The following is a 121,896-nucleotide window of genomic DNA, read 5'->3' as shown; positions in this document are numbered from 1 at the left end:
AATGATGTCAATCTAAGATCAAGATTTCAAAATCTTTTTATTACTTTTCCTCTCAAATCGATGGTTATATCAGCAATAGTTTTTTAACCATTGCTGTGACTTTTAGTTGGTTTTAAGTGGAAATGGTAAATCTCATTACTCCAGAATGGTTGGTCATATAAATATGGGGGTTTTCACTAGAAAGTTTCCAATAATGACCATAGTTTGAGCTAAATGAAAATAGTTTCACTGTTACATCCAGTGTGACCACCACAGTAACTAATTTCAAAATGTTATAGTTGAAGAATATCAAAAATGGTTTCAACACTCAGCAGTTAAAAAGAAGAAATGGTCTTGAATTTTCTTTGAAATTCTTTTAAAAGTAGAGCATCAGTCCCCTTCAAGGGACTCTAGTTTATTACAGCCATCATGTGACCTACTATTTCCAAAACTAATGACATATTTGGAAGTCTATAGCTTATGTTTACCATGAAAGTACATTTGGAAAGGCATTCGTATTTGTGTTTTCAAAAACACTGAATTAAAATTGTTAGTTTCTTTATCAGATTGCTGTCAATGAACATTCTGGGAATTGGAATGAAGATGCATGTAAGCTGTAAAAATATACTGTCAATATTATCAGTATTCATATTTAAAAATAACAAATCCTTTATAATATAAGTGTCACATAATATTCTTTTGGTATAAATATCTTCTCAGTTATTGATGCATTGCAATATATTTGTAGTTACAGGTATACTTCTCATCAGCCCATCTTTGCCAGAAGTTAACACAAGAGCCACACTATCATGCTATTCGGTTGAAACAAGCAGGAGTTGGTACCATAAGGGACTTTACAAGGCAACTTGCAACTACCAGAGATGTCTTCCGAATGCAGACCCTCAGAATGGTTATACATTCACTGCTGATAACGACAAAGCAGAAGTGACAATATCATCCCTGAATAGAACAAGAGATGAAGGTTTATGGACATGTTCAGCAGGGGTGAGCCAAAACATCACCCTTGAGGTTTATTGTAAGTAATTCTGTTGTATGCAGTTTTCTGAAGAAACTTGCAAATTTGTAGTTGTCATATCTCACTGATGCTGAGTATTTTTATAGAGCACGTACATTGTTATCTTCATGTGTTTTAAAGACAAGGCAATGATAATTTAAAATGGCTTCCTCATTCATGCTTATGGATTGAATTTGTAATCCAGCTCCTCTTGCTCTTTTCAAGGGAATCCTTATTTCAGTGTGGATAACAGTATAATAATTTGGATATAACTCTGGGGTTGGGGGTTGGGACAGTATTTCATCCAGATTGTTTCAGGACAATTTTTCTTTCAACGGTTTATACTACTTTAGATACTAACACACTGATATGATATATCCTGTTTTAAGTAACATTGTCATGATTGTTTTAATTACACCATTCAATAAAATAATTAAATATGTGCATACATTGTTCTTTCCCAGATTTGTGTTATGGACTTTAATCCATCCTTTTAACTAAATTATCAATGACTTGATATTGGCTGACAAAATGTGGCATGGATACAGCTGTTTACACTTTAAAAATTATATCTGGATTAGTTGCTCAGCTCCCCAAGATCAAAAGACATCTTTTGTGAGAAGCCTGAAATGAATAGAATATCAGAAGAAGTATGTGGTTGTTTGCTGTGACCCATGAACTGAAACTTCACCTGCCTTTACAGACATGTTTTGAATATTGAATGACCCCTCACACTATTGAAACGGGGTGTAACTTATATCTATTGTCAAAGACAATATTTTTTAAATTGAGAGATATGTTTAATTCACAGGCAAATGGATGAAGATATTGAACTATAGCTGTCACACTGGCACAAAGGGCGACTTCCATTTTTGTTCTAATAACACAGTTACTTTTCCCAACCATCCAGCATATGACTCGTTTTAACTGTATACCCTATCGATAAAAGTTGCTCACTTTTGAATTTGAAATAGACACCTTTGAGTTTCACTGTTAGAGTGACTGGAGTATGGAGTACAAGCAAGAAAAGAAATGTATACACATCAAATCACATTGATATTCCTTTACTTAAACAATATCTTCTGCATGAAGCAACAATTAAGTCTGCATAGAATGAGTGGTCATGGTAGATACGCACCAGGAACTGATTAAGACAGGGAGAAACCATTGTTTGGTTAGTAAAGACATGGCCACTGATTACAGAAGGCAACTGACCATTACAGGCTGAAGGTGAGTGACCATGACACACATACAGAAGTTGAGTGACTATTACATACTTACAGAGGGTGAGTGACCATACATACACACAGAAGGCAAGTGACCATTACATATGGGACATGTATATAGAAAATTTGCCAGAGAGGATATTATGTTAGCTATTATGAACAGGTGACTGCTGAGTAAAGGTGAGCATTAAAACAGGTTTGACTGTAGTGCAGTGGCCATTACAATTAAATGTATACTGGCATTTCATGTAAGTGCTTTTAAATATATTGGATTTGTTAGTTTTTATTTAGCCCCTCCACTCCCCTTCCAGCTCCATCCCATCTCCTAACTGAAGGTCACCGTAGCAGTCACTTTGGCATCCATTTAAGGTTTTTTGATAATGTATGTCTATCCACACCCTAGATTAGGATTTATGTCGTTCCAAGCCAATAAAAATGTAAGTTCTATACAAAGGTGTGTCTTTGATTGACAGAATGGGAACTTCTGGTGGTACAGACTATAACTGTATTAAACAAGTAATCTGCCTGTAATGCCGCAGGATTTGCGTGTGAATTTAGTTTTTGTTAAAGAATAATGATTATAACAGAATTCAGTATTGTAATGCTTAATTCATTTTAAAAAAAATAGTAATTACTACTACTACTTGTTGAATGAAGTGCATGAGATCGTGACATGTAGGTCTAAATAATAAATTATAGTAGACATAGGTATGTATGATACATAAAACATGTTAAATAAATATACTGTAATTACTTTTAACTTGTTATATGATGTGCATTACTATTCTTTTGGTTTTACACAGGGACAATAACCATTGACTGAATAAGTTAACAGATAAATTGTAAATAAAGTGTTATTGTCTATAGTAGTCATAGACAATAAGTTACCAGATAAAGTGTAAATAAAGTCTTATTGTCTATACTAGTCATAGACAATAAGTTACCAGATAAAGTGTAAATAAAGTCTTATTGTCTATACTAGTCAGAGACAATAAGTTACCAAATAAAGTGTAAATAAAGTGTTATTGTCTATACTAGTCATAGACAATAAGTTGCCAGATAAAGTGTAAGTAAAGTGTTATTGTCTATAGTAGTCATAGACAATAAGTTACCAGATAAAGTGTAAATAAAGTCTTATTGTCTATAGTAGTCATAGACAATAAGTTACCAGATAAAGTGTAAATAAAGTCTTATTGTCTATACTAGTCATAGACAATAAGTTATCAGATAAAGTGTAAATAAAGTCTTATTGTCTATATGAGTCATAGACAATAAGTTACCAAATAAAGTGTAAATAAAGTGTTATTGTCTATACTAGTCATAGACAATAAGTTACCAGATAAAGTGTAAGTAAAGTGTTATTGTCTATACTAGTCATAGACAATAAGAGCTTATGTTATTGGCCTGTCCTCCATCATCCATCTTTTGTCTGTCATCTCTTTGTTGGCACACATTTGTTAACACTACTCATCCTTAACTACTTGGATGACTGCCATACGATTTGTCTGGTCCTAAATGAAAATGGTATTGCTGGGAGATCCAGCATGGCCACCATGACAGCCGTCTTGAAAATCTCAGCATTGTTAGTCCTCTTAACATGAGATTTTTGATAAAAGACCTCTTTAGATATCTTGTTGTTCCCAAATAAAAATGATGCATACCTGGCATCCATTATATTTACCACAGCAACCATCTTAAAAATCTGATCACTACTTTTCCTGAAATGAAGTGAACCATTTGATTGGAACTCAAATACAATCAAACATTTGAACCTGAATACCTTTTGCATATGTTCAGTTATAAAATTAATATTTATTTTAGTTTAATTATGTTAAGTGCAAGTAAAGTCAATATTATCACTTCTTTTATTTATATTTTTTTAAATCCATTTTCTTCGAATATAATGACAGCTATGAGAGATCATGTCCTTAATTAGAATAAATCCATTTTGTGAAACATTTAGGGTGTTTGAAAATGTTTTATGCAAAAACACCAACCAAACTGGAGACTATCCAGTTTGGAGAGGCACATGGGGACACATTATAAAATGGGCAGTTCATCGTGCAATAAGTGATGGTCAAGGTTTTATCACAGAGTTGACTTGAGGCCAGTGAAGAAGCAATGGTCTGTAATCTCTTCTACACTTTGTTCCTTGGTTTTTGCATCCAGTTTCAGGGTTCATTCCTCCACTTGACTCCTCATACCTCCTGCACTGGATTTGGGTGCTTTCAGATGGGAACCCATATCTCCAATATGTTTCTTGAAGTTCTTAAACTCAATCATTGCATGCTATCTTCCTTGCTGAACATTTTGCGGACATCTTTCTTTCTGTACACTTTACAGAGACTATTGGATGATGTCACCAATACATCAGGACTATTGGATGATGTCACCAATACATCAGGACTATTGGATGATGTCACCAATACATCAAGACACATGCTATTGATTTAAATATTACTTTCTGTGGATTTTCCTCATATCCATATGGATTTTGCCTTGGGTTTATCAAAGGTCTTGCTGAATGATACCTAGATGCAGAGACATTATTTAGTGACCTTATTCCTTCAGTAGCCTCTAACAATATGTAGGATCAGCAACATTAGTCCCTGGACAGTCCTTGGCCATGTGGGGCCACCAAAAGGACTGTCAAATTCAATTAAGAACTTCCTTTTATCACTCTTCATCAAGATAGGGTTGCTGACAAGATCAGAACAGGAAACCCTAACCCTAACCCTAACCCAGATACCTCCCTTTGTGTTGAAGGGTGATTTGTTTTCAGCAATATTCACCAACACGGTTGGGTAATTTTTTGACTATCATAATTGGGTGGACTATATTTTACATTTTTGACTACCACAATTAGGACCCATGTCTGCTTGCATTCTAACCCTAACCCTAACACAAAAACCTAACCTAACCCTCTTACAAGGCAATTCATCATCACCTCATCATTATTATTTGCACCAAAGTGATGGCATTTATACATTTGGCCCAATTATCTTTTCCCAAAAGGTTGAGAAGCCATCCTCCAGTCAGTATTAGAACACTTTACTAAATACCATGCATGGTAATGAGGTTGGCATGTTTCCACCCTGGAGGACTATTTCTGGTTTGAGTTTGATCAAACGTGGAACATGTGTTTTTATCTTTCTTACGCACTAGTGACATGATCTTGCATCTGAACTGCAGAGATTTTTACACTTCTCAATTTACCTGATAAAATTTTGATCAGTATTGGAAGATGGGCATATTATTTCATGATCGCAAACATACTTGATAATGAGTGAAATCCACACATACTGCTATTAATAAGGTTGAAACCATAATTCAGATCCAACTTGATCAAGCTTTTAATACACAATCAAGGTCTTGGATGATCTTGATAATAAGTTAATGAGATGATCTTGTATCTCATGGACTGAGATTGTCAACACTACACATGATATTTGCTTAAAGTCATTTACAGAAAAATCAGTTATTACATGGATCCAGTAATAATCTATTTATGCAGTTGAATCCACCTCCTTTCAGAATGTAATTTAGTAATGTCAATAGAGATATATTGTTTTCAAGAGAGAGAGAGAGAGAGAGAGAGAGAGAGGGAGGGAGAGAGATAATAAAAGGTCTCAACTAACTGAGCCTCGCTCTTTAAATAAAGATATTATTAATCAAGTAATCATATATTTTACTGACTTAGATTATTACCAATCTGGAGACTGAATTAGATTCCATTTTATTCAGACTTGATAACTGAACTTATATCATCACAGCCAGCATTTAATGTACTGGTAATTGATCTGACTCACTTAACTTGTCACTTCTCTGGAGACCATTTTTTTTTCATTTGATTTTGATAAACTTGGTGAATTAGACTGTGAAATAGAGCTATGTGTAATAATAATTTTTACCTTTGGAAACAATTTGTTACAGTCAGTAGGGAAATATATATAATCTTTGTGAGATTATAAAGGTTTTGAGATAGTTTACATAAATTATGGGGGACCCTGAGTGGCTGAGTGGTCTAAAGTGCTCTCCGTTATGGATCACTGTTATCTCACCTCTGTCTGCATGGGTTCAAGTCTTGGATTCGGCCAATGTGGGTATGTAAGAAAGCTTGCCAGTAGCTTCTCGTGGGTCAGTGGTTCTTTTGGGGTTTTTCCCAGGTTCTTTCTCCCCCATTAATACTGACCACCATGTATAGCCTATCATGTGCTGAAAAATGGCGTTAAACCCTATAACAACATCAATAACCAGAAACCATGTATAGCCTATCATGTGCTGAAAAATGGTGTTAAACCCTACAACAACAACAACATTACATAAATTATGTTCTTTCAGTGCTCCAGAAACTTGCATCATAAGCTAGGTGAACAACATCAGGGCCAGTTGTTTAATTCCTTCTGTCGAACACAATTGTCACACATGACATTGTCATGGTGAAATGTGGGATGTATATTTGAATGTTCTGTTTTGAAAATAAATGACTTTTGAATTGAATTTAGGAAAATAAGTATTGCAACTATATATATATATATATATATATATATAGTTATATATAGTTATGTTGGTTTGTCAGCACTAGAACGTGGATGACAATTGTGTTCTCCCAGTTTTGTGGTACTAAGTTGGTCTTAGTATCCATTTTTGGTGTCTGGGTTGAATCTTGTTTCTGTGGAATATATCAGGCCATAGCATTTATGTATCAGTAACATTAAACTTCTGCTAACCAGTTGTTTGTTTTTTTCTATTCAATACAGCATTTCCAAGTGGCTTATCCTTTACTCAAGGAGGAGCAACAGAAGTAGACCTTAGTGAATCTCAAACTATCCTGCAATGCCTTACAGATGGATGCACATATCCTGCCCCGACTATCAAGTGGTACTTCCAGGTAACTGATGCTTCAAAGTTCATTATTGCTTTCACCAGAATTTCAGATGAGCACAGTGATTGTCTCCAAATTTGACATGCTTCTTTATCCAGTCTTCCACAATAAGGGCAGCACATGTCCAAAAGTTACTTTTTTATACCTTCTGCATTTCAATAATTTGCTATTCTTAACTAATTAAAAAGATTTTTGTATAAAGCTTGACATATTTGGACCATTTTTTAAAGGGGACATTCAGGTGTCAGGATCCTTGAGCTACTTGGGATACCGCAGTTTGCAATTGACTTTGCCATATTGAAAAAATTTTGAAACAGGAGAGGGGGATATTTCACATGACCCCCCCATAAAACTAGCACCATTCATGAGCCTATAGAAGATGACTGGGAATTTAAAATTTGAATCAAAGAAACAAGCATATCTATTTTCTTTAAGCATTTAATACAATTACAAACAAAAAAATAGAATTTGGTAGAATTAAGATATCAGATTTCAACATGTATATTCTGTCCTTTACCAAGACAGGTAGTACCTATTCTCAGAATGACACCATCTGTGGTCTTGACATGTGTAAAACGTGTAAAACACATGCAGGCAACCATCCAAACTGAGACTGAAGCAGACAAATGCAAATGACAAGTCAGAAAGTATGACAAATAGGAAACCCAACACAGTCTCAAGGTAGGACTGTAAAGCTCTGACTCAGAAAGTAGGACTGATTTTATATATATATATATAAAGATAATAAGGTCCACCAGGGGCAGTTTTTATGACTGTAAAATGCATTTTGCAAAATAATAAATACCAGCACATATTAACACTCTTATGTCATGATCCTACTTTGCACATATGACACCTGATGGTCATGCTAAATTTATATTTTTTCCATTTTAAAATAGAATTCCACTTTTCTCCCGATGAGAAAATTCACTTTTACAGGATATTCTTTTTTTAATCATCCCCTATCAGGTTGTTAAGAATGTTCATCCTGTCCCATTCTGCAATAATGCTTGTAAAGTGTTTGCTGTGTATATTCTTTAACACACGGTCATTGTAAAGAGTATTATGATTGATCAAAAATTCCTCCTCATCCATTACTTCTTACTCAATTTTATGCTTAATACAACCTGACTTGCTACCCTGTTGTATGGTTAATACAACCTGACTTGCTACCCTGTTGTATGGTTAATACAACCTGACTTGCTACCCTGTTGTATGGTTAATACAACCTGACTTGTTACCCTATTGTATGCTTAATATAACCTGACTTGGTACCTGTTTTATCATAAATATGATGCCACTTGTTATCTTGTTATATTATTCATCTGATGTCACTTGTTATCCTGTTATATTATTCATCTGATGTCACTTGTTATTCTGTTATATTATTCATCTGATGTCACTTGTTAGCTTAGAGCTATTAACTCTGAAAGATATTAGGCTTAAAATGACATGATTGAAAAATCTCTGTAATTTAAATATTAGAATAAAAGGTTATCATATGATAATCATGTGAAAGAGAACAATATAGACAATGAAACATATATAGATTCTTTGGAAATTTTTCACAATTTATAACCTGCCTTAATTGACAGCAAAGGTTTCTATTGGGGAACACTAATAGCATCTTAATAATTATACTATGCTAATGATATTCATATTTCTATTCATGTATGGTATAAAATGTGCAAGCTTGTTGCATTTTTAAATTTCCATTCTGACATTGTTTTATGGACAGGTGATACCTTTCTTTGTAATGACCTCTACCTGGCAACAGAGATTCAGCCAAAGATAGTACAAACAAGTCATGCCAACCCATACATTTATTTTTGTTTTGGATTGCTGTGTAAAAGATATCATTTTTTTCTTCTGTTCCAAAACTTAAACATACCAGATTGTAAGTATATTATAGAATGGGGGGTGGCATATAATTATGTGTACATCCATAAAATAATTGATAAATGTTGTATACAGATTTGTAGGCTATTACATTTTCTACTAGTGGTTCCATTTTATTCCTTTATGATACTAAACTGTATTCTGATTCTTGCTATTTACAGGATTTTGCAACACACACTCTCTACAAAGATACAGGGACACAGGTAACAGGTGGAAACTGTACTTCACCAGAGGAGTTATACACCAGCAGTCTTGTTCTACCACTTTATACCATTTGGCAGGGTAACATAGACAAGAATGTCACACTCTCCTGTGGTATAGAATATTCAGATGTTTCCAGAAATGTATATTCTCAACAGTCAAGGCAAATAAGATATGCAGGTAAAATGACTCCTGCATTGATTTTTTTTAAACCCTGTCCTGTTTCAGAGTAATAATTTTTACTGTCAATTTGTCCATGGAGGCACATTGGCTCAGTGATTTGTATGTTGGATCAAAAGGGTGTGGGTTTGGATCCTGCCATCAGACCAAACTGGGTCATGGATCAGCTTTTGTCGTTGTTAGGCAAGGCACTTTACTCAGATTGCACTAAATAATCTACTTATGTTTCTCTGCCATAAAGCACTAAACCAAACCATTTGTCCATGTACATGTCCATCCATCTGTCCAAAAGTCACTTCTTTTGAATGCTAACACTTTTTTCAATCAGCATAAGCATGGAAGCTGTGTTTGAAAATTAGCTGCAGCTTCTTTAGTTTGTATAGCATCAGACTTAATCAATAACTGGTTTGTGAGACTGAGAAAAAACTAAAACTGAAAAATGTAAACTATTTAAAATTCTGGAACAATATAAAGAAAGTAGGACTTGCAAAAGACAAGATAAAACAATAAAATGGGCACAGCATCCGTAGAATTATACAGGTTATAGAGTAACAACTTCTCATGATTTTATCAGGTTTTGGTATAAAAATATGCAAGATACAAAATTATTGAATTAACTCGAAATAGAGTGGTGCATGACTCTTTAATAAGAATTACTTGTATCTTTGGTGTTTTAGTTTCTGCTTTACCAGAAACTATAGGGGCCTCGAGTGGCCGAGTGGTCTAAAGTGCTCTTTGTTACAGATTTCTGCCATCTCACCTCTGTCTGCATGGGTTTCAGTCTTGGATTCAGCCAATGTGGGTATGTAAGAAAGCTTGCCAGTAGCTTCTCGTGGGTCGGTGATTCTTTCTGGGGTTTTCCCGGGTTCTTCCTCCACCATTAATACTGGCCGCCATGTATAGCCTATCGTGTGCTGAAAAATGGCGTTAAACCCTATAACAACATCAATAACCAGAAACTATTTGCAAAATACAAGATATTTTACGATGGAGTTTTATATACAGTTGAAGCTATATATTTTATATTATATTATATTATATTATAAATATATATATATATATATATATATATATATATAGAGAGAGAGAGAGAGAGAGAGAGAGAGATTTCTCTAGAGAAAAAAATAGAAAAAACAAAAATACTTTGTAAAATATAGTTCTTCTCATAAATATGTCTGTTTGAAACAATTAAATTCCAAATGTTGAAAAGTTTTATTTATAGCAACATTTTCTTATAAGACATTTTGTCATTTTTTTTGTACTGTAGTGGTGACCCAGAAATACATTGTGATGGTGCATTTGAACTACCAGTCGTAAATCTCTTTCATTTAATATAAACTTACACACTCACCCCATAATGTAATATTTTTGTTAAGAATAAAATATGAGAAACAGAACGACACAAAATTAGTACAAAGACAAAACTAACCATATTACACAGAATGAAAGGATGTTTATTCACACTGTAAATACATGTTGCAGTGCATGGTGTATAATAAGTAAGAATTACATATCACACAGCAAATAATCTTTCAAATTGCACTGGATCAAGTTGGTCAGGAAAAATTGTATATGAAATACAAACTAACAAACAAGTCAGTAAAATTAGTGTGAACCAGTCTGGACACAAAACTGTTGTGAACCAGTCCAGGCAATTTCAGAATCTGCTGATTCCTTTTCAAAGACTAGACAAAAGTAAATCATAATTACTAATTCTACTTAATGCTTGCATGTGGATATTAACAAAATCAAAACAAGAAAAAAATAAAATATGACCTGAGTTTTTGTGGCATTCCTTGTTACAGTGAATATTATATTTATGCTTGGAAGATGGAAAATAAAAGGACATATTAAGCAAGTTGGTCAGCAGTGAAAAGGCAACATGGAGGACTAGCCAATAATATTCATCATTTTTTATTAAAATTCACTACTGAAATTTCAAACACTAAAACATGAATTGCCACAATTATTTCAATCCAACTGGCAAACATCAGTACCTAACCCATCCTAAACACTTCCATCGGTCAAGAAGTTAGAATATTAGAAGTGCAGAGAGCAAGGGAGTATTAAAAGGGAACTAATTCATTATGTTCCACCAGAAAACACTCTAGTAGATTGTATATACACTGGTTAACCATTGAATCAGGTGAACTACTTAAAACGGTCTCTCCAAACAAGTTTTAGCATTTATATAGACTTTAAAGATTTAAGACAAATTTTGCAAAGTTAGGATCTGTAATAAGTAGTTTATGCAATGTATTAGCAGATTCACTACATAAAAAAAAAAAACCTACCCCAGAGAAGACAAAAATGACTTAAAAAAAAGATAACACCCCACTTCCTGCAATACTTGGTGTGATTGCTAGCTCAGACAGACATGTTATTGTTAGAAACCAATATCTTACCAGATGAGACGACAAAATAGATAAATCTAGCCATCAGGTTATAACCTCTAGTACATGCATCATTAATCATAGTGTCTCCATTCAATGGGAGCAAGATGGCTTATGCAGACACACACAGATTATTAATTTTAGATACTCATTAGTTTAAAACATGTTAAGCACAAATACCGAAATCCTTTTTGGTATATCTATATATATATATATATATATATATATATATATATATATATATATATATATATAGCTTCCTTTTCTTATTACCTGTATTTGCTGGACAAAATAACCATCAGTTCAAAGGCTTTGACCAGTGCATACTTGGACTAATTGGACATCTGTCATAAAATTATTCAGATATCATTATATCATATTATTGTTGATCCATTAAACTGTCAAATAAACACATGAATAAAGTAAAATTCAAAGGCAGCTGTGTCTAGTTTAGAGAGTACTCCTTTGTTAGACAGTCAGTAAAGGTTTCTCTCACTAAGCTTGATTTGAAAGTTAGGTCTTTTTTACAGTTTCATTTGTCAAACAGTGAAAAGAAATGGTGATCAAGCATGAATGCTCAACTGCCAGAAGTTTATACCAATCACAGTCAAGTTGGTCAAATGGGATTAAAGAAGGGCTTTAGCTAATTTAGATTTCAAAGATCAATTCCCACTAAGATATTTGTTTCTTATTCTGAATGTGAGAGCTTGTCCTGCTGTATATGACAATAGGAAATTACCTCCTGGTATCTCTCTTGGCATCCGTCCGTCTACGAGAGACGATGGCATAGCTCCAAAGTACGCTTTTGCTTATCCTTCTTTTTAGCTCTCTTTTCAGCTTGCTTTATTCTTCTCTTTTCCTCTGCGTTTTGAACTCCCTGCCTGACAGCTAGACGCCAGCTGGAACGGTTGTTTGCACAACTGGTATACAAATTCATATATTTAATATCTTTGTATCTAATGCAAGAGGTCCCCATCTCGAACCTACTTTCAGTGTCAAGCATGGCGTATCAGCAAGGATGTTCAAAACAAAACTGTGATGCAGGCAAAATGTTCATACTCTCAATGAACTTATGAAACTAAATCTTGTTGTGTTGATATTAAAGATTTTAATCTGATACTGGTTGTAGGAAGTGGAATGCAATGGATCTGTTACAAAATTGACATTTACCACCACGGAATAAATGCATTGCAACCAAACAAAAATAAACTTTTGGAATTACTTAATTTGTGGTTCCCTACAGAAATCTCCAGGGATATACGATCCATAACAGGAACAGTTTGAAATGATCCATATTGCCAAAACAGTTTAATAAATATAATATATAGATCCCAACTGGTGCATGATATCCAAGCAAACCTAACAACTTCATTACCATCTACTGCATTACAACTGGACAAGTGCTTGTGTTTATTACTTGACAAACATGCCCCAACAACAAAGTGCAGATTATCAATTCAGAAGTGTTCTCAATGGTATAGTATTGTTAGGGTCCAACTGCTAAAAGAGACCGCCGTAAAACTGAGAGGCTTTGGCTTTCCACCAGACTCACTATTCATAAGCAGATATATGAAGCTGATTAAAAGAATGTCACAAATGTAGTCCATGCAGTGAAATCAGCCTACTAAACTACTCAAGTCACATAAAGATCCATCTGCACAGAGCTCTTCAAGATTATAAACAAGCTAATGTCAAGGAATAAACATCAATTCCAATGATCTTCTCTCCATTCAACCTTCCAGACCTGTTTGCAAAGTTCAGTCCATTAGAGATAAGCATGACAACACAATTTCAGTTGACTCATTGTCACCATACACTTGTGATACAGAAATATCCGTGGCAACTTTTAAAAGCATTTGACCTGTCTCTACTTATTTGGTACATACGGTTGTGATGAAGAGTGCCCCAAAGTCATGTGAACTCGATCTGATTCTGACATCACTGCTGCTTGCCACTGCTTTGATTTTAATATTGTCTTCACTAACTGATGTTATCAACACATCTGTCTCATCCAGGAAATTCTTATCGTTTTTCAAAACTCATTATAGAGCTTCTGCTGAAGAAACCGACACTTGCTCCTAAAGTATTAAAGAGTTATTGCCCTGTTTCTAACATAACATTCATTTATACAATTCTTAGAAAAATTTGTTCTCTCCCCGCTTGAAACTCGTCTAATTCAAATCTATTTAGCAATACATTATGCGTATTGCCCCCGCCATGAAACTGTCCTTCTGAGAGTAGTTAATGACCTCACAGCTTTGGATAGTGAAAAAATTACAGTCCTCACCCTCCTTGAATTGTCTGTGGCATTTCACTTAATAAACCATAATGTATTACTTTACTGTCTCTAGCATGTATTTGGTATTCATGTTACAGCCTCACATTGCCTTGTTCAAGTCCTACTTAGCCAACAGGACACAAATTGCAGCTGTAAAAGGGAAACATTCCAGCCTAGTTGATCCAAAAATTGATGTTCCACAAAGCTCTGTTTTCAGCCCCATTCTCTTCATTCTCTACACTCAGCTGCTTTCAGTTGTCATGGACTGACATCAGGTGTCTCATCAGCTGTCTGCTGATGACACTCAAATATACAAATCTAGCAGACCAACTGAAGTTGAGGCCACCATCCAGTGTGTAGAGAGGTGCATTTCTGATGTGAAGTCATGGATTACATGTAACAAGTTGCAAATGAATGATGATAAAACTCAAGCCATCCTGATTACCACAGAAAGACTTTCTCATTCACATCCTTTACATCAAAACAAAAAGTATCAGCAATTCTAACATTAAGTTTGAACAGTCAGTACAAAACCTAGGTGTCACTCTCAAGACTACACTTTCATTACTCCAACATGTAATGAACATACACAAGGTTGCATATCTGGAGCCGAGATGCATCAAACTTTATTCACAATTGTCTTTCAATAGATGCCACAAAAACACTTGTGTACTCCTTAATACTTTCAAGACTGGACTATTTTAGATCAATTCTGTCTGACTCCTCTGAGTATCTACTGCAGAAACCTTTAAAAGGTACAAAACATGGCATCCCACATAGTTCCTTAATCTACGAAGGAGAACACCTCCCCCAACTCTGCAACCTTTACTGGCTACCAAACACATGATACATTTCATGGACTGGCTCCAGTTCGTTATACCTGTCTAACATCCCCCATGTGTACAACTCATTTAGAATCTTAAACTCCTCTACCAGCACTAGTATTTTCATTGTTTCCAATGTGGAAACAAAGTTATATTGACCATGTTCTTTTGTGTGCCAAGGCCCAACTACGTGAAATAAATTGCCCATAGATTTTATACACAAGGACACTGTGATCTCGTTTAGATGTGTGCTTAAAATTCACCTATTTTGACCGCAAGAACAAACTTAAAGACTTAATAATGTATACTTCCTTAATTATTGTCAGCATGTTTTTATTTTGTAATTGTTTGTTTTTGTAATCTCTTTGTTTTATATTTTGTATGTGCTATCTAAAATTATAAAGTGCTCTGAGATTCTAAAGATTATGTAATAGCTTCACATTATTGTTATTATTATTATTATTATTATTATTATTAGTAGTAGTAGTAGTAGTAGTAGTAATGTTAATGTTATTGTTATTATTTACTTTAACAATAAGCGAGTGTGAATTATTTAAAGAATCTTTTCAGTTAGGGTTACTGAGGCAGTTGTACAACAGAACAACCAGAACATAACAGACATATTGAATGTAACAGCTGGAGTACCAGTAACCATGACCTGTTTAACAGGGACAAGTAGGCCACCTGCAGTCATTGTCTGGTATCTAGGATCTCAGTCAAAGGACAGTGGAGCCATTTGGAACTTTACTCCTACTGATGCTGACCACAATGGGACATTCTACTGCCAGGTGTACAACACTGACCAAAATAAAAAAATTGATTCCAATAAAGCCAGGCTGTATGTCGGAGGTAAATGTAACAAACCATCTAGCTATTTTTGTTGTTCCTCAGATCCATTTGCAGGTTTAATAGCTCAATACAGAAGTGCTTCATACCTATTTACTCTTCAACCCAGCAGTTGTCAAAGTTAGTCATGGGAGGGCAGAAGCTGTGTTGTGAATAGTTGGTTGAGTATCAGATATATAATGCAAGGGTCTTGGGTTTCATTACCTGTCTTGGCCAGTCAGGGTTAGGGTTAGGGTTAGGGTTAAACCTAACCCATAATGCAAGGGTCTTGGGTTCAGTACCTGTCTTGGCCAGCCAGGGTTAGCTACAATGGTGCGTATATGGGAAACAAACTTGGCACACATTTCCTTAGCATGATATAGCCAGTGTTTTAAAACTGTCATACAAACACAAAGAATGCCATACAAACTAAATCATCTGTTTTTCATATCGAGCCCACACATTTGTTTTTGCATATCATTCATCTTTTTCCACAGAGAAAAACTGCATATAACTTGTGTTCCTATATGTGAGCAATCTTTATGGATTTACAAGCTGTTTACTTTTTTCTTCCCAAGACTCAAGACTGACTCAAGATTGAAGCTGTACTGAAATTCTTCCCAACTTAATTGACTTAATCTGGAATGTACACTTGCAGTAAAGATAAGTGATTTGTAAAATTGAACTTAAGATTCATGATTGTCAAGCTTTCCATGCAATTTTGTATACATATGCAGCTACAATTGTCTGCTGCAGTTGTACTTATTACTAAAATCCAAATAAATTTATCTTCGAAGTGAATTTATGTTATGATCCTGGACCCATTTTCCTTCCATCAACATGTGCTAGCTACCATTCTGGATTTCATGTTTTTGATTTATCAAACTTAAATTATGTATATCATCTACATATTAGAGAATTTCAAAAATATGATCTTATCTATGCATATTAACGAGTTTGTTATGGATCTGATTGGTTGAACTGAATAGCTAAGCTACATCTAATTGGCTAAGCTTGTTACCTCTCTGGAGTCCATTTCTGATTTAGTTTTGATCAAAGTTTAGAATATACATTAAAGTTACCCTATGCTAAAAGATTTTAATGCATGTATTTTGACTTTCTTTGTGTAACCAGAAGCAATTTTTGAAGTGATAATTGTCAAGTATTCCATGCATGTTTGTATACAGATGCATTTGCAAATTTCTGCTACCATTTCTTTATAAGTGAAACTGAAATGTATTCTGTTTCCAAGTCAGCCTATGATATGGCCCTGCACCAGTCGTATGCTTAGTACCATTCTGGAGGTCATGTTCTTGATGCACATGAGACATACACTATACTTGGCCATACTTGGAATACATGACCTCAAGGTAGATTAGTTCTTAGCTAATTGTGTTGCCCTCTTTAAATAAGGTCATTATTGGTATTATTATTATTATTACTATAGGTTTACATCATCAAGATGTCTGAGGAGCTTGATCATGCTCTAGCTCAATGCATATTAATGAGTTGATCTTTATATCTGATTGGCTGAGCTGATTAGCAAAGTGTTATGTATACTTGACTTATTTTATATTTTATTTAATTTAATTGTTTGTTTATTAGTTTTAAATTTTAAAAAGATTCCATTACATGCTATTGTAATGTAACTTTATTTACTGGATTTGAGATTTCCATGAAATTCAGTTCAGTTTGACCTGACTGTTTTTTGTAAACACTAATAATAGGAACTTTGTATCTAATGCTGACCTAGTTCATAACCTTGATTCAGAAATCAGTGAGAGTTGAAGTAAACAATTTTGGAAAAAAACTTTTCTTAATTCTTTCTTAGAATAAGATTCATAAAGTGAAATCAAGGCCATTCTTGGAGTACGTGACAAAAAATGTATCAGTTAGGTTTTTCCGGAGGATTGACCCACATCCGGGCATCTGTTTTGTGCTGTAGCTAGATTTATTATTGATGTATTGAGAAAGAATAGTCATACTTTGCCTCAACACTAGAGAAGTCCATGTGTTTTCTGTTGTGACCAGTTTCTTTTGGGCTAATTATTTTGTTTTCTTCAAATTATTTGGATTCCGAGAGATTATTTTTCCCTGGAAATATTTGTGCTCTAAATTGATTCTTATCAAAATTTACAAAGAATTAAAACACTGGAATATTATTTTCTTTGATTCAACAAAAAACATCAGTATGATGCTGACCACAGCATATGTCATCTCCTTCCATTTTGGATTTCATTGGAATTCAAACTCAGTTTTATTAGGACATTTTATTACTAGGACTTCTATTTTTTAATTCTTGGATTATTCTCGGATTATTTTTGGATTTGATTCATAAAACCATAAGTTCTTTTTCACATTTTTACCTTGTGTTCCTAGGGAAATTAATTATTTGTTAAATTTTGCAAAGCTTGTTGTCTTCACCCTTTTCTTGTTGCATTTTATGAGAGCCTAAATGTAACAAAAACTACATCTGATTTGCTAAACTTATTACCTCTCTGGAAGCCTTGTTTTTTTTCACTTTTGACCAAACTTTGAATGTATCATGATGTACAGTTGCCAGGAGTTTAAAGTTTTCCATGCATGTATTGTTGTTGTTGTTGTTGTAGGGTTTAATGCCATTTTTCAGCACACGATAGGCTATTCATGGCGGCCAGTATTAATGGTGGAGGAAGAACCCGGGAAAATCCTGGAAAGAACCACTGACCCACGAGAAGCTACTGGCAAAGTTTCTCACATACCCACATTGACCGAATCCATGACTGGAACTACTCGGCCACTCGGGGCCCCTTGCATGTATTGTGAATCTTGTGAATTATCAGTAATGATGAAAGTACTCAAAACAACTAATTGTTACTTAAATCTAGTTAACCAGAAATAGTGTGTGTAAAATGAGCATGTCTGGTCAGTATAGGTTATGTTAAAGGTATTATCAGTTATAATTACATCAGGGTTATAATTACATCATAGTTATAATTATGTCATAGTTATAATTACATCATAGTTATAATTGTGTCATATAGTTGTAATTACATCATAGTTATAATGACATTATAAGATGCATGAAATCTAATCAAACTCCATGCAGCTCTCAGTCTGTAATGCATAGCATTATCTCTATGCCACATCAGTACATACAGCCATATAAGCTGTTACTGAAATCGCTGGTAGGACATTGTGCTTATTTACAAAAGGTACAGACACTATAATAAATGCAGATTGCATCTTGTTGTACATCTTAAAAAAATGCACTTTATAGAAAATTAATACAGTATAGTTTAATAAATACACATCACAAGAGCATATTGCAGTTTGATGCTAGATCCCAAATATAGAGAAAATAAAGTGATGTTGAATTGGTAGATCCTGTGTACATTTTTATCTTCCATGTTATTAATGAAGAGAGAATGTAGTCACATCATTATGTAAATTACTTTTCATTTCATTCATCTTATCTTTTATGTAGAGATACTATTCTTGTCACTGTCTAAATCATTATGCATGATAAGAGGAAAATGAAATTAATTGAAATCTCCACACTAGTAGTCACCATAGGTATAAATCCATGTAGCAATGGTAATACTAAATATTTTTAACTAGGTATATAAATGCTGTATTAAAGTAAAAATTACAATGCCATACTTTATTTGGGGATCTAAATTTAGAATACCATATTTTAACTGGGGATCTGTATTTACAAGGTACTACATTAACTGGGGACCTGTATTTACAATGCCATACTTTATCTGGGATCTGTATTTTCATTGCCATACTTTAACTGGGGATCTGTATTTGCAATGCCATACTTTTTATGCACATCTGTATTTACAATGCCATACTTTATCAGGGCATCTGTATTTACAATGCCATACTTTATCAGGGGATATCTATTTACAATGCCATACTTTGTCAGGGGATCTGTATTTACTATGCCATATTTTATCTGGGGATATGTATTTACAATGACATACTTTATCTGGGGATCTGTATTTACAATACCATACTTTATCAGGGCATCTGTATTTACAATGCCTTACTTTAACAGGGGATATCTACTTACAATGCCATACTTTACTTGGGGATCTGTATTAACAATGCCATACTTTATCTGGGGATCTACATTTACAATGCCATACTTTATCAGGGGATATGTATTTACAATGCCATTTTTAACTGGAGATCTGTATTTACAATGCCATACTTTATCTGGGGATCAGTATTTACAATGCCATACTTTATCTGAGAATCTGTATTTACAATGCCATACTTTATTTGCATAATTCACAAGCAGTTATGTTTTTATGATATTAGATAAATATTGCACACATTTTTAGTGCCCAGTGATTCAGTACAGCTGAGGAATGGCACAGCATTAACTTTGTATGAGGGACAATTGGCTTTACTAGTTTGTGAGACTGGTGCATGCCGACCAAGTGCTGCCATCTATTGGATGAAGAATGGCATTGACATTATGGATTCCCCTACTGGTGTTACTGTAATTAATGTAGGCAATGATCTGTTTACTAGTATGGGAACTCTGACCTACACAGGACAAAGAGGGGACAATGGGAAAAGTTTGACCTGTCGAGCATACAATGGATTGGATAGTGGCCTGATGTCAGGGAGCTTGACTGTCACCATTTACTGTAAGTTCTACAGTTTTGCCTCTTCCGTCACCAAATAATCTAATTTTAAAAAAGTGTATTGATAATTGAAGGCTTTGGATTTTAATTCCTTGTGAGTTACACTGAGATGTTTTCGTATATAATGTACTGTGTAACATTCAAAAAGGTGTAATGTTTTCAAGGGCCAACTGTTGAATCCACATTTAAAAAATGTGTACTGTTTTAAAGGCCTATTGAAGACTTCAAATATCAGAAATGTGTAGTGTTTGTAAAGGCATTCTGAAGACTCTGAATATAAAAAATATATAGTATTTGTAAAGGTCTACTGAAAACTTCAAATATCAAAAGATGTAATATTTGTCAAGGCCTAATGAAAACTCCAGATATAAAAAGTGTATAATGTTTATAAAGGCCTACTGAAGACTTCAAATATAAATAATGTGTTTGTCTGTAAAGGCCTACTGAAGACTCCAAATATCAAAAATGTGTAAGGTTTGTAAAGGCCTACTGAAGACTCCAGATATAAAAAATGTGTAATGTTAATAAAGGCCTTCTGAAGACCAAACATATCACAAATGTGTAATGTTGTAAAGGCCTACTGAATACTTCAAATATAAAAAATTTATAATATTTCAAGGCCTACTGAACACTCCAAATATCAAGTTATAAAGGCCAGAGATGAGATTTTGTGTGAAAACCAGTTTTATTCTAAATAAACAAGATTGATTAGCAATGGACACTTAGAACTTATTGAGAACAGCAACTGATAAAGGACCTTTTTAGGCAAATAAGTTAACAGTATGAGAAATGGCTTTTGATTTCATAAACTACACTGCGACATAAGCATTAAATGTGGATTATGTTAATATTAACACATGATTAAATAATAATAATACTAATAATAATAATAATAATGATTAAATACTGCTACTACTATTATTACTAATATTATTATTTTTATTAAAAACTGGTTACCACAATGCTTTCAGAATACTGTTTAAAATACATTCTATGGTTCAACATTTCAGTATTCTAACACAGTGTATTCACTGCTGCATCATCATCATCAGCTGTGATCAGCTATTACTGGCTGATTCCCCATTATACCTGAGCACCATACTGATGCTGACCAGTCACTACCAGTTAGTGGTAGGCAGCCAGTTCTTGTCCTCAAGCTTCATCCATATAGAGCTGGACACTCTTTCAGCATTTTATTCCTAGTGTTAGAACCACAATTTTGTAGTTTTTCCATTAATTCCTAGGACACTGAACATCTTCCTGGCTGATTGAGCATGAAACCTTTTAATTCCCACCTCTCCTGGGAACATAAATGAACTCTATCCCCTGCTCTTGCATGTCTCCATCAGCTCACCATTCTTGGTCGACTTTGATGAAGCTGGACACACACTTCCTCCCAAGGTACAGTCATCTCAGAGGCCACCAGATTCTTCCTAAGCTCTAACTCAATAAATTAGCAACATCTGTATGCAGAGATGTCTGGACAATTTCTAGAAACACCAATATATTCCCAAGATCCATATGCATGTTCCAACTCTATGATTCATTGATTCCCATCCACTGTGGTGAGGTGTTACTGGTATTGCTCTCTTTGACACAGTTGATAAATCTTGGCCAGATGATTGGTGCAGGTGTTTTCATCTTCCTTCTCACCCTCTCCAAGGTGTCTTTTAGCTTCTCAGAATACCCTTTTATCTGTACCAACCTTGTAAATGTGAAGTCTGGCATGCTGATAAGATGTGAGATAGGCTCCCTCTTAGCACAGAGAGGATATGCAGGATTCTCAATGGGGCCCCATCTGCTGAAGTTTGTTGGAGATGGCAAAAATCATACACTGATCTCAGTATAAACTGGATCCAGATAGCTCAGAGCAGGTTTTTCACACTAAGTCCTTGTACTGGAGTCTACTTTCTGCTGATTGAACTGTATTGGAAACTGTAACTTTCTACCAGTCCTGACTTAATATGTACAGCTGCAATCTTCTTGTTCTGCATGTATTTTAGCATACTTAGTACCTTGCTTTGGCTGCCTAATTTGTTCTTCCACCACTGACCTCAATGGCAGAACATTACAGACATAAAATAGAGCCCAATTACTGATTATGATGGTGGGTTCCAAACCATTTGCTCAGGTACTTGATGGTTCTTTTGTCTTTAAGATCTCCACAGTTTTTATTGCTATCTTGTATATCATCAACGGCCAGACTAGTCTAGACAGTAGTCTGTTCAATACATCCATGCCTTTGAATTTCCTGGAAACTCCTGATTTGTCAATTGTCTGCATCCCTTCTTGTGCCTGGTTCAAAGCATTTGTTCTTGATAGGGTCATAATCTTTGTGCAAGCCCACACACTGTCTGTTGTCCAGTACTGAAAACGTCCATGTTCACAAATACAGAGTAGTATAATTGAGATGGTACAGTATGTGATGATCCCTCCTTCCAATGCAATCCATTAAATTGTGAACTTCTTTGATGTAAAGTATAGCTGGATGTTGCTGTATTACCTACAGATTAACTGCTTTACACTTTCTGGTATATGGTAATGGTCAAGAGATAATTCAGTACTCTCGTTGGGCATTTAACCATAGGCTTTGGCAAGATCCAACCATAAAATTGCAAATCATCATCTTGAATTCTGGCTTCTCTGATCTGTTGATTTATGGCACTTACATGTTCAGTACAACTAGTAAATCCTGGGACTCCTCCTTCCATGTATTGATAAACTTGTTGCTTATCACATGCTTGACATTCTCTTGCCAAGACTGAGAATATCCTTCCTTTTACATTCAGTAATGTTATCATTAGGAATCCTTGATTGGTACCAAGCAGCCATCAGCATCCCGCAAATAAATAGGGATCCTCCCTTTCTTCCATATCACCTGCATCAGTCCCCATGGATGCCTAAGTAACTTTGGCACATCTTATATACCCTGTAGAGGATACCCCTTGGTCTTGGGGCCAGCACTAGACCTAGCTTTCCTTCTGATTTTGCACATTTTTTTTTCAGGAGGTAGGCCTCCCCATTCATAGGGCACACGATGGTGACCCTGCAAGTATGCTCTTTGGGAAATCTCCCATATCATCTTCTATGTGAGTGTCATAATGTGTTTGTTTTAAGAACATTTCTATTTACACTTTGCTACACTCAAGGTAGCCTGACCATTTTTCTCTCACGAGAGATGAAGCAAATCAATAGGGATTCATGATAAAAGCTGCCTTCATGCATGATTTCATTCTTCTCCGTTTTTTAACTTGTTCTGCTTTTTAATTTTAAGTTGCTTTTCTCGAGGACCTCCTACAACTGTTGCAGTACCACCTTCTCTTACTGTGTAGAGTCCTTGAACTTTCCTCTCATCACCAAAAGCTTTTGCCACATCTTGTTTAGCTCTTGTTGTCTTATATTGGGTCTAGGTGTTATTGGTTGTAACAAGGGATTAGATCCTCCTGTTTAAATTGGCCCATAGTGTAGTATTGAGGATGTTCTCCTAGTCATCTTCAGACTCTTTTCAGGCCTTTTTGTTGTCCATCTTTAACAGTTCCACTTTATCCCTTCTTCCTAACTCAGCTCATCTAAGTGTTTTATGGTGTTGATCATGGTTTTCAGTGTCAAAGTGTTGTGTTGTTGCTCAGGCTAACTAACTTCTTAGGTGGTTATGAAGAATTCAGTTGTCTTTCTACAGTTCTAACAAAAATTGTCCCATTAGTCTTTCTCTCCTCCACTCCACCTGCAGTACTTGCCATGCAACAATCTGCTACAGAGAGAAAATAAAAACTGTGGTGTAATGCCTGGCTGATATCTTTCTCTGTATCACCAGAGCTTGACTCTGCGCATTGCAACTGATATCTCACAGGCCTGCACAACCACTTTGATTGATAGATCTTTGAACTAGTTTTGCATTCTGGCAGTTTCCCACAATGGCATCCAGCCTCCACTATCACACCTGTCAATCTGCAATGAAACTGGTGTTTTTTTATCACTAAAACCATGGTCTCCAGCCTTTCGTCCCCTCAGAGACCTCTAGGGGTGTTCATCATTGTATTGTATTGTAGCTATGTAGAGTGTGCGTGAAGGGATGTCAGCCTGGCATGCCCTGAGCTAGTCTTTCCCAGCTGTGATCTGTCTCCATTATAACATATGTTTGTGGGCATAACTGTTGAAATCAGTTTTATCCCAGAAATATATGTATATATTTGTATAAATGTCATTATAGAAGGCCTCTTGGAAGATTGGTCAGTTGGCTAAATGAGCTTCTTTGATTAACCCTTTACCACATGCAAGTGCCTTTGGACACCTCTACTCCATTTGCATGGAAGCGCCTTTAGACGTCTCTACTCCATTCGCATGGAAGTGCCTTTTGACGCCTGCTGTAAACATTGGCCATTTTTAGCGGGTTTTTGTAGTGCCACCTTCGAGGAAAACCCCCTATTAGATATCTCATTCATTGTTGTAAATGACCATTATGTCAGATTATGTGGTGGCTATTTATGCTCTTGTCAGAATCCGCTATTTAAAGTAACTGGGTTGTATTCTCCACTCACCATAATGGAGATTGTAGATTTCATTCAGTACTTTTCATGATTAGAATCATAACTATGAAAGCTTCAGTAAGTTAGGTAAAGGCTCTGATATTGATGTAGTTAGCAATTAGTTTTGATAAATTATTAAATTCAGATGACTTAGTGATGTAGACACAGACAAAGGACTTGTAAATTTCAGGTATGAGAAATGGCAGTACTGTTGGTCATGCAGCTTCACTGACTTGATGGTGAACATGTTCTCTCAAGAATTTAAAGCACATAAAAAATGCTTTACGTGAAAAGTAATTACACAGCTATAATGATCGGACTTTACTGTTACATTTTATCATGCATAATAGATGTGTACCAAAAGTGTAAAATGGTTAAAATTGCTGTTAAACATAACATATACTACACTGTTTAACAATTAACAGGCAGGCCTATGTGTATGGAGTTGACTAGGTAATAGGTGTTCTATTTATAGCACACTGCACTGGGTAACTTTGCTTCATGTGTATTTGAGGCCTCTATGAGGTAAAGGGTTAAATAAAGTCAATATTATATTTTTTATTACAATTATTATTATTGTTATTATTATTATTATTATTACTTCTATATTACTTCGAAGTGTAAGTGTGATAAGAGAATATGTTCTGCTTCTGTGGAGTAATATATTTTCTTGAAATTTATCACTGAACAATATTTAAAGTTTTATTTACAGCCTTGAAGAGGGTGGTGTGATTGATAGCAATCCATTTATGAATCTCATTGGTTGTTGCTGTTTTTGTAGGGTTTAACGCCATTTTTCAGCACAAGATAGGCTATACATGGCGGCCAGTATAATTGGTAGAGGAAGAACCCTGGAAAATTCAGAGAAGAACCACCAACCCAAGAGAAGCTACTGGCAGGTTTTCTCACGTACCAACGTTAGCTCAGCCTGAGACTTGAACTCACGCAGACAGAGGTGAGATGGCAGTGATATGTAACGATGAGTGCTTTAGGCCACTTGGTCACTCAGGGCCCCTGAATGAATCTCATTGGCATAACTAGTCTGGCAGTTTTTATTGAAAACTTCCATATTTTGCCGTGTTTTTGAACCTGCACATATCAACAAATCATTTTATTCCTAAAATTTGTATTAGAGTTATTGTTTTTGCCATATCAATTAATTATGTGTATGCCAGTCTTGTTAATGTGTCTAGTGATGCAGTTTGAGCTGATCTGCCATTATACTTATGAATCGTAAAGCGCTCAATAATCTTTCTTATAATCAGTCAATAGATTTTAGAAATATTAAGCGCCCTGCTGACCCAGATTATGTAGCTCATCTCAAAGGTAGATACCAGCCATGTGAGTAATCAAAAGAATGACGAAGTCAGAAGTGTATGGACAATGTAGCTTAGGATGGCAGTAGAAAAGATCGATGGATGTTGTACAGCGGTATCTGAAGAAACTCAAATTCACTGCAAAAAACACTGGTGACCCATGTGGCTGACCCCTCTTTAGAGAGCGATTAACAGCCAGGAGGAGAGAGAGAGAGAGTGTCATGAGAGAGATTTAATGGGTCTTATTGATCTATTGATGTGGATCTTAGTGTGCATCATGGTCATGTTTCTTATATTATGATTGCTGGGCTGCCATGATTTAAGACAGAAACTAACCTTTTTCAACTTAGAGGTTGATGCAGTGTATGGTACAATCCTGTGACTGTGGCTGGTGTTGTAGTTTTCAGTGGAGTCTTTGATACTTGGTACATGGTATGATTGTCAACTATTTACTTATTGGCAAGTTTTTATGCTGTACAAGTATAGAAAGTAGTATGCTACATGATTTATTCACTTGTTTTATTTTCAGATACTGCTAAGATTACAGAATTTGTTCCCAAAGGTAACATTTCTGAGATACAGGAGAACAGAACTTTAGAATTATACTGCCATGTAGACAGCAATCCAAACTCAGTAATCTCACTTTCCTTTGGTGATGTTTTGATATCAATGATTCGAGATGCACATGAACTGATCCACAATGCTACTGCAGGATGCCTTAATGCTGGGAAATATATTTGCAGTGCCACCAACTCAATCATGAATGGAGTCACTGTATCTGCAGAAGTTAATTTAAAAATCCATTGTAAGTGAAGAAATCAAGCTTATTTATATCTGCTTGCTTTGTTTTCTAAGTTTGCTCGGGTTGCATATCAAGACCACTGCTGTAAGTCACTTTGTCTTGAATTGTTTACTAATGAAATTGAAATCTTGATGTAAACAGGTTATGTGCTTATACATGGTAAGATGAGCGGTAGGACAGCAGTGCTTGCATAAACAATATACTCTTTAGATTACAGTAAACAATCCATGAGGGCGATGTACAGACTTATGATGATGGCATTACATCAGCATGTAGAGATGTACAGACTTTATGATGATGGCATTACATCAGCATGCAGAGATGTACAGACTTTATGATGATGGCATTACATCAGCATGCCAAGATGTACAGACTTTATGATGATGGCATTACATCAACATGCCAAGATGTACAGACTTTATGATGATGGCATTACATCAACATGCCAAGATGTACAGACTTTATGATGATGGCATTACATCAACATGCCAAAATGTACAGACTTTATGATGATGGCATTACATCAGCATGCAGAGATGTACAGACTTTATGATGATGGCATTACATCAGCATGCCAAGATGTATAGACTTTATGATGATGGCATTACATCAGCATGCCAAGATGTACAGACTTTTTGATGATGGCATTACATCAGCATGCCAAGATGTACAGACTTTTTGATGATGGCATTACATCAGCATGCCAAGATGTCAAGACTTTATGATGATGGCATTACATCAACATGCCAAGATGTACAGACTTTATGATGATGGCATTACATCAGCATGCCAAGATGTCAAGACTTTATGATGATGGCATTACATCAACATGCCAAAATGTACAGACTTTATGATGATGGCATTACATCAGCATGCAGAGATGTACAGACTTTATGATGATGGCATTACATCAGCATGCCAAGATGTACAGACTTTATGATGATGGCATTACATCAGCATGCCAAGATGTACAGACTTTATGATGATAGCATTACATCAGCATGCCAAGATGTACAGACTTTGTGATGATAGCATTACATCAGCATGCCAAGATGTCAAGACTTTATGATGATGGCATTACATCAACATGCCAAAATGTACAGACTTTATGATGATGGCATTACATCAGCATGCAGAGATGTACAGACTTTATGATGATGGCATTACATCAGCATGCCAAGATGTCAAGACTTTATGATGATGGCATTGCATCAGCATGCCAAGATGTACAGACTTCATGATGATAGCATTACATCAGCATGCCAAGATGTACAGACTTTGTGATGATAGCATTACATCAGCATGCCAAGATGTACAGACTTTATAATGATGGCATTACGTCAGCATGCCAAGATGTCAAGACTTTATGATGATGGCATTACATCAACATGCCAAGATGTACAGACTTTATGATGATGGCATTACATCAGCATGCCAAGATGTCAAGACTTTATGATGATGGCATTACATCAACATGCCAAAATGTACAGACTTTATGATGATGGCATTACATCAGCATGCAGAGATGTACAGACTTTATGATGATGGCATTACATCAGCATGCCAAGATGTACAGACTTTATGATGATGGCATTACATCAGCATGCCAAGATGTACAGACTTTGTGATGATAGCATTACATCAGCATGCCAAGATGTACAGACTTTATAATGATGGCATTACGTCAGCATGCCAAGATGTACAGACTTTATGATGATGGCATTACATCAGCATGCCAAGATGTACAGACTTTATGATGATGGCATTACATCAGCATGCCAAGATGTACAGACTTTATGATGATGGCATTACATCAGCATGCCAAGATGTACAGACTTTATGATTGTAGAAGTATCATTATCCTAACACCAGGCTGACCAGTCCTAACACTAACCTCTTAATGCTGAGTGCCAGGCGAGTTAGCTGTTAGTACCATTTTTTTTATACTTTGGTATGATATCAGTATGAGGTTTTCACTAAAATACTTCTTGTGATATTTAGTTGGCCTGAATGAAAATTTTGCTAGTATGGCCACCACAGCAGACATCTTGTTATTGTTATCCCTCCTGAATGGATGATCACATGAACAAGGCGTTTTCACTATGAGATGTTTTATGATGTCTGCAAAATAGGCCTACAAAATGTCAGTCTGATGTCGCAGCAGATAGGTTGAAAATCTTGTTATCTCTACTTCTTCTAAACTAAAATTCATATTGTCATGAGGTTTTCAGCAGAAACTTCTTATGATGTCTAATTGGTTGAAGTTTAAAATGATACTCAAATCCATCCAGTATGGGAACTATGGGAGCCATCTTGAACACGGTGTTATCACTACTCCAGCTGAATGGTGTAATATATATCTGTATTGTGTGTTTAACTTTTGTTCATGATTGTCGATTGTAATGTTTATTTGAAAACAACATATTATATGGTTAACTTTTATCCATGATTGTAGATTATTATTTTAAGATAATGATCATGTATACTTGGATCTGAGTTCAGAACACTGGTTTTTCCCTTGGAAAAATGCCTGGTCTGCCTGATGGTTTTCATGATATTTGCTAAAATTTAAATAAACAGACCTGACCATGCTACAGATCTGATGGGAAAATGACTCAAGGTAGATTAGTTTTTAGCTAATTGTGTTACCCTCTTTAAATAAGGTCATTATTATTATTATTATTATTATTATTACTCACATCCTCTTCCTCTTATTTTGTCTTTATATAAAGGTTGTGATCTACATAATTTTTTATTCTTAACATCAGTCTTAATGGAATCAAGTTTTAGTTGTGTTTGGTTATAGTTTGAAAGGAGCTGTTTATATAAATTATTCATTGGAATCACAAAGTACTGATTAACATTTGGACTAATACAACATTTTGGGATTATTATGAATTCATTCAAGAACATTCTAGGTTACGTCATTGTAAAACATTAAGACTGTTGGTACATCAAACTGTTCATTGCTATTGTTACATCAGCACATTCAGGACTTTGGAATTCATTCAGAGCACTCTACATTCTATACTTTTGGACTTCTGATAGAACGTTTAGGATTATTTGGGATTTCATTCACCATACTGAAAGTTTCTCTTAAACTTTCATTTTATAACTTAGAGAATTAAATTATTTCTTGAATTTTATGAAACGTTTTGGTTTTGCTACTTTCTGTTATGTATTTTAAGAACATAGAGTCATAACAATGGATATTCATATTTGACTTAATTTTTTTTAATAATGTCTAGTTGGTTGTAAATGAAAATGGTGCTGATCTGACATCAAGTATGGTCACCACAGCAGTGATTTTGACAATCTTCTTGTTGTTACACCAGAAGAACAGAAAGTCACATCAGCATGGGGTTTTCAAGAGAAGAGTTAGAGTGTCTAATAGTACAAAATATGCTGCTTGGATATCTAATATGACCATTACCTTCTGGGAAATTGTATCAATACCCTCCCTAGGTCGAAATCTAAATAAGCATTGCATTTTGACCAGACAACTTCTATGGTGCCTAATTGTTCCAAAATAAAACGATGCCAATTTGATATCCAGTATGGCCACCATGGCAGCTATCTTGAATATATTTTTATTGCTACTCCTGGTGAATGGAAAGTGCAGTCAGCATGGGGTTTTCAGCAGAAGACTAATTGTTATATCTAGTTAGCCACAAATCAGATTTGCGCCACCCTGGTATCAAATTTGGTTGCCACAGTGAAGATATTGAAAATCTTGTCCCTAATTCTCCTGAATAAGGAAGGTCATTTCATCATGGGATTGTCACCAAAATTCTTCTTACGTATCAACATGGGGTTACCACCATTAAACATGTTATCCTTGGGTCTGAATTAAATTAATACAGATCTTTCATCCCATATGCCATCATGGCAGCCATCTTGAAAATATTGATATTTCTGCTCCTGCAGATGAATGGTCATAGTAGCATAGGATTTTCATCAGAATCCTTCTATAGTGTCAAGTTTGTCATGAATTAAATGGTGTATCTAGTAAGTCTGCCAGTAGGTAATATGAAAATCGTGTTGCTTAAGAATATCAGAAATGGTTTTTGTACTCAGCAGTTAAAAGAAATATTAATGGCCTAGAAACTCCTTTCTTACAGTTAAATGTCAATCACTTTGAGGTACTATTGTACAGTTAAATGTCAATCACTTTGAGGTACTATTGTACAGTTAAATGTCAATCAAAATGTCAATCACTTTGAGGTACTATTGTACAGTTTGTAATTGATTCTTAGAGCACATTGGTTTGGAATCAGTTAAAATGGTAAATATATGCTTATATTTAGCTGTTGTGGTCATAGACCATAATAATTTATATGATGGCTTGTTGTCCATCATCCACATGTCTGTTATCATAAATTAGTTTATGCTACTCCTCCCAATCTTAATGTAGGTTTGTTATGTAACTTCATACATGGATTCATTGCTGGGTCTAATTAGTCCTAAATCAAACTGGTGTGCTCAGACATACAACATCATTAGCACTATGGTTTGATATCACTGCTCCCCATGAACACATAAGAACGTCAACATCAGGTTTTGAATTGAAGGCTCTCTGTGATGTTTTTCTGGTCCTGAATGAAAATTGTATTGATATGACAACTAGATTCAACACCCACGGCACCCATCTTGAAGATCTTGTTAGGTTATTTCTCCTAAATGGAAAGTCATATTGACAGTGGATGTTAACTTGAAGAATTTTTGTGATGCATAATTGTTTTTAAGTGAAACTGGCCCTGATCTGACATCCATATTGTCGCCAATGTGGCCATTTAAAAAATCTTGTTATCACTACTCCTGGGCAGATAGTTATATCGACATAGGGTCTTCACTGAAAAGTCTTTCCTGATGTCTGGTTGGTCCTAAAAAAAATGGTGAATACCTGATTATCTGATTTCCAGTATGGCTGCCATGTCATCCTTCTTGAAAATTTTGTTATTGCTGTTCCTAAACTGAAAGTTATATCAAAAGTTTATTCTTGTTAAAAGACTTATTATGGTGTCTACTTGGTTGAAAATGAAAGTGATGCCATACACCCCATATAACCACCATGGTGTTTCTGAATGGTTGGTGATAATGAAATAGGATTTTCACCAAAAGACTTCTGATGTTGTCTGCTTGGTTCTAATTGACGATGATGCCAAACACCACATATAACCATTATGGGTTTATCTGAATGGCAGGTCAGAATGAAATGGGTCTTACCAAAAGATTTAGGTCATTGGAGAAATATGTGAGTCCACTAGAGTCATTTAGAGTGACATTTTATTTTCAAAGTTGAAACATATGGTATAAAGTGAGAAAAATGACAGCTTCATTGCTAAGAGTTCTTGGAAGTAGCTTGTTATCATATCCATTTGATCCTAAAAGGAAATTTTGACTACGTGATATCTCCTGAATAAATGGTCATATGGATATAGAGTTTTCAACTAAAAACTTCTAATGATGTCTAGTTGGTCTTAAATGAAAATGATATGATGCTCTACTGGCTGAAAAGAATTTACAGGAATCAAGAAAAGACCACTTCTTTTAAACTGCTAGTTGTTGAAACCATGATCTCTAATATTCTGAAGCAATAACAGTTTAGTTATAGTTTTGTCTAACCCTAACCCTAAATGTTTATATCTAACATGCCAAGTTTCTCTAGCTTTTGTACCCAATACAAATTATAACAAAAGAACATTCAACCTACTGTGAGATCCTACATGTATTTTCCAGTAGAAATCTGCTGGGATAACACAAATCCAGCCATTTTTCTGGTGTTGTATCACCACAAAAACAAACTGCAGTTTCGATGGAAATGAAGACATTAATTTATTTATTCCCAGAAGAATCAAGGTGGGATCCAATTTCGGAAAATTTGTCTATCGGATATGCCAGTCTGAGAGAAGCAGATGATAGGGGAAATGTTATATTTACAAGAAATCCAAGTTATAATATTTTACAAGTAAATGTTCCCTCATTTTATGGTCTAATTCACAATTTTGCACAATTTGCAAAATGACTGCATTTGGATCCAATAAGACCACCATGGTGGCCAACTTTAAATTCTTGTTGTTGTTGTTATGGGGTTTAAGACCATTTTTCAGCACACGATGGGCTATACATGGCGGCCAGTATTAATGGTGGAGGAAGAACCCGGGAAAATCTTGGAAAGAACCACCGACCCACGAGAAGCTACTGGCAAGCTTTCTCACATACCCACATTGGCCGAATCCAAGACTCGAACCCACGCAGACAGAGGTGAGATGGCAGTGATCCATAACGGAGAGCGCTTTAGACCACTCTGCCATTCGGGGCCCCCAATTGAACTAATCCCACAGTAGGCTGAATGTTCTTTTGTTATAATTTGTATTGGGTACAAAAGCTAGAGAAACTTGGCATGTTAGAATTTCTCCTGGAAGAATTATGATCAGTGGAGAATTTAGAGGAGATTTCAGCTATATTCCTTTCCCCAATGGAAGTACATGTACCTTACTTTTCAGACTTGACCTTGCTCATTTTAGGCAAAACAAAGCCAAATATATTTCATGAAACACTGTCAGAAAATAATTGGATCTGCCTTTGGTAATACCTAGTTGTCATTCTTTTTCTATGTAGGTGGTCCAAGGCTTGATCATCGAAAGAACATTTCCACTGTGTACTATAGAGTGCTGAATGACAATGTGACATTGGAAGTCAATGTAATAGCCTACCCAGAGCCAACAGACATTATGTGGTACCATAGAGGAGATAAGACAGACAAGTGGCAGCAGGTTCCAAATCAATCCATTTTCTCTAGTGGACTACATTCTAGTATCACAGTCCATCTTGGCAGTTCGGCAGATTTTGGAGAGTACCTTGTGAATATGACTAACAGCTTTGGAATCTATGATCTAATCTTCCAGGTCATACCAGAGAGTAAGTTGACCATTTATTTAGCAATAACTCTAAAACTTTTATATCAAAATTTTAATAGTCTTCTGCCTTACAGTTAGTCAGTGGGCGATGAAGTGATTTTTGTATCCCATGCTTCTAGTCTTTGCCACAGTTTGAATTCCCACAATGTATAGCAGTGTAGTCAGTTTAGTTCCAAGGTGTACAGAAATAAATCTGGCAAAATATATATATGGACCTAGTACTGACTCTTGTGAACACCAGGGTAATGAACTGCAGATGGAGATTTAGGGCTGACTGTAGATCCATGCTGCCTTTTGTGTTGAAGACAAGAAGTTAATCATTTTGTGACATTGTAATCGTGAGATAAAGATAATGTGATCAACATTATAAAGTCAAGGTAAAGTACATGTAATATTTTCTTCGTTCATTTCATCTAACCAAGTGTTGATGAATTTTGTGAGGTTTGTTTCACAGGAATGGGAATTCTCAAACAGGCTGCTAATCCAAGTTTGTGATTGGATATTGTGAACAGCCAGCTTTGGTATCATTGATCTAGGTATGATCTAATCCATTTTAAGGAAGGATCATCAAATTAATCTCTAGGAGTTAAAATTTTGCAGCATGGTGTTTTGATAAATAGACCAAAGACTTTCTTGAAGACAAAATCAAAATATTCCAGTATGCTATTAATTTCTTGTAGTCACTTTGGTTGATGAGTGCTGTCTGGTCTGGCATGTGCAATATTTCCTAAAGTCTGGTTGTATTTCACAAAATGGAGAGTAAGTTTCACAAAGTCCATGGACTTGCTTAGCTTTAACCAATTATGCTGGTCTGGCTTTTCCTTGATCATGAGCTGGTACTACCCCTAATAGGAATCTAATATTGGCATCTGCATTTGTGTTGCCATTGACATTTGCATTGGTATCAGCATTAGCATAGGTATCCAAACATGTAACAACATATAAATATACACAGCCTCATGGCATTTTTACCATTCTTTCTACCTTTGTTCTAGGTAAATGTTTGGAGTGGATTTCATAGTGTATACACCCATACGAGGAAGCGTAGGGGGCTAACCTTGTACAGATTTGTAGTTTATTTTTGTATTGACCTCTAGTAGTACCACATGTTTACAACACAAGACAGTCACAGTGTGACCGACATTTCACATTCTGCTACCTTAAGTTAAGTTTTGTGAGTATATCATGATTCCATATTTTTTGTGTACGAGTTGTACAACCTATCTGGAATCAAGAAACTTATCAGTGAGTGGAAGCATCTTGCTGTGGATTATTCCCTACATGCAGAAGTAGGTCACTAATCTCATTATCGCCAGTATTTTATGGATCATTATTCATTTCTCTGGCACTCAAGACATTTTTATACACATTTTTTTGGGTACCACAACCTTACAAAACAAGAAGCTTTTGCAACACTCAGAATGGTCAGAAGTGAAAATGGTACCCCTCAGATATTCAATATGGCCAACAGGGCAACCATCTTGAAAATGACTTTGTTGCTACTCACTCTGAATAGATTATCATATCCAAACAAGACTGTCTTCAAATGACTTAAATATTATGAAAACTATAAAAGAAGATGTGGCTAATTTGAGTAACATGTATTATGGTGGCCATCTTGACAATCTCGTTATCACTACTCAGTGGATGATTATATTGATTCTGAGAGTCTGCTAAAAGATTATGCCTGTAGTTGGTTATACATGAAAAGTAATATGATCTGACCTCCAACATGACTGCCATGGCAGACATATTGAAATTGTCTTACAACTTGTAGCAGATATTTATTTAGATGTGAGTTAATTACTAGAAGACCTCAAACATGGCAGTCATTGTAGCTTGTCAGAAGTGTTTAGTCACTTTTTCTCTTAAATTAATTATGATATTGATCTGTGATTTTCACTAAATAATCATCAAGATATGTTGATACCCCATAAAAAAAAGTTGGTGCAAATTTTGATACCAATGTGGTCACCATAACAGCCATTTTGCATAATCTATTATTTTAACTGCTCCTTTAATAGCTGATTCTATTTGCACAGAGAAAGCAAAGAAAAATATATTATGTACTTCAGGTAATAAAATGAAAATTGTTAAGACCTGACAATATCACAAATGTCTTTCAAAATCTCATCGCTTCTCATAAATAAATAATTCAGTTTTGCATCTGGCACAATTTTTTTCTGCATGCTACATAAATACTATCAGATCTTGAATAATGGAACTTGGTGATGGAATGCATCTTGTTAAATACTACACCTATCATGCAAAATGAGGTTTCTGACCTGTATTTCATGCTTGGGTGACTTTGATGAAATATGTGTTTAAAGTTTATTATTGGACATCATCTATGTTTGAATGATGAAACATGATAATTGAATGCATCTCTATAATAGCATACACGTACAACCATAGAATGTCACTGTGACCTTCAGTTTATGATTTACTGACATATTTTAAGTATCTCTATCTAGTTCATAACTAACTAGACTCTTCCCTGCTGTATATGTTGTATCTCAAACAACATCCTGACCAATGCAGTGCAAATTAAAAATAAATATGTTTCAATGTTAAATCTTCCAAATTAATGATCATACAGTGTTTATTGTGATGTGTTGCCTAAGACATGCTTTTTGCACTTGTACATGTGAATGAGTATATAGCAGTCAGTGGACTGTATTTATAAATGTGAATGAGTATAGCGTTTAGAGGACAATATTTATATACGTAAATGAGCATAGCATTTAAAGGACTTATATACATGTGAATGAGTAAAGCAGTCAGTGGACTGTATTTATACATGTGAATGAGTATAGAAGTCAGTTGACTGTATTTATAAATGTGAATGAGTATAGCGTTTAGAGGACAATATTTATATACATGAATGAGCATAGCATTCAAAGGACTATATACATGTGAATGAGTAAAGCAGTCAGTGGACTGTATTTATACATGTGAATGAGTATAGAAGTCAGTTGACTGTATTTATAAATGTGAATGAGTATAGCATTTATCAGTCTGTATCTATACATGTGAATGAGTATAGCAGTTAGCAGACTGTATTTATACATATGAATGAGTGTAGCATTTAGAGGACTATATACATGTGAATGAGTATAGCAGTTAGCAGACTGTATTTATACATATGAATGAGTATGGCAGTTAGTGGACTGTATTTATACATATGAATGAGTATAGCAGTTAGCAGACTGTATTTATACATGTGAATGAGTATAGCAGTTAGCAGACTGTATTTATACATGTGAATGAGTATGGCAGTTAGTGGACTGTATTTATACATATGAATGAGTATGGCAGTTAGTGGACTGTATACATGTGAATGAGTATAGCAGTTAGTGGACTGTATTTATACATATGAATGAGTATAGCATTTAGAGGACTATATACATGTGAATAAGTATAACAGTCAGTGGACTGTATTTATACATATGAATGAGTATGGCAGTTAGAGGAATGTATTTTTGCATATGAATGAGTATACCATTTATCAGTCTGTATTTATGCATGTGAATGAGTATAGCATTCAGTGGACTGTATTTATACATGTGAATGAGTATAGCAGTCAATGGACTGTATTTATACATGTGAATTGAGTATAGCAGTTAGCGGACTATATTTATACATGTGAGTATAGCAGTTAGTGGACTGTATACTTGTGAATGAGTATAGCAGTCAGTGGACTGTATTTATACATGTGAATGAGTATAGCAGTCAGTGGACTGTATTTATACATGTGAATGAGTATAGCAGTCAGTGGACTGTATTTATACATGTGAATGAGTATAGCAGTTAGTGGACTGTATTTATACCTGTGAATTAGTATTGCTGTTAGCAGACTGTATTTATAAATGTGAATGAGTATAGCATTTAAAAGACTATATACATGTGAATGAGTATAGCATTTAGAAGACTATATACATGTGAATGAGTATAGCATTTAGAAGACTATATACATGTGAATGAGTATAGCATTTAAAAGACTATATACATGTGAATGAGTATAGCATTTAAAAGACTATATACATGTGAATGAGTATAGCATTTAGAAGACTATATACATGTGAATGAGTATAGCATTTAGAAGACTATATACATGTGAATGAGTATAGCATTTAGAAGACTATATACATGTGAATGAGTGTAGCATTTAGAGGACTATATACATGTGAATGAGTATAGCATTTAGAAGACTATATACATGTGAATGAGTATAGCATTTAAAAGACTATATACATGTGAATGAGTATAGCATTTAAAAGACTATATACATGTGAATGAGTATAGCATTTAGAAGACTATATACATGTGAATGAGTATAGCATTTAGAAGACTATATACATGTGAATGAGTATAGCATTTAGAAGACTATATACATGTGAATGAGTATAGCATTTAGAAGACTATATACATGTGAATGAGTGTAGCATTTAGAGGACTATATACATGTGAATGAGTATAGCATTTAGAAGACTATATACATGTGAATGAGTATAGCAGTTAGTGGACTGTATTTATACCTGTGAATTAGTATTGCTGTTAGCAGACTGTATTTATACATGTGAATGAGTATGGCAGTTAGACAAATCTGTAGAAGTGAATGAGTACGGCAATGGAACATCCAACGGTATTAATATAAGTGAATGAGTATAGCAGTTAGACAAATCTGTAGAAGTGAACGAGTATTGCATTAGGACAGCCAACTGTTTATACAAATGAATAAGCTGAGCAGATAGACAGTGGACTATATTTGCACAAATGAGTGAGAAAAGAAATTGAACAGCAAACTATATTTGCCCAGATAAATGAGTATAGCAATTGGACAGCAAATTATATTTGCACAGATGAATGAGTATAGCAATTGGACAGCAAACTATATTTGCACAGATGAATGAGTATAGCAATTGGACAGCAAACTGTATTTGCACAGATGAATGAGTACAGCAATTGGACAGCAAACTATATTTGCACAGATGAATGAGTATAGCAATTGAAAGCAAACTATATTTGCACAGATGAATGAGTATAGCAATTGAACAGCAAACTATATTTGCCCAGATAAATGAGTATAGCAGTTGGACAAGCAGACTATATTTGCACAAATGAATGAGTGTAGCAATTGGACAGCAAACTATATTTGCACAGATGAATGAGTACAGCAATTGGACAGCAAACTATATTTGCACAGATGAATGAGTATAGCAATTGGACAGCAAACTATATTTGCACAGATGAATGAGCATAGCATTTAGGCTGTGGAATGTATTTCTTCTACAAGTGGAGTGTAGCATTCAGCAGAGTACTCTACTTGTAAAAGTGAATGAGTATACCAATTATGGTGTAGTGTGTATTTCTACAAGTGAATGATTGTAGCAGTTAGACATCACCAAGCAGATAAAGACAGATGATAGTGTAAATCATTCAGAAGGAAGTGACAGATGATAAGGCAAATCACCCAGAAGGAAGTGACATGATAATGCAGATCACTCAGAATACAGTAACAGATGATACTGCAAATCACCCAGAAGGCAGTGACATATGATAATTTAAATCACCCAGAAGGCAGTGACAGATGATAATGTAAATCACCAAGAAGGCAATGATAGATAATAATGCAAATCACTCAGAAGGCAGTGATAGATGATATTGCAAATCACCCAGAAGGCAGTGGCAGATGATAATGCAAATCACACAGAAGGCAGTGACAGATGACAATGTAAATCACCAAGAAGGCAGTGATAGACAATAATGCAAATCACTCAGAAGACAGTGACAGATGATAATGCAAATCACCCAGAATGCAGTGACAGATGATAATGCAGATAACCCAGAAGGCAGTGACAGATGATATGGAAATCTTCCAGAAGGAAGTGACAGGTGATAATGCAAATCACCCAGAAGGCAGTAACAGATGATAATGCAAATCATCCAGAAGGCAGTGACAGATGATAATGCAAAACACCAGGAAGGCAGTGACAAATGATAATGCAAATCACCCAGAATGCAGTGACAGACCATAATGTAAATCACTCAGAAGGCAGTGACAGAAAATAATGCAAATCACCCAGAATGCACTGACAAATAATAATGCAAATCACTCAGAAGGCAGTGACAGATGATAATGCAAATCACCCAGAAGGCAGTGACAGATGATAATGCGAAACACCAGGAAGGCAGTGATGGACAATAATGCAGATCACCCAGAAGGCAGTGACAGATGATAATGCAAATCACTCAGAAGGCAGTGACAGATGATAATACAAAACACCAGGAAGGCAGTGACAGATGATAATGCAAATCACCCAGAATGCAGTGACAGACCATAATGTAAATCACTCAGAAGGCAGTTACAGATGATAATGCAAATCACCCATAAGGCAGTGACAGATATGCAAATCACCCAGAAGGAAGTGACAGATGATAATGCAAATCACCCATAAGGCAGTGATAGACAATAGTGCAAATCACTCAGAAGGCAGTCACAGATGATAATGCAAATCACCGATAAAGCAGTGACAGATGATTTGCAAATCTTCCAGAAGGAAGTGACAGGTGATAATGCAAATCATACAGAAGGCTGTAACAAATGATAATTTAAATCACCCAGAAGGCAGTGACAGATGATAATGCAAAACACCAGGAAGGCAGTGACAGACAATAATGCAGATCACCCAGAAGGCAGTGACAGATGATAATGCAAATCACTCAGAAGGCAGCGACAGATGATAATGCAAAACACCAGGAAGGCAGTGACAAATGATAATGCAGATCATCCAGAAAGCAGTGACAGATGCTAATGCAAATCACCCAGAATGCAGTGACAGATAATAATGCAAATCACCTACAATGCAATGACAAATAATAATGCAAATCACTCAGAAGGCAGTGACAGATAATAATGCAAATCACCCAGAATGCAGTGACAGATGATAATGCAAAACACCAGGAAGGCAGTGCCAAATGATAATGCAGATCACCCAGAAGGCAGTGACAGATGATAATGCAAATCACCCAGAATGCAGTGACAGACCATAATGCAAATCACTCAGAAGGCAGCGACAGATGATAATGCAAAACACCAGGAAGTCAGTTACAGATGATAATGCAGATCACCCAGAAAGCAGTGACAGATGATAATGCAAATCACCAAGAATGCAGTGACAGATAATAATGCAAACCACCCATAATGCATTGACAAATAATAATGTAAATCACTCAGAATGCAGTGACAAATGATAATGCAAATTACCAAGAAGGCAGTGACAGACCATAATACTACTTACCAAGAAGGCAGTGACAGACCATAATGCAAATCACTCAGAAGGCAGTCACAGATGATAATGGAAATCACTCGGAATACAATGACAGATGATAATGCAAATCACTCAGAAGGCAGTGACAGATGATAATGCAAATCGCCAAGAAGGCATTGACAGATAATAATACAAATCACTCAGAAGGCAGTCACAGATGATAAAGCAAGTCACTCAGACTGCAGTGACATACAATAATGCAAATCACCATGATGGCTGTGACAGATAATAATGCAAACCACCCATAATGCAGTGACAAATGATAATGCAAATCACCAAGAAGGCAGTGATAGACCATAATTGAAATTACCAAGAAGGCAGTGACAGACCATAATGTAAATCACTCAGAAGGCAGTCACAGATGATAATGCAAATTACTCGGAATACAGTGACAGATGATAATGCAAATCACTCAGAAGGCAGTGACAGATGATAATGTAAATCACTCAGAAGTCAGTGACAGCTGATAATACAAATCACTCAGAAGACAGTGACAGATGATAATGCAAATCACCCAGAATGCTGAGGCAGATGGTACAAATGAATGAATATAGCAGTTAGTGGACTATATTTGTGCAAGTGAATGAGCAGTTAGACATTAGATTCTATGCTGCATACCTTACATGTGATATCTTAGGTGAAGTTACACATCAGCTTAATTAATGATGCAATAACTGTAGATGTGTTACCCTGGCCTTTGATTTTCACCCATTGAAATCTGGATTCTATGGATAGACACTAGACAATACTATGAACAATGATATAAAAATTTAATATAAAAATGTAAAATAATAGTACGTGGATTTTTCAACTCATTATAGTAATTGTAAATGAATGTATATGTTTATGCTTTCATGTCCTGTCACATGATGTGTGTGTGTGTGTGTTTGTGTCATGTAAACCTTTGGAATATGTATTATGTTCTAGTCAACTTGAGAAATAGCAATAATTATAATATAAAGCATTCATACCATTGCCTATTCTGTGAGTGGACTTAAGGCCATCATGGATTATGAATCATGTGATTCTAGTTGATCTGTAAGTGTCACTGTAGATTAGCAAAGTGCATTTTGTGTAAAAGAAATTTTGCTGTGAAGTACATGATACATACCTTCATTTGCATCATACCTGTCAACTCTTATACTGGAAGAAAAAACTCCCCATATTGGGGTCATTCCACACCTACCTCCTAATTTCTAATTATCTCCCAATTTTTGCATGGAACTCCCGATTATTAATTATGTCTGTAGATTTTCATTTCTCCTTCAAGAAGTTCTACCTCAACAGATATATGCTATCCACAGAAGCCATGTTCCATTTTATCACCTAACCGCTCCGGTGGCCTAGTGGTTAGGGCATCTGTCTCAGAAGCGGGAGATCATGGGTTCAATCCCCGGCTGAGTCATACCAGAGACTTACAAAAATGGTACTAACAGCTGCCTCACTAGGCACTCAGCATTAAGAGGTTTGTGTTAGGGCTGGTTGGCCTGGTGTCAGGATAATGTGACTGGGTGAGACACGATGCTACATGTCTGCGGCATGACATCACTTTAAACTGCCACACTGCAGACATCATAGCGATATGATTGAAAAATTGTTAAAGCTACATTTAAAAAAATCCTAATTCTAACCATTTTATCACCTATAAATTTTGTCGTGTCAAAATATTCATTATCACACTACAAAGAATTTTTTTCTTCAGTAAAAAGAATGTTAAGTTTAACCATTATTCATGCCAATGTATGATTTTTTTAAAGTACTAAAATATATAAAATAATAAAATAAACCATAACAAAAAATAAGGCACAATACTTAAATTGTCAGCAATTAGTTTCAATCCCAAAAATGATCAATGTGAATGCTGTAGCATCTCCATTCCCACCAAAGAAACTTACATGAGTGAACACCTGGCATTACTGTACTGTATATACAAACGTTAATTACTATTATTAAATTAAAAGAAAGAATAAAAAACATAGTGCGCAGCTTATCTCCCCTTAGAAAACTAATTTAGGATAAATTTCTTATTTAGTAAACAACATTAAAAGCCTTTCGAGTTGAGAATAAAGAAATAAGGTGTGATATAAAATGTGGCAAAAATAGTTGCCATATGTATGGTAGCTTGAGACAACATGTTCACAGCAAAATAGGGCTTCATGTACTTGCCAATTAATTGCTCAAGCCTGTGCTTACCTAGCACACTGCAGAACATGATTTATTTGAATTGTGTTTGAGAGCCAGTCCTTTTCACAAGATAATTACAATGATGAGGATTAATCTTTAATTAGTCATGCTGACTTTCTTGCTTGATCAAAGCTGACCAGAATATGAAGAGGGCACTTCCTGGAGGAAAATAAGTGCATCACAGGGAGAAACGTGTGTGGTTTGGGAGAAAAAAATCATTATACACATAAACAGATGCAACATCACCAATTAAACAAGAGGAATCTCTTCTACAGATGTTAGATGGGCAGAGCCAAAAATCAGTTAAAGCAGACATACTGTAAACACTGACCATCATGTATCTCACTAAACATCATATCCAGGTACAGAAGGAACTGTTCTAAAGACAACCTCCAATTACCCACAGCAAGAAGCTAAATTAAATACAAATACTAAATACAGCAGTCACCAAGCTCTCAGTCAGTCTAGTCATGGAAATCAAGAAGTCCAAGCAATGCATCTGAATCCCCCACTTGTCAAAATCGGCAACATAATTAAAGACAGATCTCTTCTCATATGATCATCAATAATCAAAGGAGTAAGAACAAGATGGTTATATAAAACTGATGTAAAAACCCATAGAGGTGCAACTAATAATACTATTACAGAAAAAATATTGGAAATGGATATGTCACCATATCATATTGTAATTCTTCTCATTGGTGGCAATAATTACAGTAATGGCCAATCTTTGAAGGGCATTGAGGATGATTATGAAAGCTTGCTGTATGCCATCAGGTCCAAAAACACAGAATGTTAAATAATCATCTCAGGTCTACCGCCAAGAAGGAATGTACTTATGACTTCACTAAATGATACCCTGTACGTTGTGTGAAAATTTCCAAATACTCTTTGTTCCGCAATACAGGACCTTCTTCAAAGACAATCAAGTGAACCAACAATTATACCAGTGAGACCAAATCTACTTGTCCAGCAGAGGTACTGCCATGCTCATTAAGAATATAGACCAGTACATAAGGCTTGTAAAAGGGGCATGAGTCAGACAACTCTTGTATTGTGGAGAGCACGGTCATGTAACACAGTGGTGTCTGCATGGAAAACATTCATTGCCATGTTTGTAGCAAACTAGGACATAAGCAAAAGTTGTGCACATACCATTAGGTAGAAAGCAATGATGTACAAGCCTTTGCAACACATATCAAGCAAAAAATTAATTAGAATGTGTGTATACTTTTCAATGTAATAATTATAATTCCATAAACAGATTTCAGGCAATATCTGATTTGTGTACAAAGTGCAACTTGTTAACATGTAAACAACTGTGTGATACTGTTCAAGTTACTTCTCCCTCTGAGACCCCTCAAGTGTCTAGTATGTCAATGTCTTCTTGTATGTATGTAAATCAGTCTCATATTGAACATTCTCATATATCCACTGCATGTGGTCATGGTACAACAGATGGATCTTGTATGTTATCTTCTTCATGTGTTTATGTAAATAATCAGGGCAATGTAAAGAAATCTGTCAAGTCTAAAAACAATACATGGCATACTACCTTGTCTAAAAATGAATCCTCTGATCAAACTTTTCATGTCTATGGCCAGCTCAAAAGAGGTCTGCAATTAATCAACCTAAATATTCAACACATCCTCCCTAAACTGAATGAGATAAAGTTAATATTACAGCAAACTAGATCAGTCAGTATTCTAGGTCTATGTGAAACCTTTCTTTCTGATCATAGTGATGATTTGGCTCTCCAAATACAGTGGTTCAACTTTGAAAGAAAAGATAGAGAATCCGTTGGAGGTGGGGGTATTCTTCTCTATGTAGACAGTTCCATTAGTTATAACAGACGTGTTGATCTGGAGACTTGTAATTGGGGTAGAGAGTATCTGGATCGAAGTAACCCTTGCCAATACTCTTATGTTCAGTTTACAGGCCACCTAGTTCCACAGCTGATTGGATTGATAGATTTGAGGTTCATATTCAAAAAGCATTACTAAAGGAAGATTTAGAAACTTAGTAAACATATTAGGTAATTTTAACATTGATTACATGAAAACTCCACCATTAACATGGATAATTAACTTTGAAACTTACAACCTTACTCAATTAATTGACACCCCAGCTAGAGTAACAGATAAAAGTGCTGCTATCGTTGGTCATATCTATACTAATAAATGAAATTAAGGTGCCAGTGCATGTACTGAGTGACCACAGTTTTAGTCTGTCCTGTTTGTATTACTAGACATGTTCTGAAATCATCTAAAAATGGCCAGGACATTGAAATACAATACAGGGACTTTAAACAGTTTGATGAGGAAATGTTCTTAAATGATTTAGTTTGCAAACCCTTCCAATCAGTCTGCAATATAGCTGATGTCAACACTGCCTTAGACAAATGGTATCGGATGTTCCATGCTGCCTAAGACAAGCATGCCCCAATTAAAATAAATAGGGTTAAACACCAAATAACACCCAAGTGGATTACCCCTAATATCAATGAGGCTAGGCACCTAAGAGATAATTTCCACAAGAAAAAAGACATGAAAAGCTATAGAAAGTGGAGGAATAAAACTAAGCACCTGATAGATAAGGCAAAAGAGAACTACTATAAACAAGCTATTGATGAAAGTAAGAGTACCAAAACATTGTGGAAGCATCTAAAAGAGCTGAACCAACACAAGAACAGTTGTCTAAGACTTAAGCAAAATGAGGATATAGCAACATCTGTACAAGGCATTGTGGAAATGTTCAACAATTTCTTCATAAGCATCTCCAGTAAGAGTATTCAGAACCAGACTAATATCCCAATTGAACTTGATGCTCTTCTATTATTTATAAAAGCTAAATTCCTGATATTTATTTTTCAATAGCTAATGTTAGTGAAGCTGATGTTTTCAATATGCTAATTAAGGTGAATATTAATAAATCCTTGGGATTGGATGGTATTGGTCCACAACTTCTTAAAATTGCTGCACCAGTAATAACAAAGTCATTAACGCATATCATAAACTTAAGTACAATGATTGATAATTTTCCAAAAACAATGAAATGTGCAAAGGTTACACCTATATTTAAGAAAGGAGAAAAGGAGGATCCATGGAATTATAGACCAATATCAATTCTACCTGTATTGTCAAAAAAATATGAAAAGCATGTAGCCATTCAGGTCTATACATTTTTTGAAACATATTCTCTATTTCGTAAAGAACAATGAGGATTTAGAAAGTACCACTTGTGCCAAACAGAACTTACCAGATTAATTGATCTTTGGCAGAAGGAAATGGATAATGGACATATGCATGGGATTGTTTTCCTTGACTTAAAGAAACCTTTGATTTTTTGATTATGAAATTTTGCTGCTAAAGTTGAACTGTTACAGGTTTGACAATCCATCTTTAAACTAGATCATACCTAAGCCAAAGGTATCAACAGTAAGCATTGGCAATATTAGTTCTCAAACTTGCACTGTTCAATCAGGAGTCCCTCAAGGCTCAGTTTTAGGCCCATTTCTCTTCCTTATCTATATCAATGATCTACCATTAAATAATGAATCCACAAATACAGATTTGTTTGCAGATGATGCAACCTTTTATACATCTAGTTCTTCTGATGAAGTTATCCAAACAAGATTAAACTCAGATCTTATTAGAGTCCCAAACTGGTCACAACAAAATAGGATGATAATTAATAAATGTAAAACAAAATGCTTGATTTTAGGGACATCACAAAAGCTACACAAGTCAGGGAACCCAGAACTATCTCTTGCAAACAAATCATCCGTTAGAAAATGTCAGACAACAAAAGCTTGTAAGTGTTTCCGTCGATAATAGTTTATTATGGGATGACCATATTGATAAGCTTTGTAAACCCTCTAATCCAAAATTGGCCTACTCAGCAGAATCAAGAAATATTTACCAATGGAAACTCACAATCTATACTACAAGTCATTTATTCTTCCAACAATGGATTATTGTTCAAATATGTAGGGAAACTGCAAATCTGAGCTTGACAGGACTTATAAACTTCAGAAACGAGCAGCACATGTAATTTTAGATGCATCTGTTGATCATCCCTCAAAAGCATTGTTTATAGAACTCAAATAGTTCACAATACATACAGGACAGATTTTCACAAGGCAGTTCTTTTATATAAATGTCTATATGGAACTGCACCAGAGTATCTTCAGGACTTATTCAGGCCTTTTTCAACAGACCAGTTGAGATCAATATCACATGGAAACCTTCTAGCACTAAAACCAAGAATAGAGCAAATCAAAAAGAACTTCCAATATTCTGTGGAACAAGCTTCCACTACTTGTAAAATCTGCTGAAAGTATTAGATTATTTAAGAAGAGATAACATGAGCATGTATGTGTTTCTAATAGATAATTTTAATACTAAACATGTTAAATAAACAGTAATTATTGCTATCTTCATATAATGTGCATTGCTAAACTCTCCTTAAGTGGGCCTTAAGGGAGAATAGTCCTTGTCTAATGAGTCACCCTCTATAAATAAAGCATTGTCATTATTATTATTATTATTATTTCACATGTATTGGACCCAGAAGATTGGTCAATACTGAGTGAAAATGAGGCTTTAAAAATGCCGTGAAAAACCTCCCAAAATTGTTGGTCCCAATCTCCCCATATTTTATTCAATCACCCTAGTTGGTTTTTAAAAAGTTGACAGGTATGTTGCATGCATGTTCAGATTTCAGTACTTATAGTACTTTGATATTGTCTCTACTTCAGATATTATTGTTTGTGTGCTTATAGATGCACTGCATAAAATGAAGTCATTGGGTTAGGGCACATCATCATCCACAGCAGGGTGAAACATTTTCAAACATTTTACAGACTGGAAAGGTAATACACAATCAAAAGAAAACAGATTGCAGTAGACAGGACACAACACTTGATTTAGGTTGCAACTAGAGTTTTGTATGGATGTACAGTGAGAAATTATTATGATCATTTGAGTGCTCTGAATTGGTGTGAGAACCAGAGTTGTATGACCATAATTGGTGAGAACCAGATTTGTAGGAAGGAAGCTGAGCTCAAGACTGTCAGAACATACTCTTGCTCAGAGTTAGACTATTTCTGATGTCTGATTGGCTGATGTCTGATTGGTTGATGTCTGATTGGTTAATGTCTGATTGGTTGATATTTGATTGGATGATGTCTGATTGGCTGATGTCTTATTGGTTGATGTCTGATTGGCTAATGTCCAGTGGACACTAAACTTTGAGTTTAATCTCTCATTTTTAGATTACAGATTTATTCAGAACAACATGTTTGGTTGTAATGTATGATACAATACACTGAGTACGACAGACATTATTATTTGCAGAGAGAGAGAGGAGAGGAAGAGAGAGCAGAATGTAAATACAGACTAATACACATTGAATTTAAAGCTGATCACGATAATTGTACATACAAGAAGACTATATGTTTCTTTTATCAATGAAAACTTCTATATCAGCATATAATGCTGCAGAATTTGTGGAAATACAACTGATAGTATTATTGAAACAATCCACAAAATTTAAAATTGGGCTGCAAGAATTACCTTAAATTTACCATTTGATACACCATCCATAAATCTATTCTTGAAATTGAAATTTGAATACAGATCAGCCTACCAAAATGTCCATATTAATGTTCAAAGTAAAGAATGAAATTTGTTCACACTATTTCAGTGGCAAGCATGATTTTAAATAAAAAGATGGTCACTAGGACCTAAATTGAGATCAGTTACAAATTGTCGTTGCAAAAATGCCATTTCCACAAAAAAAAAATAACTTACAAAATTTAATTTACTTACTCCAGTGCTAATTATTATGGAATGAACTCCCCAAAGCAATTAGATCAGAAACAAATCTAAACATGTTCAAAACAAAATTGTATTACAGTTATCTTGAAAGATGGTAGTCATTATAAATATTTATATGGACTTTTATTCTGTTAATGCATTCATATACACTTTGTACTTTTATACTTGATGTATTTAAGAATGAACTAGTATTTTTAAATTTGTTTAAATTTGTTTGTTGTTTTTTTCTTCTCTTGTATTTAAAATATTTTCATCCTGTCAGGGTCTCAGGAAACACTAGTAAATAAAACACTGAGTTATACTCGTGAAATAAAATATTTATTATTATTAATATTATTATTATTATTATTATTATTATTATTATTCATGGACAATCAAATTTGAATCTGCCCCCCCCATTTACATAAATATGTATGCTTTTACTCTTTGATCATGTTAATATGTGAATGCATTCACTTTAACAGGTTTGCCTGGTATTCCTACTGAGTTTTCAGTTGCTGAAAGAAGACATGACTCTGTAACACTGGAATGGATAGCAGGTTTTTGGGGTGGCCACACCCAATATTTTGTTATTCAGTACAGAATATATCCCAATGGGACCTGGATGGATATAGATCCGATCCAAGAAGATACAAAAGCACAAAAGCAGTCTTTCACTGTAAATGGTCTAAAGCAGAAAACCACATATGAGTTCCAGTTGTATGCCCAAAATTATATAGGACAAAGTCAGACTACGCAGGTCATCAGCACTACAGTCTCAGGTATATGTTTGGTCAGATTATCAGGTATAATAGGCAGCACACAAAAATAAATACTTTTACAAAACTGAACAAATTTTAGAACTATTTTATGCAAGGAATCTGTTTGTCAATTAATAATCTTGTTTTAATTGATAAGATGAGTTACCAGTCTTGTTTTAATTGATGAGATTTGATTCCTGTACCTTTAATGGACTTTTAGAGTTTTTGCAGGGTGGATGTCTTGTAAGATGCAGAATTGTCTATTTTAGAGCAGAGGCTGGAACAATGTATCAATAAATCATTGAATAAAAGCAGTTAACTTTGTGTCGAGATATGTATGGATATAAAATCCAAATCATTAATACACAGGTGATATGTCAACTTAGATATAAAGAGTGCAGAATTGACTCTTTGGTAAAGTTCATTTCAGTGATACACTAGTTACATTGACATTGGAATTTTCTTCTTATAAAACCTAGCTGGTCCTTAATGAAAATCGTGATCTGGATTACCATGTCCACCAGAATGACGATCTAGAAAATGGTGTTATCCTTAGTTATGAATATGTACATTTAGTGACATAGGGTTTAAAGCAAGGTGGTTACAACTTAGCTAGTAGCCTAAGTGGTTTGAGTGCAGCTGCAGGAGGTTGCGGGTTTGAACCCTGTCCAAGTCATACCAAAGACTTATAAAAACGGTACTTACAGCTGCCTCACTAGGCACTCAGCTTTAAGAGGTTAGTGTTAGCACTGGTCAGTCTGGTGTCCAGATAATGTAGTTGGGCAGACATCATAGTAATATGACTGAATAATCGTTTAAGCTACATTCAGAATCCAAATCACATAGACTCTTTACATTGACATTTCATTTATCCCTGTACATTAAATACTGACCTCATTCTTTTATTTACAAGAAAAGATGTTTCTTATAATATTCTGTTGGAAGAACAAATTAATGATTAACCTTCTACCTATACTGTATCATAGTTCACTGAATCAAGGCCTCTAACTGTTGAAAAGATAATTATTATAGATTACAAGGTTGTGCATGAATGGTGGCTAGATAACAATGTTAGTATGACAAAAATGTAATTTGAGCACATGCTTGCACATGCATAAATATATGTATATAGCTAAACAGTCAAAGTTACAGATAATAAAACAACATTCCTACTTGTCCATCACATTACTATCCTATGACAGAGGTAGTTCAGTCAAATCAGACTGAGCAAGCTGCTTCCACTACCAAGTGATTGTCAATTTAGATTGGTCAAACACTTCTGATTATCTAAACATACTGTAGTTATTATAACAGATGCCCTGGGGATGGTGCAGATTCCATACTGTACATTACTGTTTGACTGAAAACATCCATAAATGTTTTAATTCTTTGGACATACTGTAATGGATATACTGTATATGGATCTATAAGCATCATTAAAGTAGGAATTTCTTCTTTTTTTGTGTGGAAAAAGTGTGGCTAGTTATTTAAGGTGGTGGGGAAGGTCTGTTAGAATAAATATGTTATTTATATATTAGGTTTCTAACTAGACAGATTCACTGAGTTTTTCAGAGTTCATCTCCAAACCATATTTATGGCTTTGTCAAATGATTTCCACCCATTTTGGTAAGCAAGGGTGTACTGAATTTGGTTGAGGATATTTCTTTCCAAGAAGAAAACATAGACCATTAAGAGCTATGCAACCAGTATTGATGCTATGATTGGTGTTATGTACCAGATTGCGAATGAGTATGCCTAAGCCATAGGTTAGTCTCTGATTTATGCCAAACCAGTGGTTCACACTCTCCTTCAGTTTGATGTAGAGCATGAGGAGAAATTTTGTTTAGCCGATGATGATACAACATTTCAACTGCGCTAGGCAACAACATAGTTGTTCTGAGCATGACACCATTCAGCCTGCAGGTAGACATCATCATTCTTGATGAGAAACACAGCATGGGTACATTTGAAACGGTAATGCATGCTTCCATTATGCCTACTGACCCAAACTTTCAACTCTTGATGGAAAAACAGCACCCTGGTACAAGTCATTCCTGTATTTGTGAATCTTATTGAGAGTTGAGTACTGTCTGCCATGGAAAACCACATTGATGTGGACTGTTGAAGGCAGAATGCAGGAGTTATTGATACGTACCCTAAAAGACAATTGGCTGGTAAGCTGGCATGTTCTATCACCCTTGAGATTAAAGCTAGTGCTTGCACATGATGAGATTTCATGTTAGGGCTGCCTTTAGTATCTGTGATGCAAAAACTTCCAGTCCATTCTCCTTCCCTCCCCCTACCATTTAATATCATCCCCAATGAATCGACAGCTGCTGATATACTTGACCACCTGGCATGCCAAGCCAGTGTTGGAGCCATCATTGTTGTTGACTTCAAGACCATATACTTAAGGGCTGACAGCTCACATTGGTCATTGGTGTGACAGCAATTAATGCAACTGTTGCTCTCGCTAGGATTCAAAACATTCAGAATGCAGGTGATTTTACCAACAGCTACAAGAATAATGCTATTGCTGTTCCAGGCACCAGAGTTTACCTCATGAACATCCATGGAATTATCATAGTGGAATGTAGACAATCTTGTCATTCCTTTTAAATGAAATTTTGCATGCACATAATGAAAGCAATAATCAGTCAGTCAGTCCGAGTAAAGTCTTGCCACTTAAGTTTGCCACTTAAGTGACACCATCCAGTGTGAGGTCCACATTATCAACATACAAGCATCAGGACTCTTTCCCTTTGACCATCCTTGGCTTTCACAATTAGAACCAGTGCATTGGTAGTTAAAATTATAGGCATATGCCCAACTACATACAGACAAAGAATGTGCATCATTGGTGCCATCTGCCAATCATGCAATGAATGAAGTGAAGGGGTAATAAACACAAATCAGATGTACTGCGCCCAACAGTTGGCTTAACAATGATGTGGTTATATTGGATTTTACTAAAAGGAATCACATTACTTTACATCATTGTTATAGAAACTAGACAATGTGGCCTGTGCTTCTTAAATTTTCTGACCCTGTCCTGTAATATGAATTTTGATATGCTTTTTTTTCCACAGTAAAAATCGATCTATAGCTCACTGGACAAAGTCTTCACCATGAATAAATATAATTTAAGTTACTGTTGTTCATATTTACAGTACTAAATGCATCTGAAAGTTCTGGAATACCAGTCGCTGGGGTTGCCGGAGGCTTAAGTGCCGGACTTGTCATCATTTTAGTTGTGTTAATAGGCATATTCCTTTGGAGAAGAAATAAACGTAGAAAGCAAAATGAACTTGGTAAGAATGATTATTGTCAACAGCAACTAGAAAAAGTAAAATAAATACCATTTAAAATGCATGTGTAAAGAAGTGGCAAAAATATATAGAGGCAAGATATATAATTTATTCTCGTTAACATGTTAAATTAGTTTATGATAGCTCAGTCATACATTCAGTGGTTTCTCATTATATGTTGACGTTATACCACACCTGTATTGTTATATTTAGTGACAATTCATTTACATCATCATATTTTAGCTGTGTAATATGAACTGTCATTGTAAAATATGTATTAACAGAGTCTGTTATAATCTAACAGGTCTTTCATAAGTTTTAGAAAATATAATATGTATGGTCTCAAATTCAGGCAAAAGGGAAGTTAGTTTTTTATGTAAATTTGTATGTCTTTCGTTCTGTCCATCTCCTGTCTATCTTGTATCTTTCAATTGCAACTTCATATTACAGTATATATTTGAAACCATTAAATGTCCTTTAATAGCAACACTTTTCCTTTTTAACATTTTAATGAGTTGTAATTTGACACAGTGAAAAATACATCTGTTTGCAATGAATATAACTTTTCATAAGGAACATTTGACTAAACAACTAATATATATTGATGCTAACATACATGTAATATAACTATTGTACATAATATCCATATATGCACACAATATACCTATATGCAAGCAGTATATCTATATACATGTCATTACACCTATATGCATATCATACACCTATATGCATGTAATATATCTATATACATGTTATATACCTATAATCATATATCTGTATGTACATATCTATTTGCACACAATATACATATATGCATGTAATATACCTATATACATATACTATACCTGTAATCATGTAATATACCTATAAGTCCATAATTACCTATATTCACATAATATACACATGTACATAATATACCTATATTTAAATAATATAACTAACATAACTTGAACAATTATGTTTTGCAGATTGTCATTGGATTTCAAAATCTTGTTAAAGTCACTGTTTATATTAGGCTTCATTGCAACTGCATTGAATTTAAATATAGGATATGACAACTATTTTTGTTTCATTAAACCTGTTCAAATGTATTTACATATATGCATCATCTGTCTTTATGTCAATACAACTTTAAACAATCTCCAAAATCTGGATTGAATTTGAAAGGATATGACAGCTAGTTTTGTTTGTGTGTAGTGAATGTATTATTGTTTCAATTACAGACAGTAATGTAACAAGGGAGATGGAAGACAGGTAAGCATAGTGTTCATCTCACTTTGTAATATTTTATTGCACAAACACAAAAATGCCAAATAATGAATGAACGGGCCAAAGGTCTTAATGTTTAGATTATATATATTGAATATATAAAGTTTTTGGGTAAAATGTTATGAATATATCTTAAATACATAATTTTCTCTAATTGAACCCAAAAGCTCTAAAAATTGGTTATGAAAATGACTAAGTTTAAGTGAGATGTAAATTGAATGAAGTTAACTCAATTTTATTGTGAGCACTAACTGTTAAAGATACACTTCGTTTGGAATCTTTAAAAAGCATGTTGTTACAGACCTTGAGTCACTTTTGACTCTAATTCCTTTGATTCATTCATTCATTACACATTCTCATATCTAACTGTATTATATAAAGGAGACATAATCGATATATTTCTTACATTTATATCATTTATAAATATTTAGATCATGTTAGAAATGTGTTGAATCTGTATGTGGAAAGACAAGCTGATTGTCTTTCCATGTACAAATTCAACACATTTCGAACACAATCTAAGAGATGGTGACAAACCAAAATGAAAATAATAAGATGACAGTCATTACAACTCTGTGTTCTTAAATAAGTAACAAGAAAGAATGAAAACCAGTAGGTTTTGGAAAATTGAAAATATTATTTTATTTCCCTGCAGTGGAAACTGAAAGTTACAGTTTGGTGAATGAAATCCTAAAGTCCTAAAAATTCTGTCAATTCCATAAGTATTGACTTAGCCAAATGAGTTCCAAAAGAATTCCAAATGATGGTCTATAATGTAATGATGTGTCTACAGTACACAAAATCATTATCATATAATTCCAAAATGTCTTAAAATAAATTCAGTGATTGCATAACAGAGATGAATATCCGAATAGTCTTTAAATGAATTCACAACATTTCCTTGACAGCTATTATTCCAATTAATCTGACTATTTTGAGCACTGTAATTCCAATGAATGAATAAATTAAATAACTGAATAGCTTCCAACACTGTTGGTACTACTTTGATTGCCTAATTTTACATAATCTTTCTAATATATAGATTACTAAAATGCAATAGATAGATCATAGCAAATAAATTCTAGAATAATCCAATCTCATAAAGTAAATCAGCTGTTTTACACTGAATAAACATAAATTATATCAGACTGGCCTGGTAGGAACTCATGTCCTTGTCAAATCATGTGATGTTTACTTGTACTAATAGTATGAATCAACCTTGGAACTTTAGAAAGGAATCTGCACAATCGATAAATGACTCATCTTTAAAATGCAAACTACAGTAAAAGGATCTGAGGGTATTAGCATTAAAATGTCATTGATTAAATAACTCTTACAAAAACTATTAGTATTATTGAAAATAATACAGTATATACATTTTTAAAAAGTCTTATTTCAAAATTGTGGATATCACACTTTATTGGTTTGAACTACAATCATTAAATGGCCGCCTTCCTGGTATTGACCTACAAAAGCAGGAGCAAGAGCACCATCTGTTTGTGAATATAATGTGATGTAGCTGTCCATTATATCCCAGATAATTGATTGTCTCTTTATTAACAATAATAATACCTTTAAGAACTACAAAAGGGTAGTAATTCTGGCTAACTGAATGAATAATGAAGTAAATGAATATATTGTTGAATTGACAAATATGGGTTTTAAACAGATATTGAATTTATTTTATTTTTAAACTCAATTTTGTATTTAATGAAAACCGCTACATCCAAATCAATGGAACTACCACTTGTATAAAAGGTATCTAACTCAGTTCTTTGCAGTTATGTAATTGATGTTGGAATAACAAATCATATCAGGGCAAACTGAATTCCATGTAAAAGGTATAATGCAAGTCAGTTCCTTGCATTTATTGAATCGATGTTGGAATAATAAATCATATCAGGGCAAATTGAATTCCAATTTATTGAAAAGTTTTCTGGTTATATCATGAGGAATATCAGAATCAGAGTAACTTTAGAAATTGTTACATAATATGTTCAGCCATAACTTGTACAAAATAGTTTCCTGAATACATTTTTAATTTCACAGTGATGTCATTATTAGAATATGATATTAAATTGCTATGCACAGTAAAAGATCACATGCACTAAGTATGCTTTACAGGCTTAGCTTGTTTTGGTAAATGAATGGTATCTTATATTGCACAGGATTTTGCATTCCGATAAATCAGGCAAATGAATGGTATGTTATATTGCACAGGATTTTACATTCCAATAAATCAGGCAAATGAATGGTATGTTATATTGCACAGGATTTTACATTCCGATAAATCAGGCAAATGAATGGTATCTTATATTGCACAGGATTTTACATTCCGATAAATCAGGCAAATGAATGGTATCTTATATTGCACAGGATTTTGCATCGACTCACTGCCTATGTATAGTTTATATGTATAAGCATTTTCAAAGGAATGAAACAAAAATTACATTCAGATAAATGTTTTTATTTTTATTTTGTACTCCAAGGAATTACCAATTGCACTCCATGACCTGTTATCATAAAAAGTCACAAGTGTAAGAAAATAATTATTGTGCATGTATCATAAATTTTCAATCAAACTACCATTACAAAAAATGTAACTCTGTGAGAAAGGTTATACCATTTCAGTATGCCCTAATTCAGCTCACACTGAGTACATATTTGTGTTAATGGATAATGAATTTCATTATTAAAAGAAAATGTTTTGTATTCACTTTACTTAGATCATAACTATATATTAATATCACAATCCATAAAGGGGTATATTTATTTGTCCTTTTTTACCTTGAATTCCATGTATCATGAAGCAATACATGTGATTCTGAAGTAAATACACAATTCATGATTGCTTAAGCATTCGCGATACATGCTCCAAAAACTGCTATTTTGAAGATAAACTTAAGTCAAAGCTAGACATGTGTTTTACTTTTACTCTTACAAACACATTTTATTTAAGTGAAAATTTCTTTTCCATATCAAGCACGAGAAGAAATCAGATAAAAGCCAATTTTGTCAAACAAGATATGGAAAGTGGAAAAGAATACGAGGGACTGCACTTCACAGAAGCTGAAGCAAGTCAATATCTACAACTTAATGGTAAATTAATGTCTGTGTTAATTATTGCCATAAATTGTAGAAGTCTGAACTGTCAACTCAAGTCATGTTTCAAGTGATTTCTTGATAAGAGGGCTCTCAAAATAACATCAAGTTTGCACTTTACTTTTTAACAATTCCACTGTCTGTTTTTAGTTTTAAGTTAAATTCATTTTATTAAAATTTTCGTGAAGCAGTTGGGATTGGGAATCAAGTTGTCCAACTTAGGTTTAGCCCTTCCCCTACATAAAAGAGTGAAAGAGAGAGAGGATCATTAGAACAGTGCATAAATATGCATTATAATATAATGATATTGCAAATGATACATATAATAATATGTACATAGGTATTGTAGACAGTCATTTAAAGTCATCTAGAGAAAAGCAGAAAAATCATCCAGTTTCTTCTTACATTTTCAGGGAGTTAAAAGGCATCAAAATTTACTTAAAAACAGGGCACATCTGCCATTTTCAAGGAGAAAACACTAAAGATAAGATGAAAATAATGACCAATGACTGTTCCTTAATGCTTTGCACACACAAAAACACATGCACACGTTACATATAAATATATATATATATATATATATATATATATATACAAATTTTGAAATATATAGCTTTCAACAGTTCCTGCTACATGTTGCATGGTGAATTATTCCCTAATTTACATAAGTGTATTTTTATATAAAAAAATTAAACTTAAACAGAAATAAAATATCTCAACAAAAACTATAAAACTTAATTGATTTGCCATTCTGACAAAATTTGGCACTCATTATCATCATAATGTAGGTGTTCATACAGAAATCACAAGCCAGAAAAGATAGGACTCTAATAATTGGCTCCTCAATACTGAAAACTATAATACCAAGGAGACTTCTTTATAACAGTTGTACAGACTCTTAAGAGGTGCGAAAATGGACAACATCATGGAGAGTAATGACAACTGACCTAACCAAATACAACCAGATTATTATTTTAGTAGGTGGAAATGATGCCAGTGATGGAATTAGGTCACTAAATCAAATCAGAACAGATTTTGAAAGTTTATTCTATGCTGCCAGGTATTGCAGCCCAGATACGTGTAAAATAATGATATCAGGACTACCTCACCGTGTGGAAACAAGGATGAAAGGAATCAATGATCTGATAATTGACTTATGTGAAGACTTCAGCCTACAGTAAATTTCACAATGCACTTCTTTCTTTCTTCTGAACCAGGATGTCAACCTAGGTCTCTGCCACAGAGACAAAATTCATTTAAGTAGAAAAGGAACCTCTCAACTACTGAGAAATATTTACATGTATGCCCCCATTTTCAGGCACTATAATGAAGAGTACTGTCTATAGATATATATTCTACAAGATGTACTGTCTCTAGATATATATTCTACAAGATGGCTGCTATTGCTTAACCGACTTAAAGCAGCTGTTCTGTTTTTAGTGCTGTTTTCATGATAGTTGTGCTTGTTGCCTGTTTTCATCTTCGTTATTGTGTTCATTATGTATTGGCTGTTAAATTCGTATGTGTTTCTTCATCTCCTTGTTTTGGGAATGAGAATAATTAGACTTTTTCTCAGCTGTCTTGCTCCACTGTTTTTGAACAAACTGCCATCACGTGAAATTAAACCAGTCAACCCGTTAATGCTACGATGGACCATCATTAATTGCTTTAAATGATCACTCCTTGGCTGTCCACACTGCATTGTGCTCTAGACTAAAAGATCTGGGACTACATTCATCATTACCTAAATGCAAACAGAAGTGAAATAAGAAATGTTGTTTCAAAGCTGGCCGGCGTAGAACAGGAAGAATTCCAGTTATCTCCCTTATTTCGGCACAACCATTAAAAGAATTTTCAACTGTTAATTTAGATAACCTAATTCAAATCCCAATTAATTCATCAACCTTTGTGTCAACTATCCAAGAAATACTTCTGCGCATTGCATTATTCAATGCCCAGTCAGTAGGACCACTGGAAAAGCACACAGAAATAGTTAATTTTATCAACGACCAAAATGTTGACATATTTTTCTTGACAGAAACATGGCTAAAAACATCAGGCAATGAGCCCAAGTGTGCGGATCTAACACCTACTGGTTACTCCATCAAGTCGTTCCCCCATAATTCTCGCGGAGGTGGAATTGCTGTCATCACAAAGAACTCCATGATAAAATGTCTTAACTACACCACAACATTCAATTTCGACTACACATTGTTTGAACTAATCCAAACCACACTCACACTGGAGCAAAGGTCAGTCCATTTTTTCTGCCTCTACTGCCCTCCTCTTAGTAGAAAAAACAAGCTGGATGACTCTCTCTTTTTGGAGCAGTTTCCGAATCTCCTGGACTATGGAAATTCGATAGGTGGCAACCTGATTATTCTTGGAGATTTCAGCTTTCACTTTGACTGTCCCGGAAACTCAAATACATCAAAACTCGTAGATTCCATTAATGTTTTCAACCTCAAACTGTCAGTTAACCAACCCACCCATAAACATGGTCACATTTTAGACTGGATTCTTCATAGACCTGATGATAACATTCTACGGTCCTCCCTGGTATCCCATGACCTTGCATCAGATCACCTCTGCATTATATGCCATCTGGACTTATCAGTCCCTAACCCTCCACCTTTATCTGCTACTAAGAGAAACCTCCGTATGATAAATAGAACCAAACTAATGCATGACATCCAAGCTAACCTAACTACTTGCTTACCTCCTACCGCAAAACAACTCGATAACTGTCTGCGTTCATTACTTGACATACATGCTCCAGCTACCAAGTGCAGAGTATCAATTAAAAAGTGTTCTCCATGGTATACCATTGTTAGGGATGAGCTTCGCACTACTAAAAGAGACCGCCGTAAAGCTGAGAGGCTCCAGGCTTTCCACCAGACTCACTATTCATAAGCAAATATATGAAGTCGCTCAGAAGAATGTCACAAATATAGTCCATGCAGTGAAATCAGCCCACTACACTACCAAGATCAATTTAAAGTTCGAGCTGCAAAGAGCTCTTCGAGATTACTAACAAGCTAATGTCAAGGAACAAATCAACACCACTTCCAACTACCTTCTCTCCAGTCGACCTTCCAGACATGTTTGCAAATTTCTTCCATGACAAAGTACAAACCATTAGAGATAAGCTTGACACCACAATTTCAATTGACTCGTCGTCAGCATACAGTTGAGATACAGAATTTGAGCGGCAACCATTGGCAGCATTTGAACCTGTCTCTAATGATTTCGTACGTACAATCGTGATGAAGAGTGCACCAAAGTCATGTGAACTTGGTCCAATTGCAACATCACTGCTGCTTGAATGCTTAGATCCAGTATTACCTTCACTAACTGATGTTATTAATACCTCTCTCTCATCCTGGGAATTCCCATCATTTTTCAAAACTGCCATTGTAAAGCCTCTGATGAAGAAACCAACACTAGACCATAACGATTTAAAGAATTACCGCCCAGTTTCTAATCTCCCATTCATATAAAAAATCTTAGAAAAGGTTGTTCTATCCCAGCTTGTATCTCATCTAAATTCAAACAGTCTTTTTAGCAAAGTACAATCTGCATATCGCCCTTGCCACAATACTGAAATTACTCTTCTAAAACTAGTTAATGGCATTCTCTCTGCGTTGGATAGCGGAAAGATTATAGTCCTCACCCTCCTTGATTTGTCTGCAGCTTTTGACTCAATAGACCATGACATATTACTTCACCGTCTCCAGCATGCATTTGGCATTCATGTTACAGCCTTACTGTGGTTCAAGTCCTACTTCATCAACAGGACACAAATTGCATCTGCAAATGTAATACTCTCCAGCCCAGTTGATCTTTGTTGTGGTGTTCCACAGGGGTCTGTTCTTGGACCTGTTCTCTTCATTCTGTACACTCATCACATCACATCACATCATTCTGTACACTCAATCGCTCTCAAGTGTCATAGATCATCATCCATCATCTCACCAACTGTACGCTGATGACACCCAAATATACAAATCTAGCCACCCAACTGAAGTTGATGCTACCATCCAAGGTGTAGAGACGTGCATTTCTGATGTGAAATCATGGATGACTTGTAACAAGTTGCAGATGAATGATGATAAAACTGAGGCCATTCTGATAACAACACAAAGACTTTCTCATTCACATCCCTTACCTCAAACAATAAATATCAGCAATGCCAACATTAAATTCACACAATCAGTACGAAACCTAGGTGTTACTCTGGACAGTGCTCTTACATTGCACCAACATGTCATGAACATATGCAAGACTGCATATCTTGAACTGAGACGCATCAGCTCAATTCGCAAATATCTTTCAGTTGATGCCACTAAAACACGTGTGTTCATTAGCACTTTCAAGACTGGACTATGTAACTCAATTCTGTCTGGTTCAACTCAATATCTACTCCAGAAACTTCAAAAAGTTCAAAACACAACTGCTCAGATCATACTTAGAGTACCACGATCAGAGCACACCTCCCCGCTGCTCTGTACCCTACACTGGCTATTCATTCGATCCAGAATCAAACACAAAATTAGTTCTCTGTGCTACATTTCACTGTCAGACACTAGTCCGACATACCTATCTGACCTCACCCACGTGTACACACCAGCAAGATACTTACGCTCCTCTTCTGACAATCGTATACTCATTATTCCCACTATGAAAACAAAGTCATATGGACAGCATTATTTTGAATACCAGGGCCCAGCAACATGGAATGAATTGCCCACTGAACTTAGACACAAAGACACATTGATCACATTCAAGAGGGCTCTCAGAACTCACTTATTTCGACTGCAAGAACAAACTTAAAGACCTAATAATGTTTCCTACCTGAAGTATTCTCAGCATGTTTTTTATTTTTTAATTTTTAATGTTTTTCTAATTTCATTTTGTTTGTTTTAGTAATAATATTATTATGTTTTCTTTCTTATAGGTGTTGTTTAATGTTGTAAAGCGCTTAGAGCTTCTAAAGATTAGGTGCTATACAAAGTCCTCATTATTATTATTACTTTGGAGAAACTGGGCATGTGACACAGGTATGCTATCATGGCAAACAGACTGAGTGCTTCAGATGCCATAAATATGGACACAAAGACTCTGTCAGTCAATGTATTATACATATTAGAAAGCTGGCAAAGAGGAGAATGCCAATGCTTCATTTATAACAAATCTAAATGTACCTAGTGAGACTTTTGACTCTTAACTATTCAGTGGACACTATGGTAAATGCAAAAGTTAATAGAATTTCACGGTCTGTATGTGACTTTGTAGATGCTAATATATGTGAACCTTTAAATATGGAAATAGGATGTCAGAATGACAATAGTAGTATGGAGACAGTCTCAGTGAGAACCCCATTGCATGATTACATACATATAATTGATAGGAAACTAAATTCAAAAGGTTTTAACATAGGTCACTTAAATGTACAAGGTATAGTGGGGAAAAAAGACCAGATTAAGTTAATGTTGTCTTCCAAGGAAAATAATATACATGTTTTAGGACTCACAGAAACCAAATTAAATGCTAACCACAATGATAATCTATTTCACTCTCAAGTCTTCAATAAACCATTAAACAAGGACAGAGAGACAGCAACTTGACCTGGAGTCACATGAAATTGAGAGTATCTGGGTGGAAATTTCTCAAAATAATGCAATTCTTTCTTAGTTGGTTTCATTTATAGGCCACCTTCCTCCAAAGCATTTTGGAATGATAACTTTTTGAAAGAAATGGAAAATATTCTTGCATGGGAGAAAGAAACATATATACTCTACAATATAAAAAAGGACTTTCTCAATACTCAAATATGGAACAACTGGATGGAATTTATTGAATCATTAGGCCTAGTCCAGCTGGTAAATGAGCCCACAAGGGTAACAGAAATATCAAGCACTCTTATTGATGACATTTATAGGAACCTACCAGACAATGTGGCTTGTGTTAATGTACCGAATGTTGGTCTTAGTGACCATTATCCTACTTTTTTTACAAGAAAGGTTAAATGCAAGAGAAATAAGAAAAATACACATCAAACGATCACTTACAGATCATTTAAAATTTTTAATGAAGACCAATTTCTCGATGACCTATATAAAGTTCCTTGGAATATAATCCAAAATTTCGATGACATAGATGAAGCTCTGAGGGTGTGGACTGACTTATTTATAATCTCTAAGCATGTACCACTAAAAGTACATTGAATGCAGAATGAAATCCAGGCTAATTGGCATACTACTGAAATCCTAGATGCTATGAAAACACGAGACCAATTCAAGGCTATGGGAAACCGTGCACAATATAACGTATGGATAAAAAATATAATAAGTATGATTAAGAAAGCTAAAAAAAATTTATTATCAATCATTGCTTGAAAACAAAAAGAGTAACACAAACTCCATTTGGAAAGTCTTCAATGAACTCACTGAAAGAACACACAAAGACCAGACCAAACAAAATCACTCACTTCTGGTAAATGACACCATAGTCACTAATGACATTGAGATTACGAATGTTTTCAATGGTTTATTCACCAACATTATCACAAAGTTAAAAGAACCAGTGATGGAAAACAACTTTAATGAGCTGAACAAGTTCTGCAGCAGCAGAATCTCTAAGGAGATATGTTTCTCTATCCCACCAGTATAAAAAAACTTTGTTAAAAAATGTCTCAGTGAACTTGATACCAAGAAAGATACTGAACCTGATCAGATTGGTCCACAACTCATTAAATCTTCTGCCTTTGCTAAATGTAGATAGCATAACACTCATAACCAATTTAAGTATTGCAACCTCATCTGCAACCCAAAATATGGAAAACTGCAAAAGTAACTCCTGTTCACAAATCTGGTGCTGATAACTACTGGCCAATTTCAGTACTACCAAACTTGCCAAATTTGATTGAAAAACGTGTCCGTGGCTCATTCATGTCATATTTAACCAAACACTTGCTGTTTTTACATCCTAATTATTGGGCTTTAGACAGAAACATTCATGTGAGACTGCCTTGATCTCTCTGATAAATGGCTTCTAGCACTTGATCAAGGTAGAATAATCAGATCAGTATTAATTTTGTAGATTTCAGGAAAGCTTGTAGACATGGTGGATCATGAAATCCTTTTGAAGAAACTGAAAATTTACCAATGTGATGAAAACACAATTAGATGATTTACTTCATACTTAAGTGAGAGAACAGAACCTGTTTGTATAAATAATGTTCTGTCTGAACCTGGAATAATTAGATATGGAGTACTGCAAGGCTCAATTCTAGGTCCATTATTATTCATTTTATTTATTAATGACCTACCACTTTTACTAAGGGACTCAATTTCATTTACAGATCTCTATGCAGATGACACAACATTGTCAGACATCCAAAACACTAAGCATGAACTCAAAATTTCTTTACAGGATGCCCTAAACAAACTGGAAAACAGGTGCACATGCAATGGCATGGTAGTAAATACTGGTAAAACTAAAATATTACTTATCTCAACATGACAAAAAAGAAAAATCTTGATAGTGTTGAACTATGTCTGACATGGAAGGTTAAAAATTTGCAAATGGCCTGTCATGATAGACTACTTGGTGTTTTGGTAGGTAATAATCTATCATGGACTGAACATATCAAACATATCAGTAAAAAAGTCAATTCAAGTTTATGGCTTCTCAGTAAGATAAGACATTTTCTCCCTGAAAGGCACATAAAACTATTTTATAAGTTACATACAACCCTATTTAGACTATAATGCAGTATGGGGTAATTCAAATGATGAAAACGTAGCAAAAGCTGGCACATCTTCAGAAAAGAGCATTTGGTCTAATATCAATTCAGAAAGAAAGCAAGGAAAATTTAGCTGGTAAGTTTAAAAATATTAACTATTAAAGACTGAATTCATTTTTTGAGAAAAGCCAAATTAATGTACAAGATACCCAATAAGAGTGCTCCTGAATATTTACAATCACTATTCTAGTATAGGTTTCCTGGTAATACTCCCCACCTGTGATCCATGTCTACTAAACAGTATAAAATTTCCAAACCATATAAGGAATTATTAAAAAAAAAGTATCCAATACTCTAGAATTTTGCTCTGAAATAGTATTCCAGTTGACATTAGAAATGCCCACTCTATTTCCTTCTTCCAAACCCAATATATCCAGTGGCTTCAGAGATGCAGCTAAAATAAAAAAATTCCTTTGTATTAGGGCCTCAAGGTAGATTAGTTCTTAGCTAATTGTGTTACCCTCTTTAAATAAAGTCATTATTATTATTTTATTATTAGAAAGAACAACTATCAGGAGAAATACATACCTTTAATAGAAGTATATTATATGTACTCACTTTAGGTAAATTGGTGTATTCCGTAGAGCCAGCATTAATAGCAATAAGCATGTACTCACTCATGGTAAATTGGAGTATTTACTAGGGTTAGCATTAATAGCTGTAAGACTGTACTCACTCATGGTAAATTGGAGTATTTACTAGGGTTAGCATTAATAGCTGTAAGACTGTACTCACTCATGGTAAATTGGAGTATTTACTAGGGTTAGCATTAATAGCTGTAAGACTGTACTCTGAGTAAATTTTGCAGCTTGTGTTTTTAATAAGATCTTTAAGCCTAGTGATTTGTAATAAGATCTTTAAGCCTAGTGATTTGTAATAAGATCTTTAAGCCTAGTGATTTGTAATAAGATCTTTAAGCCTAGTGATTTGTAATAAGATCTTTAAGCCTAGTGATTTGTAATAAGAAGCTAAAGTATGTGTATAATAAAATTTGTCTGTTTAACATTGATATTGTTTTGTTGGAATGAGCATGACAGGGCATTCAGTGCAAACACAAATTAATACTGTTTTGTTACATCTCATTTCCATTATTTGTTTGTTTGTTATATCAATATACCCAATATTCGGAGTGTTATACAATATCATGTTTCAATTATTTCAAATTATTTTTTTTGCTTCCCTATTTTCCCCAGGTATCACATTAGAAGAAAACAGAAATGCCTATTTAAGGTAAAGGCACATGATATGAATATTAATTAAAATGTAATATATTTATACTTATATAATCTTCATCTACTATGTGTATTATTGACAAAAAATATAACTTGAGTATTCGAAAAAGAAATCAATAAAACAGTTTAGTTTTATTTTGTGTAATATCGTCTTAAAACCTATATATATAGGTCAAAAGAGGGATCATTGACAATGAAACAGTATGGAAACCTATTCATGAAGTAAATGTATGTACAGACAGTTAACATTTAGTATTAAAAAAATTTCAAGCACTTTTTTTAACCATTCACATTTACCAATGTAGGATATGACATCTACTAATATTTCATTTTCTCACACAAGGTCTCCAGAAAATAATTCCTATGAAAAATTGTACCCTTATGCAAATAATGACATCCAGATGTATAGCTCACTGAAGATCCCTGAAACATCCAAAGGTAACTTTATCAGAAATTTTCTTGAATTATACTGATCCAGAAATAAAAAAGAATAGTTCCTATTCAAATAATTATTCAGTCTTAAGAGACTGCTTGTTGTAGACCTAAAGTACACAGCAATATTTGACTCACAGTTGACATACTTTCTCCATTAATTTACAGGAAACATATTTATTTCTATGCTGTTAATCTGTCCAGTTGTCAATGATACATTGTTTTCTGTTTCCCTTTCGTTAAGATATTCAGTGGAGATGCATTTCATTTTGAGTAGGTCTAACAACTTCTACAGCAGTGTCTAATTTTAGGCCATTCTATTTCACTGGCCTATATAGTAATCATGAATGTCAAATTCATATTGAGGTTGTTACTGAAGAGACAGTAAGGTTTATATCAGTGTTTGATATAAATTATGACTTTAATTAACATAGAGACTAGTTTAATATTAGCCTCTTTCCTCTTGTAAACTAAAAAATAACTAAATGAATTTGCATGTCTATTTATAACATTTTGATGCGGCTTATCACCATTTTTATTGTTTAATGATAATTATTTCAGCATATATGTAATTTATTACTTTGTTCCCTTTAAAGTCTGATCTTAATTATCATAAATTAATTGCTCAGATACATATGTTGACTTGAATATCTAAGGTTATATGCATTTTCTCTTATTTACAGATTCTGATAAAAATTATGAAAATACGTGGATAAAAAAGCCTGAAACAATTGCTGAGCACCAATAAAATTCAGGAGAGATTCATAGAAGACATTATTTGAAGTGTATGGCCTAATCAGTGTTGTTTGAACATCTATTTTTATAAAAAGAAAATATTATGATGGGTGTTACAAGTATACCAATGATAATGAAAATAGCACACAATACTACTGCATTATTTGACATTTTTTGCATTTTGTAGATTTTACACATTTCTCTTACATTATCATGAAAAGTCACTGAGGGACCATACTTTTATCTACCTAATTGTTGTGTAGCTTGTATGACTTTAGTAGCATTCAAAGTAACTTAACTTAGTTGACTAATTTTTATATAAATATAATTCTCATTATTGTGTATACACCATTTGAGAGGTATCAATTATTTAAATTAATTATTAGAATTATGAAGTGCTCATTGACTTTGCACTAATATATTACTTTAGAATTATTGTAAATTCATTGAAAGATGTTCAAGGCAGTGCCATTGTGATACATCAAGACTGTTGGCACTTCTGCACATTCAAGGCTAATGGTATATCAGTACATTTAAGGCTAGTGGTATATCAGTACATTCAAGACCTGAAATTCATTTAGAACACTGATTTATATTGGACATTACTGTCAGTGTTCCTCAAATATTTTCATTATTTAACTTAGAGACTTCAATTTATTTCTTAAGTTTTACAAAGCTTGTTTGCTTTGTGTTTTGTGTTAGTTAATTTAAGACCCTAAAGTCATAAGAAAGAATCTTTCCTTCTATCTGGGCAAAGTGAGAGAGATACTGTATACAGAAATGTACTAACATACAGAAAGCACAAGGCAAGTAAAAGGAATTAGTATCCAAGACAAATTTTAAATATAATCTCAATTCTCTTGAATTCATTAGGTCATTTAGGTTATTTTCTCACATATTTCAAGTTCTCTTGTTTAAAATATACTTGTAAGTGCACTATGCAGTTGTGTTTTATATCAAAATATTCTATCAGCCTAAGATAATTATATTTTTAACCATGATTTTCTGGAAAAAGAGTTATTGAACTTGAATTCAGTCTGTAATTGATTACAATCCATTTATATTTGTTTTGTCATTATTCTCAAAAGCCAGTACAGCTAAAGCCCTCAGTTAACACATTAACCCCTGGAGGTTTTTTTCATTTTCGCCTGAAAATTGAGTAGGAAACATATTTTGAAAGCTATTTCTGAATAGATCCAAAAACACCAAATCCCCGGTCATCTTTCAATAACATACTGCCTTGTTGTGTTAGAAACATCATTTTTCATTGGCTATTTGACTTGCGCATGAGCAGAAGGGTAACAGTTGGAGTTTTTTTTTTTTTTTTGCTAAACGGAGCCATTATTTTTGTATTGAGACCACTCTTTATTCCAAATGCCTGTCTTATCCTTCTTTTCGCAAAGGCTCATCTGTCTGTTTGCAGTTCATACCAGTTTGCCTTAGATCTGAGGTTAAAAAGTCTAAAATCCAGACACAAAATTGGATTCTGACCACAGGTGAATTTTGGGTAGAATAAAGTCAGGTCCAAAAAAATGAGTTGTTTTTTTTTCTGTATTTTGTAGTGCAACTAGATATTCCAGATTATTTGGTATCATTGTAGGGCTACTTCTGTCTACCTTTCTATAATACCACCCACTTTAGTGTGTCTTGTATGACCATGACGCTACAGAGCTCGGCAGTAGGCTACTACCTCCTGCACTGTTAAGTCATCGCTAGGGGTTAATGTGTTAATACTTTTAATCTAAAGACAAATCTGACAGTGCTAATTATCAATCCACATAAATAATGCAACTAAATGCAATGTCAGGTCAAAAATGCATCGTATTATGTATAAGGTACTATGTTGATAAATACACTTAAGCGCAATACTGTACTGTGAGCAGTGATCTTTGACTTAACAAGATCAATTAGGTCTTCAACTTTTTCACAAATGTATCGATATTTTGGTGATTAACTCTCAACAAGTTTCATTTAGAACCAGTTATATATTGCAGTTAATGTTTTTTGATGAATAAACCGTGGAAAGTATTAATATTGCTATATTGCAGTTAGTGTTTTGGTGAATAAACCGTGGAAAGTATTAATATTGCTATATTGCAGTTAGTGTTTTGGTGAATAAACCGTGGAAAGTAGTAATATTGCTATATTGCTTAAGTGAACATGTTAAAATCTCAATCTCTATATGACTGGGTGGGTGTGACCTTATACAGAATTTCTGGCTGGCTTTGAAGACTCATATTGAAATCATCGTCATATTAATGTAATATGATGCAAAAAGGAGTACTGTATGTACTGAGACATGATGAAATAATATTTATTTTTCCTGTCCCAGAGCTTATAGTGAAATATTTTTTCACCTAGGTCATAAGTCCCAAGACTCAACAAACAAAATAAATTTGTGTTGATTTTACACCCTCCCCCCTCCAGTGCACATTGTAGTCAAGTAAAGAAAACACTTATTTGAAAATAAAACAAAAGAAACTACCATTGAATTGTTTTCATTTATTTCTTTTATTTTTTTCATTGTAAGCAATTTGTTAAAAAAAAACAATATATCCGTGAATTCCAAGATTTTACTTGAGCTGGGATCAGCCCAGAATACACTGTAATGCCTAGCACTAATTGGGAATCATAGTTTTGTACAGTCAGATTCTAGCTTATGAGTAGCCCCCACAGAGAGAGCCAAATATTTTTTAATATTTTTAATTAAGTATTGATGTTATTTTAGTTATGATTTTGATGTTGAAGAATATTGGTAATAATGAACAGTGGCTTGATTGACAGAAAGTGAGAGATAGAAGGAATGCATATACTCTTGTATCCTTTATTTTCTTACATTGCGTGTATTAAATCTGTCCTGTTACAATTCGGTATTTTTAATTGTGCATAAAATAAATCTTGCCGACTTTGAAAACTACCCTTTTAAGATATCATGTAGGCATAGTCCTTAAAGGTCAATGTGCATATGGCTGATATCAGTGCTAACAGCATATTGAAAATTTAAAACTCGGCGCACTAAATATGGAGTGGCATTTACCAGGCTATAATTCATAACCAAAGACCCATGCAAATGTTTGAATTGTAGAGTTTGGTACCTTTATTTGTTATCATGATATTTAAGCATTTATTATGGTAATTGGTTTAGATGTATAAAAGTCAGTCAGTGCCTTTATAAATTAATGTGGTTATGTGATTTTCATATATAGTACTTTCCATTAGTGTAGGCGATTTGCTTCTGTTTTCATTAATATATGTTTAAGAATGTGTTATGAATAGATGGTTCTAAACCAAGTAACAGAAAAAGTGAAAACAATTAGTGTATTAAAATTAACAAATAATGAATTTCTGTACTGAATATGTAAGAGCAACACACAGTATGGTAAATTAAATCTGAAACAATCCTATCTGTGCTATCACAAGCCCAAAAGTAAATAGTGTTTGAATGAATTGCAATATTGTATGTATCATGTGCCAGTAGTCTTGAAAAGAGCACCTTGTAAGTCCAAATGAATAATTTAAATAAAATCCTTGTCTTAAATGATATCGAAACACAACATTAAATGATTCCACAGGTTGAACTTAATACAGGAATGAATAATTGTTTACCTAGTCCTAAAATACTAAGGGCTGTTCCGGTAAAAAATAATTGGGACGGCACTTCAAAAAAACTTCTGTAGGAGGTTGTGTTTCAAACTGTTTTGATTTGGATAGTGGAAGTTTGGTTGGGAAAATCACATCTGTTGTGGGATGTGTTAACAAAATGACAAATCGCTGGTGGGGTTGTCAGAAAAAAATAATATATATTTAAAATTGCATCTAACCCCCTCCTAGTAGTCTAAAAATGATGCCAGTACACATGAGTGCACGTAATTTGTATGAATTTGCATACTTTTAAAGCAGTGATACACGTTCCACAAATTACATCAATGTCATGGATATAAAACGTACTTTGCGCAGTATGCAGTTTTTAATAAACTTTTAACTTTAAAAGTGCATTTCACGATGTAATTCGCGCTGCCAGTAGTGACATACAGATAGCTGGATACTTCAGTTTGACATGAATGGCTGTTAAACTAAATTTGATTCATTCATTGGGTCCTGAAACAAGCATTTTATGGTAGTTTTAACCTTATTTTCATCATGCAGTATTTCAAATGCGTGTTTCAAATAACGGCTACACAGGAAACCAAAATGGCTGAATCACAACAGGGTTTGTCTTCAGACAACATTTTCAGTCGGCAAATACTGGCTGGTGATAGCTATGATGACAATGAATTTCATGTATATCAGTCTGTTGGACACTGGGAAAATGTCACTGGAAATATCAGTGTGTGATTTTGAGCCCAAAATTGATGTTGAGTGCAAGTCCGATGTACGTGTTGGATGGACAATATGCCGGTTATATTTGCAAGAACAAACTTAAAGACCTAATGATGTTTTCTACCTTAAATATTTTCAGCATGTTTTAATGTTTTCTAATTTCATGGTGTTTGTTTTTTGTAATCATATAATTATGTTTTTTTTATGTTATAGGTGTTGTCTAATGCTGTAAGGCACTTAGAGCTTCTAAAGATTAGGTGCTATGCTAAGTCCTCTTTATTATTATTATTATGTTTATTCAAGATACCCATGTCAGAACAAGCAGACTATGGGAATGTTGGACTTAAAACCCTAATACAGCATTATGGAAGAGAAAAATCTGGCATAAGAGGCAGCAAAGTACTGATTCGAGATTGTGTTTCTTTGGCAGAGTTCATGTTAGTGAAAACTCAGAGGTGTCGGAAATGCTTAATCATGTGTATTTGGATGCCAATTTTTTTATTGGGGACACAGAAAATCACTTAGGCAAGAGTCCTACGTATGCATGTAATAAGTGGGTGGAAAATTCAAAGACTTGCCAGTCCTGCTTCAGTTACCTGCATAGTGGGAAAATGTGTTGATCAGTCAGCTTTGTTGATATTTACAATGACAGAATTTAGTAGCTGAAAACCTACCCACAATGTACATGTCACCATCATAAGAGTACATCAAAAGAACATGCTGCAATAGCTGGGCAAAAAAGATCAAAGGCTTTGACTGGCAGCTGGGAGGGAAAAATCTACTGATATTTACAGTGATTGAATTCAGAGGCAGAAAGACCCAGAGATGTACATGTGGTCATTTATAACAGTACATCAAATAAACAACTTTAGCTTTCGTTATTGTGTTCATTTCTGAGTGTAACGGAATAAGCAGTGCACTTGACCTCAGAATCATGACATGTTGAGACTTAGACTTGAATGAGTATTTTGGGGTCAACGGCAAACTGACGAAGATTGTAACGAGATTCTGGAGAGTGCTAAAGTTGCTAGAGCTGATTGTTTGGATTGGACAGTAGCCAAGTGTAAGAAAGTGTGTAATGCCTAGCTAAGTGCATTGAATAAGACCTTCCTTGGATTGACAACATTCAGACTCACTTTGATATACAAACAATAGCTATGTCAGTGTTATAAAAAATGAGAAATTAAACTCTATGGCAACCAATAGTTCTCATAATTTGTATAGTTTTCTGGGAGGGAATTGCAACTTTTGCTTGTGGGACTCCTGTTTTTACCAAAATGGGAGTCCTGGGCTCTTAGGTTTAAAATCCTAGCAAGACCTCTGGAAAACATTTTTTTTTGGACAGAGGAGGAGGATCATATTAAATTCAGAAACAATTAACAGATTTATGCTCATAGGGATCATCTGAAAATCCCCATACAACATAATTATGTGTGTTTAGATCTGTAGTTGGCAGAACCACTATGGCAACAAAAGAATAAAGAGACAAACTATTATATCATGCAGATGTATGACCAAATAAAGTACATGCTCTCTGTGTGCAAAAATTAAATGACATTAAACATAAGAGACTGACTGATCTCAGTAAACTCAAAGCAAGATGGATAAAATTTGTCATGTTTGTGTTCGGTTCTTCCAATTTATATTTTGATCATGTTGATATTTTCTGCAGATCTTTTGGCACTTAGTTCAAAGCCATCATTTGGTATTTGTATTATGTATTTAATTACTATTATCTAGTACACAACATTTTGAAGCAGTGTCATTAACCAATTATGAAATTGATGAAAAAATACTTGATGTCATTCTGATATATGGGTTCTTTCCTACACTACTAATCTGTTCATCCTGATTATATTTTTTTTACCTCTTCTTTAGTTTTACTGGTACCAGTACTTTTAATACAATTATAACTTCTATTTTCTTGCAATCTAAATATTTGTAATCATGTATTATTGTCAAAAGGTAAAATGTGCTTAGTGTTGTAAAATCTAAAACTACTAATTAGCAAGGGACTAAAGTAAAAAGTGGGTCAACTTGATGTGTGCAGAAATTATTACCATATTAGTGTTAGAAACAACAGAATAGTTGTATTTTGCGAACTTGCAGAACCAGCACTCGTATTGTCACCACATATTCCAATTAAATAATAATGTCATTATTTCTGCATATTCCTATCAGTATTTGCCCAGTGGTATTAATTTTCTGATCTGAAGTTGTTCATTTCTTGTACAATTTTCACACATCAAGAATTCTCACAGTATCATTAAAAAACAAAGTAATCTGCACCAAATTGAGTTGTTTGAGAAGAAATTCATGTTTTAACCAAAAAATCATTGAAGCTATGAGTTCTGGAATTAAAGTCTCACATTAAATGACATTATTCGAAGTAGCCATGATAGTAATTTAGGATGCAATTGTACTAATTTCACCTTTGATATATTCAAATCTTGAATGGGATGGAGGACAAAAAAATTGGCTCCAAAATAAACACATCAAATTTAGAACCTGTTCATTGACTATGAATCAAGTATATAATTCGAGTCCAACTGAATTGTTTGAAATTTTTTAATTCTTTTGACAACATCGTCATTAGCTGCAGATATGGAGTAAGCCTATGTTCTTTCTGCCATCCCAACCAAGAACCCACCACAACCTCATGACCATGCCCAATGACCTCACAGTAATAATCGCTATACAGCTAGAGATGACATCTCTTTGAGTATTTTGATTTCATTAGAGCCTTAACAGAGTGGAACAGTAAGAAAGAGTGACATACATTTAAGTGTTAGGGAGATATTTAACAATTATGGCTATTCTTCCTGCCACCACTTCCTCATTGGAGATCAGACACACAAAAAACTTAGTGTAAATCTGGAAATCCTGGCACATCCCTGCAGGAGATAACGTGACTATTTTATTTGATTTTATTGGTCTCTGGTTATCCCATGGTATTTCTGTTACTTGAACATTATCTTACAGTGTGTCCAGTCAGCATGGCCGAAAAAGGCTTACAATCATTGAGAGTTGATCAAGGACTCACCTTACTACAAATATGAAAGAACGAGAACCATGCTATAAATCAGTGAAGATAAAATAGAGTATATATGGGTTTGACTGTCCCTGATTGGTTGATAATAAAGGTAAGATTTTAGTAAAAAGAATCTTTTGAGAGCTTGTCCTACTTGTAACTGAAAAAAGTGAGGAACTTTTTTTATTAACATAATTTCCATCCCTTTACGGACCTGAGTTTGGAAGACTCGTTACTGAAATCAGTAGCTGACTCTTTTGTATGGAAAGCACACATTTCAATTTTGTGTAGGCACTGAAAATGGTGCAGCTGTTATGGTTTTCTTTTCACAAAAGCTGCCATCATAGATGTGTCTATATTGATACAAATTTGATCATGAGCACTCAAAATTTTAAGTTTTTGAATTTTAATATCATGTTGTTTGCACAGGTTTACAGTGGGAACTGAATTAGTACAGCAAGTCCTGAATTCTTAAGTTTTGTGCAGAAACATGGAATCGAGGCAGAATACATCCAGAAATGTAGAGGTTTTCAATCTTTGATTTAGTCTCCCTGTCACATTTCACATTGATATGCATATTCACAGACACATAGTATAGTAGTAGGAAAAGTAAGTGACAAATTTAGATACATATCATAAACAAGACAAACAGTATGTGGGGGGACAAGATCACAAGAACATACTGGAAAGGAGAAGTATAATAAAAACAACGAGTAGAAGTATGACTCTTTTTTTTATGCATGCAACATTATTTTCTCAGCTTCGTTAAGAAATTACTTCAAAGGGAAGACAATAAAGGGTGTACAGTTAACTAAACCAATGTGAATTTATCTACTTAAAAGATGCATCAAATCGATTTTAACCTTCTGGTTGTATCTGTTATGGTCGGTTTCTGTCCATTCTGGTGATTATGTCCACTGAATCAGTATGGTTGGAGAAAAAAATTGGGAAATTTTATAGATTATTATTACCAGTATACACTGTACGTCTGCCTGAGATATGTGAATAATTTTATTTCTTGGTTTGTTGATTCTGGTTGTTGCTCACTTCAAATGCATCACTGAAAAAAAAAACATTGATGCAATCTCATAATTTGTTACAAATATTTATTACAGATGCATATCTCCAGATATTGGTGAATATAGCTTGAATAAGTTATAACAGTTCTAGTTGGAACAATGGACATTGTTAGAGAAACTTTAAGTGAGCTAAAATGTAAACTTTTTGGTAGCATGTGATTGCTTGAGACTTATCCATCTCATATGCTCACCATTGACCTTCCACAAGTAACTGACAACATTGTCATTTACGCATTGGAGGCAAGTAATCACATGACATTAACATCTTGTACCACTCAGCCATGGAAGCCCCTCAGATCTGTATCACAAGACAAGCATCTTATACCGCTCTGCCATGTAAGCCCCTCAGGCCATAGGTATGTCTTGTATGAGAGTTTGATCTAAAGTTCCACCAATCCATATATCAATAGCATCAACAGACACTTTGAATAATTGACTGAAATTTGGAGAATAAATAACTAAGGTGCGCTTTACAATTGCCTTTAATTTATCAATAGACTCCTCACACTTGTCAGCCCAATAATATACATCTGTACACAAAATTGCTGTTTAGTATCAAGGAATGGGAATTCACGGATAACCGTAACCTTAACTTCTGTAGCTTTAACTTGACTTTGTCATTTCCACATTAAAGATATTAATGAAAATCTGAAGAAGTACAACAACAGAATATTGAGGGTAACGGAGGAAATGAAAAAGAAATATAGGAAAAAGTTGGAAGATAAAATGGACAGGAAGAGTTATGCAAACTAATCTATGGTGAGGAATTAGAGGATACCTTTTATGAATGCAGTGACATATCCATGACATAAATATAAATTTAGTACTTATATTTAAGAACAAAATCTTTAAACAAACTTGTAAAAAAGATCCACAACGACAACCTTAAAGCGAGAGAGAAATGTAGAGCTGAGCAGGAACACTTCCAGAAATGTGACATAAGCTCACCTAAGTTAGTATACAAAAACATACAGACGCCAGCGCAGGAGTTGCTAAAAAAAGGTCTTTGTTGGCACAAGGAGGTAAACACACCCAACAGATTTATGTCTTAAGGGAGAGACCCAAAGATCCAGTAGGGAAAGAGAAAAGAACCTCCACTAAATGCAGGCTCATAAAACAATTGCAATAACGCCTATATGTACTCATACAGTTAACAGGTGGTATCTCTAAAGTTCTAACAAGCTATATATGCTGGGACGCATTAAGATTTGCCCACTAACAAGGGGGGTGGGATTGGAAGTTTCAAGATGAAAATTAACTGCTAAATGAATAATATCACTCACCTTAAAACTAAAACGATTTGCGTTTGTAAGAAGAAAAAAAAGTTAAATTTGGGCTGGGCGTATCATCACTCTGTACCAGTATTCTGCATAATGAGATAATGAAGGCATGGAAACAAAACCTGTGACGAGACACCCATGAAATTCCTCATCAAACTCCTTGAGCTACTTTTTAAGCTCAACAACTTGGAGTTTAATGACATGAATTACTTCCTAAAGAACGGAACAGCCATGTGGACTATGATCAACCCCCTCATATGCAAATATATTTTTGACCCGATTAGACAGCCAACTTCTCGACTTCGTAAGCAATAACCATTCAGGTGGGTACGTTTAATTTATCACGTGGAGATGAAATGGAACCACAGGATGGAAAAGCTAGATGAGTTCATCATGCAGATCAGTACTTTCTTTCATTCAGCCAACTGGACTGCCGACATTTCAGACACAGATTATACATTTTTCGATAAGAAAATAAAATTGTCAAGAACACTATTCACAGTGACATTTATTCCAAACCAACTGACAAACATCAGTACCTTCTTCCATCCAGCTACCACCAAGGCACTGCACCAGAAACCTTCCAAACAGTCAATCACTTAGGATCAAGATAAGTTGCTTAGATGCGATAATTTACGAGGTGCAGAAAACTGAACTAACATTATGAAAAAGCAGGGCAACATCAAATATATGATAATATCATCAATACAAGCCAAACAACGTAAATCAAATGTCATTTGTGCTTAGCAGATTTAACTGTTTTACAATCTGCCTATCAAATTTATTTAATGTAGAGCTCGAAGAAATATTCAGGAATTTATTTGAGCACATTTTTTATGTTTATGTTTATAATACTAATATCGCTCGATCGAAATGAGGTCTTTATTTTCCTTCTCTGCGGAATTATACAATACTTTATTTTTGTGAGACAAATTAATAACATACGAAACATAAAATACATAAATGGAGAACAATTTAATTGTATCTTCTTGTTTACAATGTGATCTGTTTTGTCATTAGACATGACTGATTCTTCAAACTTTTTGAATGTATTTTGTCTTGTGCATGGCTAAATGTTGTGGATATATACGTTGTGTTGACTTTAAAGGTGATGGTCTTTCTCAGATGATAGGGCCGTAAGATTCATTTATGCATATTTTCTTACTGTTTACCTTGTTGTGGACAGTACATATAGTACTTGCAGCTTTATTGCTACAGATATATACATATGGAATTTGTTTGAATAAACGCATTTCTGTGTTTAACTGGTCAGACATTAATGACCTATTTTCTGTGAAGCATTCATTGCATGGATCTCGAAGAAATATTGAATACACATACTTGGGACAAGAAACTCAACTCTGTTATTGACTTGGTGAATAGGTTCATGCAAGTTACTTTGTACTATGGTAAAAAACGCACGCTATGTTTTTAAATGATTATTGTGTGTGTGTTAGGGGATCTTAAACGTTTTAGTCCTTTTGAATTTTGAAAATATTTGGTCCATCTAAGTCAAAATAATTTTTGTGATGGATTTATAATTTGGCTTGTTTTCGAATTCAATGTAGTGTATGTTCTTTTATCTGTATGATATTAACAAATAATAGCTTAAACTATACATGTTGGACGTATAGCTGCCCTGGAATATTTAACAGTGTATCATCTTGACCAGGTTTGATAAAAAAGTAATGAAATAGTTTAATGACTATTTACATAACTTGTTTCTTTCATATTGCCACATTCACAATCTTGCTGATCATGCTAAGCATTAAACTAGTGGCATAAGAAAGAGAATTATTAAACATTTTATTTCCTTGTCGTAAACAGCGTTTATATGTAAATATTGCCCGCAGACAAAGTAATTGTATTCTGCAATCACATATATGGTAACAAAATGAAATTGCCTTCTAATGTTAATGAATTTAGTTTATGGACATGATATAGTGAAATAATCAGTATACGAGATTATGATATAACCGTTGTACGGTATCTTGCACTTTTGGCATCTGATGTTTGTAATACCATCAAACATTTTGCAAAATGGTTTAAAACTGGATACACAAAAAATAATTGGACACTTGGTGCAAGTTTAATGTATGACAAATATGACTTTCTTGGAAGCAAGCAAAGTTTTGTAACAATGTCCCTATTTGTATGTATTTAATTTTTACCTATAGTCCAAGGCAGGCTTTCTTGATTGGAGGCAAGCTGATGGAAACCCAATGATTTTTCCAGAGGAATTCAGCCTACCTTTGGGGCCCGTTAAGGGTTGTCTAGGGTTGAGAACCCCATGCATTTGCCTCGATATCGGGTTAGTTTGGTGCATTTTCTCTGATGCAGATAGCAACTTCAAACCCTCTGAGTGGTTACAAGCCTATCCACAAGGTGTCACCCTGCTCTGCTGGTATAGTTTATAGTACACCGTGCTTGGTGCTCTTTGAAATGGCATCAAAATTTTCCGCATCTCACCTCCCTCTGTCCATCCGCACTAGCCATGACTTGGTCGGACTGCACAAGAATGATCTGCCAACCAGCGACATAGGAAGGGCTCTTACGTCAAATGTCGATTAGGCTGGTAATCCACCCAACTTGTCTTGAAATACGGACCAATTTTTCCACCATGCGCGCGAGGCATGGGGTTCTATGAGATCTGACGGCGAAAAAAAAATGAAAGCAAATTCGCCTGTTGGAGGTGCGAACCGCGCAGAAGAAAAACATTGGGTCGCAGCTGTGTAGTACTATTTAACAGAATTATTTTCTTGCCTGACGGATCAGAAATTTTGCAACATGTCTCTGAGGTGAACAGCCTCTAGTTGATTTAACTATGTAGATAAGGGAAGTATGTAAATTTGATCCTCAACTTCGAGAATAAAATGTTCGTGCACAGGAGAAAGAAACATATATACTCGGCAATATAAATAAGGACCTTCTCAATACTCGAATAAGGAACAATTGAATGGAATTTATTGAATTATTAGGCCTACTCCAGCTGATATATGGGCCCACAAGGGTAACAGAAAAATCAAGCACTTTTATTGATCTCATTTATACCAAATACCAACCTACCAGACAATGTGGCTTGTGTTAATGTACCAAATGTTGGTCTTGGTGACCACTATCCCTCCTTTTTTGACAAGAAAGGTTAAATGAAAGTGAAATAAGAAAAATACACACAAAATGATCACTTACAGATCGTTCCAAATCTTTAATTAAGAACAATTTCTCAATGACCTGTATAAAGTTCCATAGAATATAATCCAAAATTTGGATGACATAGATGAAACCCTGGACTGACTTATTCATGAATGTAGTCTCTCAGCATGTACCACTGAAAGTACATTGAGTAAAGAATGAAATCTAGGCTAATTGGCTTACTATTGAAATCCTAGATGAGTAGTGAAAGGGGTCACTTTACGTACAATGGGAATTAACATTACAGACCCCCCCGGTCAGATTACGTACAATGGAAATTTAACATGGCGAAAAATCGTGGGTCAGATTACGTACAATGGGAATTAACATGGGAATAAATCGTGGGTCAGATTACGTACAAGGGGAATTTAACATGGGAATAAATCGTGGGTCACTTTACGTAGAAGGGGAATTTAACATGGGAATAATTCGTGGGTCACTTTACGTACAAGGGGAATTTAACATGGGGGAATAGAGTTTGGGCTTGTCTAGGGACAAGGGGAATTGAATATGGGATTTTTTTTTTTTTTTAAAATTTAAAAAAAAAAGGGGTAGGCAATTGAAAAGTCATTCTCTTTTCGAGAAATATGCGTGGCCCTGAAAAGGGCCTTTGGGTTTATGTTAATGCATCCATTAACATAAAGGGCACCGCATTGGTCTTCTTCTTGTTCTTAGGCTGTGTCTCACTGTTGGCCCGTAAATCAGCACTCTTTTGAGGCATCCTTGTCTTTCTACGTAGATCCTACGTATCCACAGACTGGTGTTTGTCCTGTGGACAACGGTCCACTTGGATCGGACATACATGAGCATGTCCATTCTAAACATCATGGAAGACACAAGGGTGGATGATTCGACTGTGGTCCACATCTTGAAGCGACGAGAACAGGTGAATCAATGCAGTGAACTGCGCTTATTTATAGGTAGAGGAAGGATTGAAACGGATTGAGTTCATTCACCAATCCGAACACGTGTTACAAAATTCAGTCAGCTCGCATCCAATCCGAAGAGAGCAGTCTGTGACGTCACGTGGTCTATATAGATTTGCTAGCGCTTGTATACAGTCAATCTATGCGACAGTGATTCAACATGACGGAAACTCAGAAAACGATCCATTGGGGTGCACCAACAGGGGAGACTGCCCAAGGGAACCCGGACTTACTTTCAGAAGAGGTACATTGGGATTTTGTGGATTTTCTTACCTCGCAAGAATTTCTTCCGGAACCTTCGTTACCTTCTTCATTACCGCAAGTGGAGAATTTTAGACAGAGACAGAAAGAAGAATTGGAGAAATTTATGCAACGACAAAAGGAAGCGGAACAAGCTTTTCTCTTACAGCAACAGCAGCAAGAAGAAGAGGTAAGAAAAAAACAACAGCAACAACGGCAAGAAGAAGTAGCAGCAAAGAAACAAGAGGGTGAAAATCAAACGGTCACGGTACTGTTGGACATTTTAGCGGAGTTAAGAAGTCTGAAATAAATGTATCAGACTTCTTTATTACGACCGAAGAGAATACGACCTTCCCGAGCTAAACACGTTAACCCTGTGACTAAGCCTACCGTACCACCCTTAGTGATTTCAACCCAATCATCATCATCAACATTACGCAGTCCAGAAGTAGGCCTCGGCCGTGGCAAAGGCTTAAGGCAGTTAAAGTTGATTGCTTAAACTCATCCCTACACCATAAAGAAAGAAAGGCCCTTTTCAGGGCCACCCACATTTTCTCGAAAAGGGATAGCCTTTCAATTTGCCAATAACTCAAATAAAAAAACCAACCCATTTTACCCCCTATAGTACGTGTCTGTGTATGAGTGCGTGAGTGTAGCTTCTTATTTTATAATCAGAACTCAAAGACACTTACCTTATATCATTAATTTATTCTTTTATCCATTGTTACAATCCAATTCACAATTCACAACACAGAACTTTAAAAAAAGTTCATTGACTTCTTCTTTTTTCCTTGTTTAGTCTCTCTGTTTTTTGAATTTCTTCACCGTTACACTCTTTTCCTCTTCTTCCTCCTCACTTTCTTCCCTTCTTCTTTTCTTCTCCTGTTTCTTTTTCTTCACCTGTCTGCTTTCTTCCTCTGAAAAATCCCTCTCTTCTTCTGAAGAATTCCTCTTTTCTTCTGACTCCTCTTGTTTCTTTTTTGGGCAATCTGGAGACCAATGTCCTTTTTCTTTACAATGATAACAGGTATCTTGACTTTTGTCTTTTTTAACCCCTGTTTTTGTTCTTTTTTGACGGTCTGGACACTCTGAAGACCAATGCCCTTTCTTCTGACAGATATAGCAAGTATCTTGACTTTTATCTCGAAAGGAAGGAAAGTAGTCCGTGGGCTGGTCTGAAGAGAATTTTCTAATGACCCCTCGCAAAGCTCTGACGAAACGTTCGATTTGGTTAGTCTCTTCCATCGTTGTGCTCGGCTTGAGAGTGAAATGAATAGTGAAAAGGACAAGACAAACACCCTTTTATATACGCTGGTCTGCCATGACTATAAATTAGTCTATGGTGTTTAAACTTGAGTCATTTGACGTTTTACACTCAAGATGAAACGATCCTATTCATTCGAGAAGAAAGAAGAAGAAGAAACTAAGAGGCAGAAACGTGATCTTTCGCCTCGTACCAGAGCTGAAGTCTTGGCACAAATTCATGCCAGTGATTTTGAAGAGGACATGAGTGAACCAGAATCCAAACCACCTAAACCAAGTTCACCACCCTTAGTCAACCCTGAAAAATACTATTCCATTCGAGAGACGGAAAAGCGCTCCTCTAGAAAATTTAAAACCACGGCTTACAAATACACAGTGAAGTTTAAAGATTTCAAGGCTGAAGTGCCGTTAGAGAAAGCAGAAGTGTTCATCACTGGGGTGTAGGATTCTTTGCTCACCACACTCAAGCGACAATGTCAACCCAAAGAAGACGATCGCTTGAGACTTTCCATACAACACGACGGTTTGAAATCCCCTGTTTGGATCGAGTTTAGCACCCCTGCAGAACTGACCGCTTCCAAAGTCATGGACAAGATTCAACACGTACAACAATCTAATGACCAGTTTGACATCACCGATGGTAAAGCCACACTGGACATGACCCACGTCTCTCCTCCTCAAGGGACTGGACGCAAAAAGATGTTATTGGTGGACGACCTTCGCAACACCAAAAAGAGTCTCGTCCGAATTAACAACCCTCATGACCAGATGTGTTTAGCCCGTGCCATCGTGGTGGGACGAACCTATGCCAATAAGAACGACACGGTAGAATGGAAAAGAACCTGGAACACTATTCAACGTTCCGATCGAGCCAAACAACGAAACGAAGCAGAACTCCTGTTGCAACAAGCCGGCCTGTCCAAAGACACACCCTGTGGCATTCCTGAGATGCAAAAATTGCAAGATGTCCTGTTGTTTCGAGGCCAAGACTTTAAGGACGGAAAATACATTCATGTTTATTATCACGATGACCATTTCGATACCATTACCACCATCACCGGATTCCTGGGATATGTTTATTATTGTGAGAAATGTGATTATGGTTATAACAATCGAGAGCAACACAAGCTTTGTGGAATGAAATGCCCAGGATGTTTGGCCTCTCCACCCTGTCTGAGCGAAGAACCAGTGCCTTGTTCAACTTGTCTGCGCACGTTTGTCAGCCCTATCTGTTACCAACAACATTTGAAGACGCAAGGTTCACAGAAGAAATGTGCTTGTCAACTGCTGAGAATGTGCCCTACCTGTGGACAAGGCCTACGTACCAATAATGCCAAGGTACACGTATGTGAAGGAAAGAAAAAGTGTCACATTTGTCACCACATCGTGGACTTGGAACACCAATGCTACGTGCAAAAATACCAACCCCCACCAGAGAAAGAGGAGGGTCACAAGAAGAAAGGCAATTTCATCTTTTTCGATTTCGAATGCATGCAAGAGACCGGCATTCACATTCCTAATTTCTGCGTGGCTCATCGAGCGTGCGAGAAGTGCATTCAAGAACCTATCTTCAGTCATTGCCCTCCTGCAGCAAGATTCCTGGAGGGCGTGAAAAAATCTTTCGGGGACCGAACACGTTAGCCGATTTTGCCCAATGAGTCTTAGACCCCATCGACAAGACGTGGAGCCAAGAGGACATCGAACGTTACGGAGATTGTCATCGTCATGCCACGGTGATGGCTCACAATTTCTCCGGATACGATGGACAGTTTCTTTTGAGATACTATACGGAACAAGGCACCGAGCGTCCTAAAGTGACTTTGAACGGAGCCAAAATCATTTTCATGCAAGTGGGACAAGTACAGTTTAAAGATTCGATGAGCTATTTGGCCATGCCTTTGAGCCGAATGCCTAAAACGTTTGGAATGACAGAAATGGTTAAAGGGTACTTTCCACACTTTTTCAATACGGAAGCCAATCAACACGCCGTTCTACCCCATTTACCTGAGGCTCACTATTACGACCCCGACAACATGCGTACCGAACAACGAGAAGCTTTCTACGCTTGGTACCAGGCTCACGCCTAAGACCCTTTCGACTTTCAGGAAGAAATGTTAAAGTATTGTCGTTCCGACGTGGACATTTTACGGCGTTGCTGTGGAAAATTTCGAGAACTGTTCATGGAACACGGAGGGGTCGATCCTTTGAAAGAAGCTTGCACCATTGCCAAAGCGTGTTCCTTATTGTATCGACAACGATTCATGCCTGAAAACACCGTGGCTGTCATCAGTCCTCAAACGACCCACTTTGTTAAACTTCAATACTCGGTCAAAGCCCTACGTTGGTTACATTACTTGTGCGACAAGGAAAACAAGTGGATTCAGCATGTCCGCAACGGAGGGGGTGAAAAGACCATCGGAACGTATTCGGTAGATGGCTGGGACTTAGAAAACCCAAAGATCGTGTACGAGTTTAACGGTTGCTTATTTCACGGATGTCCCGTCTGTTACCCTGATCGTAGCACTAAAAATCAGTTTTTACAACGAACCATGGAAGACTTGTACCAGGACACATGTCAGCGGCGCCTAAAGTTGGAACAGGAAGGATACCAAGTGGTGGAAATGTGGGAACACGAGTACGATCACCGTATGAAAACCGATCCTGAGTTTAAACGCCTCGTGGAAAGTTACCAGTTTATGGACCCCCTGAACCCGAGGGATAGTTTGTACGGAGGAAGGACCAATGCCACCTGTTTGCTGTACCAAGCTGACGAAGAGAAAGGAGAAGAAATCAAATACTTGGACGTGTGTTCGCTGTATCCCTACGTGTGCAGATATTATCGCTTTCCTGTAGGGCACCCACAATTGCTGACGGAACACATCGACCTGAAAAACATTCGACAATACGAAGGTTTGATCAAGTGTAAACTTTTGCCTCCCACGAACCTATACCATCCCGTGTTACCTCACCATTGTCAAGGCAACATAAACATCATTTGATCGATCGGCCACCTCAACGGATCGTGTGGTGTTACAAAGAGTGGCAATCGGCGTACAGCCTCTTGCGAGAAAGTCAAGGCGATTCCATCGTGTTTGTGGAAGGCATTCCTAAAGAAGACGACGGCATCGTCTCTGACTCTCGTCAAACCCATTTGGTCATTTTCGACGACATGTTAGGAGAAGACGAAGAAGAAATTAAACTGTGGTTCACGCGCAAAGGGCATCACCGTAATGCCAGTGTCGTTTACATCACCCAAAATTTGTTTCAACAAAGTAAAGCCCATCGCACCATCAGTCTCAATGCGCATTACGTGGTCTTGTTTAAAAGCCCTCGAGATAAATCGCAAGTGCAAGTCTTAGCCAAACAGTTAGGAACGCCTTGGCTGACTCAGGCGTACGACGATGCCACTCAAACACCACACGCCTATTTACTCGTCGATTTCAAACCTACGACCCCCGACGATTTGCGATTTCGTACCCACTTGTTTCACCACTGGTGCCAAGACGGAGGGCCTGTCCTGTACACGTCTCCGTCCTCGACTTAATTTCACTCCACATAAAAAAATCTATAAAAACCTCAGACCTTTTTTCGTCTGTCTCACACAACGTCAACATGACGTCCCTTCAGTCGCATCTTCCCGTCAAATTGATTCGTGCCTTGTATGGCATCAGTCGAGAAAAAAATCCACAAATACGAGCTCGTGTCTTAGAAACTAGTCTCAAAGAAGTCTTACGATGGTTCACGGTGACGGCACGTCAAATACTCCAAGGAATCATTCAGATTCCTCATCAAACCAAACGCTTTTTCGATCGAAACAAAGTCGCTTTGGTCCAACTGGCCGATCCCCGCATCGACACTCAAACCAAAAAACAAATCATTTTGAAACCTGGAGGGAGCGGTACTCTAGGAGGGGTCATCATTCGCTCTCTCTTAAGATGGGATCCTAATGCCCCCAAAGTTATACCCAAGAAAAAAGTCCAACGAAGCCCCAAGAAGAAAAAGAAAAAGACCAGGTCCCCAAGGAGAACTTCTCCAGTGGCGGGACCCTCCTCTTACCAGACACCACCCCGGAAAAAGAAAAGAAGCCCCCAGAAAAAGAAACAGAGAAAAAGTCCCCAGAAAAAGAAAATCAGTGTTTTTTGGTACTCCTGAAGACTCAAAGATGTCACCCTCCAGAAAACCCCAAGGAAAGAAAAGGAAAGGACTACCACCACGTTTAGTCAAACATGGGGACATGTTATCTATCCTGTCCAAAGGTTCTCCACCTCTACGAAAAAAACTCATTCAATCGGCCTCTAAAGAGGTCATCAATACCGTGTGTGAATGTTGTTTGAACGTCTTGAAAGGCACGATCCCGTTGTCCAAACACCAGAAACAATGCTTAAGCAAACATCGTCACGTTCTTTGCCAAATGGTTCAAAAGAAAATTCCGATTCGTCAAAAGAAGAAGATGTTGGTCCAACGTGGAGGCATTTTGCCTCTCTTGTTAGGCCCCATACTGAAAGGAGTCTTGGGAACCATGTTGGGAGGACTGGTGGGAGCAAGATAAAAAGGACCTGAGAAGTCCTAAGATCTCAGAATCGACCCCTGACAACCCCATGGAAGGACGAAAACTAGCTTTAGTGCCTTACAAACGATGGATGGAATACCATCGGTGGCAAGAACAACGCACCCCGCATTTACCTCCCAATTCCAATTTGAGCGAGATGTCCCAGTTACAACACGAATTGCAGTCCTTGATGGATCGCCAAGATTTTTCCGAAACAGAAAAATCGCAAAAGTACGGTCAACTCTTGCAACGACTGCAACTCTTTCACCAGAAAGCTTTAGACGAAACAGCTCTACCCACTTTGAAAGATTTTAAGACCTTGATGAAAAGTCCAGCACCATCATCACTACCACCACCACTACCACCACTACTACTACTATCCCCAGGGGTCACCAGAGATGCTACCCCACGAAGACCTGAGGAAGAAGAGATGCGAGAAGTGTTTCAAACACCGTCAGCAGCTCCCATTTCGAGTAAGATTGCAGCATCCTTGTTGACCCCGTCCCCCACACCCCAACGAGAAGAAATGAAAGCTTGGGTTAAAAAGATGATGTCCACTCCTCCTTCGACAGAAGTGAAAAAGAAAGAAGGGAAACCAGAAGTGAAAAAAGAAAAGAAGACCAAAGCCATTCCATTGCCACCTCCACCACCACTACCTTCGACTTATACTCCTGTAGCCCATCGGACACGTAAATCCGTTTCTAAACCACCCTTTCGACCCACCCAAACTAGCATCACCGAAGAGTGGGTGACTTATTAACACACAAAAAATGGAAAAATTGTTAGCCAGCATTTACTACGATCACTCCCATCCTGCAGGTTACGCAGGAGTTCAAAAATTGTATCGTGCTGCCAAAACGCGACTGAAAAGTCTCCGTTTACCCCAAGTGCAACGATGGTTACAAGAACAAGCTACCTACACTTTACACAGACCCATTCGACGCAAGTTTGCCAGAAGTCGCACCCGAGTGGAAGGCATCGATCATCAATGGCAAGCCGATTTAGCCGATGTCTCTCATTTGGCCAGCTATAATCGTGGCTACAAATATTTGTTTTGTGTCATCGACGTCTTTTCCAAATTTGCCTGGATCGTGCCCTTGACTTCCAAATCGAGCAGCGAGTTAGTGCGAGCCCTGCAACGGGTGTTGAAACAAAGCGGTCGTCACCCTCTTCGATGGCAAACGGACAAAGGCACCGAATTTCTGAACCAAGCTTTCCAAAAAGAATTAAAGAAACGTGACATTCATTTTTTTACCACCGAGAATCCCGAAACCAAAGCCAGCATCGTGGAACGTTTTCAACGCACTTTGAAAGAACGCATGTGGAAATATTTTACGCATCACCACACTCTGAAGTACATCGACATCTTACCGCACCTGGTGCAAGCGTACAACCAATCTTACCATCGAAGCATCGGACGTGCCCCGCAAGAAGTGACTCCCGACAACGAAGTGTTGGTGTTTGAGCGCCTGTTTGGTACGTCCCCGACGAGGGCTGTCCCCGAGAAAAGTGGAGAGTTGGCCGTAGGAGATTGGGTGCGCATTGACAAAACCAAACGCACTTTCGACAAAGGTTACTTACCTAACTGGACGACCGAATTGTTTCGCGTCACTGGACGAGTGCATGGCCGTCATCCTGCCGTCTATAAATTGGAAGACATGAACGGAGAACTGCTCAAAGGAACGTTTTATTTGCCCGAGTTACAACGTGTGACCAAAAAAGAAGACTACGTGTACGACATCGAAAGCATTCTCGAACGCAGAACCCGTAAAGTGGGCAAACGACGTGTCAAAGAAGTCAAAGTACGTTGGAAAGGATATCCACCCAGTTTTGATTCTTGGATCGACGCTTCGCAAGTCATCGACTATAAAAAGAAGTGACCATCATGCCTTTTCACACAGACGCAGCTACGTCGACCACTCCTTCTTCAACTAGTTCTTCTGTGCAAGATTTACAAAAACAACCCTTGTGGGTGTGGTGTGGAGAACGTGTGCCTAAAACACAAATCGTCTTTTTCTGCCAAATCTTCGTGGTGTATTGTGTCATCGGGGCAGCCATTGTCAATTTGAGTTTGCAACAAGGAGACAAACAATTGTGGACCATTTTATTGAGCAGTTGCATCGGTTACCTGCTTCCCAATCCCTCCCTGAAATTCTCCTCGAACCGGAACCTTGTGTCCAGTGCCAGTGTCAGTCACCACTCCAACAACAACCACAACCAGAACCCCATTTTGGACGGAGACACGCCTTTGACGTCCAGTAACCCCTCGGACAGCCACAGAACTCTAGAATTATGAGTCACCAAAACCAATTTTACTTAACCTTACCCAGTGACAGTTCCATGGAGGTGTTTCCCAACAACACGTTGTGCTGTTACACGGCCAAATTACCTCAGGGCATCCCCTTAGATCACGAAGCCCATTGGGAAGTGGCTTTAGTAGAAATCATTCACCCGACCCAAGTCCTCAATGTCCTTCCCAATCAAAATTTTTTTGATGTGGAAGTTCATGACGAGCAAATGCAACAGTGGATGGATAGCAATGTCAAATATGACAAGAAAACCCGTACACAAAATCAAAAGTACACCACCTATCACTTGTTCATTCCCCCAGGCTATTATTTTAGTGGTCAACATTTGGTCAGCACCATAGCCACCAGGTTTAATGGCGTGTTTCTGAAAGCTTTGGAGCATGTCAACAAAAGTGTCACCATGGAGTACCACAAAGCAGCTCGTCGCTTCTCGATGAAATTTGAACGGAGTAAAATCCTGTCCATTTTATTTTGTCCTGAATTGTTTGACATGTTGGGCGGAGACATGAACATGAGAATGACCATGATGAAGAAAAGCGAATTACCCATCGTTTATGACAACGATTCTTTTAGCAAGTTATTTCGTACCCCAGTAGAACTGAATCAAGGACTGAATTTGATGTTCGTGTATTCCGATGTGGTGGAGTACAACGTGGTGGGACACACCTCCGTTCCGTTACTGCGTGTCATTCCTTTCAAAGTGGATTCTGCCACGAACGCTGACGAAGAAGGTGGAAACTCTTACCACGTTCACCGCGAATTTGTCCATCCTCACTATTTGCCTGTCAGTAAGTCGTATTTGGACACGGTCAACATTGCTATAAAAGGAGATCTGGGACAAAATATTCCATTCACCAAAGGAAAAGTCACGGTGAAACTCCATTTTCGAAAACGGTTTTCTCACGACTCTTAAGTCATGTATCCAGTGTACCGAGGGGTTGCTCGACAACGAGGACACGGTTTAGGAGATATGTTAAAATCGGCCTTTCGTTCGGTGGCCCCTGTGTTGAAACCGATGGTGACACGCGGATTGCACGCCTTGAAAGATGCGGCACTGACACAAGGCAAAGAATTTCTCCAAAATGTCATCATCGACAAACAAAACCCTAAAGAAGCCTTCATGAGGGCAGGCAAAAATGTCTTGCTGCAAACGGGCAAAGACATTTTGGGCCGACGAGAAACACCTATAAATGCCCTGCACGCTACCGAGTCAAGCATTCAGCAAGGACAAGGCAGAAAGAGACGACGAAGAAAACACCCTTTCACCAGACTTCAAGCGAGAAAGATCAAGAAAAGAACCGTTCGAGACTTAGACGTTTTCGATTATTGAGAAAGAGAAAAAAATGATGCACCGAGAGTCTTGCGCTTGTTCCAAGACGGAACTGGATCTGTTTGCCATGCCCCCCACCATGATGACGATGCAAGAATCCCAGTGGGTGGAATTTAACCCCGTCTCCTCATTGACAGCCTCAGCTCCCATCGAGTTTGAAACCAAAGGACAACACAAAGGACATCGATCTGAATAGCAGTTACTTGTACTTGAAAGTCAAAGTTGTCGATGAGGACAATTCGACCCTAGATGGCGATGAGGTAATAGCTCCCGTCAACATTTCATGGATTCCTTGTTTAGCGGAGTGGACTTGTACTTGAACAACAAACTGGTCAGCGGCAGCATGGATACTTACCCTTATCGAGCGTACCTGGAAAATCTCTTGACGTACGGAATAGACGCCAAGAACACTCATCTCATTGCCTGTGTGCTATGGGAAGCTGACGAAGCAGATCAGTTTGAAACATTCGAAATTAATGCAAGCAAAACACCAAACAATGACGGATTTGTAGAACGAAGAGACAAAATAAAAGACGGACAGAGTTTAGAACTAATGGATCGTTTGCATTTGGACATGTGGTTGCAAGAGAAATATTTGCTGAACGGGGTGAATGTTCGCCTGAGACTGAATCGTAGCAGTGCCACTTTCCATTTGATAGGTACTACTGCTTGCAAAACTGTCATCGAGGAAGCCAGGCTCTACGTACGATGCGTGGAAGTGTTACCTAAAGTGGGTAACGACATCAGCAGAACGACTGCTAAGTATCCGATCCGACGCGTGGAAGTGAAAACCTTCACCATTCCCAAGGGACAGCGATCCATGATCGAAGATCATCTGTTCCAAGGACAGCTACCCAAACGTTTGATCGTTGGTATCGTCGAGAATGAAGCCTTCAGCGGAGCTTTGGGTAAAAATCCTTTCTACTTTCGACACTTTGGCGTGTCCAAGATCGAAGTCAGTCGCGATGGCAAGACCTTGTGTACCCGACCCTTTGAGCCTGACTTTGAGAAGAAGAATTACTTGAGATCGTACTTGTCCCTGTACGAAGCCACCGGACAGTTAGGAACCAACACCAGTCACGGCTTTACGTACGACGATTATGCAAAAGGCTATGCTTTGTGGGCTTTCGATTTCACTCCAGACCAAGGCAGCGACGAGGGACATTTTCACCATATAAAATCCGGCCAGATTCGTGTGGAAATTCAGTTTGCAAACCGAGACCCTGATGTAACGGTGAACGTCATCCTGTATGCAGAATTCGATAATACCATAGAAATCAACAGTTTGAGAGAAGTCATTCTAGATTACTAGAAACCATGGAAGACTGTTATCCCTCTTTACAAAGTGGAGAAACTTTGGAGATGGAATGTGAGGAGATCGTGGAAGAAGAATCTCAAGACAAAGACGAAGAAGTGATCATGATGAAGTCAAGATGGCCAGAACAAGAAGCCCATTTAGTCTCCTGTTTTGCCAAACACTTGGTCGACAAAATGACGGAATTGATCAAGAAAAATTGCTATGGATGTCAAAACGATCATCCCAGTCAAATTCAACACGATAAATGCCTGATGTTGAGTCAAGAAGAAAATTTGGACGAGTACCTGGACGAAGCTTGGAGTCTCATCTCGGACAAAGACGTGTTGCACCAGTGGTATAAAGACTTGTGTGAACATTCTTGTCCACCATTAACCACTCAAGAGATCGATCGTGTCGAAGCTCTCCTGAATCAGAGTGAGGAGACGAAACGAAGAAACGGTTATTTGTCAGACATTTTCAAGCAAAAAGTCAGGATCGAATTGACGACTTATTATTACCTGTGAAGAAGAAGAAAAAAAAACCACACAAAACATGGATACCTGGGAACTTTATTACCTTTTAAACCACAATTCGTATACGGCTTCTTGGAATCCTGTCGTCTGTGCTAAAGATGAACTCCCTCATCGCAAACCTCAAGACCATCAAGCTTACGTGATCAACACGGACGATAGTCATCTCCCAGGAACCCACTGGGTAGCCGTTTACTTTCCTCAAGAAGGATGTGTGGAATATTTCGATTCGTACGGATTGCCCCCTTTGGAAGACAATATCATCGACTTTATGAGAAGAAATGCTCAAACCACCCGATTCAATAATGTGAAATTACAAGGCACAGATTCCTTGGTGTGTGGACAGTACTGTGTGTATTTTCTGCATCATCGCAGCCTGGGCTATTCCTTAGAACATTTAGTGACTCATTTTGATCCTCGTTCTTCTTCAAGAAACGATGTGACAGTAGATCGATGGTTTTGTGACCATTATGCTTATCTTTTGTCTCAAGCTAGGAAACGTAGTGTCCATCAATGGCCTAATGATTTCCAACAGTGGAAATCACAATTTCATTCACAACGTTGTCAGCCCTGTTTAAAGTAGACTGTAAATTGAGAAAAAATGTTTGTCATTTTTTAAAGAAAAAATGTTTGATGTTATAATATTGGATTATTGTTAAAAAATGTTAGAGTTGTTATTGGTTAGTGTTAAGTGATTTTTGAAATAAAAATGTTGTGTTTTGAAAAAAAATGCCTTTGTCTTTTGTTTGGCTATAAGAATGTTTGATTGATGCTCTTTAATTTCTTACTATCCCTCTCATGACACTCATTGAACGTTGCGACTCGAAAACCGTGTGGGGGATGTTTTCCTTCACGTCCGCGCTTTGACTTTAAGAACCGGGGTTGTTTCCAGTCTAACCATCCATTGTTGACTCGTCCTCCTACGAAGATGTGCTCCAAACTAGCTAAGCTCAACGAAGCCTACGTGAATTTGCATAGGGTCAGACACAGTCTGATACCGAAGCCAGAAGAAATAGAGAATGTGAGAATGTTAAAAGTCACTGAAGACCTGATAGAAGAGCTCTTCAGAGAAGAAGTGAACAGGGAGAAAGAAGAATGGACAGAGAAGTACAGACTTCAGAGACAGCAGCAACAGCAGCAACAACAACAGCAGCAGCAGCAACCTGAACCTGACAGAGGCTTTGTCGATTGTCGTATCGACACCAAAGAGTTCTTCTTCTCTTTTCGAAGAAGCGGACCTATTGCCAGAAAGTCTATCCTCAGAGGACATCGCATTCTTAGAAACTAAAAAAGATTGCCATAGCAAACAAAAAAACAAAAAAACAGCCCTTTTCAGGGCTACCCAATACTCTAGAAAGGAAATAACCATCAATTTGCCAATGCGTGTAGGTAGAGTAGTGTAAATATAAACACTAACTCTTTTTTAAAAAATGTGAGGGTATGTGTTTGTGTATAAGATTGTGTGTTTGTAAGTGCTAACGTAAGTTGGTATGGATAGTAGATTAAAATGATGTCTTTTTTGGTGTTTGAGGTGTATATTTGGGGTTAGATTGGATTGCTTTGCGTATGTGGATAGTCTATTGAAGTGATTAATGAAAAAAAATTTATAATAGGAATGGGTAGCATAAAAAAGTGAGTGAGTGTTTCTTTTAGGTCCGCGCGTTGTTGTTTTTGGTCATGATCTAGGTAAGATCAATTTTATGTTTTTCAGGGGGATGTTTTCCTTCACGTCCGCGCTTTCACTATAAATTGAAACTCGTTCGGCAGTCTAGCTACCCTTGTTGATTGATCAACAGTAAAAAGTGAGCAGCAGACTGACTAAATTGATGGAACTTCAGATGCATCTGGAGTATGCCAGATACCTACTGAACGAGCTAACTGCGGAGGCCCTTGTGGAAGATGTGAGAATAGAACAGGAGGAGGAGGAGAGAAAAATTAAAGAAGAGAATGAAAGAAAGAGAGAGATCAGGTGTCACCCTATGATGAACCCTGTGTGCAAGGTGACACCTGAGGCAAGGACATCTCGCCAGCCTGTAGCTGAACCACAATCACAACGAAGACAAAGACAAAGAAGACAGAGGAAAGAAGAAGTGTTCACTATTCCGCAAACGGAGGAGTGGGATAGTGAAGCCACTCACCCCCCGTCTGCTCTTCAAACGAGTCATCTGATTTGGACTAATGATTGGAGTAGACGTTGTGTCTGTGGTGCCAGACCCGGAAGGTGCCACCATTAACCAGGGGCCTCTGAAGTTAAAAACAAACAGCCCTTTTCAGGACTACCCAATACCCTAGAAAAGAAATAACCATCAATTTGCCAATGTGTGTAGGTAGAGTAGTGTGAATATAAACCCTAACTCTTTTTTTAGTGTGAGTGTATGTGTGTTTGTGTTAGTGATTGTAACTGCTCACGTAAGTTTGTGTGAATAGTAGATTATGGGTTTCTTTATTGTTTCTTAGCGTATGTGAAGAGTATAGTTTGGGTTTTATTATAAGAAATGAGAAAGTAGGGGGATGTTTTCCTTCACGTCCGCGCCTTGTTTGGTCATGATCTAGGTAAGATCATTTTTTATGTCTTGGGGGATGTTTTCCTTCAGGTCCGCGCTTTTCGTATAAGAACCCACGGTATGCGTCGTTCAAACCATTCTACAAAGAAGATGCCTTCGAACCAACTTGACAAGATGCAAAAATTACAAGACGTTTTAGACAATTTAGGAATGATGGAGCAGATGTTAGTAAGACTCAATGAAGACCACTATTCCTATAGTCCCCATCGTGTAAAGATGGAAATTAATAACTTGAGAAAAGTAAAGGACATAATAAGTGGTGTCATGAAAGAGATAAAGGAGGAGAAGGAGGATGAAGAGGAAAGGATAAGAATAAGAAAATGATGGAATGAAAAAATTGAAAAAGAAGAAGAAAATGAGAAGAGGAAGAAAGAAGAGGAGGAAGAGAAGAAAGAAGAGGAGGAGGAGAAAAAAAAGAAGAGAAAGAGTGTAGGAGAGAAAATAAGAAGTTGGTGGAGAAAAAGAAGAAATTAGAAGCAGAAGAAGAAAAACCAAAGGCCCTTTTCAGGGCCAGCCATATTTCTCGAAAAGAGAATGACTTTTCAATTGCCTACCCCTTTTTTTAAAAATTAAAAAAAAAAATCCCATATTCAATTCCCCTTGTCCCTAGACAAGCCCAAACTCTATTCCCCCATGTTAAATTCCCCTTGTACGTAAAGTGACCCACGATTTATTCCCATGTTAAATTCCCCTTGTACGTAAAGTGACCCACGATTTATTCCCATGTTAAATTCCCCTTGTACGTAATCTGACCCACGATTTATTCCCATGTTAATTCCCATTGTACGTAATCTGACCCACGATTTTTCGCCATGTTAAATTTCCAGGGGGTGTCCGTAATGCTAATTCCCATTGTACGTAAAGTGACCCCTTTCACTACTTAGATGGTATGAAAACACGAGACCAATTCAATGCTATGGGGAACCATGCACAATATAAATTATGGAGAAAAATTATAACAATTATGATTAAAAAGCTCAAATGAACTTATTATCAATGATTGCTTGAGAACAAAATAGAGCAACACAAACTCCATTTGGAAAATCTTCAATGAAATCACTGGAGAAACACGCAAAGATCAGACAAATAAATTTCACAGAATCTTGGTCTTAGTGACCACTATCCTAGTGTTTTGACAAAATAGGTTAAATACAAGTGAAATAAGAAAAATGCACACAAAACTATCACTTACAGATCGTTCAAAAATTTTAATGACATAGATGAAGCTCTGAGGGTGTGGACTGACTTATTTAGTCTCTAAGCATGTACCACTAAAAGTACATCGAGTGAAGAATGAAATCCAGCCTAATTGGCTTTTTTCTGAAGTTCTAGATGTCATGAAAACACGAGAGAGACCAACTCAAGGCTACATACACAATGGATAAATAAAATAACAAGTATGATTAAAAAAGCTAAAGAACGCTTATTATCAAGCATTGCGAGAAAATAAAAAGAACAACACAAACTCCATTTGGAAAGTCTTCAGTGAACTCACTGGAAGAACATACAAAGAGCAGACAAAAATAAATCACTAATGACACTGAGATTACAAATGTTTTCAATGATTTATTCACCAACATTACCACAAAGTTAAAAGAACCAGTGATAGAAAACAACTTATTGAACCGAAAAACTTGTACAGCAGCAACATCTCTAAGGATGTATGTTTCTCTGTCCCACCAGTATCAAAAACCTATGTTAAAAATGTCTCGGTGAACTTGATACCAAGAAAGCTACAGGACTTGATCAGATTGGTACACGATGCACCGAATCTTCTGCCTCTGCTATTTTAGGTAGCATAATATTCATAACCAGTTTAAGTTTTGAAACCTCATCTGCAACCCAAAATATGGAAAACTGCAAAAGTAACTCCAATTCACAAATCTGGTTCTAAGCATGATGCTGACAACTACCGACAAATCTCGATACTACCAAACTTGTCAAAATGGATTGAAAAACATGTCCATGACTCATTCATGCCATATTTAACCAAACACTAGCTGTTACACCCTAATCAATCAGGATTTAGACAGAAACATTCATGTGAAACTGCCTTGATCTCCCTAACTGATAAATGGCTTCAAGCACTTGACCAAGGTATAATAATAAGATATGTATTTGTAGATTTCAGGTAAGCTTGTGACATGGTGGATCATGAAATCCTTTTGAAGAAACAAAAAAATCTACCAATGTGATGAAAGCAGTTAGATCGTTTACTTCGTAGCGAAGTGAGAGAACACAACATTTGCAGCAGAGTGGGCGAATCCCACAACTTTTAGAAGCCTCCAAACGTCGAAATAAGTCCTTTATAAAACGCGTTGACGCTGTAAACGTAATTGTCGTAATTGTCGCGGTGTTTTTGTTGCCGTCGTCGTCAGAAGGGGCGCCCCCTACAACTTCAGTGACTTCGTCGCCGACGCCGAAATAAAACCGCAATGGCGCACTATGTAAACACAATTGTCGCCGTTGTTGCTGCGCGCTGTTGTCGTCGCCCCCTCTGCTGCTCTGTAGCTGAAAATTGTATCTAACCCAACTCGATACCGTGTTCGAGGACCATGTAAGTTTATCGTTACAAATCCATGTGGTTTTGCCTGAGCACGACTAAAGAAATGTTTAAACTTATTTACATCCATATCGCCGCTGCACCAAGTCTGATGTATATTTCATAACGTGTGTGTGTCAACGTCGCTGAATAGCGCAAGAATGTTACAGTTGTCCCTGATCACTTTTGGGATTTATGTATATCGCTGGGTTACATAAATCACATCAGTGTTTTATGTCTGCCGCGTGAAAATATCCTGGCGGGGTTTGATTGCTTGTCCAACATCACATCATCGTACACGACTAAATTATTGATGCTCCGGTCAATGTCATCAATACTTGGCGCTTCATCGATGTCAGTAATAAATTCAACAACATCATCACCGTCGTTTATCGATTTTGCACTCTCATTAAAATCTTTTAACACGCTGTAACATCGCTGATCGTCCACAGGTGGAGCCACTAAATACAACTTATCCCACTTCATCCACTTCATTATTAAATTAAGTAACAACTGCGTCTTACCGCTCCCAGATGGGCCTATAATTATCATTCGAATTGAATTTGGTAGCACCGAGTTATGTTTGATTGGCTCTCGTCGTTTTGTAGCAGAAAAGTCAGTGATCTCCATTAGATATATTATAAAATAATATGGATTTATATTGTGTGAAATGTAAAACACGTACCCCAACTGCAAACGTAACAACCACTACAACAAAAAATAATCGACAAGCACTTACAGGCAAGTGTGAACGTTGCGGCACAACGAAGTTTAAATTTATTTCGTCAGGTGGAGCGCCGGCGTCGAGTAAAAAAAAAAGGAGGTGATATCGCAGCCCAGTTAAGAAAATTACCAGGAGCTCCGTGGGCTAAATACCCAGGAGAAAAACATCTTCCAGGATATAATTACTGTGGTCCTGGAACCCGACTTGATATCAGACTTAATACCTTAGATCAGCCCAATCCACGTGAGTATCCGATAAATGCTATCGATAGCGCATGCCATGTTCATGTAGCTTACCGAAGTAAGGATTGCAACAGCGCCATCTCGCGGATGTGAAATTAATTCACGCGTTAAATGACATCACTGATAAATCTTTCAAGGAAAAATTAGCTAGCTGGTTAATAAAATCCGCGATGAAATCTAAACTTGTATTTGGAAGTGGAACTTCCCGCTGGTAATTAATTATAATGGAGTCAATTTATTATTTCCCAAGAGGATACTGGAGAGGTAGCGCAGCAATCGGCAAGCTTGCCAGTGCAGCAAACGTCACACGTGATACTGCTAAGAATTGGTTATCCAAGCAGGCAATATGGCAAATTTACCAACCACCGCCTAAACAAATTCACTTTGCACATTTTGATGTTACTGTGCCAAATGAAGTTCATCAGGCTGATATATTATTTCTGCCATATGATAGCGTTCGTCGTCGAACATACAAGTACGCATTAACTGTAGTTGATGTTGCAAGTAGATACAAAGATGCGGAACCGTTAGCGACTAAAACAGCATCTGAGGTTGCTTCTGCGTTTGAACGAATTTATCAACGAGGACCTGGACCACAAGGTGGTCTACGATGGCCAAATCTATTATTAATTTGATCCTGGTAAAGAATTTCAAGGTGCAGTATCGTCGTTGATGAAGCAACATAATGTCACCATCAGACGAGGGCATACTGCAATTCATCGTGATCAGGCAATTGTTGAGCGATTTAATCGAACACTTGCTGAGCGGTTATTGGATATCAGTACGCGAAAGAATTTATTCAAGATAAAAGATCGCGAGAATGGGTTGCAAGATTACCAAGCATGATAGCTGTGCTAAATAATGAAATTACTCGAACAAGCAACATGAAACCTGCCATCGCGATCACAAAAAAAACATATACCTGTGCAACGACGTGGTATTTCAGCGCAGCCAGTGCTGGGTGATGTCACTGTGAGATATTTATATGAACCAGGTGAACTTGAGGGTGGTAAAAAAAGAGCGACTGATCCTATCTGGAGCATTACCGCGCACAAGATATCCACCGTAACTAGATCCACTGGTAGACCAGCAATCTACAGGCTGGATTCGACTGCTCCTCAACGTGGATTCACACGTGAGCAATTACAAGTAATTCCCGAGGACACACAATTACCACCCAGATCACTTAACTAGCACCAGCACCCCGACGTCGATTACATTCAAGACAGGTCAGCATCATATTATCGCGTGTATGACCACGACTATTATCTTTTCTGTCTACGGTAAATTGTCTTGAATTTTTATTCGAATACTGCCATAACATTATACAATTACAGCTCGCACAGTGATTATTCTGCTATTGTTTCAGCGCGTTAATAAATTAACATCAAGGTCGAAATCGCGATTATTTTTTTTGTCACTCTGTTTGTAACCGGCTAATTATTTTCTTATTATGTCGCTGTTGTTCTCATCGCTATCAGCGTTTGACTCTTCCAAGACAATTCTTCGCAGTTGAGATATTCTTCTGACTCTGGACACCGCCAAGTAGACCAAGTTTGGCCATTCGATTCGATCATCAACGATCCAGACAGTTGTATCATTGATAGTCAATCCTTGAGATGAATGTATCATCGCTGCGTATCCTAGCGTCCACGGGGATTTACTCATGCGCAGTGCGTCTTTGACAGAACTAATATCAACTAACACAATATCATTCAATACTAAATTCTGTTTCCTTGACTGTCCAGGAATATCAACATCTATATTCTGTAACCGCGTATCAGCTGGTCTATAACATAACGGCGTTAGCAACATTGGAAACTTTTCTTGTAGTAATTGAAATAGCTGCTGCTGAAGTATGTCTCTGACTATCTTTCTACTTGCCACTATCAAATCGTCTGGTTTCCATGTTTTCCAAAAGTCGCTCATTGAAGTTTCAGGAATCATCTCGCGCATGATTTCACATTGAATTTTATTCGGTTGTAATCAGATTAATGTTTTAAATTACTTCAACGTTGCATCAAGTGCTCTATGATCATCAAACACTTCTTCATAATAATCAACAAAATCTTTTAACCAATCATGTGGAGATGGACCAACAAAAGGTGGTGGCTGACCGTGATCGCCGCACATTATCACAGCTGTACTTTTTGTTAGCATCCAATCCAGGAACAATTTTAATATATCTAACGGTACCGTACATATCTCATCCCAAATTATTTTCCCGGGAATATATTTTGTTCCCATTCGATCTGGAGTCCATACACCACCGCTGTATTTGAAAAAGCCGTAATAAGTACAAGAATTAACTCCTCGTTGTTTCATCTCCCTGGCGAGTCTGTGTGTAGGTGTTAGCACAATCATATCTGAATTTCGAAATAATTCAATCGCTCGAGTTGTCTTACCAGACCCACCCGGTCCGTTCAAATAAACAGTTTTGTGTCTAGTGATTGGATCATACACAGATGGTGCAGAAGACATTTCTGATAATTCTGATTTACAATAATCATCCTTAATTTCAACATCAGCGGATTCACAATATCCATGTAACATCTCCGCTTTTATTCTCCACAAACTCCATGATTCATCGTTGCTTGTAAAACGAGCCATTGATTCTGAGTATCTGCTACTGATATAAAATGAATCCGATGCAACTCTAACTGCCGTGTCAGGAAATCGATTTATCATTGATAGCAAATTTATAGAAACATAAGCCAGCATCGAAGATCTTAAATGTGTCTATTGAGGTGACTCTCCGCTAATATAACTTACAATTGTGCCCAACTTTTTCCCGTCGGACAAGCGCTCGTCCTCCCGATTACAAAATATATTTCTCGCAGTGGGATCAGCAATTATAAAATTTAATTCAGCATCATCGATAATCAATCGTGAGTGATGTAGTTTATGATGATATGCGCCACCTTGAGTAAATTGACCGATTATTCTTCGTCCGAGATCCTTTGCTGTTTTTTCACTATTGCTGAGTTTAATCTTAAGAACTTTAGGAGCTTCTTTAATAGTGACATCCATGGGAGTATTTGGACTCTCTCGTACATATTCTTCAATGACTTCATCTACACTGATACACTCCGGTGTTGGCAACCAAACTGAAGTCTGCGGTCGATATGATATGATTGCTTCACTGACCGTCAACGATACCAGTATTCGGCTGTCAAGCCTATATCGCAATAGCACTACTGGCGCCCAACGCTTTTCGCTAAAGTGTCTGCCAAACCAAACATAGCAGCACGGATGAAGTTCTTTAGCAAATTCACATCCCGAGAAAGCTTCCCGGTTAGCACTCAATCATATCCACGGAAATCATCTCGCGGTGGTCATACCGGGTATTCCACAGCCCGCCATGCCCATACTCGACACAACTCAATTGTATATCCGAGAGAAACTCACTTCGGGTTGGTCTCCACGAATTTCTTTCTCTGACGGTGTGAGCGGCAACACTCGGAACTGTAAAATAATTAGTTAATAACCGCTCAGTGTTTTCTTCGATCACATATTTCTCTGCGAGTTTTTTCATTTGTTGTTGCAGAGATTCCGTCCGGTATAAGTCGCCGTTAGGTTTTACAAATTGATCATACTCGCCATCTTCGGAACTTTTAAACAACCACATAGACACAGGATCATTTTTACTTACTTGATAAATAAAATCAAATATATTCCCCTGATAATATTTCACAACACGATCCCGCGGAAATATCGTAACTGCGTTAGTCCAAGCGTGAGCGTTATGATCAGTGATATTTATTGGAGCCCCGTATCGATTATATTTCGATTTGTATAATACTTCCCCTGTTATCGTTGTTACGGTTATGGGAAATCTTAATGCTTTTTCTAGCTCGGCAACATCGTTTATTGACGCTCCTGTGTGTTTGACCCGCTCGGCCCATGCTGCTATCTTGGACTGTCTTAACACAGTCAGACCGTTTCCGCGCGTCGCATTTTTAAAATGTTCCATTAATCGCTCAGCTACACAATTCAGCGCCAACGACGAAGTCGTCCTCACTGGGGTGAGTTTATCAATTTTTGTTTTTTTTTATCGGATAGATTCCATAAATGACCGCGGTCACAGGATACGCTCTCGCGTAATATGTTTTATTATTCCCAGTCAGCATTCCTGGTTTGGAATCTTTACTTAACAGAATGTTTTCTCCGCTAGCAAGAACAGGATCACGTTTATCACGGATAATCCACGTATCGGAATCTGCTTGCACAATAAATTTTATTCTGAAAAAATATTTCCGACTGCCTTCATGAATATCAAGGTAATCGATAATTGTTTTCGCTCGTGCATCATTCATTGTAGCATCGATGACTTCGTCAACGACATTGACTCTGTCAACGACACCTTCGGTGTTGCGTATAATTTTAAATGACGACCACACGTGAGATGCACCGTCGTCGCAGAATTCTTTTATGGCATTCCTGATAATATCAAACAGATCAGTCAGGGCTCGTGTCCGCGAGTCAGGGGTTAGTCTGTCAAGATCGAATCTCCCGGTGCCAATGGTAGATAATCTTTCAAACTCCTCCATATTATATTTAAGACAAACATTTAAATAAGAAATATTATATTTAGAATGAACTGGTGCAAGATGCTTCAAGTTGGGTCCGTAATTCCTTGTAACAAATCCTGCAGAAAAGAATTCTGCGGAAACCATTCCCAAAGCGTCTGAAGGGGGAGTTTAGGGCCAATACCATGCCTGCGATGTGGTGTTGGGGTCAGGAGTAAAACACAGTTATGTGCAAGTTGCGAAGGAAAACGATACCGTGAACTCGAGCGATATTACAACAAAAAAAAAATAAATAACGACGTTTCGCTGAAATGTGAGCGCGATTCTTTAACTAAGTTTTCAGACAAATTATAAATTAGACAAACACATTATTATATAAATGAGCCAAGAATTTGTCCCACATCCTATCATTGATAACTATGAAGCGAATCGTGATGGAATAGTCAGACATTGCAGGTTGAAAAACAAGTTGGTGTTGTTAATAATTCTGGTTATCTTAAATTCAAAACTGAGAATAAAAGCTATTATAATCACAGGTTCGTGTTCGAGTGTTTCTTGGTGAAGATCGAAGACGGTCTTATAATTGATCACATCAACGGTGTGACAACCGACGATAGTTTATCCAATCTGAGGGTTGTCACACAAGGTGATTGCGTAACACTCCTTGAGATTGTGCAATACCCAGAGCGGTATAACAATTGCGTCACAGTCTATAACACTTCCGCGTTTACAAGTGCAGGTATTTTTCAAATTCTGTGTTAAAATCCGGTTCAGAATTTAAATTCGGCTTAGAATTTGTTAACTGTAACGATATACACTACAGACGGTTGAACAGTTCTCCGTGTTACCTATGCGATCTTCAATTACTTCCCCTTTGACTTCGTCAAGGTCACTTCGTCAAGGTGACTTTATCAAAAACTGTCAACACGGGCGGGCATACAATAAATAATATTTTTTTTCACAGATAAAATCTTTATTTTATTACATTCGTTTTGTTTTATGGTTCATCTGTATTTTTTTCTGCGATTATATTTAAGAAAACAAGCACGAAAAACCGAGTGAGTTACTTTTGAACTTCCACGTATCAGTCGGTTTATATACTATAGCGTCCGAATTATGTACGGAGTTTCGAAACCCAACAAAGTTGCACAACTTTCCGCGTTATCGCACTAACGGGGTGACCTTTTGCACTCCGCGGGATTGATTTTGGGGGAGGGCGTGCAACTTTGTTGGGCGTAGAATATAACCCCGTATCTGTCTGTAGCTGTCCATACTATATCCTACTGTAAATAGTGTAGATACTATATGTTGTGCTGTCCATACTATATCCTACTGTAAATAGTGTAAATACTATATGTTGTGCTGTCCATACTATATCCTACTATAAATAGTGTAAATACTATATGTTGTGCTGTCCTTAGTTACTACTGTAAATAGTGTAAATACTATATGTTGTGCTGTCCTTAGTTACTGTAAGCTTGATAAGCTAGAGACCCAAGGAGATGTGGGTCAATTTTTTCTTTTAAATATATAATATTATATATATGAATTACGAAAATATCAATGATGTGATTGTTGCTATTAAAAAATTAGAACAGCGCGGATTTAACATATCACTAAATCCTGAAACAATTATGTCTGATTCTGAATCACTACATGAAGCTAAATGCGCAGGGCGTTATATTCTTCCTGCTCAGTATCGATTTATAAAAAGAATTCAAAACAATTTGTACAAATCGCTGGCTACAGTAGAAGAAGCACAAATACATGAATTTGTTTCATTATCTCATGTAATTGAAAAGATTAGGTTGAAATTAGCTCAAGAGTATGAAATGAGTATGAAATGAAAAAGATAATAAATACTCGGGTAAGGAAGTTAAAGGATTGTATGTCCCTTGATGAAATCAAGGGCGAAATCAAGGACGAAATCAAGGACGAAGTCAAGGAAGTAAATACCTCAGCTTGATGAAATCAAGCATCAAGGAAGTAAATATCTCACTTTGATTTACTTAGAAGTCAAGTACTTGGAAGTGAAATTGAAAGTAAAAATAATACATCACTTTTTTTTACTTGCATCAGTCCGAGTTAGATAGTATTTTCCTTAGTCGGTGGGGTTTAATGCAGGAGTGTGCATAATTGAGAATTTGATCTCTGTCGCATACAATTGAAATAATATGCTCGCATCTGAGACTATCTAGCTGTTGTTGTGTTAGTAAGAAGTCTTCGTCTCCGTATTCGTCAATAATGAATTTAACGTTAATTTCTTCTTGTGCAAATGCAGCCCTAACTGCTTGCTCGAGCGCTTGTTTGTCATACACGAAAACATTTATGTGGTGGTACATATAGATTTATGAATCTATGATCTAAATACGCGTACATATTCGAGGATTTGATGTTTGATGTATACCACAATGTGCGATCACACTATGATCTTTTTTTAATACTTGTAGTTGCGTATCAGTCAGTATAAAATCGTCATTACCGTATACATCAACAATTATTTTTTCCGGGGTAACTTTTCTGACAGCTACATCAAGAAGTTCTTTATTATGTATGAAACATTTCACGCGATGATACATTATATAATACTCGCTTGATTAATTGTGAAATCGTAAACGATTTTCGGTCAAATATATATTTTTTTGCTTTTTACTAAATTCGCATGATAGTAAAGTACCTTTCCATTAGCAAATCGGACAGTGTGCACAAAATAAAATTAATTTTTCACTGAAAATCGTTTTACGATTTCACTAGCAGACTAATATGTAGTGTTTCATTCCGTAAATCAAGAACATTCCCACGCTGGTCTGTCAGCGCGAAATTTATTCTGGTCAGCCATGGATTATGACATCGTAGATTGACCGGATTGATCGGCTCTTGCACAATCAGAAATCCAGGTGGTATATCTTTCGGAGTAAATGAATAAAGAATAAAATCCTTGCTGGGCTCGATTTGATACTGTCGTGTCCGTGATGTAACTGCCATCAATGACATCACACACAAGATTGTCCGCGACCACTTCGGTTATATTTACGATGCCCGGGGATACATGCCGGCCATCGCCCGAAATACTATTGTTATATCTGAGGATAGTTGACGCGGGTAGTGTTTGCCTGTGTTGTGCAAGTATGTCGTCGAAGGACTCATTGATGAGGTCGGTGACGGATTTTCTTAGTTCAGGCACGTTATATCCGGGAAATTTAAAATTCGGTAGAGTGGCTTCTGTCAGTGAATAGGCGTCTAAAAAGTTTTGTTTATGCTGTTTGTTGTCAGTGTAATTGATTGTTGCCTGAATTATAAACCAGTGTGCGTATTCCATGTCAGATACAAGCTGATTTAATATTTCAATTTGCGAGACGATTTCGCTGTGTGGCGATTGTTCTTGGAAGAGCTTTTGTAATCGCGCTAGTTGTGTTTTATGTTCTTGATTAATTTGCTTAAAATATTCAATAATCTCTGCTAAGTCAAAAGCCAACCCTGAGAGATAGCGAAAATCCCTTCTTGAATATAAATCTTTTAGGTTAAAAGTCCCTGAAAGGATACTGCGAATATCATCATTCGTTACCGGATATAGAATAGTAAAAAGCCACCGAACAAAATCTTTATCGTGAAAATAAAAATCAGTGAGTCATGGTAAGCTTGTGGTTTCTTCGTAGTATCTTGTTAGTATCCCAAAGATATCGTATGGTGTTCTAAGTCCGTGATATGATCGTTTATCAGTGACATAGTCAGACTTTTTAGGCGTTGGTGGTATTGGTGGCGTCGGTGGAGCGACTTCAGGCCATCCTAATACTGTTCTGATCGAACTATTATATATATCCATGGCGTAGTCTGGGGTGGTTATTTCGATGGCAGAAGACATCGTTGGCTCATGAACAGTTATTGCTATTTTGGATTCCTTTGTTGTAATATTTTTTATTCGACGTTGTAATTCCTCATTGATTTCTTCGATTTGATAAGACCCGGTTGGTAACCCAATGACGTTCCAGTCTGGTGTGTCATCGGGTTTATTTTTATATGCAAACACAAGCGAAGTATTTGCTGGTAATCCACCAAACGATTTTGATCTGATATTGGGCCAACTGTAATATACTCGTAATTGTGCTAACGCGATCTCGCCTAATTGAATCGCAGTTGGAAAATTAATACTGAATTCTGGCTTAGTTGAGGCTACTGTTAACAGAGATGTTCGCGCTGGGCTTGTATTTGCGACTTTATCAAGCAGAGCTTGATGAAGTAATTCCGTCGATGTCGTTGACATTGTCATTTATCTGCTGTCGTTTCAAATCGAAGTACTTTGTACTTTGGTTGTAGTCTTCATACATCTTTGCCATTTCGGCGAATTCGGAATCTGATATTGTTGTATCATCGAGACTGGATGATATCAGCGACGACAATTTCGAGTAGCTGCTCGTGGCCGCGTTGTTTAACGTTTCATACTCGTGCAATTTTGTTAGCGCACACGAGTATATTTTTTTCGCGATAATATTAGCAACTCCTGCAATTGTCGCTGATGTTGAAACTGTACTTGTGACTACAGCGGTAGCTGTGATTGCAGTTGTCACTGGTGTCAGCGCTGATAATAATACTCCCGTAGATGCAACTAACGCTGACACTGAATATACTATTGTGTCTAACACGATCACACGCCGTTTGTATTTTTTTACCTTTGATGTGCATTCGTTGATGGTATTTGTTAACTCTGACTGCCATTCGCGTACTTGATCATATCTGTATTGTTGCGCTGTTGACTCCGTTAAGGCCATTTTATTATTTTACGCAGTAACCAATTGAGGCGTTTCAGCTACAAATTCCAAACACCACCAGTAAGATGTTGTGGTTAATTTCTTGTCGGCGGATTCCAGTATAAATGTTTCTTCGGTTCCGCTATTTGATATGATAGTCACAACCCCGGAATACTTGTCGGTGGAATGTCTCCAGGGATATGTTGTGAAGATTTCAAATTTAGCGGCACAGACAGTCTATACACTCCAGTGGCTGTTGCTGTATATTTGATAGTATTATTTTGTCGGGACCATGTTGCAAATCCAGATGATACAGTGAATACTATGTTGGTAATATGCCCAGGAGTAACTCCAGATGGGATTTTAATCAAACCGGTTTTGTTAACGATCTCAGGAATCTCCGCTACGATATCCCGCTGTGTTTGTTTAATCGTGTCAATGCTGGTCTTGATATCAAAAAGTTTTATGCGGTTTCATTAATTTTTTGAAAGTTTCTTCGAAGTCTTGTGAACGCGTTTACATGAACATCATACTCGGCCTGCAACGTGGATAATTTACCGTCAATGGCGCTAGCGCCTGTGTCAACATATTGTTTGTTTGCGGCTCTTTCGGGGATGTTCGATCCGCTAAAACGGTTATTTTATTGTTGCCGAGATTGAGTTCACCTGTCATTGTATCACCGGTATTTCTTAAACGAGTAACGAGTATGTCTCCGACGGTTGTAAATAGCGCGTCAACATATTGTTGGTTTGCGGCATCTTCCGACGATGTTGGATCTCTTAAAACGGTTATTTTGTTGCCGATCATGCTGGGTTCACCTGTCATTGTATCGCCGGTCTTTTTTACTGCAACTTTCTGCATATCATCTCGCAGCGCCGCGATTGATATCAGCGAATCTCTGATTTTTCCGCTATCAGTGAACACAGGGATGTTACCCGGAGTAGCTTCAATAACCCTACGAATTATTTCATGCCATTTGATATCGCTGATTTTTAGTTTTCCGTGCCGGTCCTGAAAAATAACAACCTCATCTGGGTCTATCCCGGTCAGACTTAAAAGATTATCGATTTCATCTTTGGTCGCATATTTTGATAAATCCACGTCGGTGCGCTTCACTTTTCTGTTGAGAATAGATCTTCCGTAGATATCAGCCATTATTTGATAGGAAACTGTTTAAATCGACCCATGGTATACTCGTGCACGACTTTGTGAGGTGGTTTGGTTGACGCTGATATCGCATCGAGGACATTCAATACTTGCTGGCCACATATCGGAGGATCGGTCAGTGTTTGTGTTGGCAGCGTTGAGTACCAAACTGACGCGGAGACGTCTTTTGTATATCGGAGAAATTCAACTGGCGGTGCTAACCCATGCGAATCAAAATAGATAATTCCACGTGGATCGATAGCAACCCAATGAGTTCCTGGACCATCGCTGTTATCAAGATTAATAATTCCGGTTTCTGGATTATTCGGTTGTCGTGGTAGCTGATCTCGCATAAAGACGCTTCTGAAATTTGTTATATTTAATTGTTTAACAGCATCGAGCAAATCATAATTGGACATCGGTGTAAAAACACTTAGAACCGTTTTGGGTACCATGATGGTGGAGTTCCTGGAAGTCTTAATCAACGTCCCTTTTTTGTGTATCCTTTCCCTGTCGCCTTTTTCAGTGCCATTCCAGCAGCTGTTCCAACAGCTCCCAACGCGGCGGCTTTGGCAACAGCTGGGGCAGCAGCAGCTATCAACGCTGGTATTGCCGAGAGAAGAGGAAATATACCGCCGGTTTTAACCATATTTTTGACAGCTGCAGGAGAGAAATCAAGTTGAGTTCCAGTCGCTGCTTTCTTTGCTTTATTAAAATAAGTAAGTTGTGTTTTAGTTAATGACAGTTTGTTTGGACCGCCATTAGCGATTTGATCGTGTTTTAGTGTTATTTTTGTCCCACATGTGCTCGCGTTCTTCGATTGTAATTTCTTGGCCTGGCCAGGAGTCAGAGTGACATTAACGTGGCTGTATGACATTTCTTATAACTTCACGATTTGATCTAATTGTCTACATGTTTTCCACTGGTGCATCAACGATTCTCATTCGATCACTAATACCTTCAAGCAACATTGCCTTGTCGGAGAATATGACCGCGATTGCTCTATAGTCACCGTGAACAACTGGCGGACCAGCCACGGTAACTGGTGACTCGCCGACACGAGCTCGAAAGTGAATATCAACAACAGACTGCTTGGACAAGTCAAGATGCTCCAGTGAAAAGTAATAAATCGGATACATGCTTGTAAAATCAAGTTGTGATATTTGTGTGCCAGTATCTATATTTAGGTTACGCGCCAGGAATGTCAACCAGCGATGATATGCGCGCGCCACATGGTTATCTGCGTAGCTCAGTGATATATCTTCCGATGGTTCTTGCTGGCCGTTTATTCTCAGCGAAACCTCAGTGACGCTAAGTTTGTCAAATATCATATGAGACTTTAGCTGATTGTTTGTCCGGGAAACATCCTGCAGTGCAATAAAGATATGTCGTGGCGCAGAAACCCCCTGTTGTGATGCTATATGCCAAGTAAATACATCCCTGACCCGACTTGTGACGGCGTCTGTGGTTGTTGTAAGCCATGACATCAGTGATTTACCACCTTGATTCATAAAAATGAGCAGTCGGGGTTCTTCTGTCACTGATGGAGTTAGCACTGGCATCCACAGCGAAAGTTTTGTTAGTGTTACCATAACAGCATCAGCAGCACCAGCTCCTCGCCAGATCGCATCATTGTCGTGGCCTTTTCTGTGAAGCATAACTGTGTGCTTAGCTCCAAAAATGACCTTTCGGTAATCTCTGCAAAATCCAAAGATGTGATTGAGTGGAATCGCGCATGAGAAATTTCTGGTATCTCCTGACAGCGTTGCTCGGCGTGTTGCAAATCCCAAATTGTAAGTCAAGCTGATATTTTTTATAACTTCAAACTCACCAGCTGGTCTAGCTTCGCGGTCGGGGTTGGCGGCTTCTGCCTGATTAGCAACCGAAGTATCCCTTGGCGTAAGTAACTTAATATACTGAATATGATTGGCGTTATCGGTGACATCCTTGGCAAACATCATTGATGGACCAGATGACCTTGTAAAGTCGTCAGAATATCTCGCCAAACCAATTATTGTTGTGGCAACATCGAGGTCGTTCTGAATTATTTCGATATTTTTCCCATCAATCATATACGCGGCGCTATCAAACAACGCCATAATCCCGTTGTTGACAAAACCAACTCTGTCATTGGCGTCGTAGTTAGTACCATCCGCCTTTGTAAGTGTGCCTTCTACTTCAATAAACGCATCAGATGGCAAGAAATATCTACTTGTATCGTGAACTTGAAGTTCAATACGCCCTCGTTGATTTGGATCTCGCGCATCGTAGGAATAAAATTGATGATCTCGCACCGATTTGTCTCGCTCGACCGGCTCATCTATATTGAATGCTAGATCGGATATCAGTTTGAACATTTTATACTACTGCGTGTGATTTCAAATGGACGATCCCGCTATCAAATTTGCTGTAATATTTCGCTGCACGTCGGATTCCAGTGCCGCTAATGTTTGATTTGCGGCTTGATTTATTATTTTACTAACATCCGCGGGCATGGTTTCTGTGGCTGGTAATTTCACCGGTGAACCTCTTTGAGGTTTGCGTCTCATTAGTCGCGCTATTCTCTCTTTGATTGCCGAGAGCGCCTTGCCAGCAGCGCCAACAATTGCACCAGGAGCTTTTTCACTAACAACATTAATGGCTTTCATAGATAGTTGTTTTGCAAGAGGGCCCAACTTTGGTGCCAATCCTGCAAATAATCTCTGAGCTGTATCGCCAAGTCCGTCTCCGTAAGTTGCTCTATAGATTGGTAATCGCGAGTTTACTGCGTGGATCTGTGCGGTTGTGTGTCTGTTATATATGACCATGTTATGCTATTGCTATGTGTCTAATCGCGGTGATCTTAGTCACTATCAACGAGCTCATCGACGAGTTCTTGATATATGTGAACAAAAATGATACCACCTTGAAATAATCTCCGGCAAATATTAGCGGCTTCATTAATTATTTCCGGCGAGTTGTTTCCGGCACGTCTCCGTCCGATAAGAACCTCTAGCCGAGACACATCATTGAAGATATTATCAGGGCAAGGAATTTCAAAACCACTGCAGTGGGTGGTGGCTGTTGACTTCGTAAGGTAGAAGTAAGAACAGGTTGAAATTTTCTCCAACTTTCCTCCTCCTGCTGAAACTGTTTAAACGATGGCCGACGAGGAGGAGATGGCTGTCGAGCAGATATTTCAGACTGATCATCATCAGAAGATGGCTGTTGCGGAGGCAACATACCATAAGATGAAAGATGAGATATTCGAGAAGCGTCAGACTGTAGCGAAGGAGGAGATGGTGGTGGAGGAGATGGATTAGTCCACGTGTGGCACTGTTATTGTATCTGATGTTTTTTTAGGTCTTCCTCGTTTTTTATTCTCTGTCTGTTGCAACGGCGCAGGAAGTGAAAAGTCTTCTTCTAGTGGCTGCGGAGAAGGCTGACTTTTTTTGCTGGTTGTTTTTGCTCTTGTGCTAATTTTTTTCTTGTTGTCTTTGCTCTTGTGCTAATTTTTTTTCTTGTTTTCTTTGCTCTCGTATTATTTTTTGCCGTTCTTGTTTTTCCGCCAGTTGCTGCTGACGTATTATTTTTTGCTGCTCTTGTTGTGCTTTATAATATTCTCTCAACCCATTAACAAAAAATGGATAATCAATATCTTCTTTATCTATGGTGTAGTCGTTTGTAGCTATTTTATACAACCAGTCACCCCAAGTATCTTTCTTTGCACTTTTAACATACTCGGGTTTTAAAAATTGATCTCTGCTGTCGGCAGCAAACCTACCAAAATTATACTTTCTACTGTGAACAGCTGCTGGTTCCTCAATTTTTTTTTATGCCCTCGGGGGTAAATCTCGATTTGAGATAAATTATTTTTCGTCTAGCAGGTTGCAGCGCGGATTCTTCTCGCAATACTTAAATAAGACTTTTTCCCTCTTCTGGCCCCCCAATAGCAGTTAAAATCTTTTCAGTGATGGCAGTAACAAGCTTAAATAATTCCTTTGCTTCAGTTGCGTATTCAACTTGTGCTTGTTGTTGTAATTGCACATCCTTTTTAAACTTTTCCTTCACCGGTATATATTTTTTAAGTGCTTCTGCTCGCTCCCTAGACAACCTGGCTGTGTAAGACTCTGAGTGTACCATTATTTGGTATAAGTAAGTCACTGAAGTTGTAGGGGGCGCCCCTTCTGACGACGACGACAACAAAAAACGCCGCGACAATTACGACAATTACGTTTACAGCGTCAACGCGTTTTATAAAGGGCTTATTTCGGCGTTTGGAGGCTTCTAAAAGTTGTGTGATTCGCCCCCTCTGCTGCTACATTTTATTTATTAACGACGCACCACTTTTACTACGGGACTCAATATCATGTACAGATCTCTATGCAGATAACACAGCATTATCGGACATCCAAAACACAAAGCCTGAACTCGATATATCTTTACAGAATGCACTAAAGAGACTGGACTGGTGCACATGCAATGGCATGGTGGTAAATACTGGTAAAACTAAACTATTACTTATCTCAACAAAAATCACGGACATTGAGATTCAAACTGTCAAGGCATTGCAAAGGCCATAACTCAGTATTAACCCAATGCAATTTATACCAGTGTTCTTAATGTCGAAGTAAAGTGCAGAAATTCAATCGACCGCATATAAATGACAGAAGTAAAGGTGACTCTAATGAAAGAAAATCATCGCAACTTGCATATCGTGCAACTTGCGATGAAAACCAGACAGTCGCTAAAAGGAATAAATATGAGAATATAAACAAATAGTAATGTATAGAATGTAGCCTATGTATTCGAACGTTTTCTAGGATAAAGTGACAATGCAGTGCTCACCTTTTTGAATAGGTTAGTCAGAAATATAGAGGAATGCAAAGTAGTATTTAATTACCATAACATGTACATTGAAAACACAGTGTAAAATAGTGCTTGAAAACCAGAGCAATATGATAAGAGATGAGGTGTAATTTATTCCAATGAAAGCAGTAATTCATGGCAATGTCTTAGCAGAATGGGACATAAACTTTGCCATGTGAGAAAGTAAACCACAAAGGCGATACCATAATTTGTTAGATTTCATAGCAAGGGAAACATGTTTGGCAGCTGAAAATGGTAGGAAGGTTCATACGCGCGTTGGTATTAAATTTGGTCACACAAAAAAGTCACTAAAATTTCTAAAACAAAATTTGGTGATTTAATAAAAACATACATTTATATGGGCAAGACATATGTTATGATTATCCCAAAGCAGCTCAACGTTCTGAAATTTCCAAGGAAAATATAGATGAGAAGATGATGTATAGCGTGTCTCAAGGCTATCTTTTATTTTATGCTCGGCCAGATTGATTACTTTATGCAGACTCAGTAAGTAATATTCATTCGCATTAACCATCTGAAATTTCCTTTCAGGTAGACTGTCTGGCAAATCATACACTTGTGATTGCAGCTCCTATACAGAGTGGCTTACATTCAGCTTTACAATTATGTACTTTCCATATGGAATGATTTTGAAAGAGATAAAGTTTACCAGATTTAACTCCCTGGTAATCCAGGCAATTAAAATAATCTTCTATATATTCGTTATTATATAAATAACACTAAATTCCCTTTAATTTTGGTGCATGATTGATTTATATAATTTTGAGTATACAGCTTGGCCTAACTCAACCTATTTCATAATAATCTATGGAAAGTTATGATACAATCATATCATAACAGCTGGTGGAGAATCGGGGTCTTTTCCAGTTTTTTCCATAGACTGTTATGATATAGGTTGTATCATAACCTTCTTCTCATCTCTTGCTATAAGAAGGGATTACTCATAAATTACGAGAGAGAGAAAAGAAGTAATTCAGGCTCTCTAACAAGGGTGTCACCAAAAACCGTGAATATACGATTACATCATGGGGAATGAGGTACAGAATCGCTGTAAGGGAAAGACAGAGCTGTTCTGACAAGAGCAACGAATTTGTATTGATATATATATATATATATATATATATATATATATATATATATATATATATATATATAATGCTAAATTCTAAAGATACATTTATAAAGCCTTTATATTTAAAATACAAGAAATACATATAACCTTACACTTTCCCATCGTGCTTACCAACTTCATTGTATATATTGATTGGTAACTTTTAGAATGCATTATAGATAGTTAAATTTCAATTAACTTCATGATATCCAACGAGTTTAAAATTCAATACTTGCGAATAATGCAACGATCATTTTGAAGAAATGTAACGTGTTAAAATAGGATATTAATTTGGAATAGGTTACTAAACATCTTTTACTTGCAAATTAAATCTAAACGTGGAGTTGGTAGCGAATTCATCTTTTCCAATAATACATACCACAAATACAATTAAACATTCCATTATATTATAATATAAAATATAAGAACTCACAAAAATGTTGGAAAATATGAACTTTACCGTTAAAGTCTCAAATATTAGAAAGTACACATTCTTTAAAGAAGTTTGCGAACGCAGACGATTCTTACATGTAAGGAAAAGACAGAGCTGTTCTGACTCGAGCAACGAATTAATTCTTCGTAAGCCTGATTCGCTATTTATACAGTTTTTCGTTCGCTCAGTCTTAATGAGAACCTGCCCCTTTGAACTTTTCCATGGCGATCGTGTGAACCTTCTGCGTAACGCATCCATTATTGATATAATAATTTGTATGTTCAGCAGCTTCCCCCCAAATCTAAATTGATGGCACTTAGATACGAGCGAAATTTATTTTGTGCTGACAATTGTTGACATTTAGTTACGAGCAAAATGTACTGTATGGGTTTCTGCACCTGCTTATAAAGTGCGATCTTTATAAAATAGCATACAGTTATATTACACAAATATATAAATTTTATCTCCATATATTTTAGTGGAAAATTATTTTCAATATAAATTAATGTAAATTACTTTTAATACAATTTAGAATAAATTTCAATCGTAATACTTTTACTTAAAAGTTTTGTCCTAATACCTACACTAATCAACGTTAAATTAAGAGTACTTTGGACAAGGTCAGGATCTTTATCCGGCGTACAGAGTAGCATCCATTTTGATCAGTTATTAGCATCATTTCCATAGTTATCACATGAACAGAAAGGCCACAATTGCCACATGAACAGAAAGTCCACTTTGCCACCTGAACAGAAAGTCCACAATTGCCACATAAACAGAAAGGCCACAGTTGCCACATGAACAGAAAGGCCACAATTGCCATATGAACAGAAAGGCCACAATTGCCACCTGAACAGAAAGTCCACTTTGCCACCTGAACAGAAAGTCCACAATTGCCACATAAACAGAAAGGCCACAGTTGCCACATGAACAGAAAGGCCACAATTGCCACATGAACAGAAAGTCCAGACGAGGTACATACATCATTCAGTTGTTCTTGTTGCAAATGCAAACAACTACATATGATAACTTTCCGCAGAAACATTTATAAGTATCTACTGAATCACGAAACAGGGCAGTCCTACGAACAGACTTTCCTAAGAAATTGATATCGAGTATTGCCAATTGTTCACCAACGTGGCATGGTTTTAATTGTTTGAGTGAGACTTCTTTTTGTGAAGTCACGAAATATATATCAAAATAGTGGATTGCAATATATTACACCTTAAAAATTAATATTCTTTTTTTAATTTTGAAAAATCACACAACTGCACCATCCGAGCACCTAAAGCATTTTAGAAAGTCATCCACGAAGTTTGATGGAACTGAGTTGGATAATAAAAACAGTGGGTAAAATTGTATACGAAACTTAATGAAGCTGAGATTTGTTTTATATAAATCTCGTCGATAAGCTGTGTAGGGACTTAACAATGTAAAATTTATCATCCAATCAGCAGTTTAAGAACTAACAGAAGAGCTAGCCATTATTTTTAACAATCTATAAAACATAGCTGGAATTATTTTAACAAGCTTAAGGAGATTACGATTCTGTTAAAACTGTCGCCAAATGAATAGTTTTGTTTTTACTTCGATAGATGAATTTAGGGTATAAGAATTTGTTAATTTTAAATTCAATTTACGAGTATCTTGGTGACATGAGGATTAAATGAAGGCCATACTGTAACTATGTTCACCTTTGTCCCTGCTTCATTACTCTCAATGCTGTCTAATTCTGACATATTCACGGCTACTATATAATGTATAACACGTATTAAAGACTATGTTCAAGATGAATGATGTTTTGCTTAAGGATGTACTCTATCTATTACTCTCAGCATGGGGAAAATTGGTAAACAATATGTGTATCTCTCTGCACACGAATGCATTTGTATTTATATTGTTCCATTTTATAAATATATGCGCTATATTAAACAATAAAGAAATGATAAAATACGAAACAGATCAATATTCTCTTCTGTAAGTCAATGTTAAAAACAGCACCAGTGTGTACTAAGGTAAGAGGGCTCAGTGTTTTTGCAGTTGCTACTGCTGTTTTTGTCTAGGAAAAATAAATAATGTAAAAGTGTGTACAGTATACACTATAAAATTCATTACTAACCTCTTTAGTGTCTTTGTCATTGTTTTTCCGTTGAAAAACAACAATGCACCTCATTGTTTCATTAATTTTATCATACAGTCAATGAATTTTTGTACAATTCTGATAGGAAAAGTTTGCGTTTGACGCCATATATGTAATAGATAATTGTTTTATTAAATATATCATAAATATAGAAATAATTAAATAAATTAATATACATTAATAACCATACATACATACATACATACATACACACACACACATGTACGTACGTACGTACGTACGTACATACATACATACATACATACATACGTACCTGAATGCGTGCGTTTGTCACGCATACGTATGTTAATCCATCCAACCGTCTCTCTATCAATCCATTTATCCATCCATCCATACATACATACATGCTATCATACATACTATCCTAAACACCTACATACGCCAATGGATCTGTAAAGCAAACATGTGATCTCAGGATCATCTTCCCGTCCGACAACGAGTGGCTATCTTTTATCAGCCTAATCAAAATAGTGATAATAAGTTGTAATAAGAGTATATGTGGGCTCAACACATTTCGATTGGTTAATACTAGAGGTAAAAGTGATCTCGTTGAAGGACTGACCAATGAATGTTTGAGCTAAATGAACAATCAACATCATTCTCTCTGGCTCTATAACCATTGCAATTGTAACTTCACAAGCTGGTTACAAATCAGGAATATAGGTCTTAATAGGATCAACCTTGTGATCCAAGCAAGGTATATCAGTTACAGTTGGAATAACTACGATCTTACCTACAGCTAAGTCAGTGACTAGCAATAAATGAATACGAGTGGCAAAAAATGTTACCGCTCTGACAGTTACGTGTTCTCGGTCTTTCTTGTTAGTTTTTAATTCGTAGTAATTAGAAATAATGTGCTTTATTTTCTTGCGAGAACAGATAAGGATTTCTGACCAGTCTAATCAGAAATTTGATTCATATGGGTTGTGCCAGATTAAGACTTACAAGTAATGTTAAGAGACTTATATTTTTATTTTTACAAAACACCTGCTGAGAGAAAAAAAAAACCTTTTCACAAAATAATCGTGAGCCAAGGGATAATCGTCAGATGTACGTGCATCATCTTTTATATTTTCTACTCTACGTTCATCAAGATATTTATTCCCATCACTATGGATGCAAGTCTTGCATTGTTCAGCTAATATAAGTTGTCTAAGGTTTTGTGAATGTTTATCAAGCTTCGTGGCAGAGTACAGCCTATCAAACATCTGTTTTCTTTCCGAGTAAATTCGACAAAGGTTTGGTCAGTCGCTTTTCTTCAATCTCTAAACCTTTGCTGATATGCTTCGGGTACCAAATCATATCTCTTCAAGATACATTCCTTAACCACGTACTATTTAGAACTTAGTTCCACTGACAGTGAAACAAAGGCGTCACAAGCTTTGACAATAACTACACGCTGTAAAAAGAAAGTCCGGTTATCTGTTCGCTATTATACATTTTCAGCTATTTTTTCAAAATGCGGAAAATATTGATGTATATTGTTTTGTATAGTGAATAAACATCAAAATTTCCTCTCAGATTATATTTATCTGCAACATTACACACATCTGCAAACTGATGTTAAAACAAGAATATAGTTATCAAGAATGTACTAATTTTCCAGCTTTACTATATATATATACACTCATCTAGCCCCCAGATGAAATTTGTCCTATCCGTTACGAAACATTTGACAATACCTCAAGTCGTAAACGAGATCACCTGAACAACCCCATCCAATAGTAAATAACTTAATTTTTCTAAACGCCCAACTGATCCACTAGGCAATGAGAAATTACTCTAAAATTGTTAACAGATTCAAGATATAGGATGACTTTTGATGGGAAACGTTTATGCCAAATTATACTGAGAATATAATAAACACCAATAAAGAAAATATTAGCTACGTATTATTTTGATTATAGATGATCGCTAAAAGTTTCAGTCGTATAAAAGATTGCACACAGTATTGATACAGCCATGTACTATGCTACAGAAATTATAGATATTCATAACCATCCATTCACTGGTTGAATCGTTTTTCCGTCAGAGCCCATTACGGTTACGGTTACATTTATTTAAACTTGTACGTCATCTCAAATGAAAATCGTACCAAATTTTTATTTAATATACGTGCCTTTATAAATGAAAGTTAGGAAAATTAAATATAGGTGGTCTGTCTCTCCTAAAGAAATAAACAAATAATGGAGGCCAGCAATACATAAACATAGAATAACAAGGTAAAGCGAATCATTTTGCTCAACGTCTACATACATAACAATACCTATTCATATTAGTGTTAAACACTTATTGTTTCTCAACAAAACATCATCTACGTGAGTACATTTAAAACTTAGGCTTTCTGAACAATGTCACCGGTAATTTAATTGCTATACTGCCTTATTCTCTAAAATGTTATTCTCTAATATGTTAATAAAAGGAAGGAAATTATCATCCCTATCGGTCATAATTGATATTCTTTTAAGTCTATAAACACCTGTAGCAACTTATTTCAACCATCTTTAAATAGTCAACATGATTACTGGCATTCAGATGTAGGACTTGCAGAAGAAACTCCAAGATCATTATTAAAAGCGATATCTACCTTTTTCCGGACATGGACAATACCCCTTTGAAAATAGAACAAAACGTTGCAATTTGTAAAGAGCAAGGCTATCAAGATCATATTGTTTCTGGCATACAAAATGACAAGCATTACACCCTCTTTTATTCTAATGTGTCTTCCTCTGTTTATGAACGATGATGTGCTGAGGTACTGTTTTGACCTGCTATGATGAGTCTCTCGCGACTGCAATACAATATTCAAAAGTAGTTGAAAATGCAAAATGTTTTTCCAGTATAGAATTTCTCTTTGCGAAAAAAAGTAGCAAAATATGCATGATACATATCAGCTATTTAAATGATGGCAGTGCCTTTGACTTATTGCTAATACTTCTCGCTAAAAGGTGTTTAAGACGAGAGCAGATGTCATACCTAACATGGTGGATGCATTGTTTGTTGTCAGCCAGTATTTTAACAGATTTTTCTAGAAAATTTATCTGCTTACTCCTCCACTAATCCTTCTATACGTATATATTTAACCATCCACAGGCACCAAGCCGTACATTCATTAATTTCTTTGACTATTTATCCGTTCTATAAAATATTCATAAATCTTTATTTTAGTTTATTTGAGCTGTAGTCTATAGACAACTAGAATAGATATAATTCAAACCATACAGCTACATGATGAAGCTGTGAGCTGAAATGGTATTCAAAACTTTTACATGTACACCCTACTGTCATTTCATCTGCAAAAGCTCGTTCAATTATTCTTGAAAAATTGTGTGTAATTTTGTGTTTTGCGCCACTAATTGACTAATTTTACGTTAAGAAAGCGAAAAAGCGGAAATATGGTCTAATTAAATTAAATGTTAACATTTGTTAAAACGAATAAGTTCAAGTATTACTGAATTGACACGGTAAAAATATTACTCCTTCATCGTCGTGCTGCTTCATCGTCGTGCGACGCAAAAAGTTCATAACTCACGATTAATCTAAAAATAATTCATTTTAACGAACTCAATATTTAGATTTCCAGGAACTCCAA

The 121,896-nt window shown here is 36.4% G+C and overlaps 1 protein-coding gene across 1 annotated transcript; it reads left to right on the top strand.

Moving 5' to 3' along the window:
- Nucleotides 1-705: 705 nt before the first annotated feature.
- LOC149802454 (nephrin-like) lies at nucleotides 706-70,376 on the top strand. Its single transcript, XM_089951512.1, has 14 exons — nucleotides 706-1,015; nucleotides 6,981-7,111; nucleotides 9,166-9,385; nucleotides 15,451-15,729; nucleotides 20,040-20,351; nucleotides 26,720-26,995; nucleotides 33,614-33,913; nucleotides 49,732-50,028; nucleotides 53,178-53,318; nucleotides 54,539-54,569; nucleotides 57,568-57,683; nucleotides 66,687-66,723; nucleotides 67,069-67,163; nucleotides 67,841-70,376. Exons 1-14 carry the CDS (start codon nucleotides 706-708, stop codon nucleotides 67,903-67,905), a joined length of 2,610 nt encoding a protein of 869 aa, XP_089807638.1. The 3' UTR covers nucleotides 67,906-70,376.
- Nucleotides 70,377-121,896: the final 51,520 nt, after the last annotated feature.

This window comes from Sinohyriopsis cumingii, chromosome 3, assembly GCF_028554795.1.
Source record: "Sinohyriopsis cumingii isolate HCF-2022 chromosome 3, ASM2855479v2, whole genome shotgun sequence".
In the NCBI taxonomy this organism is placed as follows: Eukaryota; Metazoa; Mollusca; class Bivalvia; order Unionida; family Unionidae; genus Sinohyriopsis; species Sinohyriopsis cumingii.
This window is presented reverse-complemented; position numbering and strand designations above follow the sequence as displayed.

Coding starts and splice junctions, on each gene's coding strand:
- LOC149802454 (XM_089951512.1), top strand. CDS start 706: ATGCATTGCAATATATTTGTAGTTACAGGTATACTTCTCATCAGCCCA. Junction 9,386..15,450: donor AAGGCAAATAAGATATGCAG/GTAAAATGACTC, acceptor GAATCTTTTCAG/TTAGGGTTACTGAGGCAGTT. Junction 54,570..57,567: donor ACAAGGGAGATGGAAGACAG/GTAAGCATAGTG, acceptor TTCCATATCAAG/CACGAGAAGAAATCAGATAA.